This window comes from Canis lupus, chromosome 4 (genome assembly GCF_011100685.1).
Source record: "Canis lupus familiaris isolate Mischka breed German Shepherd chromosome 4, alternate assembly UU_Cfam_GSD_1.0, whole genome shotgun sequence".
Taxonomy (NCBI): Eukaryota; Metazoa; Chordata; class Mammalia; order Carnivora; family Canidae; genus Canis; species Canis lupus.
The window spans coordinates 75,932,800-76,062,486 of NC_049225.1; the positions used below are offsets into that span (position 1 = coordinate 75,932,800).

The 129,687-nt window shown below is 39.3% G+C and overlaps 1 protein-coding gene and 1 long non-coding RNA gene across 4 annotated transcripts; both read left to right on the top strand.

Annotated features, from left to right (window-relative positions):
* Positions 1–3,849: 3,849 nt before the first annotated feature.
* On the top strand, positions 3,850–13,910 carry LOC111095654. The gene is made up of 5 exons (XR_005357653.1): positions 3,850–4,208; positions 9,067–9,146; positions 9,226–9,326; positions 10,469–10,602; positions 13,732–13,910. It is a non-coding gene; the product is annotated as an uncharacterized LOC111095654 (long non-coding RNA).
* A 7,799-nt stretch (positions 13,911–21,709) lies between these two features.
* Positions 21,710–108,780, top strand: ZFR (zinc finger RNA binding protein). 3 transcript variants are annotated; one of them, XM_038535400.1, is made up of 21 exons: positions 21,710–21,868; positions 22,171–22,270; positions 40,591–40,614; positions 42,090–42,372; positions 44,958–45,102; positions 47,093–47,311; positions 54,845–55,092; positions 57,820–58,011; positions 58,698–58,989; positions 61,293–61,486; positions 62,869–62,988; positions 64,632–64,777; positions 70,717–70,879; positions 71,933–72,138; positions 73,082–73,232; positions 76,532–76,673; positions 81,772–81,869; positions 82,738–82,833; positions 102,030–102,141; positions 102,465–102,562; positions 107,242–108,780. In XM_038535400.1, the coding sequence occupies exons 1-21, from the start codon at positions 21,832–21,834 to the stop codon at positions 107,419–107,421; spliced, it is 3,246 nt and encodes a 1,081-aa protein (XP_038391328.1). In that variant the 5' UTR covers positions 21,710–21,831; the 3' UTR covers positions 107,422–108,780. The 3 variants fall into 3 exon arrangements, 2 of the variants coding, with proteins under 2 accessions (XP_038391328.1, XP_038391329.1); XM_038535401.1 differs by lacking the exon at positions 40,591–40,614; XR_005358622.1 differs by lacking the exons at positions 81,772–81,869; positions 102,465–102,562; positions 107,242–108,780 and having other exon boundaries at positions 102,030–102,076.
* The last annotated feature ends 20,907 nt before the right edge of the window (positions 108,781–129,687 follow it).

Below are 129,687 nucleotides of genomic sequence, written 5' to 3' on the forward strand. Positions count from 1 at the left end.
TCACAACCCCAACCCCCAAATCAGGACTCACATGTTCCTCCAACTGAGCCAGCCAGGTACCCCCGTAATTTACTTTTTTGTGTGTGAGACAGAAAGTGTAAGAATAGGGGAAAGGGGGATCCCTGGGTGGTTCAGTGGTTAAGCACCTGCCTTCGGCCCAGGGCGTGAACCTGGAGTCCTGGGATCGAGTCCCATGTTGGACTCCCTGCATGGAGCCTACTTTTCCCTCTGCCTGTGTCTCTGCCTCTCTCTCTCTCTCTCTCTCTCATGAATAAATAAATACAATCTTAAAAAAAAAAAAGAGAGAGAGAGAGAGAGAGAGAGAGTAGGGGAAAGGGCCCAGTGAGAAGAAAAGCAGACTCCCTGCTGAGTGGGGAGCCTGACATGGGGCTCAATCCCAGGATCCTGAGATCATGACCTAAGCCAAAATCAAGTGCCAGACGCTTAACCCACTGAGCCACCCAAGCACCCCAAATATCTTGAGTCTTTAAGAATGAATTATGTTTAAGCCCCTTCAATTTTTAAGACAGTTAACAAATTACAAATTTTAAGACAATTTCTACTTTAATGGTTAAAATAAACACCATTTTGGCACTTGAAGAGACAAGTTTCCATTACAGGGAAACATCAGTTGCATGAGACCTTGATTCTCTCACGATGTCAATACACTGAGTGTTGCTATAGTTCTTAGATGTGAAAAGAAGTCATGGCTGAACGAAGCTCATAAATGCAGAGCAAGGAAGATCTTACCTGTAATTTTAGGCAAACCTGAAAAAAGACCCAAGAGCTTTATTTTTCCATGCCAGGCCTGGTTGCTGCATTTCACCACCTAAGCATACAGCCCTTGAGATTACAAATTGCAAACTCTATGTGCTCAAGCTTCCAGCTTTGCTACTTCCTGCCAGAGACAGAAATTCATGGCCCTGTAATCCAAACTTCCACAGGCTCATATTTTTGCCTGGAGGTAAAAATCAAGAAGGCTCAAATTTTCGCCTGGAGGGTAAAAATCAAGGAATATATATCAAAGTCACAGGAACAAAGGAACAATCTTGGCTGCATGCCCCAATCGTTGAGATTTTACTCTTCTCACTCAAGATGTTTCCATGGTAACTCACTTGTGCCTCTAAACAGCCTTGATGGGCCCTGTAGGATATTGGGTTACTGCTCCTTCACTTCTCAGCAAAAAAAGAAACATCCACAGCCTTTGCGGTGTGGCTTTGTAGGGTCTCCTAGGGCAGTACCTTTTCATGCCCCATTGATGTCGAGCTTGACCCTGTGGTCGGTTTGTCAATGGAATATTAGTGAACGTCACCTAAGCAGAGGCTTTAAACGTGCTTGCAAGATCTGGCTTGGTTTCTTGGAGCCCAGCCATCTACCATGAGAAGCTGCTGGTCCCAGCATGAGAGACACGGGGAGTTGACCTGAACCAGACTCATAGCCTGAAGCAGAACCACTCCAGTAACCTAGAGTGAGAAACAAAAATGTGGTGTTGATATTGATAGAAGCCTCTGAAATTTCAGTTTGTTTTACACAAAACCATTGCAGTAAAACCTAACTGATCCAGCTCCCACTTCTTAAAAATAGAAATTGTTCTAAAATATATAATTACCTGTTTTAAAAATCAAAAGGCCATAGGGGCACCTGGCTGGCTTGGTCAGTTGAGCATCCAACTCCTGATTTTGGCCCTCAGGGTTGGGGGATCAAGCCCTGCATCGGGCTCCCCGCTCAGTGAGGAGTCTGCTTAAGATTCTCTCTCTCTGCCCCTCCCCCCACTTGCACAACTCTCTTTCTCTCTCTAAAATAAATAAATCTTTTAAAAATCAAAGGGCAATTAATTAATTAATTAATTTTAAAAAATCAAAGGGCCATAGGGGTCCCTGGGTGGCTCAGTTGATTAAGCGCCTGCCTTCAGCTCAGGTCATGATCTCAGGGTCCTGGGATCAAGCCCTGTGTTGGGCTCCCTGCTCAGCAGAGTCTGCTTTTCCCTCTCCCTCTGCCTCTCCCCTCTGCTCATGCTTTCTCTCTCTCTCTCTCAACAAAAAAATAAATAAATAAAATCTTTAAAAAAAAAATCAAAGGGCTCTAAACATAATTTAATCCAGCCCCCGTTGGTCACATCCCCAGTGTTTACCATGTACCTTGCCTATCATTCCAATAGTCACTACTCACCAGACACATGCCGTGACTGGCTACACAAGTCTTTACCCTCCCCCCTATGGCTGGTGCCCCCACCATCCCCTAGAAAACCTCTCATGTCTCTGGAGTCACAGGTGAGGTACAACTCCTCTCAGTTCCTGCTGAAGTGAAACCCTTTCTTCCAACCTGGGTTACACTACATAAGCCACAAAACAGAGCCACCCTGTACTGTTCTCCACAGCTCTGAAGCTAAAGTAATGTTTTCATTTTAGCCCAAGACTTTTCTCCCCAGGAGATAGTTACAAGACAGCTGAGCCTAAAGATCATTTGAGACTCTTATCAAGGCTGCATTCAAACCCTCTCTCCTCAGCAACCTAAACAGGGCTCATGGGCCAAGTATGAGTGTTCCTGTTGGTGAGTTGCTTTGCTTCTAGAACACCACCAGGAAGGTTAAGGTAAAGTTAGTGATCTCTAGTTGAATGTGGGTACAGCTTTAGGGGTCACATGTCAGTCCCAATGTACCAGGCACCAGGCTCTTTTGAGGAAAGAATCCCTGGTAGCCTGTGGGGAAATTCACATGAACCTCATAGCTCATGCCTGCATCTTTGAGATTCTAAGTAGGATAACAAACTGGCATTTTCATTTTCCCATTCTCTAGAAGAGATAAATTCATATCAGGCTAGTCCTGGAAGATTCACTCATTCAATTCACTCAACAAATATTTATTCAATCACTGAGTTAAGGCCCTAGAGATACAACAGTGAAACACACAATCCCTTCCTTGACTTCATGAAGCCTATATTCCTAGGAAGAGGAAGGGAAGGAAACAGAAAATAAAAAAATAAACATAAACATATCATTTTAAGTGGTGATAAGTGCTATACAAAAAAATAAGGTAAATAGAAGGGTAAATGCGAAGCAGAGGTAAGGCTCTTTGGTATAGGGCAGAGAAAAGGCATTTTTTTTTTCTTGAGAAGGCATTTTAGAACCTAACATCTAAGTTGGCACTTGAACCAAGGGACAGAACAAGCCATTAGAAGTTTTAAGGAAGAATAAACTAGAATAGGAAGAGCAGATATCAGGACCTGAGGCTGGAGCAAACATTCAAAGAGCATCATAAAGTCCAGTGGCTACGGGAGAATGAGCCAAGGGGAGTGGGAAACAGTGGGTGGGCAGGGTTCAGATCACCAAGGAGCCTGTCAGCCAAGCAAGGAATTTGAATTTCATTTTAAGTAGGAAAGGAAGCCACTAGAGAGACTTCAGAGGGAAGTAGGAGGGTGACTTGCAATCTGATTAGTATCTTTAAAGCCTACTCTTAAAAAAAAAAATAAATAAATAAAGCCTACTCTTCATTGATACCAGTGATAAGTCAAGAAGCAGCAAAACTAGTTGGAAGGTTACTACAGTAACCCAAATGAGAGATACTAGTGATTTGGACCAAAATGGCAGTGGTAAAGTGGTGAGCAGGAGACAGATTTGGGGAATAGTTTGAAGGTAGAGTCCAGAGAATTTAGTAAACAGCTGGATATGGAAAATGAAGAAAAGAGAAGCATCAAAATGACTTCCTGGTAGGGGCAGAGAGGGGTGGGAGAGCACCTTGAGTCAGCAACAGGAACCCTGTTACTTAGTAGTTCTAGAATCCTCTTCGTCATTGAGATGGGAATGTCTTGAAAACAGGTGAACATCTGAGTGGCAATCAGGAGAGAAGGCAGGGCTGGAGATGTGAACCTAGGAATTATCACCTTTTAGATGAGTATAAAGCTGTGAAACAGGATGAACTCTAGGAGGTGTAGTGAGAGAAAGGAGCTGAGGAGAGTCCAATGTATCTGGAATCTCACACTCTTGAAGATGCTCTGGGAAATGGGGATGGTTCTCCATTTGGGTGGAATGGTGGATTCACATTCTTGAGAGCAGGGCCCCTGTCTTAATCATTTTGGTGACCCCTCTGGGTTTTGCATAAGCCCTGGTGTCTGGTGCCGTCTCTGTAGCAGGAAGAGTCTCAACAAAGGCTTCGCCTGAGAACCTGAAGGAACACAGCCAACTCCAGGCTGAGTTGCAGCCAGAAACCAGAAGTGAGCTGACAATTTACTTTGTGTTGTATGTGGTTTCACATGAGTTTGGTTCTGCAGCCGGAATGACAATTATGTTGTGTAGGAGGAGGAAGACGGAGATGAAATTTTCTTAGCATCTGAAACTTTCAACTTTTGAGTGAACCTGTAAGTTTTTAAATAAGTCTTTTGCAGTTGCAGGGGCAGAAATAATTACCGACAATTAAATTGTGCTGGACATATAAATTTCTTTAATTTTTTTTTTTAGATTTTATTTATTTATTCATGAGAGATACAGAGAGAGGCAGAGACATAGGCAGAGAGAGAAGCAGGCTCCGTGCAGGGAGCCCAATGCGGGACTCCAGGATCATGCCCTGAGCGGAAGGCAGACGCTCAACCACTGAGCCACCCAGGCATCCCTAAATCTATCGATGAAGAATATCCAACTTACACAAAAGTAGACCAAATAGTATTATGAACCCTCTATGTATCACTTAATCCCCTAAACTATCAACCTGTGACAACCCTGCCCTATCCACACCCTTGTCCAAAAATTTTTTTAAGTTTTCCTCCTCCCTCTTAGGGTTTTTTGTTTTGTTTTGTTTTTAAAGATTTTATTTATTTATTCATGAGACACACAGAGAGAGGCAGAGACACAGGCAGAGGGAGAAGCAGGCTCCGTGGAGGGAGCCCGATGTGGGACTCGATCCCGGGTCTCCAGGATCAGGCTCTGGGCTGAAGGCAGCGCTAAACCGCTGAGCCACCCGGGCTGCCCCTGTCCAAATTATTTATTTTTATTTTTATTTTTATTTTTATTTTTATTTTTATTTTTTATTGGTGTTCAATTTGCCAACATGTAGAGTCCAAATTATTTTTCAGCAAATCTCAGACATAATATTCTTTTATCCTTAAAATTTTGAGTATGCTGGGATGCCTGGGTGGCTCAGTGGTTGAGTGTGTCTGCCTTTGGCTCCGGGAGTGATCCCAGAGACCCAGGATCAAATCCCACATCAGGCTCTTTGCATGGAGCCTGCTTCTCCTCCCTCTGCCTGTGTCTCTGCCTCTCTTTCTGGGTCTCTCATAAATAAATTTAAAAAATCTTTTTAAAAAAATGTGAGTATGTTTCTTTAAAAGATAAGTTTTTAAAACATAGCCACAATACAATCATCACACTTTTTTAAAAAAAGACTTGCTAGTGTCAAATGTCCTGTCACTGTTTAAATTTCCAATTGTCTCATAAATGCTATGAATTTTTGTTTTAATTTTTTTGGGGTTTTTAAAAACTGAGATTCCAAATAATGTCCACATCTTGCAAATGATTCCTGTTTTTAAAATCTCATTTAATCATAGATTTTCCTTTTACTTCTTTTTATAACACTTGCAATTTATCTATTGAAGAAACTAGGTTGTTTATCCTGAATAACTTCCAATAGTCATGGATTTTGCTTATTGTATCACATGGTTTATTAAACATATTCCTTTGCCCTCTGCATTTTCTATAACTGGCAGTTGGATCATTATTTTTAATGTAACATTTTTTAATTTGGAAATGCACCAAAAAATATAGAAAAGTACCCCCCAAAGGCACCATTTACTCAAAGTTCCACTATTTATTTTTAATACTCTGTTTATTTTTATTTTTTTTAAAGACTTATTTATTCATGAGAGACACACAGAGAGACAGAGAGAGAGAGAGAGAGAGGCAGAGACACAGGCAGAGGGAGAAGCAGGCTCCATGCAGGGAGCCCAACACGGGACTCAATCCCGGGTCTCCAGGATCTCACCCTGGGCTGAAGGCAGCACTAAACCCCTGAGCCACCCGGGCTGCTCTTAATCCTCTTTTTAAACACTAAAGTTCTTCTTCCCCTCCTGGAATCACACCCTTTAAAAGTAACCAGGATAATAGTTTGGGACTTGGAGCATTTAATTCCAATTAAAAAATGAAGGACAGTGTTATGGTTAAATTTTTTTTCTTAAGATTTTATTTATTTATGCATGAGAGACACACAGAGAGAGGCAGAGACACAGGCAGAGGGAGAAGCAGGCTCCCCTTGGGGAACCTGATACAGGACTCGATCCCAGTACCCAGGGATCACGCCCTGAGCCAAAGGCAGACACTCAACCGTTGAGCCACCCTGGCATCCCAATGAAGGTTAAAATTTTTTTTAAAGATTTAGTTATTTGTTCATTTGGAGGAGAGAGTGAGGGGGAAGGGAAGAGGGAGAGAATCCTTAAGCAAGACTCCCTGCTGAGTGTGGAGCCCTATGCACCGCTTGATCCCACAACCCATGAGATCATTACCTGAGCCAAAACCAAGAAGAGGCAGAGGTTCAACCAACTGAGCCATCCAGGCACCCCTTGATGGTTAATTTTATGCATCAACTTGACTGGACCTTGGAGTGCCCAGACATTTGATCAAACCTTATTCTGGGTCTGCTGTGTGGTTTTGGATGAGATTCACATTCGAATCAGGAGACTGGTTGAAGCAGATTGCCCTCCTTCACATAGATGGCCTTCATCTAATCAACAATAGAACAAAATAAACTGACCCTCCTTCAAGTAAAAAGGAGCTCTTCTTGCCTAACAGCTTGAGCTGGGACATTGGTCTTTTTCAGCCTTTGGACTCAAACTAGAACATTGACTCTTGAGCCTGTGTGTGTTTTTTTTTGTTTTTTTTTTTTTTTTACTGAAACTTACACCATCACTCTCCTTGTTCCCAGGCCTTTGGACTTGGTCTGAAATTACATATAAACTCTCCTGGCCCTCCTACTTGCCAACTGCACATCTTGAGACTTCTCACTCTCCATAACCGCATGAGCCAATTCCTTGCAATAAACATGTATACCACATATTATCCATGTATGATATATATATATATATGAAGGTATTGAAGAAGTCCGATGTATGCAAAAATCCTCAAAGCAGTAGGATTTGCTGGGCAAGTTCCACCGTGGAATTATGAGGGAACCCAAGATTCTCATTATCAACTTAGCGTTAGAAGTCTCACAGAGATGTTAAGAGAAACATATTTGGAGGACAGGGGCACCTGGCTGGTTCAGTCAGTAGAACACTGAATTCTTGATCTTGGGGTGTCAGTTTGAACCTCACGTTGAGTGTAGAGATTACTTCAAAAATAAAATCAAGAAAGAAAGAAAGAAGAAGGAAAGAAAGAAAGACAAGAAAAAAAACGACAGAAGCAAGAAAGGCAGAAAGAAGAAAGATACAGAACAAAGAAAGAAGAAAAAAAATAAAGAAAGAACCGAACTAAATAAAGAACGAAGAAAGACCGAAGGAAGGAAGTACGGAGGATTCGATCGACACGGACGAAGAAAGAAAAAGAAGGTTCCTGATAGTTAAGTCAGTTAATTTGACTCTCGATTCCAACTCAGGTGATGACCTCAGGGTTGTGAGATCAAGCCCCACACCAGGCTCTGGGCTCAGCATGGAGTCTACTTGAGATTCTCTCTCTCTCTCTCTCTCTCCTCTGCCCCTCCCCACTCCCCCCTGCTCCCATTCTGTATCTCTCTCTCTCAAATACATAAAATCTTTTTTAAAAAATCAAGAAGCACATTTGGGAGCCCTCCAAGGAGAGGTACAAGGTGAACGAGAGCTGCACGGAATCGTGCCTCAGCATGGCCACACTCTCACACCCTAGCTCTGTGACACTCCCTCCTGCTCTCCACCCGCTCTGGCTCTCTAGTTCTCAACCTTGGAATGCATCTGTGTCTGTGTCTCCTTGACCGCTGATGCATTCTGGTTGCCAGTCCTTACTCAAATAGTCTGCTTTGGGGTCTATGTTTATCTGCCTGGCTTACACGAGAGGCAATACAGGGTACAGTGGTGAAGGATCTCTGGAGCCATGTTGCTAACATTTAAATCCCAGCTCTGCCTTTTCCCTCAGTCTACAGACTTTTACTCAGTCTACTGATTCAAATGTTAACTTCATCCAAAAACACCCTCACAGTCTGCTCAGAATAAGATTCGACCAAACATCTGGGCACCCCATGGCCCAGTCAAGTTGACACGAAGTGTGATCTGAGGCAAGTGCCTTAAACTTTCTGAGCCTCAGTTTCCTCATCTGTAAAATGAGGAGAGGAATAGCAACCTACACGACAGTTATCAGGAGGATTGAAAAGATGGTGCATGTGAAGTGCTTAGAACAGGTCTGGCACAAGAGCCATAGTTGTTTTTCATTAAAACATAGGCAAAACATGTGGTCTCTGCTCCCACTGCTCTATTCCTCTGCTGAAGTAACCTGTGGGCCTGAATTTCAACCTCTCTGATCTCAGAGCTGTGTGCCTCACTGTCTCAGAGAGCTTCCCTGGGAATGATGGATTTCTGCACTTGCTAAGCTGGTTTCCTATCTTTCGCCTCCAGCTAATTGAGCACCTTTGCTGGGAGAGGACATGCATGATATCTGTCCCTGCTCAAGTGTGGGCCTTGAGGCCTTTTTCCAGCAGGCTGAGCTGACCCTAAGAATGGAGGGGTATTGGGAATACCCAAGCCACCACGGAAGGGACCTGGAAACAGGCTGCCACAGGCCTAGTATCTGCTGTGCTTAAGCTTCTCAAACCCGTAGGCCACAGGCACACCCCCTCCAAACCCGGGGTGCTGCCTCCACCTCCCATGCCTGGTCTAGATTAGGAGTCCTCCCCTAGACAAGCCTGGCTTGTATGTGATACCCTGCCCTGCTGTCTCTGGCCGAAAAGGGCTCTTCTCTGTTTTCCTCTAAAGGCTTTATTGACTTTTCCTTTCACATTTAAATGTGCAATCCATCTGAAATTGACCCTGCCTTTAGTTCAAATGTTCTGCAGAGAATGGAATTGAAAATGGTTAGCTTTCATTCATTAGACAGTGGTGTTCATCCAGACTATTTCTGCAGCTCCTGCTTCTTTACGTTCCAGAGATGACTTTGTTCCTATCCAATTCCCAGCCTGATCCTCTGGCCTTCTTGCTAAGCAGGTGAGCTTTCTATAATCTCTTCAAAAGTCCCCTATGGATTTCATCAGCCAGAGTTGGTTTCTATTGCCTGTAATCAAAGATCCCTAATTTTCATACCCACAGAGAAGTGAATGACTCAGGTCCAGCTTTCTGGAGTGAAGGTAGTAGAAAGGAAGGCATCTGAAGATATCAAGCGAGGAAGTATGTAGATTACTGTTGGTGAAATATTAATCTGTTATATTGACTTCCTCTATCCAGGAGACTAGACATACCCATCCCCAGGCCTTGCCTCAAAATTGAGCAACGTGGATAACCATGAAGTTGTGGCGGAGACAGAGGGCATAGGCAGACAAAGAGTACATGGACAGGGACCTCAGGAAATTGCCAATAGGCTACTGTACATCATCACAGGTTCTAGGCTCTTTGGGATAAACCAGATCTTATGACAGAAGCAATACCCACCCACACTCAGCCTGCCCTGTGATGACTAAGATCATCAAGGACATTGTGTATAGAGCCCGTTCACTAGGCGTCCCAAGCTCTGGAGGTCCGTGAAGGAGAATGTGAGAGAATGCGTTGGGCCTGAGTGGCTAGAGAAACATGATTTCACTATTGCTGAGAGTACCATGATTGCATCTTTGATGTTGCCTGCAACCAACGTATTCCCCAGGTTGATATCAGCTGGGACCACCTAATCATCCCACAGAGAAGGAATGGCAGATGCTATTTATTGCCTACTTGGCAGCTGTTATGAACAGAATGTTTGTGTCCCCCTCCCCCCCATTCATATGTTGAAGTCCTTATGCCCACTGTGATAATATTTGAAGATGAGGCCTTTGGGAGCAGTTAGGGTTAATTGAGGTCATGAGGGTGGGGCTCTCATGATGGAATTAGGGCCTTTATAAGAAGAGATATCAGAGAACTTGCTCTTTCTCTCTCTCACTCTCTCCCACTCCTAACACACATTCCGAGAAAGGTAGAGCACATGAGAGCACAGCACACCTGTTTCCAAAGAGGAAGAGAATATTTAACAGAAACTGACCCCTGCTGGACCCTGACATTGGACTCTACAGCCTCTAGTTGGCTAGAGCCCTAACAGACTAACACAGCAGCCATTCCCTCTCTTTCCTAACAGAACCCTTATTTTGTAATGGGTGGGAACCTCGGCAACAGAACCCCAGGGGGTGAATAATGATTTGTGTAAGACAATCATTGAACTACTATTCCCCTTTTTCAATAATGGGCTTAGGGGTGGGCACATCGATCAGTTATGGCCAATGAGATGGAAAAGAATGTTGGCCATTAAAAAAATCCTTTTTCCTTTGCCCCTTCCTCTTGTGTAGTTGGAGCATCAGCAGCCATCTTGTGACCAGGAGATAACATACGAGAGGAAGAATAGCTAATACCCTGGTAATGGCGAAGCCAAGAGTGCTTAGTGATGCTGAGCCATTTAACCAGTCCTAGGACTTCATGCTAAGTAAGCAATAAATGTACTTATTGTTCATATTTACTAGTCAGCTTTCAATTATTTGAAGCTGAATATAATCTCACTAATACTGGAGGCCACGAGACTTGTCTGCAGGCAAGCTGAATTCTGGAGGCCATTTTGCCAATACAAGACCACATCATGTCTCTATGCCTATAGTACAGGTTCTTGGCAAAAAAGGTGCTCTTCTTCCTTGGGGGCAAAATGCCATAATGACTAAGAGACCTAGATTTGGAATAAGATGCCTCGGTTCAAATCCTATCCTGACTTACAACACTAGAGATTAATTTTGCCTGTTTTTAGTCAGAACTTCATGTAAAAAATTATAATCATGTGAGGTAATGGATGTGTTAACTAACTTTATTATGGTCACCATTTCACAATATATATGTGTGTCAAATCATCCCATTGTATATCGTCAACTTACATAATATGTCAATCATATCTCAATAAAACTGGGGGGGAAGGGAAGACAAATTTCATGAAAATAACATATAACCTGTACTTATTTATGTCTTTTTTTTCTCAATCATATCTTTGTGAGTACCATCTATGCTGCTGCATATACTGATCATTCATTCATTCTCTTTGCTAATAATGTTCTCTTATATGAATAGAGTAGAATTTATTTTACCCATTTGACTGTTGATGAATACTTGGAGAGCGTCCAACTTTCAATGATATAAATAGCTGTTCCCATGAATATTCTTGAACAGATCTTTTAGTAAATATGTAAATACACATTTCTGTAGGTATATCCAGGAGAAGTATGGCTAGGCAGTAAGTCTGCACTTGTTGAGCTTGAACAGATACTGTCTGACAATTTCCCCAAGTGGTTGAAACAATTGGCACTCCCACTGCAGTTAAGACAGCTCCACTTGCTCCACACTCACATGTTTAGACATTTAAATGTACAGTTCCTACCCCACTTACACAGAACCTTGCCTGTTGGGCTCTGAGATGTGGCTAGGAGAAACCAGGAAGGTGAGGGTGAGGCTACCTCGGCTTGGAGTCCTTTCTGAAAGTACTGGAGGCTGACTGCTACTTCAGGTCCTTGCTGGTAAGGGCAGGAGAGAGGCCTTTGTGGAGTTACAGCCAAGCCCAGGGGCTCTGGGGCTCTGACTGGATCTCTGCAGGAGGATGACAACTCCAAGGCCTTCCAGGCAGAGAAGGGGTCTCTCAAATGCTCCTGGCCTCCAGCCTAGCTGGGTTGCAGCAGCAAGGGGACGGGGGTGCTGACCGCACAGGTGGAGTGTGGAGTGGACAGAGGAAGGGGAGATGAAGGGGCAATGTGACAGCTAGAAAGCAGATTCAAGGTAGGTGGGAGTGGGGGAGCCAGGGTACAAATGACTGTATTTCTAAGATGGGTGCAAATCAGATGTACTTAGAACTAGGTTTTTAATTTAAAAATTAATTCATTATACAGGCAAAACTTCTTTTAAACCACCACAAAAGCGGAAATAAAGTCTGTTTCACCTCTTAGAAATTCTGGCCCTCCAGGCCTCTTCCCCAAAGAAGACAAGTCCTCTAGAAGTAGCCTGATTACGCAAGCATAAACGCAGAGGGAAGGGTGAGGCACAGTCCCAAAAGACCCAGCCTCTACTCTTCCTGGTACTACTTTTTTTTGTTTTGTTTTGATAAGATTTTACTTATTCAAGAGAAACACAGAGAGAGAGAGAGAGGCAGAGACACAGGCAGAGGGAGAAGCAGGCTCCATGCAGGGAGCCCGACGTGGGACTCGATCCCAGGTCTCCAGGATCACGCCCTGGGCTGAAGGCAGCGCTAAACCACTGAGCCACCCGGACTGCCCTCTTCCTGGTATTTCTGTGTAAAAGAGAATAAGGGTACTTAATGTAAGTTTATGTTGCAAAGTTGGGGTTGCTATTATCCATACTAATCATAAGTAATAAATCTCTATGTTGAAATGAAATTGGCTTTTGAGTAGAAGTCAGATGTGTCTGGATGTGCCCCTGTGGCTAAGGAGTTCTGTGATCTTGGGCAAGTCACTTACCTCCCTAGACCTATTTCCTTATGTTTACAATGGAAAAATGGATTGGGTTATCTACAGAATTGTAAGATGATGTGTGCGGTTACAGGTCAAAAAGTTTGTAGTATTTGTTATGGCAGCAATAGGAAACTACTATACTGTGCAAATGCCCATGACAGGGTGTTTCCAGCAGAGGAGGCGCTCTATTAATCAGGTGGACTAGATGACCCATTTTTTGGTATGTCAGTCAGCCTCTTTCTCTAGCCACCCCCATGCTAGTTTGATGTGTATATGTAGTTACTTAATTCTCACACCACATTTATGATAACAGTACTATTATTATTTTCCCTATATTATAGGTGAAGAGAGCAGGTACAAGGAGGTTAAGCAAATTGGTCAGTCATATAGTAGAACCAGGATTTGAACCAGGTCATCTGATCCTAGTATTGTACTATCCAATATGGTAGTCACTGGCCATATATGGTCATTTAAGTTCAACAACTATGGGACACCTGGGTGGCTCAGCAGTTGAACGTCTGCCTTTGGCCCAGGGCATGATCCCGGGGTCGGGGATCGCGTTCCGCATCGGGCTCCCTGTGAGGAGCCTGCGTCTCTCTCTGCCTATGTCTCTGCCTCTCTCTCTGTGTCTCTCATGAATGAATAAATTAAAAAAATTAAAAATAAGTTAAACATTAACAATTTAGTTTCTGTCACCAATATGCCCTTCCAAAATCACTCGCTAATTTCATGTCAATCTCTAAATGAGATCACAGCATGGCTTAGACTCTTCTCCAAGCCCCTAAATAGCTATTCTTTATGGCTGCTTTGAGTTCTGCATGTTCTTCCGATTCCTCAGAATGTGTTACTGACACACAAAGAAACCCTTACAACACTGATGTTGAGACTTGGGAGCTGATAACCTGTGCCAAGTATCAAGGAGCTGGGAGGACTAAAACAGGTTGGCATGTCTTATGTGCTTAGTACTGTGGCAGGTGGTAGTCGGAGGAGGGTGGAGGGAGATACCAAAGATACATATCATAAACCATTGTCCTCAAGAGATGAAAACACAGAACTACTTCATTCATCCCACAAATAGTTATCAAGTGACTACTATGTTCTTGCCATTGTCCTAGGCATTGGGAATTTAACAGTGGATAAAACAGACATGGTTCCTGACTCTGTGGAATTTACTACATTCTTTCCTGGGATAAAGAAAGACATCAAGCAAGAAATGACAAGTCTGATATATGTGAGGAAATGCAAAGTATGGGATGCTTCAGAATAAAATAGTGAGTTGATAATATAAATGTTCCAGGAATTTATGAATGAGATATAGCCATGTACAATAAATAATAGGTCATGTTTTTACTTTAGGTAAGTGGTAGTCTTTGTAAGGTCTTCAGTAGGGTGGTGACATGTTGGCCAGAGGTGTTTCAAGAAGGTGGTACGTCTTAGAGGTTAGGCATTTTGGAGTCAGGGTGATATTAGATTTAAATCCTGCCTCTGCCACTTACTAGCTTTGTGAACTCAGTTTTATCATCTCTAATTGGAATAAGTATAGTAGTCTCTACCTCAGGGTTTTTTTTTTATGATAGTCATACAGAGAGAGAGAGAGAGAGAGAGGCAGAGACATAGGCAGAGGGAGAAGCAGGCTCCATGCACCCAGGAGCCTGACGCGGGACTCGATGCCCGGTTTCCAGGATCGCGCCCTGGGCCAAAGGCAGGTGCCAAACCGCTGCGCCACTCAGGGATCCCCCTACCTCAGGTTTTTTAAAAGAATGAATTATTATAATGTAAATAGTTGTTCTTACTATTATTATTTATTAGATCCTTTGATAATTATGTAGAAAATGGGATTGAGAGGATTAGATCCTTAGAAAGATCAACTAGTAGGCTTTTGAAGTGGCCTTGGCAAGAGACAAACTAGGGCAGTGGCTGTGCAGAGAAAGAAAGTTAGAAGTATTTAGAAAGTTGGAGTTTAAGTGTGTACCAGAAATTGCACTCGAGAGAACTGAAAGCATGTCTATGCAAAATTTCGTATTAGTCAGGGTTCTCCAGAATAACAGAACCAATAGGATGTACAGTAATATATATAAGAGGATATTTATTATAAGAATTGGCTCACATCGTTATAGAGGCCAAGAAGTCTCTCAGTCACCTATCTGCAAGCTAGACAACCAGGAAAGCTGGTAACAAAATTTAGTCCAAGTCTGAAGGCCTGAGAATCAGAACCAAAATGTAAGCCCCTGTTGGAGCTGAAAGGCCCAAGAACCAGGAGCTCCAAGTCCGAGGGCAAGGGAGGACGAATGTCTCAGCTCAGGCAGAAAGAGCAAATTCTCCAGGCCTCTGCCCTTTTGTTCTATTCAGGGCCTTGACAGATTGGGTGATGCCCACTCCTATAAGTGAGGGCATCTTTATTCAGTCTACTGATTCAAATGCTAATCTCAAAAAAAAAAAATGCTAATCTCTTCCAAAGACACCCTCACAGACACACCCAGAAATAATGTTTTACCAGTTATCCTTATCTCAGTCAAGTTGACACATAAAGTTTATCATCACAAATGTTAATAGTAGCATTATTCTTAATAGACAAATATTAGGAACAACCCAAATGTCCATCAACTTATGAATGATAGATGAGGTATATCCAAACTATGGAATATTATTCAGTCATAAAAAAGGGATGAAGTACCAATATATGCTGTAACATAAAGGAAACATGAAAACATTAAACTAAGTGAAAGGAGCCAGATGCAAAAAGCTTTAAGTCATATGATTCCATTTACATTAAATGTCCATGGGACACCTGGGTGGCTCAGCGGTTAAGTGGCTGCCTTCAGCCCAGGACATGATCCTGGAGTCCCAGGATCGAGTTTCACATTGGGCTTCCTGCATGGAGCCTGCTTCTTTCTCTGCCTGTGTCTCTTCCTCTCTCTCTCTGTGTCTCTCATGAAAAAATAAATAAAATATTTAAAAAATATATATTAAATGTCCAGTATAGACAAATCCATAAAGACAAAAAATAGGTTAGTGCTGTTACCAGAGACTTGGAGGAATAGGGCATGGGGAATGACTACTAATAGGTTCAGGATTTGGTAATGGAGTCAGGAAAATGTTCTGAAATTAGTAGTGAGAGGTGCACAATTTTATGAATATACTAAAAAAAAACCTGAATTGAATGCTTTGAAAGGGTGAGTCTTACGGCAGGTGAATTATATTTCAATTTAAAAATTAAATAGAAAAAAATTAGTATAACAGGGTGACAGAGATAAGAGACTATCTGTGCCAAGAGATCCTTATTTCTAAAGACATTGGTAATATCTATTTAGTCTTTACGGTAATGAAAAGGATTGTATTGAGCACTTGCTATGTGTCAAGCAATGTTCTAAGAACTTAATATGTATTAATTCATTTAATGTCCACAACAACCATATGAACTAGTGTTATTAGTTCCTGAAGGAACTGGATCTCAGAGAGGTTATTTTTTATTTTTTTAAATAGAATTTTTTTTAATGTTTTATTTGTTTATGATAGTCACACACAGAGAGAGAGAGAGAGAGAGAGAGGCAGAGACATAGGCAGAGGGAGAAGCAGGCTCCATGCACCGGGAGCCCAAAGTCGGACTCGATTCCGGGTCTCCAGGATCGCACCCTGGGCCAAAGGAAGGCGCTAAACCACTGCGCCACCCAGGGATCTCTCAGAGAGGTTATATAACTTGTCCTTGGTCTACACAACTAGTATGTGGTGTAGGATTTGAATCCACAAAATCTAGCCCTATAAGAAACCACTATATTATAAACTCTCTTATTGAGATGAAATACCTAATCTTTGCTCTAACCCCCCATTTGCACCAGTAGGTGTCACTGTGTTGATCAAGGATGATGCATTTTATCTCTGTGGATGGCCCTAGTGTCTGACCTGGGACCATGGTTCTCAGTTTTCCTTAATTCTTTCAAAGTCCTTCATGCCTCCATCCATTTATCCACCATTCCCATCCTTTGGCCAAAAACTCAAGAACTGCAATTGGATTCGGAAGAATATTCTTAATACAGCACATCTCCCAGACCACACGGCTACTCCTCCAAGGGAAGAGAGGAGAGAGTAGAGGGGAAGGGAGAGAAGGAGGAAGGAGGGAGAGGACAGGTGGGGATGGAAGAATTTAGAGGGGAAGGTTTCCTGGTCTTTCACTGTCACGCCCACCACCTGGAGTGCATCCTCAGTTAAGGTTTTCTTGATGAATATCAGAACTTTCCCTTTGAATTATGAACATTGTTCTATCCCAATTGGCCCTTAAGAGCCAGTCTGACAGTGGGTCAGCTTCCTAGCCTGACTCTGTTGTTCTCCATGTGCTGTCCCCTCCCAGCACCACCTGCCTGAGTTGGTAAGGCCCCAGAATGCCTGGAATCTCAGGTTGTCCAAGTCAGGCCCAGAGTTTGGGCCTCATTTCCTGTCCTTTCTTTATTAGCCCCAAATGCAATGAGTGTAATTATCCTGGGAGACCATCACAGGTTCCAAGAGAGTTTCCTGCCTTCTTGCTCCCTCCCTGGGTTCTCAGGGAAACAACACAGCAGCAGTTTGTCCCTTGCCTCCTCTTGCATGCCTCCCTATGATCCTCTGTGCCCTCTTCCCTAACCTGGTCCTGCCCATTCTATGCCACCGTGGACTGGACCTTCCCCTTCCCCTCCCAAAAAAAACCCATCCTACCCTTTGGCTTATTCTCTGGCGGTGACAAGAATGGGTCATGGTTAGAATAACCAGCCAACACTCACAGTACTTGCAATGAACCCAACATTGATCTAGAATCTTTAGGAAGCTGTTAAAGCCCTACCAACAATCCCTTGCTGTAGACACCACTGTATCATCTCTATTTACTGAGGAGAAAATGAAGCACAGACAGGTTGTGGCTGAGGTTACAGAGCAGGTAATGAGAGCTGAGATTTGAAGCCATATGGGTACAGCTTCAGAGACCAAGCCCTCATCCTCCCAAGCCTTGCTCCTAGGGTATCCTCCCTGGCTGACAAGTTTGTATTCTAATGAGGCCTTTCAGGATACCAGGTCTCCACTCAAACATGTGACTAAAGGTGACTAGATTTGTTGGAGTGAGTTTAGGGACAGGCCCTCTCAGGCTAGCTCCACCTTGTGGTTAATGGGTCTGCCAATTAACATTTTCTCATTGCCCTCAGATGCTAATTGAAGTTCTTAATGATGACCCTGAGGCATTACAGGTTCCTGAAACTGCCTTGTGAATCATCAAAGATGAAGCTGTGCCCTGCCTGGTTCATTTATTCAACAAGTACTTACTGGGTGCCTATCACCAGGCACCCAATATTGGCACCCTGCCTTCATCAAGCTGTAGTTTGATGGGAGAAATAATGTTAATCAAACAACCATGCAGTAAGCAGGAGATTGCAGCTGTCACAAAGGCAACTTCAGGAGGGATGCCTGGTGCTCTGAGAGCATAATAAGGGTCTGATGGATCAGGGAGTCAGGAAAGCCTGAGGAGGAATTGACTGAGTGGAGATCTTGAAGCAGGAGGATTAACTAGTTGAAGAGAAGGAAGAACATTCTGGCTGGGGAGAACACACAAAGCCCTCCTATGGTGGGGGGGGGGGCAGGGGGAGCATGGCAAATAGGAGGCCAGTGTAACTGGAATAAAGAGGAGAAGGAAGACACTAGAAAAGGCTGGTAGGCCTGACTACACAGGACTCTGGAAGCCCTGTAAAAGTTTTGCTTTATCTTAAGACTGAGGGGAAGCACAGAAGGGTTTGATCAGATTTACATTTTAAACCCCTCACTCGAGGGGATCCCTGGGTGGCTCAGTGGTTTAGCCCCTGCCTTCGGCCCAGGGAGTGATCCTGGAGTCCTGGGGAGTCCCACATCAGGTTCCCTGCATGGAGCCTGCTCTCCCTCTGCTTATGTCTCCTGCTTATGAAGGAAACAGTCAATCAGGGTCTGTGTGTGTGTGTGTGTCTCATGAATGAATAAATAAAAAAATAAAATAAATAAATAAATAAACCCCTCACTCTAGCTGAAGTGTGGAGAAGAACTGCTAAGAGTAATTTTTTTCTGTTTCAATGCCAACCATTTCTGGACATGAAGGATGACAGATGTTGTAATTGGTCTCCCACCTTCTGTTTTTGGTCTAGAGGATTGCATATTGCCATGTTGGCTAGACTGGATACATCTGGGACAGGAAGCTTTCTAGGCCAGAGCCACCTACTTTTTGGTTTTGGGTGAGTGAGTTGCACAGTCACTTACTAGAAGGTAGATTTTGAAAAGATTCACAATCATCCTGCCTAGTTCTTTTTACATAAATATACTATGCTTGGTGTTGTTTTATAAAAATGCTGCCTCATTTAACCCTCACCACAGTCCTGGGAGGGAAATGTTATTATTATTCCTGTCATACAGGTTGAGAAACATTAAATAACGTGTTCAGGTAATTCCACTACCAAATGCCCAGGAAAAGGACTCAAGGCTTCTGGTTTCCAAGTCCACCCCCAAACTCCTTCCTTAAATAAACCCATGCCAATGGCAAGTTGAGCCCTACCTACAGATTCCTTCCTTAAAGAGTACACTGTTGTAAGCAATTTTCACTACTACCACACCTACCCTGAACTCTAGGAACAGTTACCAAAGAGAAGAGGCACACCTTCCTCTTTCTAGTTACCTGCTTGCTCACTGGGGTGTGCCAGCAGGCCTCTTCCATCCTCTAAAGGCCTGCCAAGCAGCCAAGCATAAAATTGGCCTAAAAATAATCTTTCTAGGCAGGTGATTAACACCTGTCTTTTCTCCTCCAGTTTTATTCAAGTAGCCTAGTAACTAATAGTACAAGTTTATCAAAACAGTTACAGTTGATGCCTTAAAAGCTTTAGTGCTCCATGAAGTTCAAGACAAATTACCTTTAAAATGCAGTTCTAATACCCTACTTAGGAGATATTTTTTCCTAGCAACACACTTGGACTGCAAATAACTTTTGCCTAGAGAAACGTCAGTATTGTCAAAAACAATGACATTGATTTTTCCCCCCAATGTTCTACATTTTCTCTTTTTCAAATGAGTAAGAGGATAAATCAGACAGGTTCTTAGAACTCGTACCTTTGTAGGAGGTGTGGGGGAGCCAGGTTGGCGCAAATGAGAATTGAGGTATTGTTTCTACTGTAGCATAAGAAGGTGGGATAAAGCCCTAAACTTCATGAGTGAGCTCTGATTCACCCCTTGAGTTTCTTTTTAATGCTCATATTAAACATTGAGGAGGGGCACGTGGCTGGCTTGGTTGGAGGAGCATGTGACTCTTGATCTTGGTGTTGAGTTCAAGCCCCACATTGGATGTAGGGCTTACTTAAATAAACTTTAAAAAAAAAATGATCAGGTTTTTTTTGTTTTTTTTTTTTTAATAAATAAACATTGAGGAGAGGCCAGTAGCAGAGGGTCTGGGGCATGGGCATGGGGAAGATGAGGAAGAGATGAAATGGAGCACTTAAGCATTGATGGGAGGAGGGAAGGTGGAAGGAAACAGTCAATCAGAAGGACTGTAAGAGAAAAGAGAATGGTTGGAAATGAACTGGGATAGTAAAGAGAAAACAATGAGAAAGAAAGAGGGAAGAGTGGCACCTGGGTGGCTCCGTTGTGATCCCAGGGTCCCCAGATGGAATTACCCATCGGGCTCCCTGCATGGAGCCTGCTTCTCCCTCTGCCTGTGTCTCTGCCTCTCTCTCTCTGAGTCTCTCATAAGTAAATAAAATCTTTTAAAACAATTTTTAAAAAGGGAAGAAAGAAATGCTTTCACGGGGAAAAGTATTCTCCTGTCCTTACTATGAAAGATCTGGCATTCTTACCAGGGACCTTTCTGCAGATCTCGTCTCCTTATCACTCAACTCCAGCCACCCTAACTTCCTTGCAGCACCTGAGCACTCCGGCTTTGGGACCTTCCATTTGCTATCCTTCCTCCAGGTATCTACCGGGCGCTTCCTCTCTCCCTTCAAGGCTCTGCTCAGGTGATTGCTCTACACCCACCCTATATAAAATTAACACCTCCCTCCTCTCTGTCTTTGCCGGGCTTCATTCTTAAAGCTGCAATCACCATCAGCTCTACCATTTGGTCAATACCTGTCTGACATCCTCTTCCTTCCTCCCCAGAAGGTAAATTCCCTGCGTGCACGGGACTTCATTTTCTTCACTGATACATCTCCAGGACCTAGCCTGATACTCTGTTGGGGGCTCAAAGGAGTGGGTGCAGGTGGGGGAGAGGGTGTTTGGGGGGTGAGCCTCCCACCCAACAGACTAGCTAGCATTTTTTTTTTTAGATTATTTATTTATTTATCTATGAGATACACAGAGAGAGGCAGAGACACAGGCAGAGGGAGAAGCAGGCTCCATGCACCGGGAGCCCGATGCGGGACTCGATCCCGGGACTCCAGGATCAGGCCCTGGGCCAAAGGCAGGCACCAAACCACCGAGCCACCCAGGGATCCCCTAGCATTCTTTTTTTTTGTTTTTGTTTTTTTTAAGATTTTATTTATTTATTCATGAGAGACACAGAGAGAGAGAGGCAGAGACACAGGCAGAGGGAGAAGCAGGCTCCACGCAGGGAGCCCGACGTGGGACTCGATCCCGGGTCTCCAGGACCACACCCTGGGCCGAAGGCAGTGCTAAACCGCTGAGCCACCCGGGCTGCCCCCCTAGCATTCTTTTTCTCTCCTCCCCCGTCTTTCCCTCCCCAATTTTGAGGCTAGGAACGAGAAGGGAGGAGGCCAAGGAGGAAGCATCCACATTAGTCCAGCTCAAACTCTAACGAGAAGCGACCAAGCGAGGACTGCAAGGTAGAGAACATTTGCACACGCAAAAGTGAAAGAGTGACAAGTAAGAAGGGAAGGCTGACACACGTCACTCCTGGTCGTTCTCCCCGATTCCCCCGCCCCCCACCGCAGGGCGAGGCGCTCCTCGCACGCTCCTCTGTCGCCCCGCCTGCGGCTTCCCCGACGCCCCCACCTCGGAGGAGCGCGAGCCGGCCTTCGCCCGCCGGTCCCCGGGACCCGCCTCGGCCAAGGCCCGGCACGCGCCCGCCCGAGCCGCGAAGGCGGCCGGGACTACATCTCCCAGGGTGCCGCGCGCGGGGGGGCGCGTGCGCAGTGCGGCGGGAGGCGGCGGTCTGTTCTCCGCTGAGGAGGAGCGGGGCAGAGGAGGGAGGCAGTGGGTGAGAGTTCAGAGTTCAGCAGCAGCAGCCCGAGCCCATGATTCCCATATGCCCTGTAGTTTCTTTCACCTATGGTGAGTATAATGTGTCCCGCCGAGGGCCCTGCCCGGCCCCTTCCCCGCCCCGGGGCCGCGGGGAGGCGCGGGGGTTGGGGCTGGCTCCGGGGAGGAGGCGGCGGCCGCCACCGGGGCGTGCGAGTGAGTGAGGGAGTGCGAGGCGGGAGGGGGAGGCGGCGCGGCCGCGGCCCCGGCCCGGCCCGGCCCGGCGAGGGCGGCTTCTCACGGCGCCTCTCTCTCTCCCTTTCCCTCGCTCGGCGTCTGTGCCCCACCGCGCCTCTCCTCCCGCCATGGGACCCGACTCTCCGTGCCCGCCGCAGTGCCCAGCCGGCTGGGGGAAGATGCCAAAATGGCGACCGGCAACTACTTTGGATTCACCCACAGCGGGGCGGCGGCGGCGGCGGCTGCGGCCCAGTATAGGTAACGGCTCCCCGCCCTCTCCCTCTCCCCCCTGCTCGCCCTTCCGCCCGGATCCCGGCCACACGACGCCCCCGCGCCGGCCCCCGCCCGGCGGCCCCGAGCCCCCGGCCCCACGCAGGCCCGGCCCCGCGCGGCCTCGCCGCCCCGCGCGCCCCGGCCCGGCCCGGCCCGGCCCGCCCGGCCCCGCGGCGGGGAGCGGCCCCCGCTGGGCGCGGGAGCCGGCGAGCCCCGAGGTGTGGGACGTGGAGGCCGCCGCGGCTTTCGGCGGCCCCGCAGCTAAAATGGCCTCCCGCGCGGCCTCGCAGCCCGGCCGCCACCCCCGCCCGGCCGGCGAGGGAGGGACGGAGGCCGCGGCTCGGATGCCCCCCCCGCGCCCCCGGTCTCCGCCCCGCCCGGCCGGCCCCCACCCCCGAGCCCCTCCCGCTGGCGGAGCGGGGCGGGTGGGCGAAGGGGAGTGCCGAGGCGCGCTGCCCGCCGGCCTCTACGCCGGTCCTCGCCCGGTGCTGCGGCCCCCAGAGCCCAGAGAACGTGTCGTTTTTCTCGGGTGCCTTCGCCGCCGCCGCCGCCTCCCGTCCCTCCACTCGGAGCCTGCAGACAAACCGCGGGTGTCACCACGTTCATGGGCTTCCTTTAGTTTTTCCTCCAGGGAGAGATGTAAACATACCAACCACCTGTGAATTTGTAGTTGGTAGACCGGAAAAGATGTGCGAAGTTTCCAGTGCAGATAAATGAATCCATGGCCTTGTTCTGACTATTGAGTTTAGGCTGGGGGGCGGGGGGGCCTGGAGGGGGGAGTGCGGTAATAATTCCCCTTGGCGGGTCTTTCTCGTGAGGTTTTCCGGGGGTGGGGGTGTGGAGGTGTGTGCAAGTGAGATTATACTGACTTAACTGTGATGCATCCGATGAAATCTCTACCTTCAGGGGAGCTCTAATTTCTGAAGCTCATTATGCATCTTATCAAAAGAGAAAAAAGATGCTAGTTTTTTGGTTTTGGTTTTGTTTTGTTTTTGTGATCGTTGTCCTTTTTGAGTCAGTCTGAGACCTTCAGATTCAGGCCATAAATCTACAGGGTCCCTGAGTACCAAGCTTTTTATAGAGAGATCATATTAGATATCTGTGTGTTAGCTATTTGGTTAAACCCAGGTAATTTTTTCATCTCATTAGCTTCAAGTGTTAGGTTGTGTAATGGAAAGGGAGGGCATCACTGGGCATCAGAAGACCCGGCTTCCGTGTCCTTTTTGCTCTTGATTGTATGACGTTGGGGCATACTTATTTGGGCTTTCATCATCCTCATCGGTAGAATGAGATATTGGGCTACCTTCTTGGGTAAAAGCTTGTAATTCTAAGAAAGTTGCCATATTTCGTGGACTTCTAAGATGCCATTTATTTGTCACTTTATTTTATGTATCATTAAAAAAATTGCTGCCAGTATGATACAATGCTTAAGACCATATTGATTTTAAGAGCTGTTAAAATGTGTAAATGTGTGTTATGTTTACAAAATTGGTATTAAATTTTTATAATTATTTTGAACGCATGTGGCATTTTTTTACAAATCTGTTTTATCTTGAGACCTACTCCAGAAAAAGAACTGAGATGACAAATAATTGGGGCAAAATCTCGGGGCTTTTCAGACATTAACAAATTCTTTGCTTATAAGTGGTGATAAACTAATAGTGTCAGTTACTTTAATAAAACCTTTTAGAGCTAATGTTTGTGGGGAGAGAAAAAAAATCAAGCCATTTTCTTTTTCTGGGAAACAAGATAGCTAATCAGCATCTGTGCCATAAATCCTGTGCTACCAAGTACTGTGTGTTCTAGACAAAGCTGTATTTAACCATTAAAAATGTGACTTGTTTTACACAGTATTTTTTGTTGTTACTATGGGCAGAGTGATAGATTTTGGGAGTATTTACTGAAAATCTAGTGGGTTCTGCAGTCTTGAAGTATTTTTTTCTAGTCCAAACCTAAAGATAGATATGGGGCAGGAAATGCCAACTTTTAAAGATACTTAATCATTATTTTGATAAAACAGTTACATGTCTTTTATCCCAGCATAGAAAACTAGTACAGAATTTCTGTGTTTAATTTTTTCTTTGGCTTTGAATCTCATCAAGTTTCTGTAAACTGTAACAACCATCCAAATTACTAAATATCTTGCTTTGTATACCTCTGAGGGAGGGACTAATCTTTTGACTAATTTATGTATACATATGTCAGCAAAACTAATCCTTAATATGCTCTGTCCTTGGGTATAGTACATGGAAAGTTGTCTGGTTTCAATGGAAAGAAATCAGGCCCAATAATGCTAATAGTTTGGCTCAAGGAAGAGAAGTAGCATTAATTAAAAGGGTATGCAAAAAATGCAGTGATGATGCTTATTTTTCTTACCGACTAGAAATCGCTATAATGTAACTTTTAGACAGAAGCCAAAGCTTAGTTTGCAAGTTTTATTGTTGTTGTTTGTTTTAAAGGATGCAAACTTGGAGAAATTTTAAGCATTTACATGTGGATGATGTGAGTGGTTGCTACATGTGTCATTGAATACAGATAACTGAAAGTAACCTAAGTCCACATTGCTTTCTGGTTCTTAGTTTTCTTGGTCATAGCTATGTAAGGCTATAAATTCTGCTACTTCTAACTGCTAACTTCTAGAAAACCCAAGTTTTTAATTTGTATAATGCACATTAAATATTTTTGTGATTAGCATTTATTTAGTCTTTGTGCTGCATGTTTCATCAGCTACTGAATATTTTTCTTTTTGTACTTTTTAAGTAAATCTATTATGCCCATTTGCCATTCTTGCAAATGCAATCTTTTCATTTTCTGACCTTTCATGTGCATTTTCTCCTTAGAAATAAATCAAAATATTTATTTTAAAGTATTAATTTGTATGTGTTTCTGGTAGAATTAAATTGTAGGGCACAGGACAAAGCAGATCTCAAGTATGATGAAAAAATAGGATGGCTTCATGGCAGAAAGGGGACTTGGTTGGGTAGGTAACCTACTTTTGTGGAGTTACCTTTTTTGTTTGAGAAGATAGACTTTCAGATAAATCTAATTTTGTAATCTTGGGGAAAAGTATTTCAACAGTTAGGAGGACTTAGGGTAGCAAAGAATGTGGGGAAAGGTAAGCCTCAAAGATAATCCAGAAAAAAAGCTTTCTGATAGTTTCAGAAGCTCAAAATCTTTTTTTTTTAACTCTTTCATTGGCGGTGATACAGAAGTTCTCCTAGGCATTTATCTTAACTTTTAGAGAGGGATTTGTGGCATATACAAATATATATGTGTATATATATGTGTGTGTGTGTGTGTGTATGTATGTATGTATATACATATATAAATGTAAAGTAACCCCATTATATTCCACTATTAATAACATTTGAGAATTTTAAGCAGTTTCCCTTTAAGTGTTCCTTAGAAAAGCCTTGGACATAGCAATTCCTTGTCATCTTTCTATCTAATCAAGCTACTTGTATGTTACCTAGGTAACCTAAATCTTTAGTTTATGCTTAATTAAACTAATTTTCTTTGTCCTCTATATAACTCTTAGTGTCATTGAATAACTTCAATAAAGTTAGCCACTTGAAAAAAAACATTTGGCAACTTTTTAAAAATCTTTTTATATCTAGTATTTATTGAATTCAAAGGCTTTAGGGTAGAGATTGTATAAAGATGCAAAATAATTACACCATATTGTTAGAGTCTTAGCCTTAAAGTATTGTTAAATGGTACATGTTTAAGTGGATCTTTACTGTTTTCTGGACAGTACTTTAAGCATCAGCTAGTTGAAAAGAAGGCATCTCATCCCATGATTCTTAAGGTATCTTTAGTACCTCCATTCCTAAAGGATAATTATTTCTTCACATCACTAAGGTAACTTGGGTAGGCTGATTAGCTGGTGAGTTTTTCTTTTTTTCCCTTCTCTTCCTTTTTTACTTTGAATGTAGTGTTAAGAATGTCTTGAAAGAAGAGTAATACTAGTAAGGTAGAAAAGGAAGGTGAAAAACCAGGTGAACAGGTTTTTGAAACCAATCATGGTGATGGAAATTTACTGGCTCTACGGAAAAAAATTCTGCAACTGCTAATTATATCAGCTCTTTCATTGTTGAATCAGAGATCTTAGGATTCATATTGCATGAATGAGTTTAAGATAATGAAAATTTTCTAAAAGAATTGCAGCTGTTATATTGATATTTCCTGTCTGTGTTATTAATAGCCTTAAAAGTAGTATGAGCCAAAATACTCCTGTATAGAGTATTTACGGTGTATGTTTGTGCTTCATAAATGGCTTTACAGTATACTCTAATGAGAAGAACATGAATTTGGAGCTTGTGGGGCTTCGGATTTTAATTCTGGCTCTATCCCATCAGTCACTGGGCCAAATCACTTCATGTTTCTGAGACTGTCCCCTCAGTTAACTTTCCTTCAGGTGAAGATTATATAAACTTTCTGCCCTAGTGCCTCATTTTCAGTAGGCATTTTACCAATGTCAGTTTTCTATAAAGTATAGGTATTTGAGTAATACTCTAAAGATTCTAAAGGAACTTCTTAGTTGATGTCTTCATACACTTTTATAGCGAGCTTCATAACCTCAAAGTAGAATTTTTTTTTTTTTTTTAAGTAAAATGTTTTAAAAGTAGGTACTTGAATAGCAATTGATGGCTCTCAATTTCCATGTCAGTTTAATGGGGAAGGAAGGAAATTTATTTGCAAGCAACATGAGTATTTTATTTGCGAGCTACAGACAAAAATACAAGAAATAATAAGCATTCAGCAAATTTTCTGGATCTAAGATCAGGCAGAAATTGGTAACATTACTGTTTCAGCAATATTGGGTTAATAAAAATTTCAAATTAAATCTTTTTTTATACAGTTACAAAGCCTTCCACTTAATAGTAGAATAAACTAATGAGATATGCAGAACACTTAAGGAAAAAATACATTAGGATATAAAGGCCATGAAAGACGACATAAGTAAGAAGATGAGCTGGGTTCGTGGAGTGAAAAAAATACCGTCAAGTTACCAGTTTTCTCTGAAGTAATCTATATATTTAATGTAATTCCAGTAAAAATCACAAGTTTTTGGGGGGTAACAAAGAGATTCTAATGTTGGTAATGAAGGTAGTTTTTGTCCAAAAGTAGTCATAACATATGACAAGGAAGATCTTGTGTTATCACATACCCAAACTTTATTCAATAGGAGAATGTGGTGTTAATTGGTACAGGGATAGACAAATAGATCACTGGATTAAAATAGAGATCCCAGAGATAGAATTATGCTATGAACAGTTGGATTATAATATATAGCCATTTAAATAGACCTGTTTGTAAAACCAGCCAAATTATTTTTTAGAGGAACTCCGTCAGGTTAAACAAAAGACATACCTTCATCTTGTAAGTGTAATAATTGACAAAGTATGCTAGAATTAGATACATGATTAAAGGGACGCCTGGGTGGCTCAGCGGTTTAACGCCTGCCTTCCTCCCAGGGCATGATCCTGGAGTTCCTGGGTCGAGTCCCACATCGGGCTCTCTGCATGGAGCCTGCTTCTCCCTCTGCCTGTGTCTCTGCCTCTCTGTGTGTGTGTGTGTCTCTCATGAATAAATAAATAAAATCTTAAAAAAAAAAAAAAAAAAACATGATTAAAGGTGTGGAATACACCTGTGCTCTGTCATAAATTGTCCTTGGCACTCCTATATCAGAATTAGGGTAACTGTTCAGAGTATAGCATTTCTTAGTGTTGTATGAAAGCTGTGTGCAGTACAGCTCTTTAATTCATGCTTGTAGAGGACAAATTTGTGAAAGATTACATTGGGCTTTTTTGTTGTTTTAATAGTCTTCTATTAAATAGTCTGTAGTCTTCTCGTATATATGTATGTTAAAATACCTTTTTAGGGAGTAACACAAAGTATTTAATGAACATCTACAATATGTGTAGTCCCTGCACTTAGGAGTTTGCATTTCTGTGGGATGAGCGTGAGGAGAGAGAGACCCAAAAATAACCAACCATGCCATGATAATGATCATACCTGAGTTTTAATGAAATAATGAAATGGGGAATTGGAGGATTCTGACTATGGAGTTTGAGGTACACTTCATGGTCTTTCTTTCTGAAAATTGAGTGTGTTTTTTTTTAAGATTTCATTTATTTGAGAGAGAGGATGAGAGAGCACAAGCAGGGAGAGCGGGAGAGAAGCAGGCTTCCCACTGAGTAGGGAGCCCATTGATGGGGCTTGATCCCAGAACCCTGGGATCATGACCTGAGCCAAAGGCAGACGCTTAACTGAACCACCCAGGCGCCCTGAGAGAAGATCATTTTAGGCAAAGGAAATGAATGTGTTGAGCCAGGACAGAAATTTATGATCCTTGACATGACTGAGAGTGGATGGGCTTTGAAATCAGACTATCTGAGCCAAATCCTGGTTCCCTATACTACTTGCCATTTGTCAGTAGGCAAACAGTCTCTGGATACTTAAGTTTCTTCATCTTTAATCTGAAGATAATACTGTACCTTCAAAGGATTAAGGTTTTTAATTTTTTTATGTTGAAATGTAATATATATAAAAAGAACTGCATAGGGATCCCTAGGTGGCTTAGTGGTTTGGCACCTCCCTTCGGCCCAGGACGTGGTCCTGGAGTCCCGGGATTGAGTCCCTCATAGGGCTCCTTGCATGGAGCCTGCTTTCTCCCCCTGCCTATGTCTCTGCCTCTCTCTCCTTGTGTCTCTCATGAATAAATAAATACAATCTTTGAAAAAGGAGGGGGGAAATCAGCATTGGTAGTATAAATCTAGGTATCAATTCATATGGTAGTGATCCTCCCCCACCAATTATAGCTGTTGAGTATGGACGAAACCAGAAAAAAGTACAGTGTCTGGCATACGTCATTTAGTAAACATCTTTGAATGAATGAAAGAAAAAAAAATAGAGCCATGGTTGCAAACTTGGGGAACATCTGTGTTTCAGGTAGGGTCAGGTAAGAAATACAGGGTAGGTGGAGAGCTGTGAGATGTAATGTCATAAAAACCACAGGAAGAGAGGTAGTAATCAATGTTAGGGCTTTGGAGAGGCTAGATTAAGGACTCGATAGTTACCAAATTATTGATGTAATTTTAATGGGTGGCCATTCTAGGAAAACGAAAAATCTAATTATTAGGAACTACAGAAAAACTAGCATGAAATTTTGCTTAAAATAAGTTTTGTGGTCTCCAGTAGGGCATGCACAGCATCCATATAGGGAAAGGCCTTCTCACTTCTCCAGCCTCACTGTGGGGTAGATAGGGTTAACTTCACTCCCTGTGTCATAGATAGATCCTTGCTAGAAACCTGCTTTTCTGCCCACATACCTTGGTACTGGGGGCTCAAAAAAAATTTTTTGTGATCTAATTTCGTATTCAAATAAATTCTTGAGGGCCCTAGAGATCAAAGGGGCTTAACGTATTGGGAAGTACTGTTTTTGAAGATCAATTAAATGAAAATAAAATATTAATTCTTGGGGATCCATGGGTGGCTCAGTGGTTTGGCGCCTGCCTTCAGCCTAGAGTGTGATCCTGGAGTCCTGGGATCGAGTCCCACGTCAGGCTCCCTGCTTCTCCCTCTGCCTGTGTCTCTGCCTCTGTGTGTGTGTGTGTCTCATGAATAAATAAAATCTTTTAAAAATATATATATATATTCTTTTTTTTATTTCTGGGAAAATACTATAAAATACATTGATATGGTAGCTTTAAATGGGAATGTTTTCGAAAAGAAATTTGAAGAACTCTAATACTTTTGATAGGAAAAACAATACAAAAGCCTTTTAAACAATAACCATATAGATGAGGGCAAAGAATGCTGTGATTTATGAAGATGGCTTTATAGCTTCTCTCACTCTCCCAAGTCCTACCCATCCCAAACCATTTTTTACTATAAACAGACTGCTCTTCATAAAATGTGAATTCAGCTCAGCACTCTTGTGCTTAAAATCTTCATTGGCTATCCATTACTTTCAGAATATCTGGTTATCCTAACTTTAAGAAATTCAGAACCTTATTTTACACATTTATAATTCCTTATTCACATTTATAAAATCAAAAAACTTCTGAAAATATTCCCGGAAAGTTTGTAAAACATTTGACAATAAAAACTGACCTTAAGTGCCTGGAGGCTATTTTTAGTTTTGTTTTGTTTTTCATCTCCTTTAGTGTGTGGGTATCATATCTTTAGCTGGAAAATTTTTTCTTGAGTTTAGAAAATTATGGGGCACTTTGGTTTAATTACCTTATGGTATCTATTAGCTTTTATTGTACCCTGTAGTTGGTGAATTTCTTTTTTGAGCAGTTTTATTTACAAAATAGTTAAAAGGATTGACATTTCATAACCTCTTTCTTAGAGGTCTTCCAAAGAAAACCTTATTTTCAAAAGTGTTAATAAAATTCATTTTTTCCTCCAGTTACTGTATGGATCCATTGGATCCTTTTTATAAGTCTAAGATTTACCATATGATAATTGGAAAATGGGTTTTATTTTTCCCAGTCTTGAAACATTTTGCTATTTCATTATCTTAGGAATTATGTCCTCTTGTAACTTATTGCCAACCACCCTGAAAAAGACTAATACGATAGAAAAATGGAGGAATGTTGGAATCAGAAGGATGATACAATAGTGAAATAATTGGAAGACATTGCATTGCCCAAATTTTTGCATCTTTAAAGATAGTATGAAAGAAAGAAGAGGCACACACTACCTTTATAGTTAGCTTTTAGCTTTTTCCTTCAACACACTTGATTCCAAGTTGTTCATACTCTGTCCGTGTTGGCAAAAAAGAAAACACAGGAAGATGTTTGACAATTAGTAAGTAACATGAACGCAAAAAACAGCATCACTCTAGACTAATGTAGAGTTTTTTTGTTTTTGTTTTTATTTATTTATTTATTCATGAGACACAGAGAGAGAGGCAGAGACACAGGCAGAGGGAGAAGCAGGCTCCATGCAGGGAGCCTGATTTGAGACTTAATCCCAGGTCTCCAGGATCACGCCCTGGGCTGAAGGCGGCGCTAAACCGCTGAACCACTAGCCTGCCTGTGAAATTGATTATAAAAGCAAAATCTCAGACTAAAAATCTTCAGGTACAGTGTCCTCTGTGAATTTTTTTTTTTTAACTCAGGAATCAGTGAGTGAAAGATAAAGTTTTTCTAATGATAAAGTAAATATGGTATTTTTATCCAGCCAACAAGAATGACTTTATTATGTAATATTCTGTGACAAGATCTCAAACATCTCAATTTGCTAAAAGTGTGTGTAGCAGCATTCTTTCATCTTTTGCGATGTTTATGCACCAAAATTTACTTCATACAATTCGTTAGTAGACAGATGCTGAAGGCATGTATGTATTCAAAGATAATTTGGGAAGAAATAGATGGTATAGAAAGGAAAAGATTGATCATTCCAAATTTATTTATTTTTATTTTTATTTTTTTAAAGATTTATTTATTTATTCATTCATGAGAGAAAGAGAGGACACAGGCAGAGGGAGAAACAGGCTCCATGCAGGGAGCCTGATGTGAGACTCAATCCCAGAACTCCAGGACCACGCCCTGAGCCAAAGGCAGATGCTCAACCACTGAGCACCCAGGGATCCCTGTTCAGTTTTTAGAAGAAAGTTAACTTTCTACTAAAATTCTATGATAGTTACTATTTTGATAGCATTGTAAAGGTTAATGGGAGCATGGCATATAATAGCAAGTGTACAGAATAAAGATGGTTTGTCTTTGGGGTGATTCTATTAGGAAGTTTAATTTTGCATTGTTTTCAGCATAATAAAATATTAAATGTAATTTAAAGAAAAATATTTCAGAGATCGCCTGGGTGGCTCAGTCGTTTAAGCATCTGCCTTGGGGTCAGGTCATGATCCCAGAGTCCCAAGATTGAGCCCTGAGTTGGGCTCCCTGCTCGTTGGGGAGTCTGCTACTCCCTCTACCCCTCACCCCACTCTTGCTCTCCTGCTCTCAAATAAATAAACAAAATATTTTTTAAAAAAGATAAAAATCTGTCAGTAATTTGGTAGACACATAAAATTCCATAATTTGACCTGGAAAACAGAAAAGTCTAACAATTTGAACATTCAGTTGAACTAATGAAAAGATCACATTGTATTTTGTATGCCATGAAAAAGGAAAGTCTCTTGTCTATAAATTACTTTGCCATTTTATCCAAAATTGGAAATGATGCACACACACAGAATGTTTCCCAGGAGAGAAGAAACATTCAGTAATGTGGGTGACAGAAGTCATCTACATTTTCTTGATGGTGACTTTTTCTCATTCCTTCTATAGGTCCGAAGTTAAACATTGTTTGTTTTATAGTAGTTCCTCTAGAAACTTAGCATGAGTATATCAGTCTAAAGTTAATCCATTATCTTTTCCTTCCTAAATAATACAAACACTTAACATACTTTAACCTTGATCAATCTTAATTCTGATTTTTGTGCTATTATACAATATTTAGAATTTTCTTAACCCCACAACCAGTCATTGTTGGTTAAATAACACCGTTATTTTATATATAGTCAGTGATTACTTATTTTCTTTTTAAAGATTTATTTATTCATGAGAGACAGAGAGAGAGGCAGAGACATAGGCAGAGGGAGAAGCAGGCTCTCCATTGGGAGTCTGATGCGGGACTCAATCCTGGAACTCTGGGATCACACCCTGAGCCAAAGACAGACGTTCAGTCGCTGAGCCACACAGGTGTCCCGTCAGCAATTACTTAAATTTACCTTCATATTTACCACTTTTTATTTTATCTACTTTTTTTTACTAAAGATTTTTATTTATTTATTCATGAGAGACGCAGAGAGAAAGAAAGGCAGAGACACAGGCAGAGGGAGAAGCAGGCTCCATGCAGGGAGCCCGATGTGGGACTCCATCCCAGGTCTCCAGGATCACACCCTGCGCTGAAGGCGGTGCTAAACCACTGAGCCACCCGGGCTGCCCTATTTACCACTTTTTAAATATAACATTTATTCATCCTGAGTCATTTTCATCCTTCCTAAAGGAAATCTTTAAAAATGTCTTTTAATATGGGTCTACTGGTAACAGTTCTGGTTTTTGTTTTAATCTTACCGTCCTGATTCTTGAGAAGTCACACTTAGTATAGAGACTTTTTTTTTTTCCTTCAGTGCATCTTTGTCTTCTTTGGGGCTCTCGAGTCTGAGAGTTGCTGTCTTTCATTAATTTGGGGAAATCTCAGACATTGTTTTAGATGTTTGTATTTCTCCATTTATAATTCTACTTAGATGTAACTTACCACTTTTTATTTTCCCTTCCTAATCTTTTAACCTCTAATATTTTTCATCTCTTTGTGTACATTCTAATTGTGGAGATCCTTCTCTAGTTCACTAATTTTTTGTCAGCCATGTCTAATCAGTTATGTAATGGCCTTTATAAGTTTCTGATTATTTTTATATATGGTATTTCATTTCTGGAAGTTGTGATCTTTTAAGACTTCATCTGGTTGTTTTTGATCAACCTCTTAGTCGCTGTCTCAGTTTTGATAGTCCCTTTACCCGTTTTTTGTTTGTTTTGTTTTGTTTTGTTTTAATTTTATTTATATATTTTTTTTTTATGATAGTCGCACAGAGAGAGAGAGAGAGGCAGAGGGAGAAGCAGGCTCCATGCACTGGGAGCCTGACGTGGGACTCGATCCGGGTCTCCGGGACCGCGCCCTGGGCCAAAGGCAGGGGCTAAACCACTGCGCCACCCAGGGATCCTGTTTGTTTGTTTGTTTGTTTGTTTAAGTAGGTTCCACGCCCAGCTTAGAGCCCAATGCGAGGTTAAACTCAAAACCCTGAGATCAAGACCTGAGCTAAGGAGCACCTACCTGAGTGACTCAGTTAAGCATCTGACTCCTAGTTTCAGCTCAGGTCATTATCTCAGGGTTCTGAGATTGAGCCCAACATGGGTTCCGTGCTGAGGAGTCCTGCTTGAGATCCTTTTCCTCTGCCCTTCATCCCTCCTTTCCTTCCTACTTTTCTCCCCCTCCCCCCCAATCAATCAATCAATCAATTCTTAAAAAAAAAAAAAAAAAGACCTGAACTGAGATCAAGAGTCAGACGTTTAGGGATCCCTGGGTGACCCAGCGGTTTGGCGCCTGCCTTTGGCCCAGGGCGTGATCCTGGAGACCCGGGATCGAATCCCACGTCGGGCTCCCGGTGCATGGAGCCTGCTTCTCCCTCTGCCTCTCTCTCTCTCTCTCTGTGACTATCATAAATAAATAAAAATTAAAAAAAAAAAAAAGAGTCAGACGTTTAATGTTCTGAGCCATCCAGGCGCCCTGCCCCTATTTACTTTTTTAAGTGTACTTATTTTATATTTTTTGTCCAATAATTCTAATACATTCTTTTCAAATTTTTTTTCCTGCAAACTCTGGCTTCTAGTAACTTGTTTCCTTATGGGATTTGTTGTGATGTTTTTATTGGGATCATCTTGTTTCTTAGAACATTGTAGCATTTTAAGGAAAATGTGTTTTGCGGCATCTGAAAGCATTATCAGCTCAGAGATATTAAACTAACTTCTTAACTTGGAATTTTCCTAGTCAGATAAGGTGAATTCTAGAGCCCAAACCTAAGGGTAGGCTGACTTTTGTTGTAAAGAATTGTGCGGGGCACCTCAGTGGCTCAGTAGGTTAAGCATCCAATTCTTGATTTTGGATCAAGTCCTCTCTCAGGGTCATGAGATGGAACCCCCTGTTGGGCTCCACACTAGGTGTAGAGCCCACTTAGGATTTTCTCTCTCCATCTCCCCCACCCATGCCTGCACACGTGCTCTCTTGCTCAAAAAAAAAAGAAAAAAAGAAAGAATTATTAGGGGAAACGTCTTTCCCCTTTACTCCTAGCTAAGGCTAAGCTAGGAAAGTTTCTTTTACAGTTTTTCCTTAAAGAGGGAAATGGCCTTTTTTCTAATTCACCTTCTGTGTTAGTTTCTTGTGGGAGTTTCAGAGTTCTAGGCCATTGCTTCCCAATGTCTTTCATGTCTGCTAACACAGAAAAATATGTATTGACCAGCACACTAGATAAAGGGGGAGATTTGGAGCCCTGGATAAGTGTATTACAGTTGTAGGCATCAGATCTGGGGCTCCGACCATGTGCACTACTCATTTTTCCTGAGAACTGTTACCCTGTTACAGAATAGAAGGAAATTTTTTGTTTAAAGGTACAATTTAAAGAGCAGGAAAATGAATGATGAATATTATTATAGACTCAAGTAATGCTCTATATCATAAAACGGTAGTTCTGGAAGCTTATGGTTTGGGGACTACTGAAGACCCCCCAGAGCTTTTGTTTATGTGGGTTATATTAATATTTACTGTCTTCAAATTTTTAAAAATATGTATTAAATCATTTAAAAATAAGATTACTATATGTTAAGCCTAAATTTCTTTTTGTAACTCTAAAAAATAACTATATTCCTATCTTCCAAAAGTAATGAGACAAGAAGCATTGTTTTACATCTTTACAAAGATTTTTGTAAATCTTTTTAATATAATATCTCAAAGTGGTTCTTGATCTGCTTCTGCATTCAGTCTGTTGCAATAAATTGTTGGGATTAAATTATATGAAGGCAATCTGTAATTGAAAAAGGGATAGCCTCCTGGAGCCTAGCAGTTGGATCACATTTTGAAAATCACACACGCACACACACAAAAACACATTTTGAAAAACACAAATGTTTTTTCCCTTGTTATCAGATGCCACTTATATGGACAAGCCATTGGTACACATAGTTGTTGGGGTTTTTTTTTCTTTTTTAAGATTTTTTTTTTTTTCTTTTTTAAGATTTTATTTATTTATTCATGAGAGACACAGAGAGAAAGGAAGAGACATAGAGAGAGAAGTAGGTTCCATGCAGGGAGCCCGATGTGGAACTCAATCCCGGGACTCCAGGATCATGCCTTGGGCCGAAGGTAGATGCTTAACTGCTGAGCCACCCAGGCATCCCCACGTAGTTGTTTTAATGCCCGATTGTGTAATGTAAAGCCAGGTCATATTAAGGGAATTTGAAAGCATTAAAAATGGGCTTAGAGTTGAGTAGAAGTTAGGCTAGAGACCAATAATGTAGAAATTAGAATTGACTTGTATTAATTAGAAAGGAGTATTCTAAATTTGTGATTGGTCATTCAGCTTGCCAGTTTGAAAATTTTGTTCCAATACTTTTATGCTCCTCCCCCCACCCCCCAGGGTAAGGGAGATATTAATTACATAATGTAATTAAAAATAGTATAGAATAGCCTTTTTTTTTTTAAGATTTTAATTATTTATTTATTTTAGCAAGCAAGTGTGCGTGTGCAAGCAAAGTTGGGGAGGAAAGGAAGAGTATCTCAAGCCAACTCTGCACTGAGTGTGAAGCCTGATGTGGGGCTCAGTCTCACCACCCTTATGAGATCATGAACTGAGCCAAAACCAAGAAGAGTCAGACACTTAACCATTCAGGCACTCATAGAAGGTCTTTTAATGAAAACAACGTTCCCTTGTTTTCCTAATCCCTTCTCCCCAATTCCACCTTGTAGAGACCCCCACCTTTAATACATTCTGGTTTTATTTCTAACTCTGTATCATTAAATAATGCTTTTCTGTGTCTTAATTTATTGACTTTTTATGCATTAGATTTTGATTTCCTACAATCACAGTTAAGATTTAGTACATACCCTCTCATGCTTCTCATTTCTCCTTAAAATTCAGTGATATGGCTATTTCTCTTACTTTTACACACTCCATTTCCAGTATAGGTAGTCAGTTTCTCAGTATATTTTAGGAAAAGAATCTTCAAACTCTGGTGCTTTACCTTCCCTCTTTCCCCACTTCATCACCCAAATTAGCTATCGTTGTACTTGTGATTAACATTTACGTTATATTCTGTAATCATAGTTTATCTTCTGTAATTTAGGTTGATACTAAAACTTTAAAGCAGAAACTTTTATTATTGTGACTGTAATAGTACTGTGGAGCCAAGTGGTGGTGGTGGTTTGTGATTATCATTCCTAACGTATGTCATTTTTATAACCTTGTGCCACTCAATAAAAGAATCTTCCTTGGTTCAAGTTCAAATGGATGTTTGCTTTTTTTTATGCCCTACTAATTGCTCGACTGTGGTGTCTTTTACCAGGATCATGCGTTTCTTCAGCAATGTCATATTTGCTAAAGTCTTTCGTTCTCTTTTTGCCCCAAAATTTTTTTGGTGCCTTGATTGTATCTTAATATATTTCCAGGTTCCTGGTCTACTGTCTATTGTCCAGTCCTTTATTTTCCTGGACATGGCTCTCCTGGAGGCTTCTGTCCTTTTTTTTTTTTACTACTTCTAATCCAAGCTCATTGCCTCTTTTGGCCTGCTGCACAGCTGCTGACCTGGGCTCTTCTCCCTCCTGGGTTTGGATCCACTATTTATAGGATCCCATGATTTCTTTCTTGGTTTATTTTTTGTTAAAGTACATCTTCATATCACTTCCAAAGAAAAGGTATATAGAAGGTAAACTCTTTTCGGTTCTTGAATGTCAAAAGAAAAAAAAAACTTTATTCTGTCTTAATGGTTTAGCTAGATAGAGAACTCTATTAATATTCATTTTCTCTTGAATTTTTAAGATAAACTACTGTTTCCTAGCCACTCGTGTTATTAGTAAAAGCCTGAGTTTTGTTTAGTTTGTATGCAGGTGACTTATTTTTCTTCTCCGGAGACTTGAAGGATGTATATATTTTTTAACCTTGAGATGTTAATGAAATGCTATGTCTCCTGGTGTTCTTTCATTCTGTTTTGTGCTCTATAGGCCCTTTAAATTTGAAAATATGTGCCTCCCTTCCAGAGTGGGAAATATTTTTTTTCTTTTATTTGCTTCTTTCTTTCTTTCTTTCTTTCTTTCTTTCTTTCTTTCTTTCTTTCTTTCTTTCTTTCTTTCTTTCTTTTTCTCTCTTTCTTTCCCTTTCTTTTCTTTTCTTTTCTTTTTCTTTTTCTTTTTCTTTTTCTTTTTCTTTTTCTTTTTCTTTTTCTTTTTTTCTTTCCTTTTTTTTTTCCAGAACTCTTTCTAGTTGGATATTGGACTTCCTAGATTTATTTTCTCTTATAGTCTCCATATCCTGATCTTGTCTATATCCCTTAGCTTTATTTTCTAACTAGTGTTAAGTTCTTATTTTATGGATACAAATTAGAGTTTGTGAAAATTCTTATTTGTTGCCTTGATATCCATTTTCTGCAGGATCATTCCTGTTTCTTTTGCAGTTTATAGTAGGCTTTCTTCGACTGTCTGGTGATTTGGGTCAGGTGTCTATTTTGGTAAGGATTCTGGCTTGTTTCACTTTCTGGTAAGCAAGGAAAGAGCTGGCCATTAACCTCCAGGTTAAGTCCAAAAATATAAGTGTTACTACTTTTTAATATTAATAACTCCATAAATACTTTCTTTTCCTTTTTCTCCCTCCAAGAGAAATGCCCTTCCATTTTATGTATGATTCTTGAAGTATTTCTTAACCTTGCTCATTCATATTTTTATGTTTTGTGATTTATTATTTTATTTTTCCTGGCTTAAAACTGAAGTTTATTAAATTTAACTTATTCACAAAAGATATTATTTAAATAGAAGCTTGTTTTCTACTGGATGAAAATGAAAGACTTTACATATTTCACAAATATGTTTTTATGGCACAAGATTTGGGCTTTTATTTACTTAGCCTGTCTTATTTTAAAAATCATTAATGACCTTTAAGTTTTAAATTTTATGTAGGGATATAATTTAATACCTTTTATTCTAACACTACAAACTAGGCAAAAACCATGGTTTAAAAATTTCAACCCAAGACTCATTTTGCTTGAATTAATTGAACTTGATGTGACCTGTATTTTTAAAAATTTACTTAACTTTTTAGATTTAGCCACTAGATATTTATTGAATTGGTGTAGTCCAGGCTGGTCATATACATCACATAAAAGGCAGTAATTTTTCTAAGGATATTTCAGATTGAAAGAGAATTTCCCAGATGGGTTTAAGATAACAGACCAGAGAATCTATATTCTGAACAGCAGACCACTACCCTACCACTTAACCCCATGGAATTGGAACTAAATCATTATTCTTTTGTTTAAGATTCCATCCATTATTTGAGGGAGAGAGCAGGTTTGGGGGGGGGGGTGCAGAGGGAGAGAGAGAAACATACCGGATCCCAGGACCCCAAATCAGAACCTAAGCCAAAAGCAGATGCATAAACCAGCTGAGCCACCCAGGCGCCCCTAGATCATTATTCTTCATGATGCTTTTGGTAGAGGATATGGTTCTAGCTGTAATCTGGCTATACAGAGCAGAGTTAGGTTAGGCAGCCCTAGGCATATGGTAATGGCTAAGGGTACTGGCATGGTGTTATATGGTTCCTGGGAAGGGAGATAATAATAAGATTCATCGTTCAAACTGAGACACATAGGTGTGAGAGTGTACTGTTAATAATTATGGGGAAGGGGATCCCTGGGTGGCGCAGCGGTTTAGTGCCTGCCTTTGGCCCAGGGCGCGATCCTGGAGACCCAGGATCGAATCCCATGTCGGGCTCCCGGTGCATGGAGCCTGCTTCTCCCTCTGCCTATGTCTCTGCCTCTCTCTCTCTCTGTGACTATCATAAAAAAAAAAAAAAAAAAATTATGGGGAGGCATTAGGCTTAAACCAGAGCATATTGTCATCCCTTTTTAGTCACATGGGCTTTTAAGGATCAGAGACAGTATAAGTCAAATTGCTTGCCTAGTTGACTTGACATTCCTATTCTGTTCCCTATCTTGTTTCTACTCTGCTTTTTGTCCTGTAGGACAAATTTTGGAGACCAAGATGTGTGAACAAATAATAAAGAACAATGGGATGAATGGAAACTGTATAGGAATCCAAGATTATCTAAATTTTTATATAACCAAACTCCTTTTATGCAGTGTAGTCTGAATGTGTGAAATTTTATCAGTAAATGTTAAATACAAGTTTCACAGAACTGGTGTATTTATATATTAAATATAATTCTTTCAGTCCTAGGAGTTTTGAAGAAATACAATATGTTATTAGCATTTTTTTCTTAAGGATATGGAATTATCCATAGAATATGTCAATCCCAAACCAATTTTTCCACTATTAACGATTTAAATTTCCTTTTCCCTATCTTTTAATTGTCATATATATAGAAAATATTAGCTACTTTTAATATCAAAATGTGGAAAACCTCATCCAAATATAAATTATAAGAGTTTCTTTGGACTTTGTTCTAAGTTTTTGTTTTTTTTTCTTTTTCATATTGGGCTGAAATCTGCCACCCTTCCATCCATTGGTTCTAGTTCTGTTCTCTGGAGCAGCATGGAGTAAGTCTCTTCTATTAGAAGGCAGCTCTCATATCTTCCCCAATCACCTCTTCTAGACTGAATGTTCCCAGGTCCTCCACTTTTTATGTGAGATACTACTCATACTTATAAGCTTCATATTGATTCCCTTTGAATACATTATAATTATCAGTGTTTTCCCTAATAGAGTTAAAATGTGATGGCCCCAAATTTTAATTTTATGCCATAATTGTATGGTGTTGTGCACAGCAATGAAGAATATCCTGTACTATAACCCATGAATCAGACCCTACTAGAGCAGCTTCAGCTTATGTCAGGTATTTTTTTCTTAGCTATTCTTAACTGTTGGCTCATATTAAGACTTAAGGTCATCTAAAACCTGTCAGCTAAATAACGGTTGGGGCTCTCCTTTTTTTAGAAGGCATTTCTGCCTTAGTAATAAAGCTTTAGCAAGTGTAATTGTGAATGTTTTAGGGAACCTACAACAAATACACTTGAATGTGCTTAACATCTGTAAGCCTTGGTTTTATGTGACATAGACTCTCAATTTTACAGTTAAAATTTAAAAAGTTAAACATTACTCTGAGAACTTTAGCTGGAAATTTGATTTACAGTTTTGGAAAATGTTTTTGGCTCTTTGTAAATGGTTAATGATTGCAAAGCATCTCACTTAGGTCTCCTTTTGCAACATGTACTACATTTTTAAGAAAAAAAATGTGTATAATGAAATGCTGCCTGTAACTTGCTTGGGTAATTATCTAAAATAATAGATAGTTCATTGTAGGTTTTGTGCCCTAGAGCAAGATTTCTCAACCTCAGCACCATTGACATTCTTTGGATAATTCTTTGTTGTGGGTAGCTGTCCTGTGCACTGTAGGATATGTAACAGCATCACTGGCTTCTACCCACTAGATGCCAGTAGCGCATATCACTAACACCTCCTCTGCAGTTTGACCATCAAAAATATCTCTAGACATGGCCAAATGTTCCTGGAGGGCAAAATCTTCCCCAGTTGAGAACTACTGCCCTAGAGTATCAGAAGTATTTAAGTCAACTGGGTAATAGTTTTTACTTTAAATGTTTTCTATAATTGGAGTTAGAGCTCAGTATTTTTAGAATTATTTCTTTGTAGAGATGTTTTTTAAACTGTAGAAGATATAAAGAACCTTACGAGCAACAAATAGTTTTTTAAGTTCCTAGTTTCATCAAGTTTTCTTCCTAATACTGCTTTTTATCCCAGTTTGTCATCCCTGCTTTGTGATATGGTCCATAATCTTAATTAAGCATAGTATGTGTGACTGTTTAATGTATTAAGATTAAAGATTAAAAATCATACAACAGTAATAAATATGGTATTGACTAGGCTTACTGAGTTCAGATACTTGGTGTTTTGTAGTCTGTGATTAAATTTCTTGAAAATGTGCTTTTTATTTTATTAAATTCTTAGATTTTAAAATTAAATTGTATTATGTTTATTCTTCTACTCCACAATATAGCCAGCAGCCAGCTTCCGGTGTAGCCTACTCTCATCCAACTACAGTTGCTAGCTACACTGTCCATCAGGCTCCAGTAGCTGCTCACACAGTTACTGCTGCCTATGCACCAGCAGCCGCCACAGTTGCAGTTGCCAGGCCTGCTCCAGTAGCTGTTGCAGCTGCTGCAACAGCTGCTGCTTATGGAGGCTACCCCACTGCACATACAGCAACTGACTATGGTTATACCCAGAGACAACAAGAAGCACCACCACCACCACCCCCAGCTACTACACAGAACTACCAGGTACGAAAACTCCTAGTTTCAGTAGTCTTAACACATAGGCTTCAGCAGCCCTAGTGTATGATGTAATATCCAAGCCAGTGCTTATCAGACTTGGATCTTCAAAAATATACCTCTGATGATAGAAATGAATGTGTATTCTAAGGTAATTTAGGGGCACAGTCCAAGCATTAAGTACCCTTGTAGTGAGTTTTTTATTAATAATTCTCCTGGGTCCTTTTTATATCTATGTTTACTTTAATTAAAAGTATTTTATATTACTGGTTAAATCTTTAGCCAAGGTTTTCATAAAAATGACATAGGGAAGATGCTTCTTGTTTGTACTCTGGCATTATTCTTTCTCCTGTTTTGAGAACCAAGAGCCGAAACTGTATGGGCCAAATTCATAGTGTTCTCTTGGAACTTAACAAGGGCAGAAGTTCTGTTGCCTGTACATTCTTTCCCTCAAAGTATTCTTTTTTAGTATGTAAATTTGTTTTACAAATTGCTGCTGCTCTTATTCCTGTAGTTGCTTTTGGTTCAGTTTTACTGGGGATATGAAGATCTAATTCAATTCCCCTTTATAGTACTATGATTATTGTACTGAATTACTTAAATTTGGTTCTAATCCTTTTTTTTTTTTTAATTTATTTATTTATCTGAGAGAATGTGCAGGAGCTGGAGGAGAGGGAGAGAATGTCAAGCATACTCCCCACTGAGGGAGGAACCTGATGCAGGGCTCAGTCTCATTACCCTGAGATCATGATCTGAGCCGAAATCAAGAGTCAGACACTTAACTAACTGAGCTACCCAGGCACCCCTGGTTCTAATCCTTTAATAACCCACTTTCTGTTTGTTTGCTTTAGGATCTTCTGAACTTTGCCTAGTTTTTCTATATTCCTTCTAAAATATATTAATTGATTTTGTTAAGTAATGAATCAACATGTGAATTATAATATTAGTATTTTCTATTAATAACTGGCAAGTTATGAGGTGCCTGGGTGGCTCAGTTGGTTAAGTCTCCGACTCTTGATTTCAGCTCAGGTTGTGATCCTTGGGGTTGTGGGATTGAGCCCCACATCAGGCTCCATGCTCAGTGGGGAGTCTGCTTGAGATTCTTTCTCTCCTTCTTCCCTTCCCCTTGAGCTGTCTCCCTAAAATAAGTAAATCTTTATATATTAGGCAAGTTACTAAACTCAGAATTCCTTTTAGGATTGTTTTCATTATGTCCAGAAACAGAATGTAATAAATTACATTGTTTTTAATAGGGTGAATGAAGCCCATCATTTTCTGGGCTCTGCCTACTTCTTCAGCCTTTCCACCTGCCTGCATACCTCCTCATCCCTCCTTACTTTGTACAGTGTCAGAATTCACCCAGCTCATCTTGATCTTCACTGCCTTGGAGATTTATATATAGTGTTCCTTGTCCCTGGAACCTGTATTCTCCTTTCCTCTCTTCCACCCAGAAGCTCCTATTCATTATGTTAATGATAGTAGTAAATAGGGGTGCTTGGGTGGCTCAGTCGGTTAAGCATCCAACTTTTGATCTCAGCTCAGGTCTTCTTTGGGCTCTGTGCTGGGGATGGAGCCAACTTTTAAAAAGTAAGTTAATAAAAATAATAGTGGTAAATAAAGAAGAATGAAAAGAAAGCTGGAGTAAAAAAGCTTCAGACTTACAGGTGGTCTTTACTACGAAATCCATTTTTAAAGCAAAACTGCTATGAATTTCTTAATAGAATTTTTTTTTTTTTTTTAAAGATTTGAGTGAGAGAGGGCAGCCCCGGTGGCACAGCGGTTTAGCGCCGCTTGCAGCCCAGGGTGTGATCCTGTAGACTGGGGATCGAGTCCCACATCAGGCTCCTTACATGGAGCCTGCTTCTCTCTCTGCCTGTGTCTCTGCCTCTCTCTCTCTCTCTCTCTCTCTCTGTTTCTCATGAATAAATAAATAATCTTAAAAAAAAAGATTTGAGTGAGAGAGAGAGGGAGAGAGGCAGAATGAATCTTCAAGCCGACTCCCCACTGAGCACAGAGGGCCCCACAGGGCTAGATCCCAGGACCCTGAGTTCATAACCTGAGCCTAAATCAAGATTCTGCTGCTTAACTGACAGAGCCACCCAGGTGTCCCTTTCTTAATAGAATTTTAAAGATACGCATTATTTTTTAAAGTGTTTTAGTGATTTTTTTTTTTCTGATGTGAAAATTAAACATGCTGGGATCCCTGGGTGGCGCAGCGGTTTGGCGCCTGCCTTTGGCCCAGGGCGCGATCCTCGAGACCCGGGATCGAATCCCACGTCGGGCTCCCTGGTGCATGGAGCCTGCTTCTCCCTCTGCCTGTGTCTCTGCCTCTCTCTCTCTCTGTGACTATCGTAAATAAATAAAAAAAATTTAAAAAAAAATAAAAAAATAAAATTAAACATGCTGCTTGAAATGGTTTGACCTTATTTTCAAAGTTCAGAGTTGAGTGCCCTTTGTTTTGAGTCTGACTTTTATACCTAGGTCTGTAAGTTAGTTTTTCATTTTCCTTTATTACACTTTTACATAGTAGAGTTAGAGTTTTTTCCTGCCGCTTCACTTATATAGCAAGATTTTCTTTTATTCCCTTTCTTTAGGACTCCTACTCCTATGTAAGATCCACTGCTCCTGCTGTAGCATATGATAGTAAGCAGTACTACCAACAGCCCACAGCAACTGCTGCTGCTGTAGCAGCTGCTGCCCAGCCTCAGCCTTCTGTTGCTGAAACCTACTATCAGACAGGTGGGTTTTATTAGCATACACAGTTTCATTGAAAACTACTGAAATATATTGTTTGGTGTGTTTAATGAAGGTACCCTTTTGAGTCCACCTAAGCTCATTGTATTACGTTATCTAAAGAAGCAGGTTCTAGCTGTGTGCTTCTCTTCTTCTACATGCCTTTGAGTGCCCAAGAGGGAGAGAGCTATAGGGGCAAATCATAATCATGTCCTTTTCTCCCAGAAATGCATTTTATTTCTGGTCTCTGCCTTATAGTTCTCTTGCTGCTATGAAATAAGTTGTACAAAAAGAGTTGTGATAACTTCTGGCCACATCCTTATCTTCCCCAGAAGTACCCAGAACATACTGCTGACTGCCTTTGTGTAACCAGTGGATACCTTTTGTGGGCCCATATTTTTAATTCCTCTTTCTCTGATCTGTAATGACAGTTGGTCCTGTTTCTAGCTTCTGATATTACAGTAAATATAATGGCTTAAATACGGGAAATACTTTGTTTTCAAAGAAGCCTACATATTTGTAGTCTTCCTTTTCTCTTTTTCTTTTTTAAAGATGTATTTATTTTGGAGAGAGAGAATGTGGGAGCCAAGGGGAGGGGCAGAGGGAAAGAATCTCAGTCAGGAGTCAGATGCTGAGCCACGCAGGCACCCCAAGTAGTCTTTAAGAGATGAAATTTTTGATAGAGATTCAGTTGAAAATTTAAAGTTGAGTTCAGAAAAGTAGACAGTTCCTTTTTTAGTTATTTTTGAAGGATCATGAGAGTGTGGGTGAGTCTTGGATTAGGAAGGAGTAGGACTGGCTTCTGGTACTGGCTTTACCACTAATGTCGGTGAGTGATTTTTACCTCTTTTCATCAATATTCTATTTGTTAATGAGGTAGTTGACCCAGATCTCTCTAGGGTACTTTTAATTCTAAGATTTCTATGAGTCCCTTAAAAGTGATATAAAAATATTTTGAATTATAATGACCGACTTTTCTTATAGTTTCTTCTCTAATGATTTGTGGGTACACTGAGCTGTAGTGAACTTCCTGATTAATTAACAAAGGTAGATTGTGTTTCAGAGTCAGAAGAACTTTTAGTCTTAGCTCTGACATGGACTATCTGACTTGCAAGTCATTTAGCTCTTGGACATTAGTTTCCTTTTGTAAAATGTCCTCATCTGTGTGTTATGTGGATCAAGTTTTATACTACATGTAGGTAACAGTTTTATAAATTCTTAAGTGCTATTTATTTAAGATGCCTTAACTAAACTAAACTAAACCCCCTGATATTTGGGCCTTTATCAGGAATTATATTTGTATGCTTTAGTGATCATTAATAAATGATTAATTAATTTAGAGCTTGATAATAAGGTTCATAAGATTCTTAAAGCATTCATTTATTTTGAATATAGTCAAGGGCAGCAGAAAGTTTAGCAGAAACATGTAGTCATTTAAACTGTTTGAAGGATTAAGTCCATGGCACCTTATGAGTTGGTATTAGACTGAAGTTCATTATAAAAAATGTGATGAATGACATGTGAACAAGTTCAGTATAGTTAAACAGTGAAATTTTACTGTGATTTAAAATCATATTTGAGGCTCTTTATTTTGTTTACAATGTTAAGTATAACCCTCGAGTTAGACTGACTAGCCCAAACACACACACACACACACACACACACACACACTGTTCTAAAGACTTTATTACACCTGTTTTAGGTACTATTGCTATTTCAGTTAGTTGTAAATTTGGACAAAATCCTATTTGGGAAATACATAAAGCATCTGGGAAGGGACAGTAAAAGAATTTATGTAGATGTTATATTTTAGATGTTATGTAGATGTTATAGATTTTATTCAGTTGGTGATAAGAATTTCAACCCTTTTACCAAGAAATTGCTAGCATTAAATTTACAGTTGATGTTTACACTTACTTTTTCTAATTCTCAAGGATATTGGTACAACTATTGAAGTTCACCTTTCTAATTTTCTGATAACTCTTTCCTATTTTAGCCCCCAAAGCGGGTTATAGCCAAGGTGCAACTCAGTATACACAAGCCCAGCAAACTCGACAAGTGACAGCCATAAAACCAGCCACACCAAGTCCAGCGACCACTACTTTCTCCATTTATCCCGTATCTTCCACCGTACAGCCAGTAGCAGCTGCAGCTACTGTGGTGCCATCCTATACCCAGAGTGCTACTTATAGTACCACGGCAGTTACTTATTCTGGTAAGACAAACTGTGTTTAAATGAGTAAATAAGTTAGAAACTTCTTAGAAACTATCTTGATGTTCTGTGGAATGGTGTCACTCTAATAGCAAGAATTGAATTCATTGATAGATGTTGATACATGTATAAAATGTGACAAATGGACCATACTCAAGTTGTGTTTTGGCATGTTGTATGTTGTTGTTTTGTTTATTTTTTTTTTTTTTTAAGATTTTTTTATTTAATCATGAGAGACCCAGAGACAGAGGCAGAGGGAGAAGCAGGTTCCCTATGGGGATCCTGATGTGGGATTTGATCCCAGGACCCTAGGATCATGACCTGAGCTCAAGGCAGAAGCTCAACCACTGAGCCACCCAGGTTTCCCTGTTGTTTTGTTTAAACCAGGAGATAATAACAATGTAAAATGCTCTTTGAGAGTTTGAAAGCAGTATCAGTTCTGGGCCTAACATTGCAATTAGAGAAAAATAACACCTAGTATTTACAGAGTCATTTTTTTCCTGACTTTTCCAAATGAATTTGAAAACTTAAGGTTAATGTTCAGGGACTACCACTGACAAATTGTTTTGTATTGTTTATTTCAGCCGACAGGGAACTACTTCTTTATATTTATTATCAGGAATAAGTAATGGTGAAAATATTGGGTAGCCTTTGTAAATATCTATAAGATTGTTATATAACACATGTCTTTTGGAAGGACAGAGTAGCTTTATTTTCCTTTAAAAAAAAATCACATGTTGGGCAGCCCCAGTGGCTCAGCGGTTTAGCGCCGCCTTCAGCCCCAGGAGTGATCCTGGACACCCGGGATCAAGTCCCACGTCAGGCTCCCTGCATGGAGCCTGCTTCTCCCTCTGCCTGTGTCTCTGTTTCTCATGAATAAACAAATAAAATCTTTTTTAAAAAATGACATGTTTATTATCTTAAGGAAATTATTTCCTTAATAAAATAATCATTATATTAAGAATGGTATAATCGCTAAAACCTTCTTACTATGTCCACTGCTTTTGCTAATTTCTAGCTGAGGTACTTTGCATTATTTCAGTAATTAAAATCACATGTTGCTTTTTTATAGACAGTAACCTCGTAGTTGGTTTCCTTGGTCTCCATCTTATTTCTCAATACCTTGTCCTCCTCTCTTTCTATGAAGGATTTAAGGCAATATGGGCAATTTTAGTTCTTACTTCTTGATTCTTTGTTGCATCTTGGTGTTAAGAGCCAAACTACTGAATTAAAATTGGTTTATTTCTTACCCTTTGCTAAAGGCTTATGCTAGATGCTGGGGATACAGTGGTGAATTAGGCAGACATGGAATATTTAGGAACAGTTTGTTGTGGCTAGAATACAGGATATATGGGGTAAATATCAGGAGATACAGCTGGAAATGTCAGTGTGAAAAGCCACATAATGCTCTGTTATGGTGTCTGTCTTTATCTTGTGGGCCAAAGGGTGCCAAAAAGGAGATCTTCAGAAAAGGAGCAGTGGAAACAGATTTTAAGTTAACTGTGACAACCATGCAGAAATGAATTGAGAGTGAGGAGAAGTTGTTATTCTTAGGATCTGTCATTCAGATTTGCACCCATACAACTTTTCTACCCCTCTTTATCTCTGATTAATCATTTATAACTGTAAATGGAATTATTTCGGTGAAATCTGACTGGACACACTTTTTTTTTTAATGTACATTCAACAAAATAAGGAGTACGAATTTTCCTTTCCTATTATTGCTTCTGTTATATATGTTCTCCTCTTCCTCTTTTCTAGCTCTCTTCCATTGTCTCAATTACTTGAATATATCTTACTTAGAATGAAGTTAATTATTTTTATTTACTGCTATATTACATGAGCAATACATCATTTAAAATTATAAACTCGGGGGATCCCTGGGTGGCTCAGCGGTTTCGCGTCTGCCTTTGGCCCAGGGTACGATCCTGGAGTCCCGGGATCGAGTCCTGCATCGGGCTCCCGGCATGGAGCCTGCTTCTCCCTCTCCCTCTGCCTGTGTCTCTGCCTGCCTCTCTCTCTCTTTCTCTCTCTCTCTCTCTCTCTCTCTCTCTATCATAAATAAATAAAAATAAATAAAATAAAATTATAAACTATAAAAATTTTTTAAATAAAATTAAAAACTATAGATTAAAAAAATTAAATCCCTAGACATGTACCCCTAGATACTAATTACCATTAACATTTTGGTGCATGTCTTTAGTTTTCTTCATGGGAATATACATATGCAGTATATATATGTTTTTTATAAAAATGAATTTGTCTAATGCATACTATTAATTGCTTTTTTCTCATTGTAAATGTTCTTATGTCACTGAGTGCATGATACATGATTCTTTTGATTTATATTTTTCCCAGCCTTTTATTTTAGAAAATTTTAAGTCTGCAAAAAATTTGAAAACATAGTATAAATGTCTGTATACCATTTACCTAGATTTACCAATTATTAGTATTTTACCATATTTGCTTTATCTCTTAAAACCTATTTTCAAATGGGTCAGCATTATAAGTTACAGATGACCTGATGCTTTTCCTGGAATTCTTCAGCCAGTATTTCCTAATAAGGGCATTCTTTTACATTACCACATGCAAATCATAAAAAGGAATTGAACATGGTTGTTATCAAATTTGTTTAGTTGTCCACAAGTGTTTTTTATGGCTGAGCTTTCTATGTGTTTGGTGTCTTTGTGCTATGTTTTAAATTCAGGGTCTAATCAAAGATCATGTATTGTACTTGGTTGTCATATCTTTGTTAGTTTCACTTTCCTTTAATGTAGAATACTCCATTTTTATCTTGACTCTCATGACCTTGACATTTTTTAAGAGATCAGAACAGTTTGTCCTGTAGACTATCCCACAAGTGGATTTATCTGCTTTCTTTATGCTTAGATTTTGGCAGCTTTTTAGTCAGTAAAACTACCTGAGTGAACTTCTGCATTTCATAACCTCAAGAGCACAAAAGTAATGCTATAAATTCCTTATTGATGATGCCAAGTATACTCACTGCTTAAAGTGGTAACTACCAGATCTCTTCATTTTAAGGATACCTTTTTTTCCCCTTTGTAATTAACCAAGTAATCTATGGGCCTGTTACCCAACAACTTTTCACTCTGTGGTGGTAGATCTTTGAAAATCTCTTAACCTGAATCAAGTTGTACAGTGATGTATGTAAAAATCTTTCTACATTGATTCTTAGCACTCTTCTCTAAGGAAGAGCTCCCATCCTTCCTTTTCTAGTATTACTATGGACTCATTTTTGAGGTTGTCATTCAGCGTAGTATAAACCATTACTCATTTTTCTTTTTGAGGTGCATATTTTCCTAGATTTGGCCAATGAGATCCTCCTTTTCAGACTAGCTCCAGAGTCTTCTGGACTTGGCATCATTATTCTCTGAGCACTTTTTTCTTTTTGGCACAGTAAGATATTACTGATACACTTCAAGCATTTCATGCCCAAGTCTCACAATCAACCATTTCACAAAGGAGCTGTGGTTTCTAATAAGGTATTTAGAAATCAGAATTTATGCTTAGAAATAGTTTTTAATGGCTCCATAATATTTTGTTATATGGATGTACTCTTCCTGGATGTAGATTTTAAAGTTTCTGTCTTGGGATGCTAGGTTTCATATTATGGAAAAACTAGAAATAACATTGGATAAAATAATCTTTCTATGGAAAGAGTCCTGTATTTGCCAGTTGTTGCTGTATGATAAATTTCTAGCAATTCCTGTTACATCAAAGGGTATGCACTTTAAAAAAAAAAGTGCTATACACAGTGTGAGATTGCCATCCCAGAAAGATCATTGTTAGGGCTTATGAGTTCTATATGTGCAGTTCTATGTCTGCTCTTTTTTTCATCTTATTAAAATGAGTTCTAGAATATTGGTACCTGCTAAATGGTGGCTTGTAACATGCTAAATTTACTATTGAAATGGTATGTTTTGTTTCTGATATTGTACATTTAAAAATTATATATATATATATTTTTTTTTTTTTTTTTTTTTTTATGATAGGCACACAGTGAGAGAGAGAGAGGCAGAGACACAGGCAGAGGGAGAAGCAGGCTCCATGCACCGGGAGCCCGATGTGGGATTCGATCCCGGGTCTCCAGGATCGTGCCCTGGGCCAAAGGCAGGCGCCAAACCGCTGCGCCACCCAGGGATCCCTAAAAATTATATTTCAACTTAATGTGTAACTTATTAACTGATCAGCATTTTTAATAAAAGTGTTTTTTCTTTCATTTTTTTTTTAATAAAGATTTTATTTATTCATGAGAGACACAGAGGAAGGAGAAGCAAGCCCCATGGAAGGAGCCTGATGTGGGACTTGTTCCTGGGAATCTAGGATCAGGCCCTGAGCCAAAGGTAGACGCTCAACCACTGAGCCACCCAGGTGTCCCAAAGTATTTTTTTTTTCCTAGAGGAGGAGGGAGAGGGTGAGAGAGAATCCCAGCAGGCTCCACACCCAGCTTGTAGCCCAACACAGGGCTTTATCTCAAAACTCAAGATTGTGACCTGAGCCTAAATCAGGAATTGGATACTTAACCGATCAAGTTACCCAGGCACCCCTAATAAAAGTACTTTTTAAGTGAAACTGTTTTAGCCCTCAAAAATTGAGCTTTTACTTAGAGATGCAGCCTTATATTTGTTTTCCCATAATACTTTTACAAGAAATGTACATTTGTTTGCTAGTACTTATAGGAGATTAAGTAGTAAACTATACTTAAGCTTACCTTTTATTAGTTATAAATACATGTGTGCAAATGGAGATTATTTTGTAAATATTACACTTAGCCTGGTGATTTTTGTGATCTAAATAACTCAGTGTTTAAAGCACCTCACAATCTCTTAGCCTATTTTCTCATCTGTCAAATAAGAATAATAAAGCCTTATTGATCTGAGACTTCACTGTCATACTGTCAATCCTCAATTTAAAAAAAAAAAAAAAAAAACAGGGATGCCTGGGTGGCTCAGCGGATGAGCATCTGCCTTTGGCTCAGGTGGTGATCCCAGAGTCCTGGGATCAAGTCCTGCATTGGGCTCCTCACGGGGAAGTCTGCTTCTCCTTCTGCCTATGTCTCTGCCTCTCTGTGTGTCTCTCATGAATAAATGAATAAAGTCTTTAAAAATAAATAAATTAAAACAAAAACAAAGATCCTGGAAGTCCTGGTCATCTAGCATTGTAGGATGTTATTGCCCTTAATGCTACTTTTTGTTTTCTTATTATATTAATTCATGAGGTTACATTCAAGTGGCATTTTTGCAGTTTCTGTACACAACAGCTAGTCATTTGGAAAATGTCTGTTTAAAAAATGTCATAAGAGCAGCCCTAGTGGCTTATCGGTTTAGCGCCGCCTTCAGTCCAGGGTGTTATCCTCGAGACCTGGGATGAGTCTCATGTCAGGCTCCCTGCATGGAGCCTGCTTCTCCCTCTGCCTGTGTCTCTGCCTCTCTCTCTCTCTCTGTCTCTCATGAATAAAGAAAATCTTTTAAAAAAAAAAATAATAAAATTTTTAAAATGTCATAAAAATCATGGTCCTAGCCAGTTATAATTCAAGAATAGCTTTGTTAGTTTTAACTAGACAATTTATGCTGTTTTAAGAGCGGAGTTTAAACTGTACATATTTCTGCCTATAACTGAGTGTGAATTTAATTATTCTTCTGTAACATTTTTAAGTAACATAGGACATTGGTAAGACTGACCAGAGGGGTATATTGATCTATAGAGTTTTCCCTTAGACCAATTACATCAGTTGTTTTCTAATTTTTTTAATCTGATTATCTGCTTCTTAGTAAGCATAAAAAGCAGCTTACCTACTTCTTCCTACTTTTTTTTTTTTTTAAAGATTTTATTTATTTATTCATGAGATACACAGAGAGAGGGAGAGAGAGAGGCAGAGACACAGGCAGAGGGAGAAGCAGGCTCCATGCAGGGAGTCCGACATGGGACTCGATCCCGGGTCTGCAGGATCACGTGCTGGGCCTAAGGCAGGCGCCAAACCGCTGAGCCACCCAGGGATCCCTCTACTTTTACTTTTAGATGTTTTCTTCTCTTACCATACTCTCTACCTTTCTAGATATTTCTAGTTTCAGATACCTGTGATTCTGACTTAACCACGCATCTTAAATCCTCACCTTTCCAATTCTTGTTTTCTTATCTGTGTAGATGCCTCCGAGCTAGTGGGTCATAAGTCTTTTCAACATAGCAGTCTGCATTTGAGAGACCAAAAAGCTCATTTTTCCTTAAGTAATTTTTCTGTGCCATGCGGCAACTAGGAATATTTCTCTTAAGCCTTACGTGACTCTTTGCCCGCTCAATTCCACTTGAGAATAAAAAGAAGTCTTACTAGAATGTGATAAATAGGGAGTCCACCAAATTTCCAGAGATCTTAGTTTAGAAAAGGGGTAGTTTTCCAATTTTGAGATAGGCTTATAAGTAAGATCAGCAGCTTTGTCACTTTTATTTTTTTATTTATTTATTTTTTGCTTTGTCACTTTTAAAACTTATATAGATTTAAGTCTATAAATCACTGAATGAATGTACACAACATGTATATGTTACGTCTGTCAGTAACTAGGTTTGCTTATTCATTAAAGACTTTGAGCAGTGGAAATGGATAGAATACATACATTAAACCAGAAAACACAGTGCTCTTTTTCTTTTGGAGGATGAAAACTAATGTATTTGGTCCTTAATTCCGAAATGTTTTATCTGTTGTCCTATATATTCATCTGAACTCGAACTCTGTATCACAGATTTCTGCTAAGGTTTCTTCACCTTGCTTCTCCAAACCAGCTTCTTTCAGTGACTTGCTTTAATCAGTTGCACAACCCATCAGTCAGTCACTGGGATTCAAAATCCTGGCGTGTTTTTCTATTCTTTTATATATTCTATCCTCTTAGCCACCAAGCAGATAAAAATTTTACTTTCATGAATTTCTTTTCTTCTGTCTAGTATCCTAGTTCAGACTCTCAAAATTCAACCCTTCCCAAATTGTATGCAGAAGAATTCTTTTGGGGAAAATATTAACAGATTTTGCAACTACGTAAATTTGTATCTCTGGTATCCTACCAACTGAACTATAAGTTTCACAAAGTTAGGGAGCAAATCTTATACTGTTTTATGCCTTTATAGCATCTGGCAGGTGCTGAGTTAAAAACTTGTTGATTGACTTACATAAAAAGAAAGTGAGGACTCCTGGGTGGCTCAGTGGTTGAGCGTCTGCCTTCTGCCTTTGGCTCAGGGTGTGCTCGCAAGTCCCGGGATTGAGTCCCACCTCGGGCTCCCTGTGAAGAGCCTGCTTCTCCCTCTGTCTATGTCTGTGCCTCTCTGTCTCTCATGAATAAATAAAACCTTTTTTTTTTTTTAAAGTAAAGTAAATAAGATTTTTCCAGGTTTTGTAAGATATTCATTATTTGTAAATATGCACGTGTAAATCTGCCTTTATTCACAGAATTTACTGAATTTAAATTTATAGCATTTAACTTGGCCTTTTGTAATTATGTAACATAATCTTTGTTTGATTTTATTTGTAAGGTACATCTTATTCAGGTTATGAAGCAGCAGTGTATTCAGCTGCATCCTCCTACTACCAACAGCAGCAGCAGCAACAGAAGCAGGCGGCAGCGGCAGCAGCAGCTGCTGCTGCAACAGCTGCCTGGACAGGGACCACCTTTACTAAAAAAGCACCATTCCAAAATAAACAACTGAAACCAAAACAGCCTCCCAAACCACCCCAGATTCACTATTGTGATGTTTGTAAGATCAGCTGTGCTGGACCACAGGTACTTACGTTGTATGTTTTAGTTTTACCACGAGTCTTCAGTGGTTATTGTTGGTAGTTAAGTATGGTTGATATTCTAATTCTTACACTCATGGAGAAGGTTTACATTTTCTTTCCTGTTAGCTTTTAGCTAACACATATTTCAATAAACAGTCTTTTCTTTTTTAAGAAGTATTTGTGTTGAGGTACAGGAATTCTATTAAGAAAAAACTTATAAAGTGATTATGAACGAAAATGAAAAATGGGCAAATTATACCTTTTTTTCATGAAAGATAACTTTGCTCTTTAAATAAAACTTAAATTTAACTTAAAAGTTTAATATTCAAATTAATTGGAGTTGGGGATAAGATTGAATTTTTATTTCTCTTTTAGCATCTACACCTTGCTTTATAAAGCCTTTATACAAAATTCTTCAACTTAACATAGTTGACTCTTGATTTCCTTCAAGGCTTTTCTGCGAGGTCCATTTTGAGTATATGAATAGAATTTTACAGCTGAAAAAGGATGACCATAGAGAGAATTTAGTCTTACATACTTGAATTAAAGATAAGTTTGTCAAATGTATTATTTTTTAGAGCATATAAATGGCAGAAGAAAATTATCTTTCTGGAATATTAAAAATCCTTAAAATAAGCCCTTTTAACAATCAAGTTTGCAGGATAGCATTTCTAATAAGACTGATTTTTTTGTTCATGCTTTATAGAATATTACTTATTTCTGTATAATCTCTGTGAGATAATAGAAACTTTGGGACAAGAAAGATGTGGGAAGTGTCTTTTTCAAAAATATCAACTAATGAAACATGTAAAATTTCTATCCCCCCCCCCCCCCCCCCCCGGTTTTTCTCCTGGTTGCTACACGTAAAATATGTAATTTAGGCATGAGTGTTTTATAAAGTATAATGTATTTAACCCTTATCCCAATGTTATTTGTTAATTTCCTTAAAAATGTCTTATAGAAGAATTGACCAGCAATTTGGCAAAGGCATGTTATTAGAAAGGAACAGTCTTTGTAGTAGTTTCTTTCAGTTATATTGTCTTTGCCCCACCTGTGTACATTCTTTTTAATTTACCAGATTAGTTTTATCTACTTTTTAATACTGCTTGTTTTAGATTATTTTCAATGAACAGCATTCCCTGAGTTATACAAATTAGGGAATAACTGTGGACTATTTAATATGGGACTAGTTAAATAAAACCTTCTTTCTCCCTATTTTGAGTGTGATAGGAAACAGTTTCATTGTAAGTATGTGGCCAGGGTAGAGGGAGCAGGTAAGAAATGGTGGCAGGGACACAGGATTAAACATGGAAGGGAGTACATCCTACTCTGTGGTAGCTATTGAGAGCGGATGATGCTATTAGTGGCAAATGTATACCTAAGAGATGTGTTGAATATCTGGTACCCATATAGATAGAACATGTCTAGGAGCATAGGTGAGAAGTAGCATTTAGAATGAGGCTCACTGTTGATTTGGAGTGTCTAGATTTTTACAAAAGAACAGGCCAGCGATAATTCTGCAAGTGAAAGGCAGTGTCTTAAGGGGCTAATGAGCTCAGAGAAAAGCATCATTGACATTGTGCGTTAGAATCTAGGTAGTTGTGGACATGAGGAGGGAGAGTAAGGTTCAGACTTAGGGGCCATGGTTCCAGTCGTATTACTGTATGGCTTTGGACAAGTTGAAGATCTTCACTTCTTTGGGCTTTTGTTTCCTCACTTATTAAGGACTTGCCCTAAATAATTGAGGCTCACACTGCTCCATGGAGCCACTTTAGGCCACTGCAGATCATGAGAATCAGATGACTGGGTCTTAGGTCTCCCTCTTTTGTTTCAAAAACAGAGCAACTTTCCCTGCTTCTGCATAAGATTTCACTTGGAGAGAGCATTCTCTTTTTTAAAAATTAGAAAATCATTGTTTTTAGGTAATCTCTGTAAAGTTCCATCAAGCTCTGAAATTCTGTGATGAATGTACAATTTTATGCTAATGATACGTCTGTCTTAAAAACAATCATAAAAATAAAACATGAAAATGGAACTATTTGGCCCCATTCAAGAAAAAAGAAATAGCAATCCTTATTAACCTCCTCATTTTAATAAATCTGCCTTCTTTAATTATCTGATTCCAGACAATTTTTAATATATAATTTCATTATTTTGTTGACTCATATTACAATAATACTGTTTTTCCTAGAAAATATATATAATTTTGGCTATTGCATATTTTAAATAAGCTTTATTCAGGATAGTATGGGTTCTATATGAAAAAGCATTCTGAGTTAGAAAAGTTATATAAATAAATATACCTGCTCCTATAAAATATCTTGTTACCACTTTTTTTTCATGATATAGATACATTGCCTCCCTCATCTTAATTCTACAATTAAATAATTTGTTCAGTGATCACTCTGTCCATCATTATACATAACCATCATACATAAGTAATAAAAGGATTCAAATTCTTAAAACTGGAAGTGGTTAGCTTATATTGATAATATGGCTATATATGAAGGTTCTTTGTAAATCAGCGTGTTAGGTAAATGTATTCTTGATAAAGTACAGAGAACGACAGGTATATCACATTTATAGGGAATCCTACGTGCTCTTGTTCAGTTGCTTTTTCAGTCGTTCAGTGCTCATTTTTAAGTGAGTATCAGAGATTTGAGAATTGAAATTTCAAATGATACAGATAGAAAATAAGCAAAGCAAAATTTATCCTTTTTGTTTGAAACAGACTTATAAAGAACATTTAGAAGGACAAAAACATAAAAAAAAAGAAGCCGCATTGAAAGCTTCACAAAATACCAGCAGCAGCAACAATTCTACTCGTGGGACTCAAAATCAGCTACGTTGTGAGCTCTGCGATGTGTCTTGTACAGGAGCAGATGCATATGCTGCCCACATTCGTGGTGCTAAGCATCAGAAAGTAGGTGTTCTTTCCCACACACCCTTATGTCTTACTCTGTTTTCTTTTACTTTTTCAATGGAGGGTTTAAATATAGGTGACTTTAAAACTTGAACACTGAGTGGATTATAAGCCTTGTTTATATGCTAATATACATAAAGGTAGCATCAAATACTCATTGTTTAAAGGAAAGACTGGAGAATTTTTTCTTTAAATTAAAGGAGATCATTTATTCTGCCAATTAGAAATTTGTTGTATGATTATTAATTTTCTTCTTGTCATGCTTAAGTCCTGGTTAGGTATTTATGTAGCCAAGTTGATTTCATCTTTTTCTGCCTTGGTTTCCTCATCCTGTGGTAAATGGAATATGTGTCAAAATCTACTTCACAGAGATAGTTTTGAAAGCAATGAGTTTTATGTATACAAATGAAAACACAACAAAGAAAAACATAATTCAGATTTTTATTTTATAAAGTCTTTTATTGCCAGCTTGGAACAACTAAGAGTATTCCCTGAGTTATCAAAAAAGGGCTGATTTTGTTTAGTGTATGTTTAAAGCAGAGAATGTATATATACTTTAAGGTTTTTATTTAAAATGATGAAAAAATAAATATCCATTTCCTTGTTTTCTAAAAATATACTCTTTCAGACGAAGTAAAAAATCTATACTTTTTGAGTTTCTTAACAAATGTGCTTTTATTTTGTAGGTGGTTAAATTACACACAAAACTTGGTAAACCCATTCCTTCAACAGAACCAAATGTTGTTAGCCAAGCTACTTCTTCAACAGCTGTGTCTGCTTCAAAACCGACTGCCTCTCCCTCAAGCATTGCAGCAAGCAATTGTACTGTGAATACTTCATCAATTGCAACTTCTTCAGTGAAAGGTCTTACAACTACAGGAAACTCGTCTCTTAATAGCACATCCAACACTAAAGTATCAGCAGTGCCTACAAATATGGCTGCCAAGAAAACATCTACACCCAAAATAAACTTTGTTGGCAAGTACTTAAGATTCTGTGTTCCTCCTAACTCTGTCAAAGTGATGTTTCTCCTCCATTCCAGGACTTACCCCTCTGTTTTATGCTCTTGTACCCATCTCTCTTCTCTGGTACCTTATTTGGTCACATACCTTTTTTTTTTTCTTCCTCAGTCCTTTGTCTTCTGATGAAGGTCCTTCAGAAGGACCTTCTTCCTTTTGGTCCTACAGGTTTACATGTGTCTTCTGTAGTCTTTAAAAAATAACCAGGGGGACGCCTGGGTGGCTCAGTGGTTGAGTGCCTACCTTTGGCTCAGGTCATGATCCTGGAATCAAGGATTAAGTCCTGCATCAGGCTCCCTGTGGGGAGCCCTCTGCCTGTATCTCTGCCTCTGTGTGTGTGTGTGTCTTTCATGAATAAATAAATAAAATCTTAAAAAAAAAAAAAAAAACAGATAGGGACACCTGGGTGGCTCAGTCGGTTAAGTGTCTGCCTTCAGCTGGGGTCATGATCCTGAGATCCTGGGATTGAGCCTCATATTGAGCTCCCTGCTCAGCAGGGAATCTGCTTCTCCCTTTCCACATTCCTTTCCCCCTATGCCTTCCCTCTCTCGCTCACTCTCTCTTAAACAAAATCTTTAAAAATAATTAAAAGAACAAAAAGTTAAAAACCAGTCATTTTCTTATTACTATAATCCTCTCAAGCTGCAGTTTAATTCCTGCTTTCTCTACTTTTATATTTCTTATCCAGTCCTCTGCCTGTTACAGTGTTTCCACTCTACGGTTCTGAAACTGCTTTCAGGAGTAGCCAAAGACTTAATTGCCAAATCCAGTGACCAGTTTTCAGTCTCACCCTGTTGACCCTGTTGACCTCTTTAACATCTGACATAGTTGACTGCTTAAAGCTTCAAGTCTCTTTTATATGTCTACCAACCCCTTTTGCAGGTGTCATATTGATTCTTTTTGCTTCATGTTCATTAAATAGTGCTCATGAGATTCTGATTCTGGTTCTTCTCTCACTCTTCTCACCCAGTGTTCACAAGTAGTCTCATTCATTCCAGTGTGCAGTAACTTTAAAATCTTTTGTACAGACTTAAAACTCCCACCTTTTAGAGCTATGTTGTAGGAATTACTTGGTCATTTTCTCTATGGTTCTCTATGGTCGACCCTTGTCTCATTCTATCACAAGAGTGTCATGCAATAATCTTGTCAAATTGCAGCTTTTTTCACATGGAAAACTTCACTGTTATTCTTTCTGCTTGTTTATTGCCTCCTTCAGTTGTATACATCGTTCTCTTGTTTCTGCCACTACACTATTTCTACCCCCAAAAAAAATTATTTTTCTAAATAGTTACTGTCTTGATTTTAGGCCTTCAAAGTATCTTCCTTAGAGTTTCGTCTCTGACCACGTCCAGTTTCTCCAATGCTTATCAAAGTCATTTTGTTAAAATACATGCCAAATTGTTAGTCTCCTGCTTAAAAATTGCAGTGGTCTTCTCCTTGCTTGTAGGGGAAAAAAAACTATATTCCTTAATTATGCTATCCAAGGCCTTCATAGTCTGACCCCTGCCCCATGTGTAATGACGTCTGCCTATGTAGTACTTGATGCTGATGTCTTCCTTGAATTTACTATAGTCTTTTAAACTTCATGTTGTTGTGTATAATACTCTATTTAGACATGATTCTCATCTTTCTGCTGGGCCAGGTTCATACTTGTTAATGATTTTTTGGAAGCCCAGTTCAAGTGACACACCCTTAGTGAAGCCTTTGCTAACTGGATCATGTTAGAGAGTGGTGGCTCCTTTTTTTTTTTTTTTCTTTTTTTCTTTTTTTACATTCCCACCACACTGTGTTCCTACTTACTATATATAGCACTTACCACACTGTATTATAATTATTTGTATCTTCTCTTAAATTGTTAGCATCTTAAAGGCAGCTACATTGTCTTATTCTTACAGTACCAGGACTTAGGACACTACCCAGTACCTTGGGAGGGAGGGAGGCATACAGACATGAATTAGGCTTAGACCCTACCTTTTTTGGTATTTGATGTTCATTTTTAGGTATTTGCTGTTACAAGAGTCATGGTGGGGACGGAAAGGATCATTAGGTATTGGAAAATGGAAAAATCTAGATACGTATTTCATTAACGGATAAAAAGGCCAAATGGTTGATGTGTTTTTCAAAATTCAGATGGATGTCAAGCAGGAGTTGGACTAATTAATGGTGAAAAAATAAGAACTTTATCGGAAATATCTGTTGCATCAGATAATATATTTACAAAAAGAAAATTAAAATTACTGTAATTCTTTTATGCTCTTCTAGGTGGGAATAAGCTGCAATCAACAGGAAATAAAACAGAAGACTTAAAAGGAACTGAATGCGTTAAAAGCACTCCTGTCACCTCTGTACAGATTCCAGAAGTAAAGCCAGACACCGTGTCAGAACCAGTCACACCTGCATCTCTTGCTGCTTTGCAGAGTGACGTGCAGCCAGTGGGCCATGATTATGTGGAGGAGGTATTGATTTGAGAATACCGTCACTATGAGATATAGAAAGGAAATATGTCACTTCGGGGGCGCCTGGGTGCTCATGCTCAGTCGGTTAAATGTTCCACTCTTGATTTCATCTCAGGTCATGAACTCAGGGTTGTGAGATTGAGCCCCGTGCTGGGCGTGGAGGCTGCTTAAAACTCTCTCTTCTGTACCACCACCTCCCTCACCTGCCCCCCCCCAACTCTGTCATTTTGTTGTAGCAATGCTTTGTTCATGAAATTAGATTTAGATTACTTATAAAGGAATATCATAGGTATCTTTGTTAAAGGCTTTTACAAAGCATGCCCTTGGGGCACTTGTATGGCTCAATCAGTTGGTTTTGGCTCAGGTCGTGATCTTACAGTGGGCTCCACATTCATCAGGGAATCCACCTGAAGATTCACTCCCTCTGCTCCTCCCCACCTCAGATAAATAATTTTTTTAAAAAGTGTCCACATCTGTAAAACTTGGATATTTCCAAAGTTGCGAAGATTAGATTATAAAGTACCTAGGACAGTGCCTAGCATATAGTAGATTTTTGGTAAATATTTCATTTTCTCCCATCAAGAAAAATTACATATTATGTTGTCTTTATCAGATAGAAAACTAACTAGATTGTGTAGTTTATAAGTAATTCACAATTTAAAAATTATAGATCTTAAGAGAGTAAAGTTTGATTATCTGTAGAAATGTACATGGCCAGGACACCTTAATCTTTAATGATATTGGTTAATTAAGTAATCCTAAACTATTAGAGAATTGCATTCGGAGCCAGTCTTTAAAGCTGTCACAAATAATTTGAACCTAGTATCTATTATAGACATTTTATTAACCTGTACTTCTTTTCCTGACTGTACATTTAGAAAAACTTGACATTGATTTTCCATAAAGTTACATGTTTAAAATCTTGAACTTTGTAGAAACTTGTATACCAAAATAATGTCTTTAATCGTCTTTATTTCTATCTCTAAGAGCAGTTACCTAGCCACTAGTAGGCATTCACTCTTTATTAGAGAATTTATTAGGGAACTATTATCTAATCGCATTTAAGCCTGTATGTCTATACATAGTTAAAAGTTTTGAAATTAAAATTAATATCAAAAGCAAATACATGCAAATACACATATTGCATGCTGCAATTAAGAATTTTAACATTTAGCCTGTTTTTGAAGATTATCCTTTTAAAAAACAGACATCGAAAAAATTTTTAAAAAGAAAATAAAAAATAGATATCGTCTATTTTCCCCCCAACTTGAAACTCTTAATTGTTTACATTTATTCATCACAGAATTTGTGAGGGTTTGTGAATGAAGTCTTCAACTATACTATTCCTGTTATGATTCTTACATTTTTTTTCCCATGTCAAGGTACGAAATGATGAGGGGAAAGTAATTCGATTCCATTGTAAATTATGCGAATGCAGTTTTAATGATCCCAATGCTAAGGAGATGCACTTGAAAGGGCGAAGACACAGACTTCAATATAAAGTGAGTAAAATTTTAACTGGGGGAGGGGGGGAACTAGTCAGTTAAGTGACCAACTCTTAATTTGGCTTAGGTCATGATCTCAGGGTTGTGAGATCAAGCCCCACATCACATCAGGCGTGGAGCCTGCCTAAGAATCTCTTTCCCTCTACCCCTCCCCCTCTTAAAAAAATTTCAGCTGTCTTTTTCTTTTAACAGAGCTTGGAACATTGTCCATAGAAAACAAAACATCTAAACATAACTCAGTTCATGAACTCCATTCTAACATTAGCATGTCCTGTCTCCCTTGGATTCAGATGTTTGGTTTTTATTTTTATTTTATTTATTTATTTTTTTTTAATTTTTTATTTTTTTTTAAATTTATTTATGATAGGCACACAGTGAGAGAGAGAGAGGCAGAGACACAGGCAGAGGGAGAAGCAGGCTCCATGCACCGGGAGCCCGATGTGGGATTCGATCCCGGGTCTCCAGGATCGCGCCCTGGGCCAAAGGCAGGCGCCAAACCGCTGCGCCACCCAGGGATCCCTTGTTTGGTTTTTATTGATTAGTTAACAGTATAACCATATTTTATCATTTTTAGTTACTATAACATTGCTTGGATCAGGTAATCATGTAATTATAGATAATTGCTTCACATAAGCTGTTTTGAAAGAAGTATTAGGTCTCCATTTATTTACCTGCTCTGTCTTGGTAGAATTCCAGCTAAAATGAATTTTATGATGAGGAATTCTTCATTGAAAACACTTCAAGGGCAGCCCCAGTGGTGCAGCGGTTTGGCGCCGCCTGCAGCCCAGGGTGTGATCCTGGAGACTCTGGATCGAGTCCCACATCAGGCTCTCTGTATGATGCCTGCTTCTCTCTCTGCCTGTGTCTCTGCCTCTCTCTCTGTCTCTGTGAATAAATAAATAAAATCTTTAAAAAAAAAAAAAAAAAGAAAACACTTCAAATGTTAAATTAAATGCAGAACATTTATTTAAAGTTTTTTAGGGGATCCCTGGGTGGCGCAGCGGTTTAGTGCCTGCCTTTGGCCCAGGGCACGATCCTGGAGATCTGGGATCAAATCCCACATCGGGCTCCCTGCATGGAGCCTGCTTCTCCCTCTGCCTGTGTCTCTGCCTCTCTCTCTCTCTCTCTCTCTCTCTCTCTCTCTGTGTGTGTGACTATCGTGAATAAATAAATAAAATCTTAAACATAAATAAATAAAATCATAAATAAAGTTTTTTATTAGGCTAATGTACTGGATTCGTGTTTTCCCTTCTAAATACAGAGGTGGTGAAAATTAAAAGAATTTTTTTTTTTTAACCCTACACTCAGACATTTAGAATCATTACTTACAAAGAAGTAAAGGAAGGTTAAATATCCATTAGTCCCCTAAGGAATTCTTCTATTGGTTAACACTAAGTTATGTACTTTTTCATATGAAGTATGTTGTCATAAACTTGGACAATTTGGGGAGTGGGAAGGGAAAATAAATAAGTTTATTAATGTATTTTGAATCTTCCCTCTTGTACAAATTTCATTTTACTGATTTTACTCTTATAATAAATTTGCAACTGAAAGATGAAAGACTGGAGGATTGTGTGATTTAATAATATATGTAGAATTGTTGGAGGGCCTGCTGACTTTTTAAGTGTCTGTATTAACAGAAAAAAGTAAATCCAGATTTGCAAGTAGAAGTAAAGCCCAGTATTCGAGCCAGAAAGATTCAAGAAGAGAAAATGAGGAAGCAGATGCAGAAAGAAGAGTATTGGCGAAGACGAGAAGAAGAAGAACGCTGGAGAATGGAAATGAGGTAGTATCTTTAACTTTTAGTAGCATGATAGAAAGTGGTTCAGCCTTTCTAAAAAACTTAGCTATTCTGAGTATGTGACTTCCATTCAGAGCAATCCAGATTTATTTAATGTACTTTTAATTTTCGCTTTTCAGGAAGATCCTAGGTCTAGGAAAGACATGCATTAAAATTAAGTTATTGGCTATTCTAGTATTTGACCGTGGCCTTGGTATTAGGAATTATGTGGTAAGTGGTATCTTATATATATATATATATGTATATAATATATATCCAGAAATAGTTTATTTATATATAGATTTTTGTTTTTTTTAAAGCAAACTCGACTACACTTAGTGTGGGGCTTGAACTCACGATCCCAAGATCAGGAGTCACATGCTTTACTGACTGAGCTAGCCAGGTGCCCCAGAATAATATTACAAATTAAATGCCCCAGTTTAAAACAAAATAGAACATTTGGTTATATGATAAAAATATCCTGGGATGCCTGAATGGCTCAGCGGTTTTGCTGCTGCCTTTGGCTCAGGGTGTGATTTTAGCCCTGGGATCGAGTCCCACAATCAGCTCCCTGCAGGGAGCCTGCTTCTCCCTCTGCCTATGTTTCTGCCTCTCTCTCTGTGTGTCTCTTAGGAATAAATAAAATCTTTTAAAAAAATATCCTGAGTGTAAGATTTCATAGATAGACATTAATAATGTGGTTTTTTAAATTTAATTTTATTTTTTTAAGATTTTATTTGAAAGAGAGACAAAGATAGTGACCAAAATAGCACAAGCGGAAAAAAGAGGGAAAAGCAGGCTCCCTGCTGAGCAAGGAGCCCAACATGCAGCTTGATCCCAGAACCCTGGGAAGACAGTTGATTAACCAACTGAGAGCTTACCCAGGCACGCCAAGGTGTCTTATTTTTAAAAGAAGCTTATGGAAGCTTTAGAAGCTATAGGGCAGGAAAAAACATCTTCTAAAGATACATAAATATTCAGTTTTATTGATACAACTGACATATTTTTTGAGAGAGAGCAAGCCAGTAAGGGGGTATAGAGGGAAAGGAGAGAGAATCTGAAGTAGGCTCCATGCCCAGTGTAGAGCCTCACTCAAGGCTCAGTCTCACAACCCCGAGATCATGACCTGAGCTAAAATCAAGAGTCAGGCACGTAACTGGCTGAGCCACCCAGGTACCCCAACATATCCTTAAATGATACAGTTCGGGGGAACCCAGCTTGCTCAGACAGTAGAGCATGTGACGCTTGATTTCAGGGTTATGAAATCAAGCCCCATATTGGGTTATAGAGCTTACTTGAAAAAATTAAATGGCACAATTAATGGTTTTAAGTATTGTTCATGGAGTTGTACAGCCATCACCACAATCAATTTTTGAACCATTAGCAGTCCCTCTCTATTTTCCTTGCAACCCCTACCTCTACCCATAGGCAACCACAATATACTTTCTGTCTGTAGACTTATTCTGGAGATTTCATTAAAATGGAGTCATACAAAAAATAAATAAATAAAAATAAATGGAATCATACTGTGTGGGGGTTTTTGTCTGCCTACTTTCACTTACAATGTTTTCAAGCTTCATGCAGTGTTACAGCATGTATCAGTACTTTTTTCATTTCATGGCTGGGTAATAGTCCATTGTATGAATGTGTAACATTGTCCATTTATCAGTGGATAGACATTGGTGGTGTTTCCACTTTTGGGCTATCATGAATACTGCTGCTAAGAGTATTTGTGTAGAAGTTTTAAAATACAATTTCAAAAAATAAGAACAAGCGTAATGTACACATTTTATAACTCACTTTCTTCATTTATGTCAACTTAAAAATAAAGGTAAGATTATTTTTCATGACAGCATAGTATTCTCTTATGTAGCCATGTAATTTTCTTTCTAACTTGTCCCATCTTGTTAGATATTTAGGTTCTTTCCAGAGTTTCTCTAACATAATTATTACATTAGCCATCCTTGAGGCTGTATTATTACATACATCATAATTAGTTGCTAATAATAATATTTCCAGAAATGGAAGTACCTGTTTGAAAGAGACCTGTACTGAATACTGTAATTTCGGTGGTTTTCAGACTTTTTGAAATATCTTTTTACTCAGTAATTATTGAAGACTCCAAAGAGCTTTTGCTTATGTAGGTTTTAGCTGTCATGATTTCACCATATTAAAATTAAAACTGAAGTTTAAAATGACATTTTAACTATATAAACATATCAACTAATTACATTACATTAAATGTATTTAATAAATATAAAATGGCGAAAACCATAAAATAACTATTTCTTCACCAAAATAATGAAAATGACAGCTTTTACATTTTTGCAATTTAATGTCTTGCTTAAGAGAAAGCAGCATGATTCTCATGTGCTTCTGTTTTCAGTTTGTTGTGATAGCACATTTTGCCTCTGGATAACTCCATTGTAAAATTCAAAAGAGAATAAGAATGGAAAAGGTAAATTTTGTCTTATGTTACCAAGACATGGATCCTCTGACCTGCCATCAGGGACCATCTGAAGTTCTTAGACCACACTTTGAAAATGACTGTTATAACATTAAAGCTTCTGCCAACGAGAGAGTGAAATATGAAATCCTTTTAGTTTTTTTGTTTTCAAATAGAAATTTGGGGGAAGAGGGGGAAATCTTTTCATACTTGTTTCTGTTCAGTTTGAATTGTAATTATATTACTGGCAAATTTTCAAAAATTTTGAGCATAGTTGACATACAATACTACATTAGTTTTAGGTGTACAACATAGTGATTCAGTAAGTTTATACTTCATGCTATGCTTACCACAAGTGTAGCTACCATCTGTTCTCAGACGACATTGTTAACAATATCACTGAGTTATTCTGTATTTGTTATTCTGTGCCTTTTATTCCTGTGATTTACTCATTTCATAACTAGAAGCCTGTATTTCCTCTTCACCCATTTTGCCCATCCTTTCACAACCTTCCCCTGTGGCAAACATCAATTCTATTTATAGATCTAATGTTGCCTTTTGTTTGTTTATTCACTTGGGTTTTTTTTTTAGATTCCACAAGTGAATGAAATCATATGTTTGTCTTTCTTAGTCTGACTTATTTCACTTAGCATAATACCTTCTATGTCTATCCATGTTGTTCCAAATGGGCAATCTTATCCTTTCTTATGGCTGCATAATATTCCTATATATGTCTGTGTTTTCCTGTTCACATATTCCTTATCTATTTGTGTATCAGTGAACACTTTGGTTGCTTCCATATCTTGGCTATTGTAAATGCTGCAGTAAACATAGGAGTGCACATATCTTTTCAAATTAGTGTTTTTATTTTCTTTGGGTAGGTACATAGTAGTGGAATTATTGGATCATAAGGTATTTTTGTTTTCTATAGTGGTTGCACCAATTTACATTCCCATCAGCAGTGTACGAGGGTTCCTTTTCCCCCCACATCCTGTCAACCTCTTGTTTATTTCATAAGTTGAACTTTATTTCATGTTTGACCACTTACATTTCTTGGTAAATTGCCTATTCATTTTTTTATTTTTTTACTTACCAGTTGATTTGTACAGACACTGTATTGTAGTTATAAACCTATTATTAATGTGTTATCTTCAGATACTTTATTTTTTAATATGTTTATATAATATCAGTCTCATTTTTATGATAATCTGCCTTTGTAATCCATTTTAAATTCTCTGTACTTAGATTATGGAGCTTTTCCTCTTTTGCTGATGTATCAAATATTAAGCATCTAATGGTATGCTAGAAAATTGTACATACTGTGTTAGGCACTGAGTATGAATTGGTAAGCAATGGATAAAAATCTGTGCCTTCATGTAACTTAAATGTTTGTGTTCAGTAATAACAGTAAACCATTCAAAACTGGAATGAATGTGGTTTTCCAGAACCTTCAACCTGTTTTTATTCATTTTCTCTCAAGGCCTAAATAACAGAGAAGTATGTTTCTATACTACTTTTGAGTAGTATAGAATGACCTAAAAAACACTGCTTATTCCCAACCCGAGGAAATTGGTAGTTTCTGCAAAAAGCTACTTGAGAAGCATACTTCTCTCTCTCTTTTTTTTTTGGGGGGGGGGGGGGTGAGTGGGGTGGGAAGGGAGGAGCATCCTTCTGTTGTATATTAAACAAATTTGTCTATAAAACCTTAATGCTTAATGCTATCAATTTGCTTTAGAGACAGGATTTCCCTTGGGACAAGTTATCAGTATCCTAGTTTGAAGCTAAAAGTGAAGACAGAAGTGAGAGTGAGTGAGCTAGTTAAAAATTAGATTCTGAAAATGACTATTAAAGCAGAGGTCATACAATAGCTACCCACAGTCCAAGTTCAGCCTGTGGGTGTTTCATTTGATATACATGGCACTTATTTTTATTTTTGTGTTTTTAAAGATTTTATTTATTTGAGACAGCACAAGGGGAGCGGGCGGGGGGAGGGGGTGTGGAGCAGATTCCCCACCAAACAGGGAACCTGATGCCCTGGGATCATGCCCTGAGCCAAAGGCAGACGCTTAACTAACTAAGCCACCCAGCCACCTCTATGTGGTATTTCTAATCCTGATGATCTTGGGATTGCAAACCTGTATTCCCTTATGGCAGTAATTAATAGGGACTAAGTAGCAGCTGTTCACTGTTCTCTCTAGCCAGAACATATACTTTCTTTTTTTTCCCTTAAAATTTTTATTTAAATTCTAGTTCTTTAATGAACATATGCTTTCTCCTTGACCATAGTCCTTTCCACCTTTAATATGTCCCCCAGGAATCCCTGGGTGGCGCAGTGGTTTGGCACCTGCCTTTGGCCCAGGGCACGATCCTGGAGACCCGGGATCGAATCCCACATCGGACTCCCGGTGCATGGAGCCTGCTTCTCCCTCTGCCTGTGTCTCTGCCTCTCTCTCTCTCTCTTTCTCTGTGACTATCATAAATAAATAAATAAATATTTAAAAAATAATAATAATATGTCCCCCAAAATGAGACAGAATATGAGTTGCCATTTATCATTGTCTTGCACTGTTATTTTTCTTCATAGTAGACAAATGTCTTTGTGTACGCTTGTATCATAAATGAGGACTTTAAAAGTAGGCTTTAGGGATGCTTGGGTGGCTCAGGAGTTGGAGCATCTGCCTTTGTCTCAGGGTGTAATCCCAAGGTCCAGGAATCGAGTTCTGCATTGGGCTCCCAGTGAGGAACCTGTTTCTCCCTCTGCCTATGTCTCTGCCTCTCCCTGTGTATCTCTCAGAATAAATAAATAAAATCGAAATGAATGAATGAAGGCTTAAGAGATTGTCTCTAAGGAGAAAATAGGAGAGAGCCCATTTCTTCGGAGACAGAAAATTCCTGAATGTGTGTTTCAGGTCTTTCATTCAACACACATTACTGGTCTGGCCACTCTAAGTAGGCATTTAAGTTTACAGTCTTTCTCTTAAAGAGGGCAAGGTTAGAAGGAAGGAACTCTGAGGTTTCTGATATTCGTTCCTTTGACTTTGGCATTCGGCTCTGAAGTTTTATGTTGCTTTTCTCTTAGTTTTCTCGCCTCTTTTCACTCGTATATACTTCCATTTACTTACAGATGAAAGCAAATAAAGGATTTTAAATACAGTAGGGGAAAAGAAACATGTTAGCTAAGCTGATTTGGGTCAGGTTTTTTTTTTTTTTTTTAAGATTTTATTTATTTATTCATGATAATCACACAGAGAGAGAGAGAGAGAGAAGCAGAGACACGGGCAGAGGGAGAAGCAGGCTCCATGCAGGAGCCCGACGTGGGATCCGATCCCAGGTCTCCAGGATCACACCCCGGGCCAAAGGCAGGCGCTAAACCGCTGCGCCACCCAGGGATGCCTGGGGCAGTTTTTTTTTTTTTTTAATTACATTTTTTGTCATTATTGACGTAAGTTCTTGGGTTGTATTTTTCTTAAAGGCTTGTAATATCATTCTCCATTTTCAGGCGTTATGAAGAGGACATGTACTGGAGAAGAATGGAGGAAGAACAACACCATTGGGATGATCGCCGCCGAATGCCTGATGGAGGATATCCTCATGGTCCTCCAGGCCCATTAGGCCTTCTAGGAGTCCGACCAGGCATGCCTCCTCAGCCACAGGGGCCTGCAGTGAGTGTCCATGTAGTTTATATAAGGGGGTGAAAGTGTAAAATTGGTTCAGCATTAGAAGATAACAGTTTGGGGGAGCTAATTCTTAGATTTAATCTCATTCTCAGTGTAATTTTTTTATCTGATTCAGAATTTTCCCTCCTTTTATTATAATTTCCCAATTCATGTCTTTATATGTAAGGACTTCACAGAGTTTCTTGAACCTTTCTTACTTTCAGCATAAGCCAAACAGGAACAGAGCTTGTTTTGTTGAGTGTTCTTTAACATTAGAGATTTTCTTTCCTTTTTTCTTCTTGAGATTAGCAAGAACCACCAATTTTGAAGTCAGCTGCTTTGCCTTCAGAATTATCTCCCCATTACAGTTGATGAGAATCTTTTTGCTTCAAATCCTGACCATCTAAAACCTACAACTGCTTCTGATTTGAGTGCAGGATAAGGAGTAGGTAAATGGTTCCACATGAGTATCACAGTTGATATACTAGGAAAACTATAGAAAAGATGTATCTTGAGAGTATGTGTTGCATAGAAGCTGTGTAAAAGAAGAGACACCGGGTGATGAGGAACATTTCATAGAGGTTCAGACTATAAAACAATAAGAGGATTTTTTTTTTTCTGTTTTCCAGAGAACATTTAGCAGAAATCAGCAAATTCCTTCTCTTTAACTTACTCTTTCTCATTTGTCTTTACACAGAACAAGCATTTGTAAGCACTGTTTTATTTTTATCAAAGCCAAAAAAAGTTTCACAATCACTGGTCTTTAAAGTTGAGTAAAAAAGTATATCAGAACCTTAGATAATGGTGTTGGGCAAAGCATGTGTATATACAGAGATATGCATGCATATATAATCATCTGACTCTTGATAGTATATAACTTCAAAGTTTGCGGTTTTATTTTTACTGAAATAGAAAAGAGGAACATAGTTTTAAATGGACATTTTGCATAGTTGACTTTCTTATCAAAAAGCTATGACAAGCATATGTATAGCTGAAAAATAGTAGTTTACTTTTGCTCAGGAAACATTATTTTTAAATGAAGTAACTTTTTTTCTCTAGCCCTTACGTCGTCCTGACTCTTCTGATGACCGTTATGTAATGACAAAACATGCAACCATTTATCCAACTGAAGAGGAATTACAGGCAGTTCAGAAAATTGTTTCTATCACTGAACGCGCTTTAAAACTTGTTTCAGACAGTTTGTCTGAACATGAGAAGAGCAAGAGCAAAGAGGGAGATGATAAGAAAGAGGGAGGTAAAGACAGGTGTGTTTTCAGAGTTACTTACTTTGCATATTTTTGTTTTTCCTTCCATGGATTTCTTACACTTGAAATAAAAAGGTACAAGGACTAAAAACTCTGGTGTGAGTGTACGTCTTGTCTTGTTTGAGTAGATATTTAATGTATTTAGGTGTTTTTTGCTAAAATGAGAAATACACCGTTCCTTACAATCGCCAATCTTGATTTTACTCCTTTTATTTTGATTTATATAAAACTATTTTGAGTCTTTTTTCAAAGCAGCTTTTGTAATTGCATTCAGCTGCTCTTCAGTTTTTGTTGCATTGCATCTGTCCTATGTTCAGTTTTTGTTTTAGCAACTTGTTTCCTTCATGCGTTAACCATAGGCATGAAAAAACTTAAGCTTTGAAGCACCTTTTTTGGGGGAGGGACCCCAAGATGGGGCTTGAACTCATGACCCTGAGATCAAGAGTTAGACACTTAACCAACTGAGCCACTCAGGCAGGCACCCCTAAAAACATCTTTCATAACAAGTTTTGCATTGTGATCTACAAGTTCTCATTTTCCTTTTATCATTTGGAAATATTTTTATATTAAAAATAACTTTTGGGGCATGTGGGTGGCTCAGTTAAGCATCCAACTTTTGATCTCACCTCAGGTCTCAATCTCAGGGTCATGAGTTAGGAAAAAAAAAAAGAACCACCGCCATGACTCTTACTCTGATTTGTAAAATGAAACACAGAAATGTTAATGTTCTTTGAAACTGTCCCTGTGAGAACTTAGCTCTTTATTTATCCATATTTCTTATCTAAATGAAGGATACTTCTTAAAAATATTAAGTATTTTTAAACTGTAGTTGGTGAAACTTTTAATAGTATAAAAATTATTTAATTTATTATTGTATATTTAGGGATTATCATGGCTCTGGTTGAGGAGAGAAATGTCATAATATAATTTGATTTCACTGCAGAGCTTTAAAAGGAGTTTTGCGAGTGGGAGTATTGGCAAAAGGATTACTTCTCCGAGGAGATAGAAATGTCAACCTTGTTTTGCTGTGCTCTGAGAAACCTTCAAAGACATTATTAAGCCGTATTGCAGAAAACCTACCCAAACAGCTTGCTGTAAGTATTATGGAAATGTTCATTTTTACCCCTTGTCTGGTTCAGAAGTTTTTGGCAGGACTAACTGTGCTTCAGCCTAAACCTAAGCCAGCCTTTAAATTTTTGGCTTGACTTTCCATATTGAGTTTTTTGTTTCGTTGTGCAAATTGGTAGAACTATTTTCTACTTTGTCTTTTTAGGTTTTATAGTGCTTGTATTTGACATGAAGCCATCTTGCTAATTTATTTTAAAATGTAAAATTGTAGCACATGTCTCATCCTGTTTTTTTCCCCAAGATTTGATGCATAAGAAAGAAGGTACTGAGGACAGAAAATGGTCTTTCTTTTTTTTGTTGTTAAAAATAAAGGCCCTGTATAGCAAACATAAAATTTTAAAATCTGTGAACCTCTTGCCCATTAGAATACATGTTTTTAATAAAATATAGTAAGAAATAGTCTTTCCATTTTGAATTTCCCTAGTTTTATTGTGATTTTTTTATTTTGTTTTTGTTCTATGTTTATGATAGGAATTCTCCTGTTTCCATCTAGCAAATCATAGCAATGGACAATTAGTAGAATATCCCATTTTGGTCATACAAAAGCAAACCTTTTTTTTTTTTTTTTTTTTTTTTTTTTATTTATTTATGGTAGTCACACAGAGAGAGAGAGAGGCAGAGACATAGGCAGAGGGAGAAGCAGGCTCCATGCACCAGGAGCCCGACATGGGATTTGATCCTGGGTCTCCAGGATCGCGCCCTGGGCCAAAGGCAGGCACTAAACCGCTGCGCCACCCAGGGTTCCCCAAAAGCAAACTTTTTTTTTTTTTGTCTTAAGTTTGAATTCTAAAAAATTTTATATGTGAGTTTGTCAGAATCTCAGATTTGGCTTTAGAGTGAATATTCTGTGGAGTGCCCGGGTGGCACAGTCTGGCTCTTGGTTTTGGCTCGCATCATGAGATCGAGCCCCACTTTGGGCTTGGCCCTTAGCACAGAGTCTGCTTAAGTCTCTCTCCCTCAATGAACTAGGGGTGGTGGAAGGGGAGGTGGGCGAGGGGTGGGGGTGACTGGGTGACGGGCACTGAGGGGGGCACTTGATGGGATGGCACTGGGTGTTATTCTATATGTTGGCAAATTGAACACCAATAAAAAATAAATTTATTTTTTAAAAAAAGTCTCTCTCCCTCTCTTTTGCACCTGCCCCCCCTGCACTTACTTGTATATTTGCTCTCTCTCTCCCCACCTCAAAAATATAAATCTTCAAAAAATAAATATTCCTTGAATAATTTATATAATTTATTTTAAAACCTTGCAGTTTGGGATCCCGGGTGGCTCAGCGGTTTAGTGCCTGCCTTCGGCCCAGGGCATGGTCCTGGAGTCCCGGGATCAAGTCCCCTATCAGGCTACCTGCATGGAGCCTGCTTCTCCATCTGCCTATGTCTCTGCCTCTCTGTCTCTGTGTCTCTCATGAATAAATAAATAAATAAATAATCTAAAAATAAAGTAAAATAAAACCTTGCAGTTTAATTAGGTATTCTAAATCCAAGGATTGACATTTCATTGGTAATGTGATATGTATTTTACAGCAATGAGTCAGAATAAATAGTACTTGACCACAGCAGAGCAACTGGTAACAAAGGGTGGTGAAGCACAGTATTGAACTTAAGCTCTGACACCTCTAATACTGTTGTTTACCTTATATTACCCTTGTTCCAGATACGAAGTTTCTTATTGTGGATAAGTCTTTTAAGTTCTAAGAGCCAGCAGAATTGGCATTGTTGTATCTGTTTCTTATCCCTCTTTTGAGGCAGCTAGGGCAATGGAGTGTGAGATAGGGGGAGAGGAAAATGTTTGAGGACCTTGAGAGAATTATATAGTTTGCTAGAAATACCTCGATCTTAATTGTGATGCTTAGTAAAACTACAAGGCAGGAAATACATCCTAAGGAAATAATCAAGCAGTTAGGCTAAAAGTAAAATACTCTTTCCAAATATACTTATAACTCTATAAGTGGGTTAAAAAAAAGAAGAATTCTTCATTTATTTAATAGTATGTACCAGGCACTGGTTTTTTTGTTTGTTTCTTAAGATTTTATTTACTGGGATCCCTGGGTAGCGCAGGGGTTTGGCACCTGCCTTTGGCCCAGAGTGTGATCCTGGAGACCTGGGATCGAGTCCCACGTCGGGCTCCCGGTGCATGGAGCCTGCTTCTCCCTCTGCCTGTGTCTCTGCCTCTCTCTCTCTCTCTCTCTCTCTCTCTCTGTGTGTGACTATCATAAATAAATAAAAATTAAAAGAAAAAAAAGATTTTATTTACTTATTAGAGAGCCATGAGCTGGGGGAGGAGCAGAGGGAGAAGGAGAGAGAGAACCTCAAGAAGACTCCCTGCTGACCTCAGATCCCACCACCACTACCAATGTGGGGCTTAATCCTTAGGACCCTGAGCCAAGGACTGACTGAGCCACCCACGCACCCTAATCAGGCACTGTTTTAAGGGGCTTATATAGTTAATTCATTTAGTCTTCCAACAGTTCTTTAGGCAATAATTTCTGTCCCATTTTACAAAAACAGGATAAGAAGAGTTAAATAATTTGTCTTCATGGCACTAGTAAATAACAGCTGAAATTTGAACTTAAATGCTATACTGTAAACACTCAATGTAATTTCTGTAGTTCTTCACTCGTTCATGGAAATTAGGGCTTATAATACCAACAAATTGTAGTGAATCCTGGTTTTTCTGGATGTTAATCAATACTTTCTGCTCTCTGATTATAAAGTATAGATCTGTTGATTTCACAATGTACAGTGGGAATGATTGAATTCAAGTATTTATTGGTTTCGTTCAAATTCTGCAAATGTATGAATACTTAACTACCTAGATGCTATTTGTAGGTACAGTAACAAATACAGCAGTGTTTTCTTCTATCCAAGAATTTGTAATCTAAGAGGGATATATAGAAACTCCTCTGATACAAATAATGGTAAATAATTAGCTCAGCAAAGAATTCTAAAAGGAAAGTTAAGAGATTAATGATTTTTGCATTATTGCAAGACTTCTTAGAGTAGTATATTATCTACTCCACATAAAATGGTTGAGGTAGGGGCACCTGGCTGGTTCAGTTGGTAGAGCATGCAAATCTTGATCTTGGGATTTTAAGTTTGAACCCCATGCTGAATATAAAGATTACTTCCAAAAAAAACAAACTTTTAAAAATAAATAAATACAGTGCTCGAGGTAGTGAGAAAATGAAAGAGCCATAATGAAACTGCTTTATCTGGTACTGTGAAAGGTCCAACTAATTTTTTTGTACTCTTCCATTATATAGGTCATAAGTCCTGAGAAGTATGACATAAAATGTGCTGTGTCTGAAGCGGCAATAATTTTAAATTCATGTGTGGAACCCAAAATGCAAGTCACTATCACCCTGACATCTCCAATTATTCGAGAAGAGAACATGAGGGAAGGAGGTTGGAAAGCCATTAAACATTCTATTTTTTCTATTACTTTTTTTTTTTTTTTTTTTTTCATTTACCTACTCTTTAAGATGGCATTAAGCCCTAGAAGGCAACATGCTGGCATTACATATGAATTTGATAGATTTGGCTTATGCAGCAACCAGTTTTGCTTGAGATCATTTCCCAGAAAGTAAATGCTCTTTTTTAATAATGTACTTTTATATAAAACACGCACAGTATTATTGACTTTCTTGATTTTTTTCTTTTCTTGCTAACCTCAGATTTCTGGAAAAAAAAGTTCAAAATTATTCTTGCTGACAGTGGACACATGAAAAAATTAAAGAAATGTTGGTAGTAAGGGGCCACAAATTTAACTTCTATTAAGAAGTTCTTGTTCTTGCCTTGTCTTAAAAAAAAAGACAAGAGAGTTTCAGAAATAAAATTGGTTAAATACTCGTAATACTTATATTTTAAGAGGCATTGTTATATGTGTAATCATGGATTTGGCTTGTCCTGAGGTAAATATTTCTAGTTCTCTGAGGTTGCTCTTTGGTTTGGAGAGTTTTCATGAATGCAGAGCATCCTAATGCGCGTAGATTTGGGCATTTGATCCCAATATTATTATGCTAGAGATATTGAAAAATAAATGGTGTAGATGTAGTTAGTAAGTTATAGTACAGTTCAGGACTTTTAAACTTACTTTACAATTGTAGATTATGAAATCCTGCTGGTGCCAGCAATGTTGCTTTAGGGACTGTTCTGTAACATTTTCAAAGCTTCAAAAGCTTTTAAGCCAAAAAGCATGGTCAGTGTCTGCCTTATGTTGGTTCTGTTGTTTTATGGGTCAGATAAAATTTACTTTGTTTCCTTTCATGTTGTTTTTGTACATCTTTAACTTGTTGAGTTTGGAGTTATATAGTCTACACTAATATTTCTTTGTGATACAGATAGAGAACAAAATACTGTATATTAAATATTAAAATTATTTTGTCTAAAACAGTATCAGTAGGCTCTTAGTTACTGTCCCTTTACATTTGTTTTCTTACAGCAAAGCAATTTTTTTAAGGCACTGGGCTTTCCACAACCCAGCAAGATAACTATTTTAAAATGTGGTCCTTGGGAGACGTGTCTAATCTTGCATACATCATATATATACCATACCAGGACTTGTATGTTGTATAAGCTTTGCATCTTAAAAATAAATGCGTTTTGTGTAAAGGATATGAACATGAATTTCCACTCAAGGTCTGGCTGTGGATACTGAGGAAAAAACAGTTCCTGAGTCAATCTGGTCAATTCATATGCAACATATGACTCTTATGATTTGAAAAATAAATCTTCTTATATGATATAAATAAAAGTTGTTATACTTAGGATGAAATTATACTCATATAACCATTTTAACTATTTCAGGGCACATTTTGTCCAATTATATTTAACCTTAGTTAAATTTATGCAATATTGAGTTATTACATTGCAAAAGTCTAAAGTTCATTTTGTATTTGTAGTAGAGTCTTTGATAACCTATCCCCTCTAAAGGAAACAAAATTATATTTTTGTCTGACCCAGACTTGAGTTAGAATTACTGTTCTGGATTTCATAAAATACTCTGGTGAGAGAAATGATCAGTCCAAAATTGGAAGATTTTACTTCAAGACACTGAGCTGAAAAGTTGGATGTGCAAAAAGTGTAGAAACATTGATAGTGTTCCTTGCTGCAGATAACTGCAGTAAACTATGTCTTTAGCTTCATTATGAAGATTGCTTCTTTCTTGGCTGCAGAATAACGGTATGTATTCTCTCTCACTGCAGCTCCCAATGCTCTGTGTCTTAAAACCACTTAAAGCCTATAGCTTGCTTTGGGGAGTTAGTACAGGGGGTAAGGAAGGCTTTGCCGGAAGAGCAATTATAAATCTTTAGACTTGCGACTTGCGCTGTGGTAGCCTTTTTAATGGTCCTGTTTAATACCAAAATTTATTTTTCAATTATTTAAAAGAAATTATGAAATTGCCCAAATAACTGTTAAACGCATGACAGATTTACTTTATGGTACTGTGTTTGACAGTTAAATGCTAAGTTAACAGTTAATTGACTTGAAGCTTGAAATGTTCGAAATGCTCTAACCCTTGCTACAGAGTCTTTTCTGCAGCAAGTAAGGTATGTGTGTGTTTTTTTCCACCTGTAGCTTATCAGGCCCGGTCCAAAGCCTTCTAGCAGAGGGGATTGATTCCTGTCAGGGGTTGCTGCCAAGACATCGGAAGGATTTTTGACCAAGGTTTTCAAAAGCTCAGTGTCACACCTGCCATTTGATTAAGGAGGGATTTTGGATGCAGAGTCTGGCATTTATTGTCCTTTGTGTGGCTGTTTTGTTTGTTTTGTCTTTGTCTATTCTAGAATTGAGCAGTGTTCACACTAGTTTTTAAATGGTTGTGGGTGGATTATATATTTTACATAACCATGTTAATTTAAATTAATATATTCCCATTAACTTTTAATCATAAAATAGTGTGGACACAGCATGTCTTCTAACTGGTGATTAACCCCTTAAAATTTATGAATTAGATTTATGTAGGGTAAGAATATGCTTTTTTTTTTAAATTAATTAACTGATTTTTGTTTTGTTAACTGGGTATTAGGCAACGAGTGTGATTTTTGTTTTGTTGTTTTTAGTACAATATACCTAAGGGGTTAATCCACTTGAAGTATAAAATGGGTGCAAAAATCCACACTCTAAATTCAACAGAAACTATACTTCTAGCTCTTAATTTGTTTTTAAATTGCAATAGGTGTCTTGGCATCTTTGAAATTGTATCATTAATTAAAATTGTCAAAGTTACAAATGCTTATGTGCAAAAAAGAAAATTTTTCTTATGTATTGAAGGAAATTATAACATTGTGAAAATAACATTAGAAATTCAGAAACTTTTTTAGAAAGAGATTGCACATTGTCACCTATTTGCATCCTAGCTTTAGCAAATAATGTAAATAAGGGACATAGAAAAAGGGTCCTTCAGCAGTTCTGTAACCCCACTTTGAGGAGTGGTTTTTTTATTTCATTTTATTTCCTTCTTTTGTACTTCCTTAGTAGCTGTGCTTTCCTATATTCCTTTTTCTTATCATGATCAGAATAGCCCCATCTCTTATGTTCAATATGGTTCTTGCAGGTTTTGAGATTGTTCACTATTTTTTAAAAATCACTAATATTTTGCCTTGAGAGTTTCTTTTTAGTACCCAGATTCTTGTTTCCGTGTCAATTTATAATGTTCTTTGATTATCTGTAAATTACCCTTCTAACATGTCTTCTGAAAAGTCTGCATCATCTGATTATTTGAGGAGCAAGAACTAAGAATAGAAAGCCCAGTGGATAGATTTATCATTTTTAGAATGTGCTTATGTTTTATCTACTTAAAATAAGGTCAGGTGTCTTTTAAGATAACTGAATGAATGCTCATGCAAAATATATTCAATTAAATATCTTGCCGAAAGTGGCAATAACTCTAAAATAAAATCGTCTTTAACTCCCTTTTTATTTTGTCTGCATTATTCATTTGGTACCCTCAATGATTTAGTAAATTATATCCTAAATACCCCGTAATTTTGGTGCGCTTTAGCCAGAAGACTGGTAAATTCAGTAGATTACTCACATGGTATGTAATTATGCTGTATTTAAAAATTGTTTGTACTATTCAATCATTAAGAGCTATGAATTAGATTGACTTAGTTGCTATTTCGAATAGTTTGATTAGCAGGTATGCTGTTACTTTTATACATACTTTACAGATACATTTACATGAATATATAGCTGGCTATCTATCTGTCATGAATGTAAAGTTAACTTCTTGTCCTAGTTTAGGTTCAGATTTTCTCGTTTAAGATAGCTCCTTTAGGGACGCCTGGGTGGCTCAGCGGTTGAGCATCAGCCTTTGGCCCAGGATGTAATCCTGGAGTCCCATGTCAGGCTCCCTGCATGGAGCCTGCTTCTCCCTCTGCCTGTGTTTCTGCCTCTCTCTCTCTCTATCTCATAAATAAATAAAATCTTTAAAAAAAAAAAAAAGATAGTTCCTTTATGTTTTAATACAGTAATCTGATTTAAAATCAGTCATATAGGGATCCCTGGGTGGCGCAGCGGTTTGGCGCCTGCCTTTGGCCCAGGGCGCGATCCTGGAGACCCGGGATCGAATCCCACATCGGGCTCCCGGTGCATGGAGCCTGCTTCTCCCTCTGCCTGTGTCTCTGCCTCTCTCTCTCTCACTGTGTGCCTATCATAAATAAATAAAAAAAAAAAAAAAATTAAAAAAAAAAAGAGTATTTTAAAAAATAAAAATAAAAAAAAAATAAAATCAGTCATATAACTTTAGGGCATATGTATTATAATTTATCATCGAAGCATTCTGCTTACTGCATCTCTTCTTTTTTCTATACTTACCCAGTTTAACCATGTTGGTTCTTATTTCCCTTTTCCACTATACCCAGTTTCTCTCCAATTATCCTTTGGAGTATTATCTGGGAACGTTTTATTTTTATTTTTTTTTTTATTTTTTTTTTTTCTGGGAACGTTTTAAAAGAGTATTTCATATTTCCTTAGAGCTAAAATTTCCTTGTAGAAGAGAAAGCATTGACCCTTAGAAATGCCTATTTGGGGCTTTTTTTTTTCTTTTTTTTTTTTTTTTAATTATTTATTACTGTATCAATCATTCCATACTTATTATTAGTTCTTTGCTATGTGAGCCCCAGAATAACCTATGACCATTTAGAATACTGAACAAACTCAATAGTTTATCATGAACTCTTATTTATTAAGGTGGATTTTTGTGTTCCCTCTTGTCTTGTCTTTGTGCTGGTGCGCTGTGTCCAGTAATCCTTCCTTTTGATTTTATTTTGGTGGGTAGGGTTTATTTGCAGAAATTACTTATTATATTTCTTAAGAGTCTAAATTCTCCTTTTGATTTTTACATTGGAGTATATAAATTTGCTGAAAATACTGGGTACATTAAAGTGCTGGTAAGCTTGCAAATGGCTCATGTGACACTGATGCTACTTTAAGGAAGTGTCTTGCTCACCTGGTCAAACACCCATTCCTCACTGCATTTTGCCAATTCAATCCATTTTAGATGTAACCTCGGGTATGGTGAAAGACCCACCGGACGTCTTGGACAGGCAAAAATGCCTTGACGCTCTGGCTGCTCTACGCCACGCTAAGTGGTTCCAGGTTCGGAACATCATTTTACTTTTTTCTTGTAGCCTTATGAGAGAGTAGTTCAGTACAACATGTTTAACTGTGTTTAAACATTTCAAAAGATTGCCCAAGCAATACTATTTTAAATTAAATCTCAGAAAATATGTTAATATAGAAAGCTGGCTATGAAGATCTGCATATTGCAGTTACTATTAATTTGACAATAACCTTAGGTTTGGGGGGCTGTTTTGTAGTTTGGGTTTTTTTATTTTTTTTTTTTAGTGGCTATTTTAAAGTTTACTTGTTCAGGAACATCACATGTTTGTGTATATATATTATATTCCATAAGGCTGCAGATTAACTTTTGCTTTAAATAATGGAATATGTGTTTAAAGCTTTGTGTATAGTTTTAAGATTTTTTCCCCTCTTTCTCTAAGTTAATAAGTGTAGGGAGTGAAAGGTGAGGAAGCAGCTGTTTGGTTTAGTGACTTTGCAGTCATGCAAAGGCACAGAAGGGAAACCAAACAGATTTCCTTAACCTTTCAGTCCCTAGACAAACTTTTTAGCTCTTTACTTTTTCTTTTATTTCTAATGTAGGCAGATTTTTTTTTTTAAGTTTACTGTTTTAAATGAACATAGGTCAAGGTTCACAGGGGATCAAGAAATATTATTCTTGTATAATCTGTTTACTTTGACCTAAAATACCAGCTTTTAAATACTAACCCTGGCATAAAATACTGCTGTAAATGGCAGCTCATTGAATCTAATTTTAAGTGTGGTTATTTTTGTTTTATTTTTATCTGAGCTTCCATTGAACAGTGGTATTTTAACTTTTCTTCATCAAGGGATATTTTCAATATTTCTAAGGTTAATTCACCTGGGTTTTTGTGTTGCTCTCAAGGCTAGAGCTAATGGTCTGCAGTCCTGTGTGATTATCATACGTATTCTCCGGGACCTCTGTCAGCGAGTTCCAACATGGTCTGATTTTCCAAGCTGGGTAAGTAGTATGTAATTTTTATGGTGTGAAAAATAAACATTTAGGAAATACTTGCACAGTTTTTATAATCTCCTCTTACATTGAATTATCAATTTTATTTTCATTTTCTAAATACGGTTTCTTTCCTCATTTAGTGGGGGTCATAGTGTGTCTAATTTTCTGAGATTGTACTATTTAAAGAATTGCACCTGATGTTTCCTTTTGTCTTTATTTTCTAAAATAACAGCAGTCATTAGTTTGCTTTTACTTATGTAAAAGTACAAAGACTAAAAGTAAGCAATTAATCTCCCTATCCAGGGTTCTGTTGACAATTTTTTAAAATAATGTGTAGGGGTGCCTGTAGGTCAGTTAAGCATCTAACTTAGGCTCAGGTCATGATCTCAATATCCTGGTAAGGAGTCCCTCATTGGGCTTCCCACTGAGTAGGGAGTCTGCTTGTCCTTCTCTCTCTTTCCCCATGCATGCACTTTGTCCCTCTCAAATAAATAAATATTTATTTTAGAAAAATAATGTATAAAAGTTTAAAATTTCAAGAATTCAGAAAGATAGATTGTGAAATAAAATATGAAGAAGAGGGATCCCTGGGTGGCGCAGCGGTTTGGCGCCTGCCTTTGGCCCACGGCGTGATCCTGGAGACCCGGGATCGAATCCCACGTCAGGCTCCAGGTGCATGGAGCCTGCTTCTCCCTCTGCCTGTGTCTCTGCCTCTCTCTATATATATATATGACTATCATAAATAAATTAAAAAATATATATATTTAAAAAAAATGAAGAAAAAATGTGCAAAGTTAGGAATTTCAAATAATGCAGAAAGGCACCAAAAAGTGAAAGTCTTCTCATTATTTAATTGCAAATTATCTTTAACAGTTTGTTGTGATTACTTCCAGGATAAAAGTGCATTCATATACACCATATATGTTCTTATTTGCATATATGTGCTAGTATCTCTTTCATATTTGAGCACTTTTGTTTCCTGAATAGCAAGAATTCAGATAGAGCAGGAGTTTATTTAAAAATATAGGTGAGGGGACACCTGGGTGGCTCAGTGGTTGAGCATCTGCCTTAGGCTCGGAGCATGATCCTGGAGTCCTGGGATCAAGTCCCACATCGGGCTCCCTGCACGGAGCCTGCTTCTCCCTCTGCCTATGTCTCTGCCTCTCTCTCTCTCTCTCTCTCTCTTATGAATAAATAAATACAATCTAAAAAAAAAGAAAAAAAATCCCTGGGTGGCTCAGCAGTTCAGTGCCTGCCTTCAGCCCAGGGCGTAATCCTGGAGTCCCGGGATTGAGTCCTACATCAGGCCTCCTGCATGGAGCCTGCTTCTCCTGCCTGTGTCTCTGCCCTCCTCCCCCCCCCCCCTTTCTCTCTCTCTCTCTGTCTCTCATGAATAAATAAATTAAATAAAATAAATAAAATCTTTAAAAAATATATAAATATAAATGAAGGATGCCTGGGTGGCTCAGTGGTTAAGCATCTGCCTTCGGCTCAAAGCGTGATCCTAGAGTTCCAGGATCGAGTCCCGCATCAGCCTCCCTTCATGGAGCCTGCTTCTCCCTCTGCCTGTGTCTCTGCCTCTCTCTCTCTCTCTCTCTCTCTCTCCCTCTCTCCCTCTCTCCCTCTCTCTCTCTCTCTCATGAATTAAATAAATGGAATCTTTAAAATTTAAAAAATAAAATGAAAATATAATTGAGCCTATTGATTTCAGAGTTGGGTTAGTGAGAATTGAATAGCCAGGTTACTTTAATTCTTTAATTTTTTTCTGAACACAGGGATGTTCAAGCTATTTAGATTATTTGCATTTTCCTTAACAAAATACATCTTGGAGTTCTTAGAGAAGGGCATAGTCAAATCTACCCTATTTGCATTGACTACATAGCATTCCCTTTGTGTGGATGGGCCATAATTTATCTTACTGGTATCCATTTGATGGACATTTTGGTTTGCAGTTATTTTTCCATTAAATCTTCATTATACTATTGTCAGCCTTTTGTGAGTATTATAATTCATGTAATAAATTGGTAGGGCTGCAATTCCAAGATCAAAAACCATGTGCTAATTATTTATCAGAAAATTGGATCATTGAAAAACGTCCAAAAACTATTGATCATTTCCTTCACATCCTCGCTAACTCTGGAATATCATCACACTCCTTACCAATATAGTAAATATAAAAATGTCTCTTTTTAATTTCCATTTCTTTAATTGAGTAATTGTTGGCATTTAGAATTATTTTTCTCTTAACTACCAGTTCCTTTGTTACTCAACATTTTCTTAATTATATTAACACTTTGTATAAGAAATTAGTCTTGGGATCCCTGGGTGGCGCAGCGGTTTGGCGCCTGCCTTTGGCCCAGGGCGCGATCCTGGAGACCCGGGATCGAATCCCACATCGGGCTCCCGGTGCATGGAGCCTGCTTCTCCCTCTGCCTGTGTCTCTGCCGCGCTCTCTCTCTCTCTCTGTGACTATCATAAATAAATAAAAAATTAAAAAAAAAAAAAAAAAGAAATTAGTCTTTACCTGTAACAAAAATGTTTTCCAGTTTTTCATCTGCTTTTTAGCTATATGATGATTTTCGCTATATCAGAGTTTTAATATTTTTGTAAATTCTAATCTATTAATCTTTTATGACTTCTGGGTTTTCTATTCTACTTAAAAAAAATTCTCAGGGATCCCTGGGTGGCTCAGCGGTTTAGCGCCGCCTTCAGCTTAGGGTGTGATCCTGGAGCCCTTGGATTGAGTCCCATGTCGGGCTCCCTGCATGGAGCTTGCTTCTCCCTCTGCCTGTGTCTCTGCCTCTTTCTCTGTGTCTTTCATGAATAAATAAATGAAATCTTAAAAAAATAAAAAAAAAATTCCCTTGTATTTCAGGTTTCTTCTAAAGCTTTTTTCCCCCCATCAAATTATATTTTCCACAAGTGCATATATATAAATTTTTCTCTGCATAACAAAAGCTTTGAGAAGGCTATATTCCAACTTATAATAGCATTTCTCTGAGGAGTAGAAGAAAGGATTATGATTAGAGATCTGTAATGTTTAGTTTTTATAAGGACAAAATATCTATACATTACTTGTATAATCTTTTTTAAAAGATTTTATTTATTCATGAGAGACACAGAAAGAGAGGCAGAGACAGGCTAAGGGAGAAGCAGGCACCATGCGGGGGGAGCCTGACGTGGGACTCGATCCCGGGTCTTCAGGATCATGCCCTGGGCTACAGGTGGCACTAAACCGCTGCACCACCGGGGCTGCCCACGAAGCTTCAGTTTTAAGTTTCTGATTGTCCTAGTCATCACATTCATCCCTCTCTATTCTTTGCCTCTCTTTAAGCACCATCTTGCACAAAGAATATTTTGGCTTTTAAATAGTACTACACTGAATTAATAGATTCATTTGGGGAATTATTATCACTTTTGTAATATTGACTCTTCTTAGCAGAGACCAGGATGTCCTGCTTACTGAAGTTAATATAATGTACCTGCCTAGGTATGAATATATTCTGTGCATGTTAAGTTTTGGTTTTGGTTGTTTGTACCTAGATATTTTATATTCTAGAGCCTATTTTTCCCCTTCACATCTATTTTCTGGTTATTGTTTGCATATATAAAAACTATTAATTTTGAGTATTAATTTTGCAGTCTATTACCTGACTGCATTCCTTTATTTGTAGTAATGTTTTTCATATGATTCTCTTGGGCTTTCTAAACTTAGAATCATACCTATAAATTATACTTGCCTTCTTTCTTTTTTTCTAATTTAACTGATGCTTCTAGAATAAATAAGAAATAAAAGAAATAATACTTTACATGCATGCTATAGTCTTTTTTTTTTTTTTTTTTTTTAGATTTTATTATTCATGAGAGACATAGGGAGAGGGAGAAGCAGGTGCCTCACAGGGAGCCCAATGTGGGATTCGGTTCCGGAACTCTGGGATCACGCCCTGAGCCAAAGACCAACGCATAACCACTGAGCCACCCAGGCGTCCTTTCCTAGAAGTATTTTTAATAGGCCTGCGTGGCTCAGTGGTTAAGCATCTGCCTTTGGCTCAGGTTGTGATCCTGAAGTCCAGGGATCGAGTCCCACATCAGGCTCCCTGCGGGGAGACTATTTCTCCCTCTGCCTTTGTCTTCATCTCTCTCTCTCTGTGTCTCTCATGAATAAATAAAATCTTTAAAAATAAAAATAAAAAAGGAATAGAGAGGTACCTGGCTGGCTCAGTCAGTAGAGCATGCAACTCTTGATCTCAGGGTATTGAGTCAAGCCTCAAATGGGTGTAGAGCTTACATTAAAAAAGAAATTGGGGGGATGGTGCTTGGGTGGCTCAGTTGGTTAGGCATTTGCTACCTTCTCAGGTCATGATCCCAGGGTCCTGGAATCAAGTCCCACATCAGACTCCCAGCTCAGGAGGGAGCCTGCTTCTCCCTCTCACTCTGCCACTCCTCCAGCTTGCACTTGTTTATGCTCTCTGTCAAAGAAAATCTTTAAAAAAAATTTTTTAAGGCTAAAAAAATATGAATCAGGAATGGAAATTGAACTTTATCAGGTAATCTTTCAAGATTTATTGACCTGAATATATAGTTTTTTTTCCTTTCAATCTGTTTGATATTGTTTATTATACAAATAGATTTCCTCATCTTAAGCTACCTTTGCATTCCAAAGGTGATTCTCATACATATGAGAATAATACTAATGAACACTAAGTTCTGTTTACTGATGGTCTATTTAGGAATTTTCTTGGTGGCATAAAATATTGTAGTTTATTTTTGTCCTCTATTTCAGATATTTAGATCAATAATTCACTAGCTCTAAAAACAGTGTGAAAAAAAAAAAAAAAAAAAAAACAGTGTGAAAGCTTTTGTTGTTTATCTAAATTCTGAAATACTTTTTTTTTTTTTTTTTTTTAGATTTCTTCTTTTTTTTTTTTTTAATTTATTTATTTATGATAGTCACACAGAGAGAGAGAGAGAAAGAGGCAGAGACACAGGCAGAGGGAGAAGCAGGCTCCATGCACCGGGAGCCTGATGTGGGATTTGATCCCAGGTCTCCAGGATCACGCCCTAGGCCAAAGGCAGGCGCCAAACCGCTGCGCCACCCAGGGATCCCCTGAAATACTTTTAGTAGGATCAGAGTACTATTGTCATTTGATGACATTATTTCCCAATCTTTATTAATAAAAGGAGTAGCATTTTCTCATTTTTTTCTGTTGTGATTAAGTAGTCTAATTTTTATTTCTCTTTAATTTCAGCAGCTTCTATTATCCTAAGAAAATTGACCAATTTTCAGAATTTTATATGATAGAATTTTGCTCTCTCAGAGTTTTACGTTGTTTTGAATTTTGCTTGTTTTATTTTGGGTAGGTGGTTAAGATTTATTTATAGAGAGCACATGAGCTAGGGGAAGGGTAGAGGAAGAGGGAGAATCTGAAGCAGACTTCCCCCTTTTCCCAGGACGAGGCTTGATCCTATGACCCTGAGATGACCTGAACCAACGTTTAACCAGCTGAGCCATCGAGGTGTCCTCTCAGGGTTTTTTTTAGTACTTGCAGCATCTTTATTATTTTTGTTTGTTTTTAATTCTTAGTTTGATGGATTATACTAGCCAACAGTAGTAGGAGTTGCCATATAGGAGAAGAATGATAAAAAGGTGTTTCATTATTTATATGTGGTCAGAATTCACTAAAATTTTAATATATTTTAATATAAAAAATGTATCAAGCATTATCTAACTTCAGATTTTTTTAATGTATAAAAATATATGCATTGTATATCATCATTCTACTTTCTGCTTCCTTCAGCTTTAGTTCTCTACACCTACATGCCCTTGAGGCTGTTTCTATTATACTAAGTCCAAGACAATACTTAAGAGAATGGATTCTCATGCCATTCTTTCTAAGCCATTCTTGGAATCTGGAGGTTCATTGCTACAGAGCCCTTGCCCTACAACTTCATTTTTCTTCTTTATCAGAGGAAGACCATGAACTTCAGACACCCCTTTGAGGGTGCAAAGCTTTATTAATTGAGTGGAAAAGAGAGGGAAAGGTGAAGGAATTAGAGGAGCATAGAACCATGGTGGGGTAATGATAAGTAAGTTGAGGAGGGAAAATTAAGCTGGTGGCTGATCTTTAAAATCATGTACATAGTTTAACACTGTTTTTTGGTTTTGGTTTTGGTTTTTGTTTGTTTGTTTTTGATTGTTTAAAACACACCAGAATGTCAGTATTTTGACATTTTAAAATGCTCCCAGTATTATCTTAGGCAGTAGGTTTGGTTTCCTTTTCATATTATTTTTTCCTTTCCCCAAAGAATCAACTCCTTGGATTTATCTGCCAGATCTACCATTTTCCTATTTAATTCTAATTTCATCTCTAATTTTCTGTTTTCCTTGAAGTTTATTCTTTCACAAAATTTTTGAGTTGGATACTTGTTTCATTCGTTCTTTTTTTTTTTTTTTTTTTTGTTCTTTATTTTAATTCCAATATAGTGATATAACAATTCCATACCTCACTCAGTGCTCATCAAGACAAGTACAGTCTTGTTTTTTGGTTTGGGGCAGGGAGGGGGTTAAATTAATTAATTAATTTTAGAGAGAGAAAGAAAGAAAGCACACGTGCGCAGAACTGGATGTGGAGGGAGAGGGAGAGAGAATCTCAAACAGACCTCCCTGCTGAGCACAGAGCCCAAGGCAGGGCTAGATCCCATGACCTTGAGAACATGACCTGAGCCAAGATCCAGAGTCAGAAGCTTAACTGACTGAGCCACCCAGGCCCCCTTGAGGGAATTTTTAAATTCTTTGTGAATCAAAGCAGAGTTGCTCTTGTTTTTGTAAATAATTTCTAGTTTTTAACACACTGTAATCTGATAAATGTATTCTGTTTATAATACAATTAAAGTTTCTCTTTGTAGTCTGATCTGTACAGTTTTTATAATCTTTGGGCATTTTATTTTTTTCCTGTGGGCACCTTAAAGAGGTGTTCTCAAGGTATAATACACAACATACACCTCTTAGTTCAGCTTAATCATTTTGTTCATATCTTCCATATTTTTTCCTCACATATTTTTTGTCTACTTCATTGACCCATGGATTAAGGAAAATGCATTAAAATCTACTAATTCTGTTGTTTCCATTTCTGTTCTGTTTCCTATAATTTGTTCTTTGTTTTGTTGCAGTGATAATTTTGGACATAAAACACTTAATACAGTCAGGTCATCATTGTGAATTTGAATGCTTTACCATTATAAAGGGTCCCTCATTTTTCTGACATGAGTTAATAAGCTTTGTCCATTGATTAATATTGAAACTCTAGCTTTCTTTTCATGAGCAGTTGTCTTATATGAGTATATTCGTGTTTCCTTTGTTTTCTTCTGTGCTTAACCTTAATTCTTACTCTTTCCTTTTCTTGTTCATTTTATGTGTGAATATTTTTTCCTTGTGACAATTAATTGTTGCCTTTATAGTTTCATATGATGTTCTCATTCATCAATTAACAGTTTTAGTTTTAGATAATATCTATCAACGTCTCACCCATAAAAGCTGAGAAAACGATTACTTCTTCCTTTTCCCCATCCTTTGGATTTCTTGTTTAACTTTCTTTTGTGCCATTTATTTCTTTCAATATATATTTTTTTAAATTTTTTTAAAGATTTTTTAAAGAGACAGAGAGAGAGAGAGGCAGAGACATAGGCAGAGGGAGAAGCAGGCTCCATGCAGGGAACCTGATGTGGGACTCGATCCCATGACTCAGGATCACGCCCTGGGCCAAAGGCAGACACTCAACCACTGAGCCACCCAGGCGTCCCTCTTTTAATATATTTAAACCTGCTTCTTGATTAGCTTATCTTAATATATGCTGATTCCTCTTAGAAAACAGGGCCATTTATGCTTTTTAAACCTTAAAAGTGTAAAAATAACTATATTTACCTTCTATATTCATATTCTCTAAGATTGTTTAATGTTCTATATTTAAATGGTTCAGAGCCAACCACTGGGGCTTTCCCTTTTCATTTCCTGATTGTTTTTTATCGTTGAATAGTTTTTATCAGTGCTTAAGTTTTTTGAATTTCTGTCATGTTTGAGAAGCTCTGCCAACTGTCATTGCTTTCATAAGAAATACATTGTTAGATCACAGTTTTTTCCCCTCTCCATGTTTAGTTTCACTCCACTATCTTACAGCATTTTGTACTGGTAAGTATAAGTTCAGCCTAGTTTTATGTCCCTGCCTTTTTTTTAACAGGCCATTGAAAGAAGTCTTTATTTTTGCATATCATTAACTTTAACCAAAATATGTCTTGGAATCTTGTTCAGTAGCAGCATTTTACTGAAACACTGTGTCCTTTTGTCCTGCAGATCTGATTTTTCTTTCAGTTAGGGGAAAAAACAGTCTTCCGTTATGTCTGATTAATAGGATTCTCTATTTTAGGGACACCAGTTATCCTTATGTTGGATTCCCTTTGTCCTGCAAATTTTTTTATCTTTGTAATTGTATTGATTTATTGATTTATTTTTAAGATTTATTCATTGATTTTAGAAAGAAGGTACAGGGTAGGAGAAAGGGGAGAGGGAGAGAGACTTTTAAGCAGTTTCCCCACCGAGTGTGGAGCCCAACACGGGGCTTTATCTCAGACCCTAAAGATCAAAACCAAGAGTTGGCCACTGACTGTACCACCCTGGCACCCCTGCAATTGTTTTAAATCCTGTTCCCTTTCTCTCATGTCCCCTGTGTGTCTCTTTGGCAGTAATTTGGTTTTCAGCTATGTCCTAGTTGTCTTTGCTATTTATAATTCATTTATTCTCTACTAATGTTATTTTACATTTCGTTGGGCTTTATTAGCTCTGTAATCTTCCTTTTCATCTCTGCTCTGAGTTTTTAATTTTTGTTGTTTTTTTTTTTTCAAGTTCTCTTATATCTCAGAATATTAGCAGTTTGATTATATCTTTATTAGCTTAAATTAAGATCCTTCCAGGACAGCCCGGGTGGCTGAGCAGTTTAGCGCCGCCTTGGGCCCGGGGTGTGATCCTGGAGACCCGAGATCGATCGAATCCCACATCAAGCTCCCTCCATGGAGCCTGCTTCTCCCTCTGCCTGTGTCTCTGCTTCTCTCTCTTTGTGTCTCTCATGAATAAATAAATACAAATCTAAAAAAAATAAATCCTTCCAGAACAGTTTTTTTTTTCATTTTATTTTTTATTTATTTTTAAAGATTTTATTTATTGATTCATGAGAGACATAGGCAGAGGGAGAATCAGGCTCCATGCAAAGAGCTCGATGTGGGACTCGACCCTGGGACTTCAGGATCACTCCCTGAGCTGAAGGCAGATGCTCAACTCCTGAGCCACCCAGGCATCCCCAGAACAGATTTTTTAATTTATTTTTTTAATAGACATTATTTTTTAGAGAAATTTTTGGATCTTCTGCTCTCTCACATGCACACCCTCCCATCAACATTCCTCACTAGAGAGGTACATTTGTTACAAGCAGTGAACCTAGATCACATATCATTATCACTCAAAGTCCATAGAGAATTCTAGATTTTTCATCTCTATTTTTTTTTTCTAAGAGTTTATTTATTCATGAGAGACACAGGGGTGGGGGGACAGAGACATAGGCAGAGGGAGAAGCAGGCTCCATACAGGACTCAATCCTGGGTCTCCAGGATCAGGCCCTAGGCTGAAGGTGGCGCTAAACCGCTGAGCCACCCGGGCTGCCCAATCCATGCCTTTTTAAATTCCTCTCCTTTTTCTTCCTTTGTGAGCTCTGCTTTGAGTATTGTTTATTAGAAAAAATGTATGGATTTGCTGTATCTAGCCTTGTTGCAGCTATAGGCTGTGCTCCCTACATCTTGATTGAATGTGCTATGCTACTCTGTGCGGTAGATTCCATTGGCATACCTTCAGGCTTTGGTTTTCAAACCCAGAGTGGCCACCTAGAGCCTTTGCCTATGCAGAATCTGCTACCTTTTTTCCTATTCACCATCCACTTTTAGGAACAACTTCTGTTTTCCTGAGCCAACAGTGTTTGAATTTGTGAAGCCACTTTGGGACATTTGTGTGGAGAGTTCACAGTCCTCCGTGATAATATATTTTCCCTACCACTTCCTCCTTTGGCATATTTTACCTTACTTATTTTTCTTTTACCTACATGTTAGCCAGATGTCTATTTAGAGATAATTAGATGTGAATAATGAGGACTCTTTTGTTCTTTCTTTCTCTCTTCTACAAATCTTTATTAGGATGGTGAATTCTGTTCTTTTCGTTTCTCTGGTAAAATGGAAGGGAATGTAGAAGGGGTTTTTACATTTAGGAAAATTTCTGGGACTGCCTTCAATATAAGTTATTCTATCTACCTCTCTTAGTTGGGAGGTTATTGCTAAAAATTTTTGGATTTGTTTCACTCAGCTGCCAACTCTACCCCCATCTCTCTCTGGAGAACCAGGTTAGGAGGTGCATGGAGAGTTGCTCAAGGCACTCAATTCCTTGGAAAGGTTCTTTCACTGACCATTTCCTCCAGTTGGTTGAAACGGTTACATTTTTGCTTTAGGTGTGTTGTAACATCTTTCTTGATCCTGTGTTGGGACAAGAGACCATGAAATTTGGCTTTATACTGTCACATTAAGCAGAAAGTAATGTTTCTTGATTTTCATAAAAGAAATGTGAGAGTCTTATGAACTTTATTATCTTCAGTTTTATTTAGCATTCAGATTATTTCCTTTGAGTAAAAAAATGCAGGTAGATTTCTTGTCAGATTGGTCTGACACCAGAATTGCTATGTAGTATCTAAACCTCCTTTGGAATGGTATGCCTGCTATAATTTACAAAGGGCATATACTTAATTTCTTTAATGTTTATTGTTTTATTTCTTTTTTTTTCTTTTAAAGATTTTTTATTTATTCATAGAGACACAGCTACAGAGAGAGGCAGAGACACAGGCAGAGAGGGAGAAGCAGGCACCATGCAAGGAGCCCAACGCGGGACTCAATCCCGGGTCTCCAGGATCACACCCCGGGCTGCAGGCGGCGCTAAACCACTGCGCCACTGGGGCTGCCCTATTATGTTTTATTTCTGAACAGTATAGATGAGGGTGAGGAAAATTTTACAAAGAAGAATGATCTGTCACAACATGGATGAACCTCCAAAACCTTAATTAAGTAAAGAAAGCTAGGCACAAAAGGTCATTATAGGATTACACTTGTGTGAAATATCCAGAATAAACAAATTCGTACATACAGAATGCAAATTGGTGGATTGCCAGAGGCTTGGGGGAAAGAGGGAATGGGAGAAATTACCTAATGAGTTAAGGGGTTTTACTCTGGAATTAGGGCAGTGTTTTGAATTAGATAGAGGTGGTCGTTGCACAACATAATGAATATAGTGAATGCCACTGAATTATTCACCTTAAAGTACTTAATTTTATGTTATGTGAATTTTACCTCACTTTTTAAAAAAAGAATGATCTGTCAAATGTAAAAGGGCAGTTTTTAAAGAAGTATCTGAGAGAACTGCCATAATTCTACCCTGTGCTCAAATAGCTGTTGAAATAATGTGATTCAGTATTCCTGTGTATTTTGTTGGGGTTTTTTGTTTTCAAGAATATAAGTATTTTGGATTTTAATGGTGGCTTGTAGTAAAGGAGTTCCCATCTGTCACTTTTTTTTGTTGGTGGTAATAATCTGTGTACCCCAACATGGGGCTCAAACTCAAGATGCTGAGAATGAAGGGTTGTGTGCTCTACTGACTGAGCCAGCCAGGGGTGCCCTGTCTGTTGCTTTTAGTACCAGTGAAGAGTTTTTAAATGATTAGACACTGGCATTCAGAACTAACAACTATTGTCTTACCTTGAAAAGAATCCACAAATTATACCTGAAGTATATCATTTCACTCACTTTAGCTTAAAAACAATAGTGTAACACTGAGCTACCCCCAACAGAAAACGTCTGCTTAAAAGTACATGTACCTCTGAATCTTTTTCCCACAAGATGGTGACACTTTTTACCAAGAATTGTTGAGTATGAAATAAGGTGCTATGCATAAATATTTATATATAAATATAATACAAAAATAGAACATCCTACACATGGATTTAGGAATGGAAGTATGTCATGCATGTACCAATATTAACCTATGTCAACAGGAATATAGAAATGGTTTTTGTGTATACAGTTGCTTGTTGTAATGGTATTCATAAAATATTATTAATACAAACATCTTCATCTGTAAAATGAGAATAATGTGCACCTGGGTGGCTCAGTGGTTGAGTGTCTCTGCCTTTGGCTCAGGTTGTGATCCCAGGGTCCTGGGATCGAGTCCCGCATGGGGCTCCCCACAGGGAGCCTGCTTTTCTCTCTGCCTATGTCTCTGCCTCTCTCTCTGTATCTCTCATAAATAAATAAATAAAATCTTTAAAAAAAAAAAAATAATAATAGTCCTGTTTATCCCCAAAAGGTGATTGGTTAATGTGAGAACTTAGACCAGTGCTAAGTGTTATATAATAAGTACTTAGTATTAGCTATAATGAAGAGAATAAGTACTATTATTTCTATTATTTAATCAAACTTCCTAGTGTTGGGGCAGCCCCGGTGGCGCAGCGGTTTGGCACCGCCTGCAGCCCGGGGTGTGATCCTGCGGACCCGGGATCGAGTCCCACGTCGGGCTCCCTGCATGGAGCCTGCTTCTCTCTCTGCCTGTGTCTCTGCTCTCTCTGCCTGTGTCTCTGCCACTCTTTCGCTCTCTCTGAATAAATAAATAAATAAATCTTTTTTTAAAAATCTTTAAAAAAACTTCCTAGTGTTAAATATTTTTTGTGCTTTTTATTTTTTTTAAGTTTTTATCTATTATCACAAGCTGGGGCAGAGGGAGAGGGAGAAGCAGACCCTTCGGAGCAGAGAGCCTGACACAGGGCTCAGTCCCAGGACCCCAGGATTCTCCCTCTGCCTGTGTCTCTGCCTCTTTCTGTGGCTCTCATTAATAAATAATAAATCTTTAAAAAATAAATAAATAAAACGTTTTAAAAATCAGACCTGAGTTCAAACCCCAGCCTGATTTCTTTTTTTTTTTTTTTTTTTTTAATATTTTATTTATTTATTCATGATAGACACAGAGAAAGACAGAGACACAGGCAGAGGGAGAAGCAGGCTCCATGCAGGGAGCCCCATGGGGGACTCGATCCCGGAACCCCAGGATCACGCCCTGGGCCAAAGGCAGGCACCAAACCGCTGAGCCACCCAGGGAACCCCCAGTAGTTTTTTTTTTTTTTTTAAAGATCTTATTCATTTATTCATGAGAGACACACAGAGAGAGAGAGAGAGGCGCAGAGACACAGGCATAGAGAGAAGCAGGCTTCATGCAGAGAGCCTGACATGGGACTCGATCCTGGGACTCCAGGATCACACCCTGGGCTGAAGGTGGTGCTAAACCTCTGAGCCACCCGGGCTGCCCCCAGCCTGATTTCTTGACATTTTAGTTGGTAACCTTGGACAAGTTACTTGACCTCTTTTAAGTTGTCCACCTCCCCTCCAATCTTTAAGATTGGGGTATAGGGATCCCTGGGTGATTCAGTGGTTTAGCGCCTGCCTTCAGCCCAGGGCGTGATCTGGAGTCCCAGGATTGAGTCCCACATTGGGCTCCCTGCATGGAGCCTGCTTCAACCTCTGCCTGTGTCTCTGCCTCTCTCTCTCTCTGTGTGTGTGTCTCATGAATAAATAAAATGTTTTTTTTAAAATTGGGGTGTAATAGCATCTTGTTACCAGAATTAAATGAAGTCGTGCATTTAAAGTGTTTAGCATGGTACTTGCTACATAGTAAGCATTACTACTGCTACTAGAGGTGGGAAGGAAAATAGAATTCATAAGTAGTGAGGTAGGGAGGGTGCAAATATTTAAGAACAATTTTTTAAAACAAATACACCAAAGAATTATGCAATCCTGCCAGCACTGAATGAAATTCTGGGCCACAAGTATGCACACTCTTTTGCAGCTGCTCCTGTGATACCAGAACCTTTCATTTTGCCTTTATTGTGTACTATGACCCTTGCATTATCTTCAGAATAGAGAAACTCACCATCTTTTCTCCTGTATGACTTTTTATATTTAGGATTTTATTTATTCATGAGAGACACAGAGAGGCAGAGACATAGGCAGAGGGAGAAGCAGGCATCCTGTGGGGAGCCTCATGTGAGACTCTGTCCTGGGACATGGGATCACAACCTGAACCAAAGGCAGATGCTCAACCACTGAACCACCCAGGTGCCCCTCTCCTGTATGACTAATTATTGAATTACCACTGCTGGATGTATCTTCTTTTTTTTTTTTTTTTTTTTAAAGATTTTATTTATTTATTTATAGAGACAGACAGAGAGAGGAGGGCAGAGACACAGGCAGAGGGAGAAGCAGGCTCCATACAGGGAGCCCGACGTGGAGTTGATCCTGGGTCTCCAGGACGTGGGACTTGATCCTGGGTCTCCAGGCTGCAGGCAGCGCCAAACCGCTGTGCCACGGGGGCTGCCCTATATCTTCTTTTCTGAGCTCTGGCTTGTCTTTCTTCACTGTAGCCATCACCATGGCACTCAAACCAATGGCAGGAAGTCTGTTCGGTCATCCCTTGGTCCCCTTCATAGAGAGGATAATATAAATTTTTGGTTGTGTGTTACCAGCAGTTGACGATGGCTCCTATCAGAAGACCCAGGGAAATCTGGAATTTTACACCAGAGGGCCCACCATGTCCTCACATCAACATCCTAATTGCCAGGGACACCTATGTGGCTCAGTGGTTGAGCATCTGCCTCTGGATTAGGGCATGATTGCAGAGTCCTGGGGTCGAGTCCCACATCAGACTCCTTGCATGGAACCTGCTTCTCACTCCCTCTGCCTATGTCTCTGTCTTGGTCTCTCTGTGTCTCATGAATAAATAAATAAAATCTTAAAGAGAAAAAAAATCCTAAGTGCCAGAAAGGAACCCATGAGTGGTTTTTAAAGTAAATATTAGGGGATCCTTCGGTGGCTCAGTGGTTCAGCACCTGCCTTCGGCCTGGGGCGTGATCCTGGAGTCCCAGGATCGAGTCCCACATCAGGCTCCCTGATGGAGCCTGCTTCTTCCTCTGCCTGTGTCTCTGTCTCTCTCTCTGTGTCTCTCATGAATGAATAAATAAAATCTTTAAAAATAAATAAAGTAAATATTAAAACCCTAGATTTCAAAAAATTTAATATGGAGAGCTTTTCTCTCTAAATAACTTAAGGTACCAAGATCCTTATAGTCTAAATATTATTTCTCTAATTCAATTGTGTTCATCTTTGATGTTGTCCTTTTACTTGAATACATATATTTCAGAGTTTATAAGCCACGTGTACTCTACTTGGGTTGCTTTCCTAACTGTAGATAATCTGCTTACTTAGCAAACAACTGTATTCTGTAGAAAATTAATATTTTGGGGCAGCCCGAGTGGCTCAGCGGTTTAGGGCCGCCTTCAGCCCAGGGCCTGATCCTAGAGACCCAGGATCGAGTCCCACGTCGATCCTGCTTGGAGCCTGCTTCTTCCTCTGGTGTGTCTCTGCCTCTCTCTCTCTGTGTGTCTGTCTATCGTGAATAAATAAATAAATAAAATCTTTAAAAAAAATTTTTTTTTAATGCTCACTTCATAGCAAATGATCTCAGAAGGCAGATAGTGGACTTAGTTTTATTGTGGGTGTATACATACTGACTTTTGGTTTTCAATAATTTATTTCTTCCTTGGTTTTTAGTTTCTACCTTTATATGCAAGTATAAATCATGAATTCTCATTTCTTTTTTTTTTATAAGATCAGTTAGATTTTGATAAAGCTTTGAATTACTTGGAACATATCTTCACATATCATTAAACAATCAGCTATAATACTTATTTTCCTCTTAACATTCTCTAAAAGTACTTATTAAAAGTTTGAGATTCAGTTGACCCTTGAATAATGCAGGGGTTAGGAGCACCAACCCCCACACAGTTCAAAATTCATGAATAACTTTTGACTCCCCCCAAAAGTTAACTACTTAATAGCCCACTCTTACTGGAAGCCTTGCCAACAATTACACAATTAACACATTTGTATGTTAATATGTATTATATCCTGTATTCTTTTTTTCCTCCTAAAAGACGGGGAGGGGTAGGCAGAGGGAGAGAGAATTTTAAGTAGTTTCCTTGCCCACCACAGAGCCCAATCAACATGTGGCTCTATCTCACAACCCTGAGATATTTCCTGAACCAAAATCAGGATTTGGATGCTTAGCCAACTGAGCTACCCAGGTACCTCTGTATCCTGTATTATAGTAATACCTTTTTCTTAAATTCTTTTGATATTTCAAGGCTACATGGTTCATCTGTCTTTTTTTTTTTTTTTTTTTAAGATTTTATTTATTCATTCATGAGAGACACAGGGGTGGGGGTAGAGACACAGGCAGGGGGAGAAGCAGGCTCCATGCCGGGAGCCTGACGTGGGACTCAGTCCCGGGTCTCCAGGATCAGACCCTGGGTTGAAGGCGGCGCTAAACTGCTGAGCCACCCGGGCTGCCCTCATCTGTCTTTTCAAGTTGTCATAGGCATCCAAAAAATTCTCTGGTAACACTTATTGAAAAAAATCCACATGTAAGTGGACCCATACAGGTCAAACCCATGTTATTCAAGCAAGGGTCAACTCTATTTATGAAAGTTGCATATTTTATGGCTCAATTTGTATTTATGGGGATCCCTGGGTGGCACAGCGGTTTGGCGCCTGCCTTTGGCCCAGGGCGCGATCCCGTGTGTGTGACTATCATAAATAAATTTTTTTTTTTTTAAATTGTATTTTTTTTTTAAGATTTTATTTATTCATGAGAGACAACAGAGACAGGCAGAGACACAGGCAGAGGGAGAAGCAGGCTCCATGCAGGGAGCCTGATGTAGGACTTGATCCCAGGTCTCCAGGATCACACCCTGGGCTGAAGGCGGCACTAAACCGCTAAGCCATCCGGGCTGCCCTGTATTTTGTATTTTAAGCACAGCATTAATTTTGATAATTATTATCCTTAATTTCCCTTGTGAGCAGTATTATTTTCAAAAGTATTTTGTTTCCTAGACATATTAGTCTTTCCTATATATTGGCCCCTTATGCTAGGCACAAGAGTTCAAAATAAATGACCCTGATCTTATTCGTAAGGATTTCACAGTCTGACATCTTAAAATAATACTTGGTTTGTCTATAAAGGGAGAAATATTCATTATACAGTCATAGAGTTGTCTGAGTAACTGAAGCTGATTCCTTAAAATACTAAAAGTTTCTTAAGTGAAAACCCTTTTTTAAAAAAAGTCTTGAACATTTCCCTGCATCCTTCTACTGAGTAAACTGAACTATCTTAATTTTTTTCGTTGTGATTTGCATTTATCATTATACATTCACTTTCATTTTTTGTTTTCAATCTCATGCTGCTAGCTGTCTGCTTTTTTGTTGTTTTGTTTTTTTAAGATCTTATTTATTTATTCATGAGCGAGAGAGAGGCAGAGACATAGGCAGAGAGAGAAGCAGGCCCCCTGCGGGGAACCTGATTCAGGGCTTGATCCCAGGACTCCAGGATCACAGCCTGAGCCAAAGGCAAACGATCAACCACTGAGCCACCCACGTGCCCCTAGCTGTCATGTTTTGTAGTTGTTAATGTGTACTGTCTCTTTAAATTTATGTCACTTATAATTTATTCCTAATTTGTTTGGAACTGCAGTCTCTACATGTCTAAACCTTTTAGAGTCATTCCTATTTAACAGATTTGTGTGATGGCCTTGGGGCAAATAGGTGGATATGGTTTTTACCTCAGATTATATCCATAAGCTTCATAGGTACACAACTAAAAATGGATTCTTACTAAGGTATTTTCAGCTTCATTATCTTTTTAAGGGTTTTATTACAGTTCCAATCTATTCAGTTTCTTTGAGTGTTATATTGATGGTCATATTTAAAATTTCAGTAAAAGCTACGACGTGGGTGAACCTAAACATTATGCTAGGTGTAGGAAACCAAATGCAAAAGCCACTTTTTATATGGTTTTATTTGTATGAAATGTCCCGAATAGGCAAATCTGTAGAAATAGAAAGTGGTTTAGTGGTTGCCAGGGGTTGGAGGAAAAGGAGGATGAATTATTATTGCTAGGGATATGGAATTTCTTTGGGGATGATGAGAATATTATGTAATTAGATAGTGATTATGGTTGAACAACTTTGTAAGTATACTAAAAACCACTGTATTGTACACTAAAAGATGGATCTTATGTGATGGTAATTATGTGAATTATAACTCAAGTTTTAAAATCTAAATGAGGGCTGCCCGGGTGGCTCAGGTGGCTCAGCAGTTTAGCACCTGCCTTCGGCCCAGGGCTGATCCTGGAGACCCGGGATTGTCTCATATCGGGCTCCCTGCATGGAGCCTGCTTCTCCCTCTGCCTCGCTGCCTCTCTGCGTGTCTCTCTCTCTCTCTCTCTCTCTCTCTCTCTCTCTCTCTCATGAATAAATAAATAAATAAAATATTATAAATCAATCTATTTATCTATCTATCTATCTAAATGAAAGTAGGACGCCTGGGTGGCTCAGCAGTGAGCATCTGCCTTCGGCCCAGGGCCTGCCTAATCCTGGAGTCCCAGGATCGAGTCCCACATCGGGCTCCCTGCATGGAGCCTCCTTCTCCTGCCTGTGTCTCTGCCTCTCTCTCTCTCTCTCTCTCTCTCTCTCTCTCTCTCTCTCTGATGAATAAATAAATTAAATCTTTAAATATATATATATATATATATATATATATATATATATATATATATTGCCTCATGAGTTTTGTTTTCATTACTTGTTTTATTTTTTCATTTTGATTGTTTTGTATGTGATTTATTTTCTGGTTTAATGGCAGAGCACCTGGGTGGCCCGGTCAGTTAAGCATCTGTCTTTAATTTGGGTCATGATCCCAGGGTCCTGATTGAGCCCCACATCAGATTCCTTGCCCAGTGGGAAACCTACTTCTCCCTCTCCCTTGGCCACTCCTGCTTGTGTGCGCTCGCACATGTGTTCTCTCTCTTTGTCAAATAAATAATCTTTAAGAAATAAAATAAAAATTTTAATGACAACTTTTAAATAATTTGTCATTCTGGTATTTGAAAATGAGTGGTTTTTTTTTTTTTTTTTTTTTTTTTTAGTCTATAAGCTGTTAAACACATTTTTTTATATTTTTGTTTGTAGGCTATGGAGTTACTAGTAGAGAAAGCAATCAGTAGTGCTTCTAGTCCTCAGAGCCCTGGAGATGCACTGAGAAGAGTTTTTGAGTGCATTTCTTCAGGGATTATTCTTAAAGGTAAGTTTTGCTTCATTTGTAATGTTTGTGTGTTTAATAGTTGAATAAGAACTCTTTCTTTTCAAATGGATATTGCTGGGATCCCTGGGTGGCGCAGCGGTTTGGCTTGGCGCCTGCCTTTGCCCAGGGTGTGATCCTGGAGACCCTGGATCGAGTCCCACATCGGGCTCCCGGTGCATGGAGCCTGCTTCTCCCTCTGCCTGTGTCTCTGCCTCTCTCTCTCTGTGTGTGACTATCATAAATTAAAAAAATAAAAATAAAAAAAAAAAAGAATCAAATGGATATTGCTAATGTGTTTTTCTCCCTATGTTGATTGCTTATAGGTAGTCCTGGACTTCTGGATCCTTGTGAGAAGGATCCATTTGATACCTTGGCAACAATGACTGACCAACAGCGTGAAGACATCACATCCAGTGCACAGGTAGCAGTGTGTTCCTAATCCCAAAGCTTTGTTGTTGGGTCATTGCCCTTAAGGTTTTGGTGTTTTATAATTGTCCTTTAGAAGAAGTCGCTGTGTAATATTTATTTCTGTTCTTTAGTAAGTTAGCCCTTGGAGGTGATATAATTTAAAGTTAAATTAAATCACTAATATAAAGTTAAATTGTAGGGATCCCTGGGTGGCGCAGCGGTTTGGCGCCTGCCTTTGGCCCAGGGCGTGATCCTGGAGACCCGGGATCGAATCCCATGTCGGGCTCCCTTCATGGAGCCTGCTTCTCCCTCTGCCTGTGTCTCTGCCTCTCTCTCTCTCTGTGTGACTATCATGAATAAATGAATAAAATCTTTAAAAAAAAAAAAAAAAAGTTAAATTGTATTACTCTAACTGTAATGCTTATGTTTAAGTGTATTATATAAAAATACAGTTGAATTTTCAGTGTCTTCTTAAATCTGGGTATATCATGATCAGTATAGGAACTGTTTACATAGACTCTGGTCGTAAATGAAATGCTGTGTGGTTTATGGTAATTATTGTTAATTTAGCCTCTCTTGCCACTGTAAAGGCTGTCTAGTGTAGTTAATTAAAAGTGTGGGCTTGGAGTGGCTTAGTGGCTCAGTGAGTTAAGTGTCCAACTAATGGTTTTGGCTCAGATCATGATCTCATGGGTTGTGGGATCCAGCCCCATGTTGGGCTCTTGCACTCATCGTGGAGTGTGTTTGATTTCTCTCCCTCTGCATCCTGTGTGTCCCCCCGCCCCCTCCACCCCATGCCTACTTACATGTAAGTTTTCTCTCTCAATTAAATAAATCTTTGTGTGTGAGGGAGTGTGAGCTCTAGAGTGAAGACTCCCTGGGTTTAAATACTAACTGTGCCATCTGATACATAAAACAGGGATAAAAGTAGTATATCCTGTCAGGCAGGATTATTGGGAGAATTAAATGAGTTAATGTATATAAGTGTATTAACAATATCTGATATATGGGAAGGATCTTACTAATAAATGTTAGCTATTATCACTATCAGTTAATAATTTTATTGGGAAAAGATTTATAGAAAAGAAAAAATACGTGAATCTAATGAAGGAAGGAAAAAAAGTCTAAAATTACTATAGCTTTCCTTTTTTATTCCAAAAATGTACTAAGGGGAGAAAAGGCAGCTAGTTATGAACAGTAGTAATTTCATTCTAAGACATTAATTTTTGGATTTAAGTTCTTGATTTGTTACCTCATCTGGCAGCAATAATTTGGAATTTGGGAGATGTCAAGATTAAAGTAAAAAAAAAATATTTTTTTTAAGATTTTATTTATTCATAGAGAGAGGGGCAGAGACACAGGCAGAGGGAGAAGCAGACTCCATACAGGAAGCCTGACGTGGGACTCTATCCAGGGTCTCCAGGATCACACCCTGGGCTGAAGGCTGCGCTAAACCACTTACCCACCCGGGCTGCCCAGTTTTTTGTTTTTTAATGTGACTGTGAAGAAAGTGGTCTGGGTTTAGGAGGTAGTAACAAATGTCTTTGTTAAAAGTGATTTTTGAGCGTCTGCCTTTGGCTCAGGGTGAGATCCCGGAGTCCTGTGATGGGTCCCACATCGGTCTCCCTGCAAGGAGCCTACTTCTCCCTCTGCCTGTGCCTCTGCCTCTGTCTGTGTCTCTCATGAATAAATAGATAAAATCTTTTAATAAAAAAAAAAAAGTGATTAAAAGTGAAGGAATCAGGTTCCCCTCGGGGAGCCTGCTTCTCCAGAACTCTGCCTATGTCTCTGCCTCTCTCTGTGTCTTCCATGAATAAAGTCTTCCTAAATAAATAAGAAATACAAGTGAAGAAGTTAAAAAAAGAAAGTGAAGGAGTTAACTGCATTATTCCATTTATGTAATATTCACGAAATAACATAATTACGGAGATGGAGAACAGCAGTAGTTCCTAGGAGTTAGGGATGGGAGTAAGGATAGTTGATAGTGGCTATAAAGGGAATCCTGTGGTGATGGTACAGTTTAATATCTTAATTGTGATGTGGCTGTGCAAGGCTACACATATGGTAAGATTGCATTAGAGCTAAACACACAGGAGTGCATATGTAACTGGTAAAATCTGAGTAAGCTCTAGGAATTGTACCCGTTTTGGTTTCAGTTTATTTCTTGGTGACCTGTAGCACCCATGTTAATAATTTTCTTCCTTCTTTTGTTTCTAAGTCTATCCCCCTCCCCCATGCTTATCTTTATTTTTGAATGTTTCTGTAGTCTTACTCTTCAGTGATCTTTTCAAGTTGCTTCTGCGAGATACAGCCTTGGTCATTTATTCAGATCCCTTGCCAGAGGTATTAACCCTCACCCCTCAAAAGAAATTGTAAAGTGAACCTTAAATCTTCCTCAATGTTATTTTAAAATTCCAAGATGTCTTTGGGAATAATTCCAGTATCCTCAAATTTTGTTTGCTGCTAATAATTGCCAACTATGTGGCAGAATTCTCTCGTTAATGTCAGAAATACATACAAGCCACATGCATAACAAGAGGCTATAGGATGCTCACTCTAATCTCAGATGCTTAATTTTACTTACTGGAGTATTCCTGTATTTAGAAGCTCCTAGTATTTGAATAGGCTGATGATTAGCAGTAGTATCCCTGCAGTAGAAACCTACTAATATTCATTATTGTATGCCAGATATCTTTGGGTATTTTCTGTGAATACAGAAGAAAACATTCTGTTTATCTTTTATAGTCTCTCAATAAAGAATTAGTATTCTATTATGATAAATATTCCTAGTTCTTCAGAAAGTTAACAGCCTTATAGCTTAAATGAGGTAGAAAAGCACCCAGTACTGGCAAAAATCCAGAATTACAGACTAAATAGTATATTATATCAGTCCTTAACATAGATGATTTGGGGACTTTCAGGATTTCAAAAGGCAATATATGAGGCAAAGTCCTAAGGAATTGGAATCATATAATCAGGGAAAGTTCTAGAATAGTAAATTCTCACACAGATAATTATAACCAACAACTGAATCTCCACTGAAGAAAATAAATAGGTATTAAAAATAGTCTTGGGGCACCCAGGTGGCTCAGTCAGTTAAGCATCTCACTCTTGATTTCTGCTCAGGTCATGGATTCATGGTATGAGATTGAGCCCTGCATTTGCGCTCTGTACTGAGCATGGAGCTGTTTAAGATTCGCTCTCTCCCTCGCCCTCTGTCCCTCCTGCTTCCCCACCTTACCTCCCCATGCCCCACATGTGCTCTTGCTCTTGCTTGCTCGCTTTCAAAAAACAATAATTGAGGTGCCTGGGTGGCTCAGTCTATTAAGCCTCTCTGCCTTAGGCTCAGGTCATGATCTCAGGGTCCTGGGATCAAGCCCTATATCTGGCTCCCTGCTCAGTGAGGAGCCTGCTTCTCCCTCTCTTCCCCACCTGTGCTCGCTCTCTCTCTCTCTCAAATAAATAGATAAAATTTTTAAAAATTGTCTCAATAGCACCCACTTTGGATAACAGTTTGATTCTTAGCTAAATACCCAAAAGAACTGAAAATGTGTCCATAAAAAAACTTGTACAGGAATGTTTGTAGCAGCATTATGCATAACTGCTAAAAAGTGGAGACATCTCAAGTGCCCATCAGTTGGTGAATGAATGAATGAATAAACAAATAGGGAATAATCTGCACAGTGGAATATTATTTGGCCATCGAAAGGAATGAAGTACTGATACATGCTACAACATGGATCAACCTTAAAAATCTTACATTAAGTAAAAGAAGCCAGCACAGAAAGCCATATATTATATGAAATGTCCACAGTGTGCAAATCTCATAGAAATAGAAAAGTAGATTAGTGTTGTCACTAAGGCTGGAGGGGTTGAGGAATAACTAACATTGGGTCATGGGGTTTTGGGGTCGGGGGGATATGAAAATGTTCTGAAATTAGAGATAGTTATGGTTGAACAACTTTGTAAGTATACTAAAAAACACTGAATTGTACACTTTAAGAGGTGACTCCTAGGATATGTTAATTATATTATCTCAAAAAATAATCTAAACATTTACATTGAAAATTATAACCATATTGTGAAATTTGCCATATAATTAAATGACTATATTTTGAATTAATTTAAGGGGTATATATTCCCAGAAATTTGAAGATAGATTATGTCTTGAAATTTTCTAATATTGATGCCTAATACATTCCTGCGCATACATGACCGTGTAGTAAAAATTACATTTTTTAGAGATTTATTTTTTAACTTACATCTTTTTTTTCATTAATTTTTTTGAGAGAGAGAGAATGCAAGTGCATATGAGCAGGTTAGGGAGGGGCAGAAGGAGTGGGAGAGAATGTTCAGGCTCCACTCCCAGCACCAAGCCCAACTTTTGATTCAGTCTCATGACCCTGAGATCATGACCTGAGCCAAAACCTAGGTAGGGTCAGACACTTAACTGACTGAGCCACCCAGGAACCCCTTAACTTCTGTTTAAAAAGCAAAACAGCATACATACAGAAAAGCCCGAAAGTATAAATATTAGAACATACAGAATATTTCAGTTGTGAAACTTAATATTATTCGAGGTGTTTATTTCACTAAACATGCTTTTTTATATTGTTATATGGAAATATAAACCTAGTTAATAATATTTTGGTTTTTAAAATTAACTCTGAATTCTGGTCCTTTTTGTTGCAGTTTGCATTGAGACTCCTTGCATTCCGCCAGATACACAAAGTTCTAGGCATGGATCCATTACCCCAAATGAGCCAACGTTTTAACATCCACAACAACAGGAAACGAAGAAGGGATAGCGATGGAGTTGATGGATTTGAAGCTGAGGGGAAAAAAGACAAAAAAGATTATGATAACTTTTAAAAAGTTCCTGTAAATCTGCAGTGTTAAAAACAACAGGTGCCCATTTGTTGGTTGTTTTTCATTCATAATAATGTCTACTTTGAAAAATTTATCAAGAATTTAAAGAATTTCATGGAAGAACCAAGTTTTTCTGTGACATTAATATCTTAATGTACAGTGTTAGGTATTATATGAATGGAAAGACACCCAAAAAAATTGTGCTCCAACTAGGGGAAAAACAATGCTTCACATGTTTTCCCCATTATTTTGGTTTTATTTACTGGTTGCCCTAGCTCCTCCTATTTTTGTGTCTTTTATTAACTAGTCTTATTAAATCTTTACTGTATTTAATGCAGTATTTGTGCTTCAGTTGCTATGTGTATTTTGATATTTTTATTTAGGAGTTTTGTTTGCTCTTTGACACTAGTTGTTACTTTGTGTTATAGATGATATCCTTTACTCCCCTTCTTAATATTTTACAGCAGTACGTTTTTTTGTAACGTGAAACTGCAGAATTTTTTCCTTTTGTTTTGTTACTCTGTATGTGATGGATTACAACACAAAAAGTTATCCTGCCATTTAAGTGCTCAGAACTGAATGTTTCTGCAGATCTTGTGGCATTTGTCTCTAGTGTGATATATAAAGGTGTAATTAAGACAGATTTCTGTTAATCTAATCAAGTTTGCTGTTAGTTGTGCATTAGCAGTATAAAAGCTAATATATACTATATGGTCTTGCAACAGTTTTAAAGCCTCTGCATAATTGATAATAAAAATGCATGACATTTTTGTTTTTAATAGACTTTTAAAATTATAATTTTAGGTTTGACACGTAGATCTTTGTACAGTTGACTTTTTGACATAGCAAGGCCAAAAATAACTTTCTGAATATTTTTTTCTTCTGCATAAGTGGAAAGGGCATTTTTCATATATAAGTGGGCTAACCAATATTTTCAAAAGAACTTTATCATTGTGCAACTAACAACAGTAACTAGCCCTTAATTATGATGACAGTTCCTTATTGGTGTGTGTGAGATTACTGTAGCAAACTATTACAGTATAACACAGTTGAATGATTCCTCCCCCCTTCCCTCACACCCCATCACCCAGATAATTTACAGTTCTCTTAACAGTGAGGTTGATAAAGTATTACTGATAAAAAAAAAATTAAGGTTATCTAAGGGAAAAAAAAACAGAAAATTATTTGGTGTGGCCATCTTACATGCTTATGTGTCCTACGAAAAGCTAAATATTCTAGCAGTGGTGTAATGAAAAGTTACATCTTACTGTTGATGTATGTATGCTCTGGTACACAGATGTCATTTTGTTGTCACAGCACTACAGTGAAATACACAAATAAAAACTTAAATTCACATAATGACTTAAATGTATTATATGTTAGAATTAATTCATAAACTACTTTTGCTTTGAAATGACTTATGCTTTGGTAAAACCATATTCAAATTTATTGGGTACTTATATCTTGTCATTCCTGACAAATAGTTATTGCCTGAGCACATAATTTTCCAGAAGAATTTATAATTTAGTAGTATGTTGGCTCAGTGTCTTTCTGAAGTTAGAATCTCTCCCTATACCCTTACAACTAGACCAGGTAACTGTACCACTGGAGAACTAGAACAGGAGACGGGCTTTTCTCCCAATCTTGTCCTATACTAGCTATGTAACACGGCCAAGCCTTCTTCACTCGCACCCACACCCCCTGGTTTTTGTTTAATATTTCTAGGTCTCATTTTACTCTCTTGAAAAATTAGTTTTGCCCAGTAAAATTTTCTGATTTTGTTTCTCACTGTTGTCTTAGAGAAGGCAAGAACTAACGTGCACCAATGGCATACCATGCTAGGTTATTTCATGTTTTCCCATTTAAGCAATAAGTGATAGTTACTATATTTCTTATTTTTCAGAAGAGAAAATTGAAGCCCAGAGTGGCTAACTAACAAGATCACAAATCAACTTATGTGACAGGATTGAAATTGAGTCAAGTTTCAAAATTCATTTTCATCACTTTCCAGGCTGCTCCCTTCATCTTACAGTTATGTTCTAAACATGTTTTCAGCCTGGTTTAAAATTTTTACATTTGTTTTGGGTGTCTTCATATAGATACACAGTTGATGCTATTTATATTTTTTATGAAAATAATTGTTTCCATACTAGTTTTTTGCATGATTTAATTATTTTCATAGTTGTGGCTAGACCCACATTAACCATTTTATGTGAAATAACTTGTATTCATTAGTATCTTCTGCTTTGACTTTATTTTTTTTTTTTTTAAAGATTTATTTGAGAAAGAATGAGCTCATGAGAGGGTGAAGGGCTGAGAGAATTACTAGCGGACTCTGCACTGAGTGTGGGGGGCTTGGTCCCGCAATCCGGAGATCACAACCTGAGCCAAAACCAGTAGATGCTTAACCAACTGCGCCACCAGGGAGCCCTTATTTGATTTTTTTTTTTTTTTTTTTTTAAGAAAACTATAAACTCTAGTTAAGAGAAGTATTCAGCATCGTCCTACCAATATATTCTTGAACCAGTTATTTTGGCAACTAATTATCAGTTATTATCTGCATCTCAGGCTGGCTTTCCCTGTTCTTAAGGTATAGTAATTTAATGATAATGCCCAAATAAAGCAAATTGATTCCTCTCATCCACTCCCAATTATATAATACACTTCAAATTAGTATTTTCTTTTTCTTCACCACTATTTTCTTCAGTTAAAATTAAAAATGCAGAATTGCATGAACAGTACGGCAAAGGAATTCTGGTTTTTTAAAGTCAAGAGAATTTCAAATTTTTTCCTGCTTTAAAAAAAAAGCTCAATTTGTCTTGTGTGGTTATGTTGTCAATATATGTTATGAATTGTAGTTATAAACAGTTGTGTTAATGGCTCCACTACTTTTTATACTGAATCTGACAGAGCTATTTAATTTTTAAGATTTTTCAAATAACGGCAGCCTGGGTGGCTCAGCGGTTCAGCGCCGCCTTCAGCCCAGGGTGTGGTCCTGGAGGCCCCGGATTGAGTCCCATGTCGGGCGCCTTGAATGGAGCCTGCTTCTCCCTCTGCCTGTGTCTCTGCCTCTCTCTCTCTCTGTGTCTCTCATTAATAAATAAATAAAAATCTTTAAAAAAAAGATTTTTCAAATAAAGGGCAAGTTTTAAAGTATCATAGATAATGTTCATAGCATTGGTCTCAAATTAGTTCCATGAAAGTTGTCTGGGCAACATTATAAAAGTTAAGATTTTTAAAACCTAATTCCAAAGATTGAGAAGGGCCAGAATAAGCCTAAGAATATCTGAATAGGTGGTTTGTACACGTTTAAAATTTTAAAGGTGTAAAGAAGTATATGGTAGGGATGTCTGGGTGGCTCAGTGGATCTGCCTTCAGCTCAGGGGGTGATCCCAGGGTCCTGGGGTTGAGTCCCCACATTGGGCTCCCAGGAGGGAGCCTTCTACCTATGTCTACCTTTCTCTGTATCTCTCATGAATAAATAAATAAAATCTTTAAAAAAAAAAAGTATATGGCATAAAATGTATTCTGCCTCTTACACTGCCCCTTCCCAGGAGTCAGTGTTAATCCATTGTATGTCCTTCCACATAGCATGAAAGTGCACACCGTGTTGCTCTTTTGCAAAAGGCTGTGTACTGTGTATATTTTGTACCTGCCTTTCTTTCATTTAATATCATGGAGTTCGGGAGATTGTTCCATATCAGTGCACATAGGAAAATTTTTTTTGGGGGGGGGGGGGTGGCTGGGTTTTTTTAGATTTTATTTATTAAGAGTGTGCAGGTAGGGGATCCCTGGGTGGCGCAGCGGTTTGGCGCCTGCCTTTGGCCCAGGGCGCGATCCTGGAGACCCGGGATCGAATCCCACATCGGGCTCCCGGTGCATGGAGCCTGTTTCTCTTTCTGCCTGTGTCTCTGCCTCTCTCTCTCTCTGTGTGACTATCATAAGTAAATAAAAATTAAAAAAAAAAAAAAATAAGAGTGTGCAGGTAGAAGGGAGGGAGAGAGAGAATCTCTAGTAGACTCCACCAAACGCAGAGCCCAACATGGGACTCGAAACCATGACCCTGAGATTTCAACCTGAGCCAAAACCAAGAGTTGGACACCAACTGACTGAGCCACCCAGGTGCCTTGGGAAGTTGCAATCTTAACAAGTACTATAGGTCATTCCAATTAGATTTTTTTTTTCTTTAAATATAGGTGGTTCTAAAAAAAAAAAAAAAAAAAAAAAAAATATAGGTGGTTCTGATGTGAGTGGTACGTTGAATAAACATGCTTTATAGCAGTGACCATCACGTCCTCTAGAATCCAAAAACTATTATTTTTACATATATTTCTTTTTTAAAGTAAGCTCTGTGCCCAGCATGCAGCTTTGAACTCATGACCCTGAGATCAAGAGTCTCATTCTCTACTGGCTGAGCCAGCCAGGCACCCTGCATAACTGTATTATCAGTCACACAATATACATACCAGTAAGTTATATGGGGTATTTAGCAAATCATAATATCCTCATTCCCTAATTAATTTTATTTTTTAAAGATTTTGAGAGACAGCAGGAACAGGGAGGAGGAGAAGCAGGCTCCCCACTGAGCAGGCACCCTGATGCTGGATGTTTAGTCGCCTGAGCCACCCAGGCACCCTCCCTCCCTAAGCAATTTTACTTAACTGTAGTCTTGTTAATTTTAGTCTTCCTTTATCTTTAGTGTAATAATACATGTAAAATAAAATGTGGAAGTAGAAAACAGTCACCAACTTAAAACTTGAATAATATTTTTGAGAAATACTGAAGCTGGTATATTAAATACAAACTACTATATTCACCTCTTAATATAGTCCCAAGTAATACCTGGTACTAGAGAAATAGGGTCTTCAGTTTGGAAAGGACTATTTAATTAGTTGAGTAACAATGTGAATGCTTCCTTAAAAAGCAATCTGTTGTATCAAAGTATGAAAAGTCAGGCAGCCCGGGTGGCTCAGAGGTTTAGCACCATCTTCAGCCCAGGCCGTGATCCTGGAGACCTGGGATCGAGTCCCACCCACGTCAGGCTCCCTGCATGGAGCCTGCTTCTCCCTCTGCCTGTGTCTCTGCCTCTCTCTTTCTCATGAATAAATAAAATCTTTAAAAATATATATATGAAAAGTTGATCTCCGTTATCTTAATCACTGTTACGAGTTCAGAAATAGAGAAAAGAGCACATACCTAGGGCTTGGATCAATGTTATATTAAAGAAATAGAGGATAATACAGTACGACAGGTTCCTGATGAGAAAAATTCTGGGGTGTTGTCATTTACATCCAGCTTTGCTATGAACTGATTAAAATGAGTGCACTGCATTTCAGTGCAATTTAGTGTGCTTTATAATGTATTAAAAAGTTTTTTAAAAAAGTTAAAAAGTTAATGCATAGGGTAGGGGTTTGGAGGGGAGTTCAAACCTACATTACCAATTACAACTAATTTTAGTGAGCTGGAATTGAAACGTAACCCAGAGGGAGTTCCCTCTCTCCTTTATCTGATACCCAAAATGAGAGATACATATCCTTGGCATTGGTAACACCATCTCTAGAGCTATGGTGTTCAGTTCTAGGCTTTTTTTTTTTTTTTTTTTTTTTTTTTTTAGTAAGCTTTATGCCCATTGTAGGGCTTGAACTCAATCCTGAGATCAAGAGTCACATGCTGTATCCACCAAGCCAGCTAGGTGCCCCTTTGGGCATTTTTCAGGTGATCCTTGGAGTGACCAAAGTAGTGAATTTGAAACTAAGCTGTGTAATTGCAACCATAGAGCAGGAGGGACTAGAGATGATGTGGGAGAGAGAAAGGATTATAAGTATCTTAAAATATTAATAGCTATAGAAAAAAAGCAATCGAAATAGCTTTTTGAAAATGTTAATTGCAACAGTAAACTAAAAGCCCTTTGTAAAGAAGTTGTTGGCCATGTTCAAAATTAGAACACCTGTTTAAGATTTTGGTTAAAGGTCCTGGCATTCCATATGAAAATATATAAGATAATCAGATCTTTCCCAAGTTTAAGGTGTCATCATACCTCAGAGGTACTTGGAGTTGCAGTTCCAGAGCACCACAGTACAGTGTCACAAGAAAGTGGTTTCCCCACGTATACAAAAGTTGCGTTCATCTATTAAGTGTGCAATACCATTATGTCTTTTAAAAATGATGTACATACCTCTTTAAAAAAAGATTTTTAAAATAAATTTTAAAATGTAAAAATTTTTAAAGCTAAAAAATGCTAACCAACATCTGAGCTTTCAGAGAGCCACAATCACTGATGACAGATTGCCATAACTAATAATAAAAAATTTTGAGAATTAGGGACATCTGGGTGGCTCAGCTGCTGAGCATCTGCCTTCGGCCCAGGGTGTGATCCTGGAGTCCCAGGATCGAGTCCCACATCGGGCTCACTGCATGGAGCCTGCTTCTCCCTCTGCTTGTGTCTTTGCCTCTCTCTGTGTCTCTCATGAATAAATAAAAAATAAATGAAATCTTAAATATTTTGAGAATTACCAAAATGTGATACAGAGACACTAAGTGAGCAAGTGCTGTCAGAAAAATGGTACTGATAGATTTGCTTGATGCAGAGTTGCCACAAACCAATTTATAAATGCAGTATCTGTAGGGCAATAAAGCAAAGTACAATAAAAATTAGAGTTATGCCTTTATGTTGTTAGCCCATGGACCTAGTAGTAAAGATGCTTTGAATAGAATTCACATAGCCAATTGCCTCAAAGTTGATAATTACTTCATGGCAGCCAAAATGCAGGCATAAATAAGATTTTGGCAAAAGGGATGCTGGTTTTGCTATATAACGCGTTAACGTTTCCCTTGTTTTCCATGGCACTGAAATTTTGGTTGCTTTTAGGTGGTTTGGGGTTTTTTTTTCTCCTACCTCTTCAAATACTCCTGTACTGCTGCTTCTAAGTAGCATCCGTGGTTCTGTCATCAGCATGTTCTGTATATATACATGCTGTTGATGATCTCATCCATCTTCCAAGTTTTAGATACTCCCTTTGTCAAAATTATTTCCAAATCCTGCCTTTATCCAAACTCCAGTCTTGCTTCTTTTCTTTTTGCCTCCAGTCTCTGCACTATTCACCTGACAGCCCCCTGATTATATCTCCTAACGCATCTATTTATGTCACTGCTACTCAAAACGCCTTCAAACAACTCCACATAACTGCTGAACATACATTATTTCATCCTCACAACATTGCTATGTGTCCAGCATTACACGTGAATAAACTAGGGTTTGAGGTTAAGTAATTTGTTCTTTCTGTAATAAAAGATCATTTGAATGATAAAATCTCTTGAATTGGGTCAGATCATCAAAAAAGCTACATACTTGTAGAGTTCTGTTGACTTCAAAGCCAAGCATTCAACCTTTATGCCATGTACATCCCATAGATGTGTCCTGCAGCTAAGACTCTGTTGAATTTTAATGCTTAAGACATGGTGTACAAATAGATTTTAAGTATCTCAATTTTGCTGTATTCCAAAGGCCTACCCAGCAGCCCCTCATCCCCTCTTCAGTCTAAGGAACTTCCAAAGCTACATCTTTTTCAAAGGTCAGTGGTTAAAGAAAAGTAGAAAAAGAGGGAATTTGGGGCACCTGAATGGCTCAGTCAGTTAAGCATCTGCCTTGGGCTCAGGTCATGATCCTAGGGCGCTGGGATTGAGTCCCATGTTGGGCTCTCTGCTCAGCAGGGAGTCTGCTTCTCCCTTCACAATTTGCCGTATTTCTGCCTCCGAGAGGTAAACTCCCTGCTTAGCCACAGATGCGAGTACAGCCATAGAAGTGTGTAGCAGGTAATGGTAACTAAACCCCACATTTCTGGCTCAAGGACTGAAAAGAGTCCCGGGTAATGAACATACTGGGCAGATTGGGGAGTCGGAGGAGCTAGTGTAGTAACCCCATAAAGTTATTTAGGAATAACTTTATAATAATTTTTTCTGGGTCTCAACCTCAACTTACCTTATGAGGGAGGCCAACATTAAGATATCAAAATCAAATAAAAATAGTTCAAAGAAAACACAGGGCTGGCTCTTTGGCTGGCTCAGTTAGTAGAGCTATGACTCCTGATCTCAGGGTCATGAATTCAAGCTCCACATTGGATGTAGAATTTATTTTTAAAAAAAGAAAAAAAAGAAAGAGAAAGAAAGAAGAAAGAAAGAAAGAAAGAAAGAAAGAAAGAAAGAAAGAAAGAAAGAAGAAAGAAGAAAGAAGAAAGAAAAAGAAAGTTCAAGCCAATATACCTGATGAAGTTAGAGTGAAGAACCCTTAACAAGACATTTATCAAATCATATCCAGCAATATATATATATATATATATATATATATATATATATATATATATATATATGGTATAAGGACACCTGGGTGGCTCAGTTGGTTAAACACCTGACCTTTGATCTCAGCTCAGGTCTTGATCTCAGAGTTGTGAGTTCAAGCCCCATGTTGGGGTCCACGCTGGGTATGGAGCCTACTTAAAAAAAAAAAAAAAAAAAAGAGGGATCCCTGGGTGGCGCAGCGGTTTAGCGCCTGCCTTTGGCCAAGGGCGCGATCCTAGAGACCTGGGATCGAATCCCACATCGGGCTCCTGGTGCATGGAGCCTGCTTCTCCCTCTGCCTGTGTCTCTGCCCCTCTCTCTCTCTCTCTCTCTCTCTCTCTCTATCATAAATAAATAAAAATTAAAAAAAAAAGAAAGAAAGAAAATAAGAATAATATTCCACAACTAAGTGGAGTTTAACTTGGGAATGCAAGGCTGGTTCAATATATGAAAATCAGCATATAAATTTTACTACTAAAAATATAAAACTACTATATCCCAGAATAAAATTTAAAGACAAATAAGTGGGCTGATCCCACTAAGGAAAGAATTGGACACAGGCATAAAGATTTATTACCTAAATGATCAAGAATCGAACAAATGTTGTGGATCATTACCTATAATGACGTAGTTAGGTATTTACTGGCATGCTGAGATGTTCACAAATAATCTGTGTAAAACCAGTATCTGTGTTAAGGGTCCACTTTTGCAAAACATGCATCTACATATGTCCACACATACAGACGATGTTCTAACTCAACTATTAGCATTGGTTATCTCTGTTATAAGATGTCGGTGACTTTTGACAGATGCAGATGATTTGACAATGAACATGGAATACTTTGGTAATAAATAATAAGATAAATTTCTTTTTTTTAATTTTTATTTATTTATGATAGTCACACACAGAGAGAGAGAGAGGCAGAGACACAGGCAGAGGGAGAAGCAGGCTCCATGCACCGAGAGCCCGATGTGGGACTCGATCCCGGGTCTCCAGGATCGTGCCCTGGGCCAAAGGCAGGCGCCAAGCCGCTGCGCCACCCAGGCATCCCGATAAATTTCTTTGAAAGTGTAAATGAGCAATGTACATGAGTGGACAAGTCTCAAAAAATATAAATGGATGATAGCCATATGAAAACAAAAAAAATTTTTTTATTAAAGATTTACTTATTTATTCATGAGAGACACACACAGAGAGAGGCAGAGACATAGGCAGTGGGAGAAGCAGGCTCCCGATGTGGGACTCGATTCAGGATCCCGGGATCACGCCCTGAGCCGAAGGCAGATGCTCAACTGCTGAGCCACCCAGGAGTCCCTGAAAATAAAATATCAACCTTACTAGTAATAAAGTAAGTACAAATGTTTAAAAAGGTAATAGATTTAGGAAAGTGGAGGGCAGCCCAGGTGGCTCAGCGGTTTAGCACCGCCTTCCGCCCAGGGTGTGATCCTGGAGTCACGGGATCGAGTCCCACATCGGGCTCCCTGCATGGAGCCTGCTTCTCCCTCTGCTTGTGTCTCTGTCTCTCATGAATAAATAAATAAAATCTTAAAAAAAAGAGAGAGAGAATAAAGTCTGAGCTAGTAATACCAAAAATAGCAAAGGCAAGGGTCACTCACTCAGTTGACATTTCAATGTCTCTTTTTTAAAATTTATTATTTATGTATTTATTTTTTAATTTATTCATGTCCCTCTGCCTCCCTCTCTGTGTCTCTCATGAATAAATAAAATCTTTAAAAAAAAATCTTAAAAAAAAAAAAAAGCAATTTAAAACAAGAAAGAAAAAAATGAGGGCACCTGGGTGGCTCAGTCAGTTAAGTGGCTGCCTTCGGCTCAGGTCATAATCCCGGTCCTGAGATGGAGCTGCACCAGGCTCCCTGCTCAGTGGGGTGCCTCCTTCTCCCTCTGCCCCTCCCCCTGCTTGTGTGCTCTCTCAAGCTCTCTCTCAAATAAATAAAATCTTTAAAAAAAAAAAAGGGGGGGGGGGGGCAGCCCGGGTGGCTCAGCGGTTTAGCGCCGCCTTCAGCCCAGGGCCTGATCCTGGAGACCTGGGATAGAGTCCCACGTCAGGCTCCCTGCGTGGAGCCTGCTTCTCCTTCTGCCTGTGTCTGCCTCCCTCTCTGTGTGTGTCTCTTGTGAATGAATAAATAAAATCTTTTAAAAAAGAAAAAGAAAAAAAAAAAGAAAGAAAAAGAAAAAATGATGTAAAAAGTCTTCAATAGCTTCACATACCTAAGGGTAAATTTCAAAGTCCTCAGCCTGGCACCCAGGAGCCCATAAACTAGCTCCAGTCTGTCCTGCCAGCCTCATCTCCCACCCTTGCTTGTGCTAGAACCAGCAGTGTCACCCCAGGGCAAAGCCCTGGCTCTTGCTGGTTGCACATCCTGCTCCCTCTGAGGTCATCCTCACAGGCCTATGTGGGGTGCCCCTCTTCTGATCAAGGGGGACAGAGCCTTTCCTTTGGGGATGGGTAAGGTGTTGCCCTGGCACATGAGGAGACTGCGGGGAAAGTAGAGCAAAGAAACTTCTTTTTAAAAATCAGGGGGGTGAAGGGGGGGTGCCTGACTGGCTCAGCTGGTGGAGCATGTAGCTCTTGATCTCAGGGTCATGAGCTTGAGCCCCATGTTGGGTGTAGAGATTGCTTTAAAAAAGAAAAAAGAAATAAAAGGGGGGGGGGGAATGAATCAGTTGCTTCTCTAACCTTGTGTAGCTTCAGATTAAGTTTCTCTTAGTATTTTCTCTTCAGTCCATGTTGTCTCACAGGAGGTGGGAGAAGAAATGGATTCCCCTCCCTCCTTCGGACCCCCCATCCCCGTTTCAGCTGAGCCACAAAACTTCTTTTCAGATTTCTTAAACCTGCGTAAGATATTTGCAACATCTGAGATTGCCTTGCTTGCTGCTTTACTTGGCTGCCCCTGGAATCTGTTCCAGGGACCAGGTGAATGAATGGTGAATAGACCCCAGTGTTCGGGAGGGAAACAGGGAAATGGCCAACCATTAACAGGGCTCCAGCGGGAAAGTTACTCTGTAAAAAATACAGAGATGTTTCTTTTCAGCTCAACCGTTTCTATTCCTTGCATTCTCTTTTTGCCTTTGGACAGAAAGGATTTAAAAAAAAGGGGGGGGGATTTTTTTTGGGGGGGGCAAAAAGGATTTTTTTTTTCAAAAAGGATTTTTAAAAAACAATTTTGATTACATTTTCACCTTGGGACAGATAACCAGTTCAGACATAAAACAGTGAGGCCTTTCACGACCTCTGTGTTCTTTTACAACCACCTGAACAATGAGCCTTTCAGGTTCCCAGTGAGTGGGAATGGGTCAGCCAAGCTCAAAACTGGCTTGACTGCACTTTCAACAGAGATCAAATATCCCAGCAGGGAGGCATGCACAGCCTGTTTGCATTTAAGAAGGTTCTCCTGGCCCCTCTGACAGCACCAGCTTCCTTCTTCCCTCTAAGATGATTAGGCTCCGTGCACCAGTAACCCTCCTCTGTGGGAAAGGAGGTGCTCTCCCACCCTTCTTGCAGTTTCAGACCAGAAGCAGCCCTGAACAAAACTGGGAAGGAGGAGAAGGTTCTCTCAATGCTGTCTTCCTTCAAATTAGAGCATAACAGCCTGGATTGTCAGGTCCCTTGATTTTTCCCAACCAGCGCTAGAGTACCAGAAATTTTAAGATCTAAATATAATGCCCTGGTCTCAGTTAAAATTGAAGGAGGAATAATACATTATTTTTACGTTGTGATATATGCAGCCTCCGCATGATCGGACAGCACGGAAAGCATGGAGTCGTGTCCATCTTGACACTTTGAGATATCAACAAGCTTTTTTCATTCCTCTTTCCTGGAGATCATCTTTGAGTCAGATGCCAGCTCTTGACTTCTATCATCCTGGAATGAGTCAAGAGAAATCCGAAATGGAGGAGCCAAACAAAATAACAGGTTTTTCTGCCTGCTGCTTCCTCCTGCCTCCTCTACACACACACACACACACACACACACACACACACACACACACACACCATGTGCTGGGCTCTGAGCTGGGGAGAGAGCTAGCCTGGGAGAGAAAGAGCAGAGTGAGAAGCAGATAGCATCCCTGCAAGGACCCTGCCCCACAGTTACCCCATCGCTCAGGGAAACCAAGAGAAGGGAAGAGCTAGCCTGACTCTGGCATCCCATAGGGGACTTTCAGAGTGTGGTGGCCCTGATGACAAGCTCCCTCCACTGCCTCTAGGCATAGAGTAGTTGAAATTGTGGCTTGGACTTTCCAGATGCTAGAGACCTTGCAAGAGCCCCTCTTGACTCTTCTGTGTCTCCCAGTGGTTTTGGAAATGATCCAGAGTATTCGGTGGCCCCCAAATGAGACCCAGAAAGTAATTAGGAAACAGCTAATGAGGAGCCTGGGTGGCTCAGGCAGTTAAGCGTCTGCCTTTGGCTCAGGTCATGATATCCGGGCCCTGGGATCAAGCCCACATCAGGCTCCCTGCTCAGCAAGGAGTTTGTTTCTCCCTCTGGCCCTCTCCCTTCTTGTGCTCTCTCTCTCTCTCTCTCTCTTTCAAATAAACAAATAAAATCTTAGGAAACAACAAAAAAAAAAAAAAAAAAAAAGAGGGATGCCTGAGTGCCTCAGCAGTTAAGCATATGCCTTTGGCTCAGGGCATGATCCCAGGGTCCTGGGACTGAGTCTCAGGCTACCCATGGGGAGCTTGCTTCTCCCTCTGCCTGTGTCTCTGCCTCTCTCTGTGTCTCTCATGAATAAATAAATAAAATCAAGAAAGAAAGAAAGAAAGAAAGAAAGAAAGAAAGAAAGAAAGAAAGAAAGAAAGAAAGAAAGAAAGAAAGAAAGAAAGAAAGAAGAAAGAGAGCCAAGGTGCCACTGGGAGGCTGCCTCACAGGGGAAATGCCCATTTACAGATACAGCACAAACCACCCCAGGGATGAGGACTGAGCTTCATCTCTAAGGAATCGCCACATCAGCCAGCTGCACAGGGGCAGGCCAGACTGATTGCAGGCCCAAGTCTGCACCCTCTGAAGCAGACACCTTCCCTGCCCATGAACACACAGGACATGCAATGGGACTGAGTCTGGGAGATAGGCAACCTGCCCTGCCCATCCCACCCCACCCCTGCCCCCAGGCCTGGCTGGGGCTTTGTACACCCTGGGGCCTTTAATTTAGCCCAGAAAGTAGGAGAAAAAACCACAGAAGGGAGCTCTGAAACCGATTGTGACTGGCTTAGAAGACTTAAAGTGACAAAGATAAAGCTCAGAAATAACCAGATTAAGTTGCCTGCATTAGACCCCTCTGGCTGAGAATTCATGCTCAGAAAGAAGACTGTGTCACAGAACTAAATCCCAGGGTGGCACTGATCAGTGTGATCTCAGGCAAGTGGTTTCCCTTCTCTGGGCTTGTGACACCCCCACCACCTTTAGGTAGGGGTGGCCCAGCTGGCGCAGGCCGAGTTCCTAGGGCATGAGGCCTGAGTGTGTGGAGCCAGTGCGCCCAGCGGAGAGCTGGTTAGGAGGACAGAGGATGAAGGACCCCAGCCTCCTCCTCCTTCATCACCTTCCTGGATCCGGTGCCGAGCTGAGGGAACACCCAGCCTGTGCTGTGAATACACGTTTCTCCAGCTATGGGCAAGTCAGCATTCCTATGAAGCCTGTCGTAAGCCGAAATGGCGTAAGCAAATAAGCAATTCCCATTTCGTAAAAGCAAAAATTGTCTTCAGATTTTTTTTTTCATTAGCAAAAGCAGGTACTGATGTGAGTCTTCGGTAAAGCGGAGAGTGGGGGGAGGCCTGAGACTTCCTGGCTCAGCACTTCCTAGGAGGTCCTGTAGAGGGCACAGGTTCCTTTCCAGAGGCTTCCAGGGTCCGGAGGCTCAGGTGCTCGGGCAGGAAGGAAGGCTTTCCGACCGGCCAGGGGGAGCCCAGGAGCCAGGGGCCAGGAGGGCCTGCGCTCACTGCGAGGAGCTCCGGGGCAGCTGCGCGGCCAGGCCTTTTGCAGGGTTCCAAGACAGGGTCAAGTTCCTAGGCCAACGCAGTGTAGATTCTGGGTAGATTCAGAAGAGCCCTCGACTGGCTCCAACAGTTTCTAAGGAAGATGTCAAAGAGGTGGGGACACTGGGGTTAGACCTTGATGGATGGATTGATTGGGGAACCGATGCCAAGGTAAGAGAGACAGAAAATGGTAATTTTTTCTTAAGATTTTATTCATCTGGGATCCCCGGGTGGCGCAGCGGTTTGGCGCCTGCCTTTGGCCCGGGGCGTGATCCTGGAGACCCGGGATCGAATCCCACGTCGGGCTCCCGGTGCATGGAGCCTGCTTCTCCCTCTGCCTGTGTCTCTGCCTCTCTCTCTCTCTCTCTGTGTGTGACTATCATAAATAAATAAAAATTAAAAAAAAAAAAAGATTTTATTCATCTATTCATGAGAGACACACAGAGGCAGAGGCAGAGACACAGGCAGAGGGAGAAGCAGGCTCCACGCAGGGAGCCCCATGGGGGACTTGATCCCGAGACCTGGGATCGCAACCTGAGCCAAAGGCAGATGCTCAACCGCTGAGCCACCCAGGCGTCCCAGAAAATGGTAATGTCTTGTAAAAGACTCTTGCTTTTTTTTTTTAAGTTTAATTTAATTTTTTATTTTGTTTTTATAAATTTATTTTTTATTGGTGTTCAATTTGCCAACATATAGAATAACACCCAGTGCTCATCCTGTCAAGTGCCCACCTCAGTGCCCGTCACCCAGTCACCCCCACCCCCCACCCACCTCCCCTTCTGCCACCCCTAGTTCGTTTCCCAGTTAGGAGTCTCTCATGTTCTGTCTCCCTTTCTGATATTTCCCACTCATTTTTTCTCCTTTCCCCTTTATTCTCTTTCACTATTTTTTATATTCCCCAAATGAATGAGACCATATAATGTATGTCCTTCTCTGATTGACTTATTTCACTCAGCATAAGCTCTTGCTTTTTAATTAAAATCAAATATATTTTAATTGTTCGCTGTGAAATGGCTAATTTTATGTTATATGACTTTCACCTCAATTAAAACAAAAACTATAGGAGATAACTCTGTGTGTGAATTTGTGTGTAATTTTAATTTGTTGTTGAGCGAGGTAATAATTCTGATGCTTTAAAATCCAGAGGTATAAAAGAGAATACACTGAGGGGGCACCTTGGTGCCTTAAGTCTGGTAAGTGGCAGACTTGATTTTGGCTCAGGTCATGATCTCAGGGTCCTGGGATCGGGCTCCGTGTGGGGCTCCAGGCTTACATGGTCTGCTGGAGGATGCTCCCTTTCTCTCTCCCAGTACCCCCACCCCGACTCATGCTTTCTCTCTCTCTCTCTAAAATAAATAAATCTTTTTTTAAAAGAGTATACAGTGAAAACTGTTCTTTCTATCTTTCTTCCAAACACCAAGTTCCCCCTCTAAAAGCAACTAATGTCATAATTCCCTCTGTATCTATCCAAAGGTGTTCTATGCAAATATAAAGACCTAGGTATAGGCAGCCTTTATTGCCACTCTTTTTTACGCAAATGGTAGCCTACTCTGTCTACTGTTCTGCCCCTGGCTTTGTTTTTTAAGATTTTTTATTTATTTATTTTTTTATTCATGATAAACGGACAGCCTGGGTGGCTCAGTGGTTTAGCACTGCCTTCAGCCCAGGGCATGATCCTGGAGACCTGGGACCGAGTTCCACGTCAGGCTCCCTGCATGGAGCCTGCTTCTCCCTCTGCCTGTGTCTCTGCCTTTGTGTCTCTCATGAATAGATAAATAAAATCTTAAAAAAAAAAAAAAAAGGCCAAGAGTTTAAAAAAAAATTCATGAGAAACACAGAGAGAGAGAGGCAGAGACACAGGCAGAGGGAGAAGCAGGCTCCATACAGGGAGCCAGACGCAGGACTCGATCTCGGGTCTCCAGGATCAGGCCCTGGGCTGAAAGCTGCACTAAACCACTGAGCCCCCCAGGGATCCCCATACCCCTTGCTTTGATCATTGAATATATCGTGTTTTTCACACCTTAGGTACCAACACTCTAAACACTATATATTCATTAACTTATTTAATCCTCACAACAATCCTATGAGGTAGATGCCGTTGTAATTCTCATAACTTGGTTTAAATATTTTTAAAGTTTATTTATTTAGCAATCTCTACACCCAATGTGGGACTCAGACTCATGACCCCAAGATCAACAGTCACATGCTCCTCCCCTCACTGAGCCAGCCAGGTTCCCCTATGACCCTCATTTTGTAGGCAAGAAAATTGAGACCTAAGAAGATAAATGCCTAATTATTTTTTTTGATAAATGCCTAATTAAAGGTCACACACCTAATAATTGGAAACCAAGTACCTGACTCCAGAATATTTGCTTCTAACCCCTAAACTTTACAGCCTCTAACTCAAAACTTTCTCATTCTTTTTTACAGTTGCATAGTATCACACTGTATGGCTGTACCATAATTTATTCAACCTATCCCTATTGATGAACATTTAGACTTTTCTAAACTTCTGCTGTTACAAAGTTGCTACGATGAGTAGGCTTAGACACATGGCATATCACTCATGTATGTGTTTATCTATAGGATACAAATAGATATGTATGTATGAAACTATATAGGTTTCAGAAGTGAAATTGTTTTTAAAAAGTTTTTATTTATTTATTCATAAGAGACACACAGAGAAAGGCAGAGACAGAGGGAGAAGCAGGCACCTCGCTGGGAGCCTGATGTGGGACTCGATCCCAGGATCCCAGGATCACGGCCTGAGCCAAAGGCAGATACTCAACCGCTGAGCCACCCAGGCGTCCCTGTTGATACAGTTGTTTTTTTTTTAAAGGTTTTATTTATTTATTCATGAGAGACACACACCGAGAGAGAGAGGCAGAGTTGCAGGCAGAAGGAGAAGCAGGCTCCATGCAGGGAGCTCCACTTGGGACTCGATCCCAGGTCTCTAGGATCAGGCCCTGGGCTGAAGGAGACGCTTAACCTTGAGCCACCTGGGCTGCCCTGTTGATACAGTTTTTGATGGATATTGCAAAGTTGCCCTCCGTCTTGCCCCATCAATTTACTGCCATCTTCCGCCTCCCCATCCTGCCATTAACAGATGAGAATCTTTGTTTCTCCAATCCTCACTAAAGGCTCACTTAATATTGTAGCATCTAATTCATGGTTAGGTGCTAGTTATAAAGGAAACTATCCCTCCTCTAGGGAACTTCCAGTCTTATTTATTTTTTTAGTAGGTTCCACCTGGGGTGTGGAATCCAATGCTGGGAGTGAGCCACCCAGGCACCACATCTTTTTTTTTTTTTTTTTTTTTAACTTCCAGTCTTATTGGGAAAGGCTGAGAGACAAGTCCGAGTGACCCATTAGTAAATCTTTATTTAATGAAAAATCAATCGGGCCATTAACTTGTGGGTTTTTTTCCTTCTTTTTTTATAAGATTTTTTATTTATTTACTAGAGAGAGAGAGAGAGAGAGAGAGATAGGCAGAGACACAGGCAGAGGGAGAAGCTGGCTCCATGCAGGGAGCCCGACGTGGGACTCTATCCCGGGTCTCCAGGATCACGCCCCGGGCCTCCGCCCTTAACTTGTGTTTTGAAGAAGATAGAATACAGATCATAGAGTAGGCTCATCAAGATCCCCCCTACCATGGGACCATCTTAAGTTGCATGTTTTGTGGGGGAAAAAGTTACCAGAAAGTGTTTACAATTTCGGAGTCTCCCCAGCAGGCCTTCATATTAGAGGGCCACAAGATTGAGAACAATCCAAATTCTTTTCTTTTTAAAGATTTTATTTATTTATTCATGAGAGACACAGAGAAAGAGAGAGGCAGAGACACAGGCAGAGGGAGAAGCAGGCTCCATGCAGGGAACCTGATGTGGGACTTGATCCCGGGTCTCCAGGATCACACCATCTGCCAAAGACAGATGCTCAACCGCTGAGCCACTCAGGCATCCCTCCAAATGCTTCTTTTTTTTTTTTTTTAAGTTTTAATTTAATTTTTTTTTTTTTAATGATAGTCACAGAGAGAGAGAGAGGCAGAGACACATAGGCAGAGGGAGAAGCAGGCTCCATGCACCGGGAGCCCGACATGGGACTTGATCCTGGGTCTCCAGGATCGCGCCCTGGGCCAAAGGCAGGTGCTAAACCACTGCGCCACCCAGGGATCCCCCTCCAAATGCTTCTTAATCAAGACCTGTTTCTCACCATCCTAAGAAAAAGGTTGAAAGCGCCCTGGCAGCAGCAAGAGGCTAAGGAACGCTCTATTTTCAGTGAAAGAAGAGTAAGTCTTCAGATCCAGACCATTTGCTAAAAGTGAAGTTTGGCAAGTGGTCATTAAATAACATGGGCATGCGGGTCACCTGGGTGGCTCAGCGGTTGAGCCTCTGCCTTCGGCCCAGGTGTGATCCTGGAGTCCCGGGATCCCACATCAGCTCCCTGCACGGAGCCTGCTTCTCCCTCTGCCTGTGTCTCTGCCTCTCTCTCTCTCTGTGTGTCTCATGAATAAATAAATAAAATCTTAAAAAACATAACATGTGCATATTCCAGGACTAAGGTGCACATGATATGACATATAATACATAAAATATGACATCTACTCAAACGCTTGCTTCCCCCATTTAATAATCAATTGCTGCCTGGGTTGCTTTCATCTGATGGCGTGTCACTCACTTAAGTGCAAAGATTGAATTCCTACTGTGCGCCCGCACCACCCGCACCAGATAAGGATGGGTAACACACCGGCATGGGTGCTGCAAGGGGCTCCAAGGAGGAGGGAATGCAAATGCGGCTAGGCTTCACTCTGCGGAGGAAAACGTTTCCCCCCTATTTCGGGGTATGCTGTAGGTTTCACTTCTCTGTGGGAAGCCCTGCCTTTGGTCTGCCACTTGTTTCTATGTGAGCTAAGATTTGTTCCTGTTTATAATTCTCCAAGAAAGCTTAGGGCAGCATTAGGAGAAAAGAGTGACTTTAAACTACCGTGTGTAAATTAAAATATTTCAAGGTCTAAAGGCTTCCATCTGTGTTTATGAATAGATGGAGAATTATTCGACCTCAGCATGACAGGAATTCTTCAATCAGTTGGGAGAGACTCTCCCAAGGAGATCTGACCCACACCCTAAAGATTAAGTAAAAATATGCTGATCGCTACAGAACCTTAAGAGCATGATGGAAACAGATGTTATTTTGTTCTCATTCCCTCACTGGTTCTTAAAAAAAAAAAAAAAAAAAGCATGTTTTATTTTTTTCTTTTTTTAAGGGGCACCTGGCTGGCTCAGTCATTGGAGCATGTGACTCTTGATCTCAGGGTTGTGAGTTCAAGCCCTACATTGCGTGTAGATCCTACTTAAAAAAAAAAAAAAAAAAAAAAAAGTGGGTTTTCATCATTGAGTCTAAACTGCCCCTGGAGGCAGCTAGTCTTTCCACTCTTTAAAACATTTCTTTGGGGACACCTCTGTGGCTCAGTGGCTGAGCCAGACCAGGGGATTGGCTCCCTGCAGGGAGCCTGCTTCTCTCTCTGCCTATGTCTCTGCCTCTCTGTGTGTCTCTCATGAATAAATTTGAAAAATTAAAAAAAAAATTTCCTCACTTACTGGTTATAGTTTCCTGAGAGTGCATGAGTGGTTGTGTCAAGTGTCCAGAATGATCACATTGCCAACCAACTTGATCATCGATGGATGTTGAAGAGTAGGATAAAGTAATTATTATAACACATGATGACTTGAAGAGAGATAAATTTGGTGCAGTCGATTAGATATAAAAGCCATTATTTCTAGTCCAAGGATTGAGCTAGAAATTAAAAATAAAAACAAACAAGCAAAACCCAAAACCTCTTTGTTAAACAAAGTCCCTGACCCTAATGGTCTCCTATTCAGTGTCCAGGCACCCATGGGGGTGAGGGGTGGATGGTGATGATGGAACACAGGATTCCTTCCTCATCTCTTCCTCGCAATGAGGTTGCTGCCCCCACAGAGGTGGGCAGCAGTCATGGGATTAGCTGGGGAGAGCCGAGGTGTCAGGGGAGTGGGCATCAGAGAGGAGGTGGGGACAGGATGGGAGGCAGGACTGTGGAGGAACTGAGGCTCCAAGACCCTTGGGCTTGCTCCATGGGCCCATTAAATTTCACTTAAAAAACATACATTCAAGATAAAGTGATTAAGAATTTCAAGGTTGTGACTGCAGAGCATTAAACCCCAAACACTTCTAAGTGCCAGCTCTGTGTAACTGCACTGGTTGCGTGTCCAAGAAGCCAGCCCTGGCCATAGATACCCAAGCTAACACACAATGGTCGAAGACCATGGAAATTCAAAGTCCTTTGAAAAGAAAGAAAGCAAATGTTGTGCCCAATATTTCGAATCTGAGAAACCACCAAGGGGCTGACACTGATGCAAACACACGAGGGTTTATTTACAAGCTCGAGCTTGGGTCCAAGTATACCCGACAGGGGAGCAGGGACTTGGACCCCAAGGTGGGTTACAGCTGGGTTTTTATGGGCTGGTCTAGGGGACCTCCAGAAGGGGTGGAGGAATTTCTCAAGTTCTGTTTACATTCTGATATGGGGCTTTCAAGGGCATTGAGCTCTGTTTTTTGTTGTTTTTTTTTTTAATTGAGCTCTGTTCTTATTCTAATATGGGGCTTCCTGTCACTGGTTTGGGCTCTGTTCTCATTCTAATATGGGGCTTTCTAGGACGTTAAGCTGAAAGCTGTTTTCTTCCTGTAACTGAAGTAAGGTAAATTTCAGCTCTTATTCACAGGGGCCTGGGATGGCTGTACTTGTGCTAACGCTGAACTTAACGTGGAATGGCCTTAATTTTTTTGGCCTCCACAGTAAAAATTTGCCCTGTCTTTTCACTTTAAAAATAAAAACTGCTGTGAAATAGAAAGTGATATTTTAGTCTGAACAATAGCTTCATTCCTCACCTCAACATCTCCCTAAAGAGTGTCTTCCTTTATGAAGACTGACCTGGCCTTCTCAAATAGAGTTGACTGCTTTCGTTGCACTCCTTCCTAATTTGCATAATCACAATGTTAAAAACTTGGATTTTGGGGGGTGCCTGGGTGGCTCAGTGGTTGAGCATCTGTCTTTGGCTCAGGTCATGATCCCAGGGTCCTGGGACTGAGTCCCACATCGGGCTCCCTACATGGAGCCTGCGTCTCCCTCTGCCTATGTCTCCGTGTAACTCATGAATAAATAAATACTTTTTAAAATTTGGGTTTTGGAATCAGATAAACCTGGGTTGGAATCCTAGCTCTGTGAGTGATTAGTTTTGAAACCTGGGCCAATTACTTGCATCTACTGTGTCATCTGAAAACCAGGTGATGATGCTACTCAACTGTGGCTCCAGGGCCACCATACTGGGGAGGCTTGACGATGAGAATCTAACTGGATGTGCGGCTACAGGACTTGTCCTGAAACTGCAAAAGTAAGCACATTCGTTTTGACTTGGGTTTTATGTTTATTTGGAATGGCTTTGGGAGGCGGGGGTGGGGGGGACACACTCATGGAGATCAAGAGGGTAAAAGGCATTAGTCACAAGTGCCTGGCAGCAAAAAATTAACCGCAAATATTACTTTTCTACACTAGACTCAATTTCCTGAGAGCAAGGTCCTATCATATTCACTTGGCTCTAACACAAGTGACACTTGGGAAATAAGTCAATTGGAGAAGGACAAACATTATATGGTCTCATTCATTTGGGGAATATAAAAAATAGTGAAAGGGAATAAAGGGGAAAGGAGAAAAAATGAGTGGGAAATATCAGAAAGGGAGACAGAACATGAAAGACTCCTAACTCTGGGAAAGGAACTAGGGGTGGTGGAAGGGGAGGTGGGCCGGGGGTGGGGGGGTGACTGGGTGTCGGGCACTGAGGGGGGCACTTGATGGGATGAGCACTGGGTGTTATTCTATATGTTGGCAAATTGAACACCAATAAAAAGTAAATTTA

What these genes read in the sequence shown, in the direction of transcription:
- ZFR (XM_038535400.1), top strand. Translation starts at nt 21,832, where the DNA reads ATGATTCCCATATGCCCTGTAGTTTCTTTCACCTATG. An exon ending in GTGGTGCTAAGCATCAGAAA is followed by an intron (nt 58,012 to 58,697) that starts GTAGGTGTTCTT and finishes TTTATTTTGTAG; the next exon opens with GTGGTTAAATTACACACAAA. An exon ending in ACCTACCCAAACAGCTTGCT is followed by an intron (nt 73,233 to 76,531) that starts GTAAGTATTATG and finishes TCCATTATATAG; the next exon opens with GTCATAAGTCCTGAGAAGTA.